Raw genomic sequence first — 123,569 nt, 5'->3', positions numbered from 1 at the left:
GAATAACATATCGATAAATTCGATAATTAACAATTTAACATTTTGTTACTTTTGTAAACGTAAACAATTAGGTACTGTTCCAAATTTTCGGTAGTAATACTCAAAATACGATAACTCAAAATAATTACGATCATTACTTATAATCGATACTTATAATTACGATAACTCAAAATATTATTATAAGTGAAAAAGGATCGTTCCACTTCCAATGAGGTAACTGGGCAATATTTGAATTTGGGTTCTATGTTAGCACTTATTGTTTCTGACAAAAGTTCACCCGTCCCATTAACAAAACTATCAATTTGACACAAAGGTTCAAAACCTGGGTTACTGTTCAAAATGTTTTCAAATTTTTCTTTAAGTTTACACGAGAGTACCTCTGGCAATACGGAGTTCATTTGGCGGATTTTATTCATTAATTGAATAGATTCAGTCAACGCCAAACCTTGAGTTTCAAGTTTTTTAATACTCGCAGGTATGTGGGAAAAATGAGTGCTAACCACAGCTATGTTTTTTTTAATACTAGAATCGTTAATGCTTCCTTGGACTGACAAACTGCTATAGCCTCTGCACTATCAAAGTAGTTTACTACACATTTGATGGCCTCGAAATGTTCAACAGCTTCAATCCACGTTCATCTTCGAGCTATCACTGGTTCGGGAGTTAAAGGCACATTTGGCAGTTTTTCTTTATAGGCCTTATTACATGCAGGTGCCTTAAGAAACCCTTTCTTTGTTGTTGAAATCAGTTTATTTACGTTCCCAAACGTGGATCGTACTTCTTCAGCTAATCGATGTATTCCGTGAGCAATGCACGTCACATAAATCAAATTGAGATAAAATACTTGGAGGGCTTTGGCTGCCTTGATCATACAGGGAGCAGCATCTGAGAGAAATATAAAAACTCTTTCATCTGTAGAAGATTCAGGAAATATTTTTTTAATACGCTCATTCACAAATCTGGCGATCGTAGAATGATTTGTCTTTTTAAGGTCTTTGTAGGCCACCAGATAGGAAGAAGAAGGCTCTACTTTTAATGCACCGACAATTAAATTCGCAATGTAACGGCCACAACTGTCGGTAGTTTTGTCAGCTGAAATTCAAATAATGTTGTACTTGAGCTCATTGCGTATTTCTTCCAGAACATGTAGGTAAATTGTTGATATGTAATCTTTATGCAATGTTGATTCATCTGATATATTTTGATTCAAGCAATATTTTTGCAGAAAATCTTTGAAGGTAGGAAATCTTTGAAGGAAGTCTGTGAAGAGGAATATTACTTGTAAGCAATGCTTCACATATATCCATGCTAAAGTAGTTTTTCTGTTTACCTTTGGAAGTGAAATCATTGCTACTTGCCGCTGCAATAAGTTGTTCTCGTGGGCCTTTCTTTTGTAATCCTGCGATATGAAAATTTGTCTGGACATGCTGGTCTATTTGAAACTTTTTTGTTGGAAATATTTTTATCGCAAAATCGACAATATAAAACATTTCCGTCGTATGTAAATGTTGTGGGAGGAGTGCTGCAGTAGGCGTGCGCGACACAATACGGTATCGTCCATCTTTGTCTCGCGTGAGTCTGTGTTTTATTTGACTTCATAATATTATCCTACCAAAACAATAGCAGCGCGCCTGCTAAGTGCACTGTAAGAGCCGTGCGGCTAATAGGTTTGGCCGGGTACAACGTAAGATTTCATTTATTAACAAGGTATCCTACCGAAAAATATTGTGAATGAATCGAAAATATGCATAATCACTAGATTTTAAGGAAAATATGCAATAATCGGTAAGAATGGGCATAATATGCAAATGCATACAGTTCGGTCTCTAATTACTCGTATTATTATCCCTAATACAGCGTTTCTCAAAGTTCAGTATTTACGACCCAATTTTTAATCATAATTTTCATCGCGTTCCCCTCTCATACAATAACAATGTATACAATAATAATGTATTTCAAGTATTTTGACGCTAAAGCTACACCAAGACCTAAAAAACCTTATAAACCTAAAAAATTACCAAGATTAAGTACATTTATTTACAACACCGATCCGCTGCATTGACAAAACCAGAATCGATGTTTCTAATATTGCTCTCTGTCTTACGTTCACCATATCGGGACATTCTTGCGGCTTGGCGAGAAGTTTCGATTTGTCTCGAACATTCTGGAACGTCTGCGCAAACGTGTTTAAATGCTACACCTCGTTCAATTCCAGCCAGTCTCGGTCCAATCGACCCTTCTATCGCTATCGAATCTGTCGTGATGTTGTAATTTGCATGTTAATTGCAATTCACGGTATTAAATACTCACGGTAGTAGATTTATACAGAAACATGGATAAATTATTAAGTGGGCGTAAGCGAGCATTTGATGATAGTGAAGCATCAACAAGTGCAAAGAGGAGTGTGGTTCCGAAAATAAAATCAAGAAAATATTCTCAAGAATACTTAAATTTTTGTTTACCAGTACTGAAGTAAATAAAGAAGAAAGGCATCTGCGTGTCATTTACTCAAAAATTTTGACAGCGGACTTTGTGAAACCCAATAAACTTAAACGACACTTGAAAACGCTACATAGTGAGTACGTTAACAAACCCCGAGAATTCTTTGAATTAAAATTAAAATCACATGAAAAACAAACATCGTATTTAAAATAACTTTGTCTGTGAATAAAAAAGCTTTACTTGCCTCTTACAAAGTTTCATATAAAATAGCCAGATGTAAAAAGCTTCACACCATTAGTGAAGAGCTTATTTTTCCAGCTGCTTCTTGAGTTTCTACAAACTCAATAGTTTGTAGAAACTATGTTTGGAGATAACTTTGCCAAACGATTGCAGTACGTACCTCTGTCAAATGATACTGTTGCCCGTCGAATTGGTGATATAGCTGAAGATGTACAGCATCACCTTTTCGGGAAGTTACGTGACAGACTGTTTTCAATTCAGCTTGATGAGGCAACAAATAGCAATAAACATTATCACTTCATTGCCTATGTCCGATTTTGTGATGGTATGTCAGCAGTATAACTACTTTTCTGCAAACCAGTAGAACTCAAAGTAACAACACTTGCATTATTTGCTATCTTAAGTAATTTTGTAAACGAGGCAAACATAGAGTGAAAAATCTGCGTCGGAATATGCACCAATGGTGCTGGTCCAACGCCTGGAAGGTTCCAAAGTATACAAGCACTTGTGAAACAAAAATCTCCACATGGTGCCTGGACACATTGCATGATCTACAGAGAAGCTCGGGCTTTTACAGAAATGAGTTCTGGTCTAAATATTGTGCTAACGACCGTTGTAACCGTAGTAAACTATTTAAAAATGAGACCCCTAAAATTAAGAATCTTTTCTGCACTTTGTAAAGACATGGGTGCAGTACATTCGGCTTACTATTTTATTGCAAGGCAAGATGGTTATTACGTGGGAAATTTTTGCAACGTTTTTGTGAATTAAGAGATGAAATCGCCATTTTTCTAGAAGAGGAAAACCGACCGGAAGCCGAGAAGTTTCTGGTTTATTTGTGATGGAATTGAGCTACTCGTACTTGGTCGACATATTTGAGAAATTTAATACCTCGAATCTTCAACTCCAAGGAGCACATACACATATGTTGGATACGAGTGATAAAGTTAATGCTTTTTGTAGAAAATTGGAATTGTGGAGCAGAAATTTAAAGCAAAAAACATAGAAATGTCTGCAAATATGGATGAATGTGTTAAAACTTACAAGACTGAAGAACAACACGTGAAAGTTGTTTTTGTAACCGTTAAAAATCATTTACCTATGCTGGCAAAGAATTTTAAAAAGTATTTTCTTGCTGACGACAACTTGGTAGCAAGTTACGAGTGGGTTAGGGATCTATTTCAAAATACTCCCGAAGGGCTCTCGACTGCCGAAGAAGAAATTTTCATAAACTTTACGGCAAGTGGCGAAATCAATAGACAATTTAGCAATAAACCACTCTTTGAATTTTGGACAGGGGTGGATGATGAGTTTTCTGCACTGAAAACAAGAGCATTTCGTATACTGTTACCATTTCAACATTGTACCTTTGCGAAACCGGATTTTCTGCGAGTGCTGCTTTGAAGACAAAATATAGATCTCAGCTAAATATAGATAAAGAACTTAGAGTGACTGTTTGTATTATTAAACCTTCCTTCGAAAAATTATGCTCTGCAAGACAGGCTCAAGGGAGTCACTAATAATTATTAAACTTGTTTTTAATTTAATATTGATAAGTTAATTATTAAATACATTGTGCAGTACCAATACAATCCTATTTATAAGTGTATTATAGCAGTGTAAATCTGTATTTTATTATTTATTATGTCATTCTTTTCGATATGATCACGCGCCCCATAGGTTGAGAAACACTGCCTTAATGTGTACGTTGAGTCTCGGCCTTTCATCCGGAGGTCCCGGGTTCGAATCCCGGTCAGGCATGACATTTTTCGCACACTACAAAAATTTTCATTCATCTCATCCTATGAAACAATATCTAACGAAGGTTAACAAAAAAATTAGTACGTTGCAATCTGTTCAACTAATAAACAATAATAAATTTGTCAAACATAGTTACCGCTGTTGTATTAATAAATTATTAAATTGATGTAATTTTGTCATAATTATTAGGTCTATTATTGTGAGAAAATTATTACTTAATTTGATACTAATTTACAATACTAAAATTAACCATAAATTAAAAAAACTTGATATTTCATCGAATTGAACGTAAAGTGGAGAACATGAAAGCAGACACAAAATTACAACAATTTTCAGCCATAATTCGGCTATTTGTGAACCGATTTAAAAAAATAAAATGTCATTTTGTTGAAAATAAAAGGCTCTACATTTTAGCAAAAACATAAATTTTGATAGAACTAATATTTATGGAAATATAACGGATTTAAAAATAAACATGGCCACCATTTTGCAATTTGCAAAGATATTTAAGTCCTGATTTTTTGCTAATTTTAAAACTTTATTAGCAAGATGCTTATAAAATATTAATGTGATTCGTCTATCTGAACTTGAGATATAAATTATTATATAAAAATAACAAAATGGCGAACAGTGGGAGAGCGAAGGAGAAATTGCCATTTTTTTCTAAGGATATTTTTTGTTTAGTTTTGCAAGTAGAATCCGAAAAAGTATAGCCAGCCCACCATTTCAGAAACACTCTGTATATAAATATTGTCATATTATTATGTAGAGAAGTTACAAAACATGCAACGAAATTGATTCGTAATTTGAGCATTACACTCGGACTAACATCTTCCGTTATAAGTTTTATAACGGAAATTTTTTTTGTGTTACTTACATCGAGGTTTTCCTGAAAGTTTCACTTGATTATTTTTAAAGAAAAAAGATATTATAAAACGATATTTTCACGCCAAGGTGTTTTAAAAATATGCTTTAAAGTAGTTTAAATTATAAAAATATTTTTTAACAGTACCTTTTAAATTAATACAATAAACTTCCGCCTGGTCAGTAGATGCAATGTACTGTAAACAATATAAGGTATGTTTCACGACAGAAAGTACATTAATTTACTGCAACTGTTACTTTGACAAGCTATTATAAGCAGAAGTCTGCTAGATTTCGGTAGGCGTACCATGTGGTTAGGTAATAAGAATACGTGTAAGGAAAACGCTGGAAAACCGCTTCCAAGAAGCGGCTAACATGTGATGGAAAGGTCACGGAAGATACTTGTTATCCTGAGAATGACTTTAACAACTTCAGAAGAAATTAGTTTCACATGTCAAAACACTTACATCGTTTTTGGTTATCGCCCTTACATTAGCACCTATCAAATTATATATCAAATATAAAAAGAAATATTAGACCAGCTATAAAAAATAAACAAAATAGATTCCGAAAAAATGAAAAAATCAAAAAATAACACTAAACCTAAGAAAAAGACATAATAAAAGGAAAAAGAGGCGTAATTAAAACAATGAAGGAATAACAAAAAGATTATTATTTATTTCTAAAATACGAAATAATCAAGTTAATAATACCGACGCAAAAGACAATCAAAAACACACCTAAAATAAATAAAAATATTAACCAACCTAAAGAATAGGAATCAGTCGGGATGTAAGGACCAGTTGTGGGATAAGGAGTCATAGTAGATTTAGTCGAAAGTGTAGAAAAGGTCTGCGTTGAATTAGTGGTTATAACTGAAGGAATATGAGTAGTTGTTGAAGAAGAGGAGCTAAGGGATACAGTTAGCGCGGTCTCCGTTGTTTCTGGCTCGTATGAAGATGAAGTACTTTCGTATGTCACAGTTTCCGCGGTTTCTGTTGTTTCTGGCTCATACGAAGATGACGTACTTTCATATGTTACAGTTTCCGTGGTCTCCGAAGTTTCTGGCTCATATGAATATGAAGTACTTTCGTATGTCACAGTTTCTGCGGTCTCTGATGTTTCTGGTTGATATGATGACGAAGTACTTTCATATGTCACAGTTTCTGCAGTCTCTGATGTTTCCGGTTCATATGTTATAGTTTCTCCTGTCTCCGTTGTTTCTGGTTCATATGATGACGAAGTACTTTCGTATGTCACAGTTTCCGCGGTTTCTGTTGTTTCTGGCTCATATGAAGACGAAGTACTTTCATATGTCACAGTTTCTGCGGTCTCCGAAGTTTCTGGCTCATATGTTATAGTTTCTGCCGTCTCCGTTGTTTCTGGCTCATATGAAGATGTACTTTCATATGTTACAGTTTCGGCGGTCTCCGAAGTTTCTGGCTCATATGAAGATGAAGTACTTTCGTATGTCACAGTTTCTGCGGTCTCTGATGTTTCTGGTTCATATGATGACGAAGTACTTTCATATGTAACAGTTTCTGCGGTCTCTGATGTTTCTGGTTCATATGTTATAGTTTCTGCCGTCTCCGTTGTTTCTGGCTCATATGAAGATGTACTTTCATATGTTACAGTTTCGGCGGTCTCTGATGTTTCTGGTTCATATGATGACGAAGTACTTTCATATGTCACAGTTTCTGCAGTCTCTGATGTTTCTGGTTCATATGTTATAGTTTCTGCTGTCTCCGTTGTTTCTGGTTCATATGATGACGAAGTACTTTCGTATGTCACAGTTTCTGCGGTCTCTGATGTTTCTGGTTCATATGATGACGAAGTACTTTCATATGTCACAGTTTCTGCAGTCTCTGATGTTTCCGGTTCATATGTTATAGTTTCTCCTGTCTCCGTTGTTTCTGGTTCATATGATGACGAAGTACTTTCGTATGTCACAGTTTCCGCGGTTTCTGTTGTTTCTGGCTCATATGAAGACGAAGTACTTTCATATGTCACAGTTTCTGCGGTCTCTGATGTTTCTGGTTCATATGAAGATGAAGTACTTTCATATGTCACAGTTTCTGCAGTCTCTGATGTTTCTGGTTCATAAGAAGACGAAGTACTTTCATATGTCACAGTTTCTGCGGTCTCTGATGTTTCTGGTTCATATGTTACAGTTTCTGCTGTCTCCGTTGTTTCTGGCTCATATGAAGACGACGTACTTTCATATGTCACAGTTTCTGCGGTCTCTGATGTTTCTGGTTCATATGTTACAGTTTCTGCGGTCTCTGTTGTTTCTGGCTCATATGAAGATGAAGTACTTTCATATGTCACAGTTTCTGCAGTCTCTGATGTTTCTGGTTCATATGTTACAGTTTCTGCGGTCTCTGTTGTTTCGGGCTCATATGAAGATGAAGTACTTTCATATGTCACAGTTTCTGCGGTCTCTGATGTTTCTGGTTCATATGATGAAGTAGTTTCATATGTCACAGTTTCTGCGGTCTCTGATGTTTCTGGTTCATATGATGAAGTAGTTTCATATGTCACAGTTTCTGCGGTCTCTGATGTTTCTGGTTCATATGTTACAGTTTCTGCGGTATCTGTTGTTTCTGGCTCATATGAAGATGAAGTACTTTCATATGTCACAGTTTCTGCGGTCTCTGATGTTTCTGGTTCATATGTTACAGTTTCTGCGGTCTCCGTTGTTTCTGGTTCATATGAAGATGAAGAACTTTCGTATGTCATAGTTTCTGCGGTCTCTGATGTTTCTGGTTCATATGTTCCAGTTTCTGCTGTCTCCGTTGTTTCTGGCTCATATGAAGATGAAGTACTTTCATATGTCACAGTTTCTGCGGTCTCTGATGTTTCTGGTTCATATGATGAAGTAGTTTCATATGTCACAGTTTCTGCGGTCTCTGATGTTTCTGGTTCATATGTTACAGTTTCTGCGGTATCTGTTGTTTCTGGTTCATATGAAGATGAAGAACTTTCGTATGTCATAGTTTCTGCGGTCTCTGATGTTTCTGGTTCATATGTTACAGTTTCTGCTGTCTCCGTTGTTTCTGGCTCATATGAAGACGACGTACTTTCATATGTCACAGTTTCTGCGGTCTCTGATGTTTCTGGTTCATATGTTACAGTTTCTGCGGTCTCTGTTGTTTCTGGCTCATATGAAGATGAAGTACTTTCATATGTCACAGTTTCTGCAGTCTCTGATGTTTCTGGTTCATATGTTACAGTTTCTGCGGTCTCTGTTGTTTCGGGCTCATATGAAGATGAAGTACTTTCATATGTCACAGTTTCTGCGGTCTCTGATGTTTCTGGTTCATATGATGAAGTAGTTTCATATGTCACAGTTTCTGCGGTCTCTGATGTTTCTGGTTCATATGTTACAGTTTCTGCGGTATCTGTTGTTTCTGGTTCATATGAAGATGAAGAACTTTCGTATGTCATAGTTTCTGCGGTCTCTGATGTTTCTGGTTCATATGAAGATGAAGAACTTTCGTATGTCACAGTTTCTGCGGTCTCTGTTGTTTCTGGCTCATATGAGGATGAAGTACTCTCATATGTCACAGTTTCTGCGGTCTCTGATGTTTCTGGTTCATATGTCACAGTTTCTGCGGTTTCTGTTGTTTCTGGATCATATGAAGATGAAGTACTTTCGTATGTTACAGTTTCTGCTGTCTCCATTGTTTCTGTTTCAGATGATGATATCTCTGTTGTTTCTGATTCATATGTTGTAGAAGGTGTTTCTGTAGTGGTACTTATACTCGTATTATGTACAATCCAGTGGTAGTACTTTGTTGTGTTTGTAACATAGCCATCAACTGCTGTTTGTGGCACTAAACCAACAAGTATGTCATCGCATACTACAGGACTTCCCATGTCATTCTGTAAAATATGAGAGATAAAATATTACACATTTCTTTCTTTCTTGTATTTAATATATATTTTATTTTAATATATAGTTTTTAATATATATTTTATTTTTATTTTCTATTACATTGTTCTGTAATAAAACTGCAGCTTGCAGTTTGCTTGTTTTAAGGAGTAATTTATTTCTCCTAGTAAGGATAATTTATTACAACATTATTTTTATAAAAATTATTATTAATCGCTTCATACAATTCTGAGATATAAGACCAAAAGTAGTGCATCAAGATATGTATATTATATTATATACAAGTTCATTGATTGATTATGATTAATAATATTGTAATGTTTAATTTTTTCTATTGTTTTTGCTAAAGTTTTTTTTAAATTTATGATATTTTGTGATTAAAAATTTTATGAAACAAAGCTATAAAAACTTGTATGAATTTAATTTTCTGCCTTGTTTCACAGATAAAAATCATAAAAATCATATAAACCTGTTTCTGTAAAATAATCTATTTATTTTTTTATCATTTTGTGTAAAAAGGATTAATTCATTGCAAAAGATAATATTTCAAACAAAGACATAAATATTACCTACAATAATATAAAACTTTAACAATTATTAATCCTCTGTTAACAGCTATTAAATTTACTAATACCCAATTATAATTTTTTAGATATTTTAATTTTTTTTTATTAAGTGATGTTAATTTGTAAGAAACTTTGGTAGAACTGAGCTGCTGAAAAGATGCTAATAATAAATGCATAAAATACTTTAAGAGTTTCTAACAGTTTTCTACAGAAAGAGATTGCACAAAATTTTGATTGAAAAAATTGAAAATTATAAATTTCCTATTTGCTAAAATACAAATTCATCATTTGAAGAACCGAGGAAAGAAAAATCATCTTTATATAATTTTATATAAAACAGTAATTGAGTAAAACATAAATTATATTACTGTTATAAGCACATTTTTTAATATAATAAATTTAATATCTTCAGTCATTTATTTTTAAATATATCTACTATAAACCACTTAATGCAGGGATAAATAAGAAAATACCTTAAATTATATACTACCTCTAAATCTGTTAATTTAATCTCACTGAACTATACTATGTATTCATATCACTTGAATCTCATCAAGTGATTCCAGCTATTTGGTGTTTTTTCCTACCAGCTGAGTATTTAAGTGACTGTAGAGTATTTTCAAAATACTATACCTACCGACTGTGCTCTATATCTATCTAATAAGTGCATGATGTTTTTTGGAAAAGTGCAATATGTGATGACATCATTACTGTTTATATAATTGTTATGACAGATTGGTTTAACAGTTAAAAGTAATGTAGGAGCAAGAGAATGATATTCTTCCTTAGATACTTTTATCTGCAACATGCTATATTATTGCTTTCTTTGGGCTGGAATTTGTTTTAACCAATCATTTAAATTGAGTTAAACAAATAATCCTTATAATAACATAAGAAGGGGCATGGGTATATCACCTTTACAGAAATATCTAGCAATCTCTCTTTTTTTAATTTCTCTATTTTGCTATTCTTGATGCTGAACATCACACACATTAAAAAAAATTACATTTGTGTTTTTATAAATAAATCAACTGCTCTTGTTTGTATTACCAGAATTACAGATATTTGGGAGGATTACTGACATAGTTTGTTAGAAGAATGTTGATTTTAATAGGCATTTTTTCCTAACTTCAATTAATTATGTATTCTGCACTATATCATTGTTTTTTGGGTTATAATAACCTCTTTCTGGTTGCTTGGTTATAAAATAGTACACTATAACTTCAACTATATGGACTTATTCGTTGAAACTTTTTACTTTGTCTGATGTAAGAAGTCTGTAAATTAATTTACATATGAAATATTATTACATAAAATAATGTATCATCTTTCACAAACATAAAAAAATAGACACTTTCAAACAAAAATGAAATAATCATTACACTTTTTGGCATTCAGTATCATTTAGCCCTTTTAAATGTTATACTTTTTAAAAATATTTTTGAAGAAAACTGTATGTATACAGTGGTGGGTGTGTTAACAAATTAAAGGATTTGATGTTAAACAGTAATAATTTTTGCAATTTCCTTATCCTATGCAGGATGACAATGAGCAGCTAATCTTACTAGTGAAAAGGGAACTCTTGACTTCGAAATCAGTTGATTTGCAATGACGAGTTCACCACTAGACCAACTGATTGGGTTAACCAAACATAATCTACATTCACTTTGCTCGCTAATCTCATCTATTTAACATAAAATATACAAATTAAATATGAAATTCTAAAACATTGGAGGCGATTAATCAAATTCACTGGTAATTATGCATAATCACCAGATTAATCAAATTTACCATAACATATATATATAAGAAAAAACCTTTTCAGAGTTCATTGATCTTTTTACTCATTTTTATTGTCTAATATTAAATACTTCACTACTGAGATCTCACCAACTGAAAATATACATTACTGCACCATATGAAAAACGAGTGTGATTTCAGGTTTATACACAAGATTAGATATCCAGATCCAGAGAACACTTTAGAAGAATACATAGAATGTAATAACCATGCGAAACACATTACTTAAAAGCTCACTATATACTGATGATAAACAATTTCATAGAAATTTTATTGTGAAAATGGTGATTTTTTGTCCCTAAATGGAAAAAAACCAGCAAAGAAATAAAAACAAATAATTGAACAAATGTGTAAGGAATTTGATAATAAATCTTTATTATACCTCTCACTATAAAAAAAATTCCTACTTGTTACGTTATGAAATTCAATTATAAAAAAAAATTTGCAAATGTATTTGTAATTACATAAATTTAATTAATAACTAGTGAATTTTTGTCAAATTATAAAGCAAATCAGACTGATCTTGCCAATCACATAGTGTAGATAAACAATAAAGATTTCTTCAACATTTCTCTCTATTATTGATGAATTACCATGATTCCACATTACAGAGCAATTGCTTAGACAAATTATCAAGATACCACTAAATCTATAAAGTTAACAAAAGTCACAGAATTGAAAATATAAGATACATAGGAAATATTTTTTGAGATTTTGGAGAGGTGTCTGAATCCATACTACAAATATTTTTTTCTCTACTAGCTCAGGAAGTGTGGTAAAGTCACTGGAAATTTAGGTTATAATGAAAAGACTACGCTTCTCATAATTATGTTTAGCATTTGAATAAAATATTTACATATTGATAAAAGTTGAGTGTATTTTATAATAAATAAAAGGTTTTTTTTGGACATTTAAGATTTCCTGTTTTTTGGGGTTACATCATTGGAGTTTGGTAGATTTTTATAGTTGGTTGTGCTTCAGACACAGAGATGCTACTTATTTCTTTGTCATGGAGGTTGGTAGAAGTAGAATAAATGAACGATCCAGGAAGAGGGTGAGTGTTATAAAATAATGATTAGTGATGTTTTATTACAGATCTAAAAAAATTCTGTTCTTTACTAAAAATGAATTAAATTAAGCAAATGTAGTTTGATGAAATTGAAATGTATAATTCTGACAATCTTGAACTGTAGTATTTAGTATATTTTAGTACTTTCTTTCTTTTTCCTCTTTAGCCTCCGGTAACTACCGTTTAGATAATTCTTCGGAGGATGAATGAGGATGATATGTGTGAGTGTAAATGAAGTGTAGTCTTGTACATTCTCAGTTCGACCATTCCTGAGATGTGTGGTTAATTGAAACCCAACCACCAAAGAACACCGGTATCCACGATCTATTTTAGTACTTATGAGTAGTCATAATCCAACAAACGCTCATTATTTTTTATTATTGTATATCTTGTAATCATTTGACTGATAAAAGGTAAAACATAATGTTACTAAAGACATAAATATACATAAAAGAACAAGTATTTTATCTAATTCGAATTGATCACCTGGATCTACGTTGGAATTAATGATGTTAAAAAACCTTATTTATAAATAGCTGAGTTTATTTATTTAAAAAATTTTTGTACATGAAAATAATTTCAATTCTTTACTTGCAAAAAATAGAAGCTTAGCCTTTGTTTCATTTAAATCTTAAAAAAATGAAATATTTTATATTAGGAAAACATTAAAAATATTAAATACAACAGAAGTTTTGGGTACAGGCAGCCAGCCACCTTAATTGCCTCTGGATCCAAGAATTCATCTGGACTGAGATTCTGAATGTTTTCATGATTATCAAAAAGTTGAGTGAGATAGTTCAGTTTTAAATAGTTAGTGAATTATGATTTATGTTTAAACCTATGTCCCATTTATCTCATTTCAAAAAATTGTCATAGATAGGAATTATTTAGATTTACTGATCGATTTCCTGACACATAACTAGAATTTTAATATTGAAGTTATGGTTTTTCTTTTGATTTGGATATCTAACCTTGTCACAAGAAACACATTGTGCTTTCCCTGTGTAGCAGTATATATTTTCAGCAATTATCAATTCATTAGTTACAAACTACAGTACTACTTAAAACCTGAAAACAAAAAAATATCACTATCATTGACAACAAACTGGACTTGTTCGTGTACAGTTCAGATTTTTAATTTTTAGTTAAATTTTAAAAGATTCATGGTTATTCTGCAAATAAAGCAAACTTGCAGTAATTATTATCTATTAATAATATTGTAAGATTAAAATATGAAAAACAACTAATTTAATAAAATAAAACCACTGATAAAAAAAAATTGATACATCTTGTAGTCTTTGAAACATTTAGAACACAAATCCATTTTATTAATCGGTTAAGTTTTTGTAATCTAAAAAATTTAATAATTTTGTAATCAATTACTTTTTAGTCCAGTAATATGAATATCAACATTTTTGCATTAAAGTGCAGAATTTTCAAAGTAAAATAAAGAAAACAAAAAAAAATTATCTATGAAAAAACTTCTGCAATAATGCTCATAGAAAAGCAGAAAACTAATTTTTTATTACATGTATTCCAAGTGTTGCTTGGAGCATTCAATGTGAGTAGAGTCATATGCATGACACTAGATAGTTATGGAAATACCTTTTGATGACCAAATCTGAATTCATAGTGCTGTTTATTTTGTTAAAAATTGGCACTATAGAAGTTAGCATATTCAGAAGACAGTAGGTTGTATTCTTCTTAATGTAATCTCACTACTCTGGTAACTAATAACCTGTTCTTATTAAATTATTGTAAATAATTTTTATAAAAAGTCTACATTTTAATTATTTTTTAAGGTTTTCTGTAAATGCTAAAATTATTGTTTGACTCTTGGTTTAAAAATACAATAAAGATTTAATACTATATATTTTTCAAATAAATAAAATATTCCATCTATTATAAAATTTAAAATAAGAAAGTACACTGTTTTATTTAATGTATTACCATTATAATACTAGAATTAATATATAAATTAATTTTATTTACTTATTCTCTGTTCTGTGATTACATTGCAGGATTAAATTTACTTAATGTAGATATATTTCATAAACACTGGTTTGTACATGGGCATCAGTGCAGAAAAGAAATGTTTAATAATTAAATTTTACAATTAAAAATAAAAAAAAGGATTGTAAAAATTTAATTATTATTTGTAATTATTTGTTGATCATTTAATTTCAAAAACGTAAAATAATATAACATTATATTATACTATATTAACTTGTTTTTGTGTTCATGTGTAAAAACTTCATACTATGGTTAAAATTTTCGTATAGATGTTCTGTTTATAGAATAGATTTTTATAAAATTTAAGTTTGTTAGTATAGTGCTTGTATGTACTTCTTGTTGCTATTATGGAAGAATATGCATCCAGTCGGATGCACATTCTTGCTTAATAAGAACAAGATTCTTTAGATTAATCTGTGTACTCCTGGGTTATTGTGTTAGTGCATGTTTTATTAGTTTATGAGCTCATGTACTTTGTTTATAATTCTGAAAGGAAGTCATAACCTTTTTTTCCTGATTTGCATGGATTTTACAAGCTATAGGTATACCTGCAACATGAACTGCCTAAGGAGTCAAATCTAGATAACTGCATCAGCTATGTGGAGACTTCCAGAATATCTTATGAATGAATCGGTTGATCAGTGTAGTAATTGGTTTTCTCAAAGGATAGAAGTGAAGTCTTTTATGTGTATGTGCAGCATTAATTCTGTGTAAATAACTTATTGATAAATTTTATTTGTCTTGTTTTTGTCCATAATGGTTAACAATATGAAAATTGTTTAAAACTATGAACTTTTGAAATGACAAATCATATCCAATTTTATACAAACAAAAACTTTTATAATGCTTTTATTAAAATTATAATTAATAATGCTGTTCTGAACGGCGTCAATCGTTGAAGGTATTAAAAATTGTAGGTAAGTTATTAAAAGTATCTATTTATAAAATTTGTTCAGTCTGACGTTTTAAAAGTTTACAGTTGAAACACAGAAACGGAATGGCTGTGCCGATATTCATGAAATAAGTATCAAATGATTTCTATCAACTGCACAGATGAATAAAAATTTGAAAATACTAATATGGTTTACTACAAATGTAATTTTTCTACACCAGAAAAGTGAAATGGTTTTAAATTTATTGATTGGAATATATGGCATTAAAGTGCTTGAAAAGAAGATTTAAAAATTGTGTATGTATTAGAGATGAATTTCATAGAATCACTATGAATGAAAAATAATTATAAATTTATAGAAAATATTATTTAGTAGAAATAACAATAAAAATATTATTTAGTAGAAATAACAATAAAAATATTATTTAGTAGAAATAACAATAAAAATATTATTAAAATAAATAAATTAACACGATCGAATAGTTTAAAACAAAATAAAATCGCTGAAAATCTATTCAAATGTAATTTGAAATTGGCTCTGAAAAAACCAAAAAAATATTCCACTTGGATTAAGATTCAAAATGCATAATTAATATGATTTTAATAAACAAAATGATATCTGATTTATATTAAATTGCCCTGGTGGTACTTTTTTTAAAGATTATCATCATTATCAAGATAATACTAACCATTCTTTTATCATATTTAATTTTAAAATATGACTTCACCTAATTGTGGGTCTCTTTCTTTTTATTTGACTATTATGAGATGGAAAAAAACATTCATTTTTATAGTAAATTCAGATACCTTAAATGGTAGTTTCCTTTTAATGAAAACATTACGTTGTGTATATTTAGCCTAGCGAAGAAGGCAATGGGAAAACACTTTCCTTCATCACTCTTGACTTTTCTTTAGAAGCAATGACTTGTATTTTATGTCAGGTCACTTAACATCCATTTTGTTTATGGCTATTATATATATATATTTAATGTAATTTTATTATCTATACAGTAGTGAAGCTTAGTAGCAATGTTTCTCTAGAGTATTAGTCTAATAGTCTTATTTAGCATAATGTAATACTATAATTTATTTTAGTTATTTAGTTAACTAACTATGTACTCACTACATAATAATGTAGTACATAACTACATTATTAAATATTATTTACTAACGTTTAATATTTATACAATGGATTGTTATATGAATATTAAAGGAAAATTACTAAAGATGGTCACTAAGCTATGATGAGTCTTTTATCATTATTTAAAAAATACTCTCAGTGTTGTTGCATGAATTTGTCATTTTCACTGACAATTCTGTGTGTACTTGTTACTTACAAAAACATTTATTAAAGCAAAGTAATTTGAATAGAAATAATTATTGATGATACTAAAACAAAAAATCTTTTTTCATAAAATGTAAACTAGAATTTTAATTCTGCAGTATGGATTTTTTTTAACTTTTGAATCTGGATTTTTAAATAATAATTATTATGGATTAATCAAACTTAAAACAGGCAAAAGAGATGCAATTATAACTTTTAATGAAGATCCAAAAAGGGAATGCAGGTTTTTATATGATATGTTGTAAATTTTTCTTGTAAGGAATACAGGTACTGATGTAAACTGTGAACGAATAAATGTAGCAGCAGAAAACACAGTTTTATCTTCTACAAAGGACTCCACTGTAAAGAAAAGGTAAATAAAAAGAAAGTTAGAAGAAGAGTAATAAGATGGAGCCAGGTATAAACCTCAGCCTTTTAAACTCAGTGCTGGTACAATTTTAACTTTAATTCTGTTTTTCTGAATATTATTTTTTTCTGTTTAGTTATAAACTTTCTCAGCTTATAAAGCTTTCTCAGCTTTCATTAAATATATAGAACTGAAGTTTGTTTTTAGTGGTAATAGTCTGAAATCAAAATGTATTTTTTAACCACTGTATTAGAATTATTTATAAAAAAGAAACAAATTTAAAAAATGATTTCTCTTTGAAAAATGTCTAAAAAATTTAAACAAAATTATTAATTTTTGGGAGATTGTTGTACGCGTATAAATTAAACCCTTATTCTAGTTCAGTAAGCACTGAAATCTTTAAGAAAATAATTCACAAAATACATTAAGTTAGTCCTTTAGAAAATTTACCTAAAAATGAGAAAAATTATCAAATGAAAGGTGGTAAAAAATCTTAGAAAACCTCTCAATTAAATTGTCAGTCTTTGATCTGTAACATGAGGGTAAACAAAAATCTACTTAAAATTTAATTTTAAGTTAATGAAATCTGAAGGTGCTAAAAAATTTGTATAAATATTTAAAATGACAATGAATTAAAAAAAGATAATTGTTGGTTTTTATTATTATTGTAGTTTTTTTTAGTTTATTTACTCTTATGATGCAGAAAGTTTTGGGTGGTTGATATTTTTAAATGGGCTCGTGACAACAATTATCTTCACTGCTCAAATGGGATGCAGATTCAAACAAAGTTTTGATGAATGCTTAAAAGCCATCCATAGTATTGTACAGTCAATATTTACTGACATTTTTATAAACAGAAAATATAAATCCACCAATATTGAAAACAATCCTCATATTCTACACATACATGCAATGCAATCTGCACTTTAATACATTCAGGCGTCAAGAAATATATTGAGCCATGAAAACATGATACAATATGCTCTAAATTAATAGACAGTTTAAAATGTAACATTTTTTGACAATATTTAATCCACTAGTCTTCCTAATCCAAACGATTTGCCAGTTTAACTTCAGCAGATATCAGATGAGAACAGCAACATTGGTTGTTGACCACAAAAGTGATTGAACATGTTATGACAATTTTTTAAAACAGGGAATATTACATTTGATTTTATTTGTCAATCTAAAAGTTTATTTTCAAACAATTATGATTTAACAGATACAAAATTTAATATTTCATTCATTTATAATATTTTTAACCGGTAAAATTTAATTATAAAGGTGATGAATTTTACAGGGAATTTACAAAAATCTATTATGAGTACTAAAACTTACTTTATCAGAAACTGGACCTGCATGAAATAATGTGTTATCTCCTGCACAGTAAAGTTCTTTCATTAATTGTTCAGAATAATGATCACACGGTGTAGCACGTTGGTAGTAATAATAAATTTCCACATTGTGATATAAAAGATTTTGACTCCAGTGGCTAGTTTCATTGCCTTTATCCTGAAATAAATTTATGTTTAATGTAGATTTTTGCAAAATAAGTGTAATACAAAAATATAAACCTATAAACTACTAAAAATTAATCCGGTTTAAATCATTAAAATAATACATTTTGAATAATACAACAATTAACTTCTTTGTTCAAATCTTACTAAGTTTAAAAGATATAATTACAAATATAATTACTCATTAAAGTAGACAATTAACTCCTTAGGTTGAAAATGCACTTCCCATTTCTTGAAGTAAATCATAACATTGTATTCCAAAAATTGTTCCACAGGAAACTGAAAAATTTAGTATGAAATCTAGAGGCACTGACTACATTGGCAAAAGAATGGATGACTGGATTGCCATGTTCCTCATATGAATGGAATAGAACAGAAAAAATTTGATGAGGACTGAGGATATGACAAGGTATAAGAATGGAAAATACATAAAAGCAAGTTGTGGTCACTTGGTTTGTAAAAATTATGGATAGAAAAAAATTACAGATTGTAAAAGGAACAGAAGGAAGAAAATGAGGAGGAAAACAAAAATAAATATTGACAGATAATATAAGTAAACAAGAGGACAAGATGTAAAGAAAACATATTTAAAAGTGTTTATTGAGAAAATAAAGGAAGCTGAAGTTTATGAAATACTTCCTATCTAAAAAATAATGGTAAATGGCAAAATAAAGCTAAAAAAATTCTGAAATAAAACTTAAATAAAAATAAACTAGCAATCAGAAGTACCAAAACTTTTTTCAAATCCCACTCCCAAATTTTTATAAACTAGTATTATTTTGTTCCATTCCAGGAAGGTGTAACAATACTAAAACGGTTATTAATTCATTTAACTCAACTTCCTAGTACCAACTCACCTAATTGAAATGGTACTAATATACAATTTTTCAAGGAGATAAGGATGTTTGGCTTTGCTTGACAGTAATTTTGGACGTATGCTTATTGGTGTAGCCACTGAACAGTCTCTGAGCCACTAAAACAATGACTTTGACAATGACTCTGAGTTGCCCTATGGACAATTCTCCCTAACAGTAAATGAATCATCATCATCTTTATACAATAAGTCATTGTTAATGTCAATGATTCATCACAGAGGTGATGCCATCAAGGTCCTGACATTCTTAGCAAGCAGGTTTAGATCTAAATCCTAAAAATAATAGTACGGAAGACAGATCTGAAGGCCTATCTGAAGACAGAAAGGCCAATCAGATTGTCGAAAATACCACTCTTTTTTTCCAAAAGTAACTTCCGTTGAGTAAGATGTGCGAAAAACAGGAAAAATTCCGTAGAATCGAATGAACTACTAGTAATAGTACAACTATTGAGTACAACATGTGCTAATTTCAGACCTTAATATTGACAAATGAGGTCGTAGAAATTTTTGAAAAAACTATCTTGGCTCCAGTAGGTCGTAGAGCAAAATTGTTTTTTAAAAATTCGTAGAAAAAAGGCAGCTATCGAATGACAATAATGCCATTTTGATGGAATTCCAACTTTAAGAAATAATGAAGTTTTTTGAGCTGAAAAAAAGTCGATGTTTTGGTCAATTTTTCACATATTTGCAATTGTTTTGCAATACGTGTACTATTTGCACAGGTTAGTACAACACTTAAATGAAATTTTAAGCCCCGGATGGGCCACGTGAGTGCATAACAGTATGAGTTATTAGAATTTTAAGAAAACGTATTTTTTTCAAAAAACTCGATTTTTGCAAAACTATTGAATTTTTTGCAAAAGTAAAAAACGGTACTTATTCTAGCCGCTAAAGACTACATAGAAGATTCGTCACAAAATCTTTTTTCATTTTAAATATATTAATAATTGAAGAAAACGTTATTTTTAGCGGTTTATTTTGCAATAACTATTTTATTTGTTGATCAGTTGACATCGGGCAGGGCTTAACATTTTTTTTTTCATAAAGTTCTACAACTTTTATTTAAAACGGTATTTTGTAAATCGTCTAGTTTTTCTTTAAAACGAAAAAACTGTTTTTCGGCAACATTGAACGCCATTTTGAAAATGATGCGAGAAAATGAGAGGGCGGTAAAGTAGTTCATTCAAATCTACGGAAATTTTTACATGTCTTACCTAATTGAAGTTAATTTTGGCACGTAAAAATCTAATTTAATTGGTCTAGTAAGCAAAAAGAGTTTTTGATGAGAAACGACAGAGTGACAGGAAGTTTTTTTGTAAAGGAAATCTTAGACAAGTAGAAAGAAAAATTTTAAACTGATGTTCAACATTACAAAATTGTAATATGAATTTATTATAGGTACTAACTGTTCAGAGACAAACGAGAAGGAAAATACGTGTGATTAAGTAGTTACACACGAAGTAACCAGATTTAAAACCAGTGAGTTGCTAACACATATTTATACTGATAATATTGCACTATTACATGACAATCATCAGATATACGAGGTGTGTGAGAAAAGTAATGAGATTGGTAACACTGCGAGCGATCTGGCAATGCTGTGTCTGCCGGTCTGTGCTAGACCGGTTTGTTCATCCCTTCCACATGCTCAGTACGAGTTTCAACTCCGTTCAGGCAACACATTATTTTTGACAGCGCCATCAGTGAAGTTGTGTGTTGCGAAAATGGAGCATCGGAATTTAGAGCAACGTTGTGCAATCAAGTTTTGTGTTAAACTTGAGGAATCCGCGAATGTGACCTTTGAAAAGTTGAAACAAGCCTGTGGGGAACATTGCTTATCAAGAGCACAAGTTTTCCACTAGTACAAATCATTTTTGGAAGGCCGAGAACACGTTGAAGATCAACCTCGCTCAGGGTGAGCTTCAGCTTCAAAATCTGACGAAAACGTTGAAGGTGTGAGGGTTCCTGTGAGTTCAGACCGTCGTTAACAATAAGGATGATGAATGGACAGTTAAATTTAAACACTTTCACCATACATTAGATTTTGACAGACGATTTGGACATGCAAAATTGGTGCCGAAAAACCTCACAACGGAACAGGACAATCGAAGAAACGTGTGCGTTGATCTTCTTGAGAGGATTGAAATGACCAAGAATTCTTCAATCGTGTGATCACAGGGGATGAATCCTGGATATTTGAGTACGATCCTGAAACAAAGTGGCAAAGCGAAGAGTAGCACACTCCGACGTCATCTGCTCGACTGAAAAAATGTCGAATGAGCAAATCAAAGATCAAAACAGAGCTGATTTGCTTTTTTGACAGTAGGGGTATCATGCATAAAGAATTTGTTTCTCCTGGACGAACTGTCAACCAAGTGTTTTACAAAGGTGTCCTTGAAACGCTCAGGAAAAGAGTGATTCGCGTAGGACCAGACATTGCAGACAAGTGGATGCTTCATCATGACAATGCCCCATGTCACACGGTCATTTCCATCAGGGAATTTTTGACCTCAAAACGCATTACTACGATTCCTCAACCCCCCCTCCCACCTTATTCACCTGATTTGAGTCCTTGTGACTTTTTCCTTTTCCCAAAATTGAAACATGTCTTAAAAGGACGTCATTTTGGAACTCTGGAGAACATTCAAAAGACTGTGACCGACCAGTTAAAAGCCCTACCAGTTGAAGCCTTCCAGCGCTGCTACCAGGAGTGGGAACAACGACTCTGCCGGTCTATAGCTGCCCAAGGGAACTATTTTGAAGGGAATAATATTGTTGTTTGAAAAAAAACTTTGGTAAGTAAAGAGTCAGTCTCATTACTTTTCTCACACACCTCGTATATATGAAAGAGTATCAAAAGAATGCAGCCATGTAACTGATTCATGCATGGCACAATACCACAAGAACGAAATAAAAGTCAGGCCTTCATTTCAATATTTTAACAAAGATTACACTACACATTATGATATTTTCTAATATTTTTTTAATATTATTTTTAATAATATTAATATTTAATAATTAATATCATAATAATAATATATTTTTTTTGTTAATAATTTTTTTTTTCATTTACAAAAAATAATAAAACTTTTATTTACTGTAATTTTAACTAATATATTTTTTTTTATTATTTCAATTTTCCAATCTAAACTGATTTTTAATGCCAATTTCTCTTTCTTCTTAGCTGATATTTTTAAATTATTTTTTTCAAGTAAACTGAAAAGAATACATACTTATGAAACTGTTCATACATACAAACTGATTACATACTTATGCTTTATTGTCTGGGATCTGGCAGACTTTTAGGTTAAACATTTATCACTGAATAATTATTCATTAAAAACTGCACTGAATAATGTGACATCAAAACTGTACATCAATAGTACTCATTAACTGGTACAATTTGATATTTTTATGTTTAAAAAGCAGAACGAAAAAGCCTATTCCAATGACTTGGAATAACCAAAGAGGTTAATTAAATGTTCATTACTTACACATACCGCACTGGACAGAGTTTTGTAGTTCACACAGCTGTACTAATAAACTTCCTGCTCATGGGAGTTCATTTTTATGGAATACTAATATGTTATCCATGCTTCAATACGCATTTTTAATTTTTAAAGCATTTGTTCTTCAAACCAAAAACAGCTTTCATTTCTAATATTTGAATTGCATTCACAATGTATATTACATAGATTTTTTATTATTTTACAAAAAAATATTATTTAAAATAAATAAAAACTCTACTTACCCACCAACTAATCAAGTAACAAATATCAAAACCAGTTTCTGGCCAACCATATTGTACGTGAACTGGTTTTATATAGTTTGAATATGTGAATTCATCCTTTAACTAACAAAAATAAAAAAGAATTAAAAATTACAAGCTATATTATTGTAATAAGTAACATTATTTATTAATAATTCTGCAATAAAATTAAAAAGAATCTACATATAAAAAAGCAGCAGTGAAAATATTAGACAAAATAAAAAATTAAAACTGGTGTTTTCATTATGCAGGTAGGTATGTTATATGAAGTTTATTCATTTTTAATCGAAGTAATTAGCAACAACAATACCATGCCTGATGAAGGTATGCATTGAAGTAATGCATTCATTTTTCATTTCCTTTCTTTTGCAAGATAATTTTTTGTTTGTTTGATGAAAGATCTTCCTCATACAGCTTGAGAATAAGTTCATCTGATCGAAACAGCTAATATGAAATTTCTTTCATATCATAGTATTGTGGTTTAGTCTTTGGCTAAGCAGTTACAACTGTGATCGTTATATAGGCTCAGGCAACAGAAACAAAGCAAATTGTTTGTATCTATTTCTTTTTTTGCTTTGATGAATTAATTCACCACATAAGATCGAAGCTTGTGTATGGCAATATGAAATGGAAATTTTAAACAGTATGAAAAATGCCATGCCTGAATGGGCTTTGAACCCATGATCTTCAGATGAAAAGCAAAGATGTTATCACTCCCACACTACATAGGCATTATTATACAATACTGACTTTGTTCTAAAGCTGCTGTCACATAAATGTGTGAAAAAATATATCCTAAATTCACTACTAGTATGAAGTCAAGTTATTCAACAATGTTATGTGTTACACTATGTTTGTTATATGTAGTAGAAAATGGCATAAGAACTTTTAGTAGCAATTGAGAACAACTACTAATTAACATTTGATAAAATCTAAGCAACAAATTTAAATTTAATATCTCATCTATTCTAGATTTGGAGTGATATGGAGTTCTCCATTGGGTTGAATCCAATGGAGAATACCAACTGTATTTTTTGAGGAAGCATCTTTTGCCATTCCTTTTCTTTTCTTTTTTTTAATCAAATTGAGATCAATATCTTGAGTAAAATATTCTAAATATTTTTAGTCCCCTGATCAGATCTCTTTGATTAAGAGCGTGGCATGTTTAAATGTAAGTTAGATAAAGAAGTTATTAATGAGACAAAATGGAAAGATGAAAAAATCTCTGGCCAGCAAATTAAAGCATAATTACCTGTAATATATGTTTCTTCATTAAATTATTTTTAATTCAATTCAGCTTTAATTTTTTATCATACTGTATGTGGGCTCAAATTGTGTTAAGTATTTACATGGTAATAATCTGAAAACATTTGACAGTCTTTGCACTGACATTGCAGTAGAGAAAAGTTTTAATCATGATCCCACAGGTCAGTATTACTTTTTCTGTACATTTAATTAATCCTTAGTATAGATTTAACTTATTTATGTCTTTTCAGGTGGGTGATAAAGCAGTACTTTTAGTTATGTATTCAGAGAAACATGTATTTCTCTAAATAGATATATAGTACTTTTGGCCATGTGCAAAGTTTTCAGTAGATTTGGATTCATCATTGTCCTATGGAACTAGATAAAACTGATGAAAAGCTATTTATAGATGATTTTAATAATGCTGACTTCATAATTGAAAATAGTGGTAGCTCTTTAGTAAAGGTGAAGGGCAAAAATGTGTTTTTTGAATTATAAATATCTCCTCTGGGTTGGGAATTTGATCATTTTCCAGAAATCATTACACATCTAGCCTTCATTTACTATCTCAAGGTCATCTTCTTCTCATCATGATAAAAGGTTAATATTTAAAAAATAATATTACACAGAATGCTCAACCAGAATCTTCTAGAAGAAAAATACCAATGGGTAATGCAATTTGTAGGCTTCCTAGGGCTTTAGTGGAGGTAAGAAAACTTAGTAATCGAACTAATTCTATTTCTCTTTGGAAACTTTATGGATAATAAAATAATGTACATCCAACTGATAAATCAAAAGCTGACTTCTAAAAAGCTAAAAATATTTGTAAATTTAGAAACTAAAGAAATGTAAATTTTGAAAACATATGTTTCTAATCAAGCTTCATTATTTTTTTTCTGTTTTTACATAATAACCAAATTTTTTTTTTTCAGTGAAACATCATATTTTATCCTTTGCCCTGAGATTTAATGACTACAAAGTTTGTGATGAGATAAAAATTTAACCATTTAGTCCATTAGATTATCATCAGTGACTATTGCAACAACAACTGAAAACATTTTGAAGTCGGTCATCAAAATATCTCATTTTTAAAATTGGACCAATCTGTTATATCAAGTTTCCAGTTTTAAATCATTTTTATCGCTGACCATTTATTATTATATAATAAAATTACAGAGGATGGATAAAGTAAAATAAAAAAACATTAACATCAAAAGTAGACTGGCACAAGAAAGAAGAATTTTCATACCGAAAAGAAGTTTGCTAGCATTAAATATGGATCCAATAAACAGAAAGAAATTCTTAAAAGTGATTGTGTGGAATATGGGCCTTAAGGTTGCAAATTTTAAATAAAATGAAAAGCAGAAAGGAAGAAGGCTTTCAAATGAGATGTTTTAAGAGGATATTGAAGATTATGAAAATTAACAAATTTCAAAATGATATCTTAAGACAAATGGGAGAGGAAAGAAATATGGTAGAATTTTGTAAAACAAATGAGCTATTGTAGATTGTTAGATGATATATTAACATACACAATTTAATTAATCTGGTACTAGTAAAACTGTAAAGGGTAAAACCTATAAAAGACTAAATTTAAAATTACTTAAAAAAATTAACGAAGATTACAGAATGCATTAATTTGCCCTATTTAGCACACGACAAAAACAATCTGACCAAAAATAACTGATGATTAAAAAGAATAATTAAGTTTAGTTTGGATTTCTCTGAATAATTATTTGTCAATTTTTTTTTATTTACTCAGAAACTGATAGTCTTAAAATGTGTGTGCACTGTCTGGTGTGATTAATGACTTCTGTTTGAAAGTGAATTTTTCGGTGAATTTCCTTTGGGTTTTTTTCATTGTCTATCTCACTGTAACACATAAAACTAACAATACTTACATGCAACCTTGGTTCATCCCAACTATTTTTTGGTGCATGTATGTTTAAAAATTATAATATATTGTAACAAGACTCGTATAACCGACCTGAGTAACGGATTCCAACCAATTAAGAAGAAAGTAGTAGAAAATATAATAATGGGAGGAATCCAGAAAGGGGCTAAAAGAAACCCTTTCAATAAAGTTAACAGGTCTGTTTAACAACTGTCTTAACTGAGACAATTGTTATAATAGATCTTATGGAAACATCTAAACAGACGTTGTTTCATGAAAAGATTTACTGGACCAGTGTAGGAATGCATGGGAATGAAAGGGATCAGTTGATCGTTCTCATGTTCAACTGGGGGTCTAGTCTTGCAGGTAAAGAAGATAGAAGTATAAATATTCCGGGGAAGACCAGTTGAAATCAGTCAAAGCAAGACATTATGGTATGAATTCTGCGAGATGTCGGTCCATGAGGAGATTCTATGAGAGAGTGCTATGACAGAGTTCTAAGTGAGAGTATTCTGTGAGGAGGTCAGTGTGTACATGTTTAAAAGATTAAGGTGACACCACAAGTAATTCCAGTGTGGACAGTACATAAAAACAAGAGATGGTTTGGTGAGTTAGTGTTAGACTATAAGTGAAAGAGATAATGTACTAAATTTCATTCAGAAATTGTTAGGGTAGTTTTATATTTGAACAACAAAGGTATTTGCAGTAAAAGAACTGTATACTTTTCTTATCTACTGTACTATTGTTGTTAATACAAGACTAGTGGTTAAACGTTTTAACACTAGTGGTCAGGCTAATTCTTTTGTCATGGGACTGAATTCTGCTTTTCATTATTTATCTACCTGTGAATAAATCCTGATGATTACTTTAAATTCTGTTTTGTATGTAATCACTGTCTGTTATTATTATTATTGTGGTTGTGATTACTACAATTATCATTTATTTATGATTGACATTTAATATTATTGTTTACTGTTGCCATTATTGTTATTATTCTAATTATTATTGTGAGTTATTTATAATTGTTTCTTATCATTATTGTTATTACTATTGTCATTATTATTGTTGATTTGTCGTGTTTTACTTATCTTCTTTAAATATTAAATTGTAATTATATAAACTTTTTCAACTGTCAATCTCTCAATATCCTGATTGGGCTGCGAACAAAAGACTATATTTTTGAACTCAATGTCAAACTATCAATTTAAATTATAAGTGTAATATTTATTTTTCTAAGTTTCCTCATCTTTATTTATCTCTTTGAAATAAAATTAATAAAACATGGAGCCTTTAACAAAGATGCTAATTATTAATTAATTATCTACGATAATTATAAGCTTGTAAAAGTTTCACTTCAGCAAATGATTATAAATAACAATAAAATTGTAATCTGTATTTCAATTGGACTTTCTTCTTCTTTCAAGTGTATTAAAAGAAGGACTGAAAAAAGGGCAAGTTGTGCAACCAGAACCTTTTAAAACAGTCTATAATAAAATAGAAACCTTATGAACCTTAAATTATAAATAAAGATATTAAAAAAGGAGAAAATAAAAGAAACTTACATACTTTAATTAGTCCTAAGTCTTTATCAGGAGGTTTAGCATGATCATCATACTGATAAAAATGTGATATCGCAAAAAAATTTCCACTTTCACTTGTAGTTGGATATTTTACACTTCCAGCATATATCTTGTACAATTCCATTCTAGAACAACATAAGATTATCAGTTGTCATTTACAAATTTAGGAATTGAGCTAGTGCTACAGTTTTGTAATTCTTGAGTATGTGCTACGTATATTATTAGCTGGTGTTAAAATACTGACAGATACCCAAAGTATACTGTTGTGAGAAGATACATTCCTGTTTTTCTTATATGTTTTGCCACTTTTGATAAAATTATCAACCTAATTAAAAATGATCTTTCCGTCAGTTTATTTAAAATAAAATTAAAAGATTCTCCTAATATTTTTAAAAGATCAGAATTATCTGATAAATGGATAACTACTGTATTTTTATAATTCCAAATAGATTTTTTTTTAAATAAGCAATTCCTTTCTATTATTTATGAACTTTTATATTTTTTTACCATTTTAACTGGTACTTTTAATATAAACTGACTGAAAGCAACTTTATGGTTAGTGAAATGTAGATGAGAGGAAAATAGTAAGGAAAAGATAAGAAATCATTGGAATGGTGTAAAAAGAGGGCTATGAAAATTAAGTGGGTTGATAAAATTAAAAATGATAAAGTCATCAGTCAAACCTGTGACAGTTATATTTTGAAAATGACAAATATTTTCTTTTATATAAAAAAATAATTATTATTTAAATCATATAACACATGTAAGCAAGTAATTAAAAGTAGCATAAGTGTACTTGTCTTGAGAAAGAGCTTTTCAAGTTTGATTATGTATTTATAATCAGTACTTGAATTTTTAATAGATAAACAATAAAATAACAGTTTTTAAAAAAATTAAACAATGTGATTGTTTCTCTAATTTATGGTTTATTTTTGAATAATTGTTTCCAATACTTTTGGGACAAATCATTAGTTTAAATAATCCAATATTTTATTATATAATATAGGGAAAATAATCTAAACATTCATAAAAATAAGAAATAAAAATTTCAGTACATGTTCAAAATTTGTTTACATTATATTATAAAAGTGAATTCACTATAAAATATGAAGTAAATTAATATTTTATTCAGATCGGTAAAAAATTTATATTACATGGATTGTGTAGAAATGGATAGGAATTACTCATTGAATAAAAAGAAAGAACTGCCCAAGATTAGCATGGAATGATCAAGAAAAACTGTGGCTATCTGATCAGAATAACATCACAAATACAAAACAGTAGTTAAAATCCATTAATACATAAAAATAATTAATAAGTGAACAAATAATAAAGTATGTGTAGGGAAATAATGAATAATAAAATCAGTACAAAATAAAATAAAAATCTAGAAGGTATTAATTGAAGTTAATTGTGTATGCTAAAATAAGGTAAAAAAATGCAGGTTTTTTTTTGTTAATTGTTGTTTAATAAAGTAATGTTAGTTTTTAAAAAAAAGAAAACAAATTTAGTTTTAAATAAACTAGTGGGAAGCTCTTTAAATGATCTGAATTTATTTATTACAAAATGGCAAGCATAATTCCTTTCCCTTCCTTGTTCTCACTTTTAAAGGAAATTTAAGATATAAATAGTACTTTATTTATGAAAATGTATGCTAAAATATGCATATATATATATATATATATATATATATATATATATATATATAAGTTAATGCAAATAATTTTCAACCAAACTATCACTTCCCAAAAATTACATTTTTAAATTTCAAATTATGCTAAACCAACTTTTGATAAAAGATATTTTCAAGTAATATTTTCTAAAAAAAAGTTATTTTATTTTTATAAATAGCTTATTAATTTTAATGGCTATCTGAAAAATATAACTATGACAATTAAACAAAACAGCCATCAGTTTAAAAGCCTATTTATTTGTTATTAATATGTAACATAAGTTTCTGGCAATGAATGTGTGTTAAACAATAACTTTTTTAAATTGACAAAAAATGTTATTTTTTATTTTTAAAAAAACAACAAATTTTTTTTCTGTTAATTATGTATTTACAATATAAGAAATACAATTAAATTATAATTTCGACACTAAAATTAATTTCTAAGTAAATCAGTGATTTATTTTCCTTTCTAATTGATATCGTTTTAGAAAAAGATATATTTTCAACATATTTTAAAATAAAACTAATATCATATTCAGTTCAGGGAATCCATCCAAAGTAGAAAACTAATCAGCCAAAGCAACGGCATTGGATCCAAACCAATAGATCACTTAGTATATTTAGTAATATTTTAAAAGTAACTGTATAATTAAATAAAAATATAAGTAAATACTTTTCTAAGTAAACATAATATTTGGAATCAAATGAATATAAACTTCAAGAAAATAAAAGGATAGAAGACCCTCTTATTGATCTAATAAATATTTATAATATTTTTCATATGAGAAACAAAGTTTTAGGGGTTTTTTAGACTTAACTTTGGCTTTTGATACATTCTGCATACCAACTTTCTTAAAAAAAAACTCTAGAAAGTAGCTTTCTCTTGAACTTTTTAGAAGTTATTTAGTAGTCTCTGTAATCCCAAGCAAATAAATAATATTCTTCTAGATCCCAAAGAACAAATTTTTTTCTCTTGTACGTTAATAAATTCAGATAATTGTATAATAATCTCCTTTGCAACACAATACAACGTTTACTTTTACAGCAAGAACATGGAAAGAGCTTTATACTATTGCTAATTTCAGAGTATACAAAATCAATAACTGTTTAATCTGAACACTCTTGAATATCACCATAATAAAATCAAAACGCGCATCCTTCTCTAGAGTTGACAGTTGGAGTAACGGTGGACTCTGGAGAAGGCCAACTTCTCTATAGTTGAGACTCAAACTGCAAGTTCAGTGTAATGCTTTAAACCCTAATTATGCTTGTTTGGTAAGGACAAAAAGTTGAAAGAATAAAATCATTTTAGTAGATCAACTCATTAGATAGAAAACTCATGTTAGTATTTTAAATAAAAAATTAAACATATTGCCGTAAAAGTTCTATAAAGTTAGTAATATTTTAATCATAAACAAATTAAAATTAGTTTATTTTGTCTTAGTTCAATAAAATATTCAGCAGACCTTACTTGTTTGGTATTGAACATATAATATCAATCTCTATGAGTAAAGGTTTTATATATATACATGAGGGCTATTCAGAAAGTAAGGAACGTTTTGGAATTTTAAAAACCAAGTACAAGAAAAACTTTTTATAGTACATGTGAAAGAGGGACTAAAATACTACTTTTCAACATAATCACCATACAAATCCTAGCGGTGAACAAGCTTTGAAATTCCTGTGTCATAGAATTCTGCTGCCTGTGATCTCAACCACTCAGTGACGCACCCATCTTGCACAAAATTTGTGGTAGCCTAGCTTCTGTGAAACAATTTCAAACAATAAAGTCCGTGAAACTTGTGGGAAACATAGAGAAAGCTCAGTTATTGTGAAACGGCGGTTTTCACGAATCTTTTCGTCAACTTTGGAGACCAGATCGTCAGTCACAATGCTCGGACGTCTACTCTTCTCTTTATCGTGAACGTTTGTTCGTACATTTTTAAACTGAATACACCACTTCCTGACAGAACTTTCACTCATTACGTTGTTCCCGTACACTTTACACAGTTCCCGATGAATTTCTATTGGTTTTAAGTTTTTTGCCAACAAAAAACGAATCACGGACCGCACCTCACAACTGGCGGAATTTCAAATTTGTATATAAAAAAAAACGGGCAGTTTTGGGTATATAAAAAAAACGGGCAGGAGATGTTCCCGTTGTCACGGCTGGACGCTGACTGAAGTGCCGAGCACGAGCATACCAATATATACGCGATTGGCGTGCGCCTGGCGGCGTCTCAGGTGGAAACGTTCCTTACTTTCTGAATAGCCCTCGTATATAAACAAATAGAATAGTAGGTAATAAGAAGTATGTATATAATTTTTTCAGTCTGAAATATAATAAAGAAAAGTTTTCTGATCACATCAGCAGCAAACTCAGCAACAACTGTAATATATACAGCTCTCTTATATTAGTAATAAACTCAATAATGTAATTTTTGGACATGCATAAGAAGTACCATCATAGTCAATCAAGTCCCTGAGTCAGTTAGCCCTGGAACCAACAATGCACTGGCTCTTTAGGTTCTGGTATGCTCTGTATGGAGAGTCTTGTAAGGACAAAAATACACCCACAGTACTAACACTAGAGAAGATGGATAAGGAAAATGGCTGTGTGGTGAAAAAGACTGATCATAATGACATAATGGTAGATCAAGGTAGTTTACCATTTGTTCAGAACATTTCAATTTATCAATAAGATATTATTAAACTTCTTTGTTGCTACAGGACTCTGACTGAAATCCAGTCAAAAATATTAAATAATTAAACACTACTTAAATTAGTACAAATTCTTATCTTATAAGTGTACTTCATTACTAATGGCATTGCTTCAGGAATGATTGGTCTCAGAGTGGACATGCCAACTGTCAAGCTATAATTAGCCCAGTTGTAATGAAGAATGAGGTGTGGCAGATAAGCTGTATATTTTGCTTGGTGAATAATTTGAAAATCTGCAGACATATTCTCTACAGGAGTGGAGATGTTAACATCTCCTTGAGCACTAGTACAAGTTTTTAGTACAAACCATTTTACATGTATTTCTTCTGATGTGTAATATCTGAGCGTGTTTACTTACTAAAGGGTTATGGAAAAAACATAAGTTTTTTTATAATCGTAAAGCACTTTGGGCTTTTGAAACTGTGAAAGATGAAACTTGCTCTAGCACACTGTCTAAATTAAAACCAGATGAAAATTTGTTACAAATGTACTTTCTTGTGACTCATTTTGTTGACTGACATTAAATATTGTAAGAAGGATTGAGTTTGAACCATTTTATTTTTCATAAGATCATAACCCAGGATTGGGGCTTTTAGGAAGTGTATGCAATTTAGTTCCAAAAAAGAGAAAAATCACAGAGGTGTGTGTCTGGCCTCCTAGTATGCATTTAGAGCGACAGGAATTTTCTTAAAAATTTGATAGATTCAAGAAAACATAATTCAACATGTATTTTCAAATATAATCCCAAAGCTAAATGTTACAGTTATGAGCACACCTTATTAAATCCTAAGTAAGAAAGAATGATCAAATCAAAATGATTAATTTAGTGTTCATCTGCTTTTTGATGGTCAAGTGATTATTCATGAGAAATTTGTGTCTTAAGTACTAACTGTCAAAAAAAGTTCATTCATGAAGTTCTTGAAAAGCCAAAAAAAGGTGATTCTTTCAATATGGCCAAACATTACAGATTATTAGGTGTTGAACCAAGGTGATGCCACTTGACACATGGCAAAGGGGCACGTAACAAAGGAGATAAAGATCCAACAATTCTCTTTAGTCTTTTGATCTGAGTCTTTATGACTTTTTCTTTTCTCTAACTGAAAACTCACCTGAAATTTCAAAATTTTAATGTTGTTCTAATTCTGAAAATAATCTCACTTGAGGATTTTCATCATTGCTACAAAGATTGGGAACAACATCTCTGGTAGTGTGTAGTCTTATAATGAAACTATGCTGAAGAAGGAAATGCTGATTTGTTTATTACTTATAAATAGACTTTTATAAAAACAATCTATTACTTTTTTGCTACATTACATTTTATCTTAAAAAATAACAAATTACAAATACGCAAAAAAAATTTAACAATAATATACTTACTTTGGAACAGGAATTTCACGTATACAGCTAGCTGAGGTCAAAACAGTATTTTTGTCTATAATGATTCCACTGCATAATGCTGACTGATTTTCAGTATTAAATATTAATGCCTTATTAACAAAAAAAAAATTAATAATTACAATAGGCATTGTTAAATAAATAAATATATATATATAAAAAATTCCACTTATTGTTTTTTTATATTTTTTATGATCACTACTGAGAACTTTTGCAGAAGTCTGTTTCTTCAGAATGTAATTTCTTATGACAGATAAAAAAAATTTAATTTTAGTTTTTTTGCTATCTCTAACTTGAAATAAAATGAACTATTCTGGTGCTGTTGTAATGTACTGGTAGATAATGAAACTATTGTTTTGGTGACATTTAAGCATATTTTTAAATGTAAATTATGAATTTTAAAAATGTTTATTTAAACATAGTATTTCCTTGAATCTCGTAATGTTAGTAGTTAACTTATACTAATTATATCTTCATTGCTGTTTTCATCATGTATATTTTTTCAAGGATGAAGGATTTAAATTTGAAAAAAATGTTTGTGCATGTGTGTGTGTGTGTGTGTGTGTGTGTGTGTGTGTGTGTGTGTGTGTGTGTGTGTGTGTGTGTGCATATGTATGTATGTGTGTGTAAATTATGTATACACACAAATAAATTTTTTCAAATGTCAATCTCTCATGCTTGAAAATTACATAGAAAAAAAAATTGTTTTATTGAAAAGAAAATATTTCTTTTTTCCAGTAATTCATTTTTTTGTTCATGTATTACAATATAACTGAATCCTGGGGATTTTCATCATACCTTTCTCCATACTGAAAGTTCATTATTTTGATGTAAATAGCTCACTTTTGCCACTTAATGCAGTATTTAGAGGAAAAAGAGTCTGTGGTGAACCATGTACATATTGCCAGACCACATTCAGTACTCATTCAATGTAGAAAATTATTGAATGAGTTAGAAACTCACAAACATTAACAAGAAGAAGTTGCAGGGAATTAGGAGTTGTCACAAAGATCTATTAGAAGAATCTAAACAAAATATTTACAGTTGTTTCCATATAAAATATAATTGGTACAAGGACTGAAACCCATAGACTACCATCAATGGCTAAATTATGCGATTTGTATCATGGAATTAACCAGAAAAGATAATGACTTAATTCAACTTATTCTGTCTGAGAATCATTTTCATTTAAATGGCTTTGTCAATAAGCAAAACTAATGTCTGTGGGGCGCAAAGAATCCACAGATAAATCGTCAGCGCCAGTTAAACCCAACCAAATACAGTGTCTAGAGTGGAGAAACTTTGCATGAAATTACTGGACCCTATTTCTTCAAAACTGATGCCGGCAATGCTTTCACAGTCACTGGTTGAGATATTGGAATATGTCTGACAATTTTTTTATGTCCTGCAATAGAAATAATACTCAAATGTGGTTCCAAGAAGATGAAACCACATTTGGTTTATGGGAATACTGCCCATATAACCAGAGCTGCAATGAATTTCCTGGGGCAACTATTCGGTGAGTGAGTTCCAACATTATTGGCCATGTTCGCCCAACTTTTCAGCTCCCAATTACTTCTTATGGGGATATCTGAAAGAGAAGGTGTAAACACACCTCAGGTAAACTCAGCTCAGGTAAACTGAACAACACAAGGAAAATATCTATACTCAAAATTTGAATATTGAAGTCTTCAACTTTAACTAATGTTATAGGAAATACCTGAAACAGCCGAATTTTCAAGGCAATTAATGGAGTTTATCTAAAAATATTATCTTCTGTACCTAGTCAAGATAATCTCCAAAAATTAAGTTTTCATTGTACATAAATATCATTAAAATTGTTTCATTGTCAAAAAAAGTTATTTATATTTCAAATCCTGTTCTAAATTTTGGCCCACTCTGTATATATATATATATATATATATATATTAACTTAACAAAATCAATTCTTTTTTTGTTATTGTATCTGTCCATATTCACCTCTGTACTAATTATGTCCAAGACAAAAGTATAACACAATTATCCACCATCAGTACAGAATTCAACAATGCTTCTTACTTTATGCTTATTGTTTTTTTCATTTAATAGCGCTTTCAAGAGTTCCCCTCATTGTCAGTTAATAAAAACATTCTTTTAAAAAGTTTTTAAAAAATTACACATCAAACTCAAAATATAAAATTGCCAAAATAATACAAAAATATGTAATCAAAAATAGAAAATTCCGTGTGGCCAGCCACATATACAGTACTGTATCAAATGAATTAAATGAACTGTATTAAATGAAAAAAAAAACAATAAGCATAAGGTAAGAGGCATTGTTGAATTCTGTACTGTTGGTGGATAATTGACATACTTTTGTCTTGGATATATAAATAATTTATTTATTTACATAGTAACAACAGACTTATGCCCTCTTATAGTTACTAGATGATAAATATATTTTGTAACGTATGAAAAATGCCATACCTGACCGAACCTTTTCTTTTTCCTGTTTAGCTTCCGGCAACTACCGTTCAGATAATTCTTCAGGGGATGAATGAGGATGATATATATGAGTGTAAATGAAGTGTAGTCTTGTACATTCTCAGTTCGACCATTCCTGAGATGTGTGGTTAATTGAAACACAACCGCCAAAGAACACCAGTATCCACGATCTAGAATTCAAATCCGTGTAAAAATACTGGCTTTACTAGGACTTGAACGCTGGAACTCTCGACTTCCAAATCAGCTGATTTGAGAAGACGCATTCACCACTAGACCAACTCGGTGGGTACCTGACCGAACCTGGGCCCACTAGATGAAAGGTCTAAACACTACTACTCCTGCCATGGAGATTGGTGTATATACATATAAGTTAAGTATTATATTTTATGTGTTTATGTGTCTGTGTGTATAAAATTAATAGAAAAAAATTATAAACAGCATCATAAGTATAATAAGTTGGAAAATTAAAAGAATTTAATGCAATTACTCTAAAATAGTTTAGAAAAATCATACTAATTTAACTTTCAGTATTCTTAAAATCATTAGAATTCCAGTTACTTGAGAAGAAAATATTTTAAAATGAAATTACATCACTTACTCATACTCTGGTTATGTATGAGTACGTGAAAATTATGTTGTAGTTAAGAGGGTTGTATTCACAATTTTAAGAAATAAATTGAAGCAGTTAAATCTGCAGACTAAACAATTTTTGCATCTGATTCCTTAAAAGAGTAACAAAAGCAGCTATTTTCAACATGTTTTACATTTCACTGAATAGCATAATGAAATGCGATAATACTTTAAAATTATTAAAAATTACAAACAACTTGCTTTCAAATGGTATATAATTGCAAAGATTTTCTTCTACTAATATTAGCAGTTTTTTCTCATGATCAAAGTTATCTTCTCCTTCAGCAGAGTTCTGGTAGCAGTTTTATTAATGACATTTGTCTTAAAAATAATTAAAAACCCTTGAAAAAAAAGTGATGTAATTTCTATGAGATTGCCTTGGCTCTGCTAGTGACACACTCAATCACATAATTTCTTATTCTTTATTTGCAACAAAATACAAAAAAAAATATATAAAAATTCTATTTGAGACAATTAACGTAGAGAATGGGATAAAATCTGATGAGCAACAGAAAAGGTAAAAAATAATTAAAATTGAAGTGGAATACATTTTAATTCTCAAAAATGACAATTAGAAATAAATAAAAAAAAGATTAATTTTTTTAACAAAGTTCTGATCCTCTGTTCTAAATATCATTATAGCGATCAGAATAACAGCAGGAAAAAATATGTATGACAAAACAGAAATAAAATTGGATAATTGTAATTACTAAGTAATTAAAAAAATACAATTTTTTTTTGAGGGGGACGACAGTTGAGTAATATGAAGTTTAAAATAATATAAAGTTTGATAAAAAATGTATTAAATGAATAAACATGACATAAACTGAATTTATGAGATTACTTGATTTTGTAAAAAAGGTGCTGTTTATTTACTCTGAAAGCTCCTTTATCAAGTATAAAAGTTCCAGTAATTTGAAAGTAAGTCATTTAGTAATTTTAAAATATTATCATATTGTGTTATTTGCTGTATAAACAATATTTGCCTTAAAAAGGTTAAAAAACTCATAATCAACGTTCAACCAAAACTATTATAGGTAGAGACTTGAAATTTTCAGGGTACCTTCGTATCTTTAAATAGGCGCGCAATAAGAAAGGATTTTGCGAAATTTTGATTTTAAGGGGTTCAAATCGATATAAAACTAAATACGCTATACTAAATATTTTACGATTCCATTGCAATATTTTTCCGATATGTGTGTCCCCTATAGACTAAAAAACTACTGGACCGATTTACGTGCGGGGAAGAAGGGAGAAAAGGAAAAATCGGAAAAGGGAAATAGGGAAAATTCGAAAAAGGTAAAAGGGAAGAAGGGGGAAATGGAAAAAGAAAAAAGGGAAAACCGGAAAAGAGGAAGAGGGAAATGAAAATGGAAGAAGATGGCGGGGATTAAATAAATTTAATTAAAATTAAATAAAATAATATTAAATTAAATTTAAAATAAATAAATACTTAAATTAAAATGGAATTAAAAAATTAGCATATGTAAAGCAAATAATTGAAGATGTCAGATGCAAAAAAATTGGTTTAGATTAAAAGCGTAGGTAAAGCATGGAAATTAAGTAATTCAGTACATCTGTCAAATAAGTAATATTAATACATCGTGCGCGCGCGCGCAGAGCGACAGAATGTGTGAGTGCTCCAGAAGAATACCGTTAAATTTTACAGCTTTATTTCCCTGTTTAAAATAATGAAAAAAGTTCATAATAAACTGTGTCCGGAAAAGGCTTTCTTTTTAAATTAGGAATAACAAAGAATTTTACCATGAATTCTGCTTAGCGGCAAAATGAACCTATACTGAAATTCATCGAAAACCAGCCGGAATCGAAAACCGAGGAAGAAGGGGGAAAGGGAAAAATTGGAGAAGGAAAAAATCTAAAAAGGTAAAAGGGAAGAAAGTAAAAAGTGAAGAAGGGGAAAATGGAAAAAGGGGGAAACGGGGAAAAGGAAATGGAAAGGGAAAAAAGAAAAGAGAGTAAGGGAAATGGGGGAAGGGAAGTAAGGGAAAGAGAAACGGGAGAAAACGGGAAGGGAGAGCGAAGCGTGCCATGACGCTCTGATCGTGATTGGAAGAGCAAGTAACCATAAAGCACGGGTGATGCTGCGATGGGGATGCTAGATTTGGGATTGTAATAAATTTTTTGTTTATCTTTATTGGACTTTTACATTGAAATTTTATATTTTAATTCATTCATAAAACGGATTTGTTTAAGAAATATTGTTCAATTTTCTTATGTTCCTTTTTTTGTTTACCTTTATTTAACTTTTGGACAACAATTCATTGTTTATCGTAAAAAATAAGTTTGCTATTAAAAAAGCATTGCAAGTGAAGCTATATCTATATTGTGGGCAAAGTCGCGACGAGGTACGCTAGTTTCCATATAAAAGATTAGCAGCTATAAAGCATTGAGTTGATTAAATGTAATTAAAAAAATTGATTAAAATTTTGTGTTATAAAAAATATTTTTCACTGTACTTTAACATTATCTCGTATAACATTCATAAGTGGATTTTTTTTTCACTTTGTCATTCCAAAAGGCTTTTTATAAGAGTACTACAAATTAAATACGATCACATACATTACTGTAGAAATTAAAATGTTAAAAAGTGTTTATTAAATACCATGATTATTTTTAGTTGTAGAATAATATATTATTAAGAATTTTTCTTATCCAGAGAATAAGAAAAGATAAATTGCTACTGAGGTGATTTTCTTAGATGTGATTCTTGTTTAGAATGTATGTCTAATGAAGATATAAGAGAAGTATGGGAGTACAAGAGAAGATGAGACAGAAAGGAAGGAACTAGTGTATAATATGTATACAACTCGTATACAGAATAGACGAAAACTAATGACCTAATAGATTGTGTGTATGGTCTCTTTATAGAAGATGGAAAAATAGGAAGACTGCCCGGTAGCTAGAAAATGGGAATCGCTGAGAAATGGCAAAGCAAAGATCTGTCAGTTGATGGGTAGTCTTTTGTGATATTTAGACAGGAAAAAATGCCAATGATAAAGTAAAATGCTGGGGGTGGGAAAATGATATTAAATTGATTTACCCACAACACTAACTAAAAATTAAGAAATAAAAATTATATTTAAAAAAAGTATAAAAAGGAAATTTTTAAAAGAAAATTTTTTATTAAATTTAAATTTTATATATATGAGTGTAAAACATAAAAAAACTGAACATTAAAAAATCAAGCACAGGGGTTTTTTTTAATGTAAAGGATTACTGTGTTTGCTGGACTAACAATTCACATGCAAAATTTGCATGAAATGTATTACATTCTGCTAAACTCATTTAAGATTTCTTAATTTTAAAAAATGTTAAAATGATTTTTAAAAATGACTAAAACTTTTAAACATTTCAAGATTTTTCAAACCATTATAAAAATTTTATTGAAGCTATGCGTATTCAATGAATTAAAATGTCTCCACTTAAATAATAAGTATGAAAAAATTTATCAGAATAAATGTAAGGGATAGATTAATTTAATTTTTTATTGAAATCAATTTTCCACAATAAATGACTCAATAGATAACAGAAATGTAATGAATTTAAAACAAGTTACAATGAAGTTTGAAATAATACAGATGACGATATTTTCACCTAACATTGCCAAAGAAAAAATAAATATACATTTTATAAAAAATTTTTTGGTGTAAGTCATATTTGATTTATACTGATTTAATGAAAAATGTAATAAATAATTTTTCCCAATCAGGCTGAAGACAAAGTGTATTTGAAAAAATAAATGGACTATAGAAGTCAATTTCTGAAAATTGTTTGAGGTATCTCTTTATATATTTCAAGTGGTAGCAGCAATTGAATATGAAAAATAGACCTAACACACACACACACACACACACACACACACACACACACACACACACACACACACACACTCACACACACGCACAAAGGTAAATCACAAAGTTCTACTGGGGGGCTTAAAAACCTATTTTATTCGTGACAATAATGGAAAAAGTTCATATAAATAAATGTACTAAAATGCTTTGCTTGCGAGTTACAGCTAGTGAAAGATTTTGCTCTTATTTCAGATATCCTCGTAAAATGGGGTCGTACTAAAACTTTTAGCAGGTTAACTAAGGAGCAGAATTAGTAATTTTTTATGGTTTTTGACCAGAAAGATTGAATAAATTAAATTCAAGAACCGAATTTGCAGTAGTTTTTGAGAAACAAAAACTACTGCAAAGTAGTCCCGGACAACCTCGGAGACGTAAGTGACGAACACGGTGAACGTTTCTACAAAGACATTTCGGTGATGGAAAGCCGCTATAAAGGAAAGTGGAATGTTAACATGCTAGCCGATTACTTCGATTAATTCGGGATGTGTCTGCTAAGGCTATTTATAAAAGAAAGCATCATCGAAATCATTCTAACATAGGTATGGCCATGCAAAATTATAAATTTTACAAATTTTCCTTCAATTTTTTTTGAAGCCTATTTAATTTAAAACTAAGGGTGGTAGAAAAATTTGTATTTACAGATCTGTAATGTACGCAAAGAAGAGGAGTTCAAGAAATGGTGTCACACTTAAAGAAACATTAAAAATTTTTGTTGTTTATCAGTGTAATTATTATTAGTAAATCAATATATTTAAATAAAAAATGTATTAAAAAAAATAAAACGTTGGAAAAAAAGAGAATAAAATGAAGTCGAATTCGAACTGTTTTTGAAATTTTTATATGGTATTTTACAGTTATTTAATAATGTAGTTCTGAAGTTTGAAGCTAATTTTATCACAGCAACAGAAGGGAATTTTAGACATATTCTGAATTAATTCATCAACTTCAGGAAAGAAAAACCCACAAATTTATACCATATTCTGTCAAAGAATTGCTATGCACTCCAAAAAAAAATAATTATGTTCAGGAACAAAAATTCTTTTCAAGCATACACAATTTTTATTATTCTAGTATCCAATACTTAAGAGTTTTGGAGAACCAGTTTTGATAGTTAGTAAGTTTCAGTGGATAAATTTACAAACTGAAATTGCCTGGTCTGATTTAGAAGAGTACTCAAGTTGTTAATGAAATTATAAAAGATTCCACAAATAATGATGACCTATTTGATGAATGTACATTGTTGAACCAGGTAATTCAAAACCAAAGGGTGGGTTGTAATTCAAGTTCTGAAAAAGTACCAGATACTATTGAAGAGAAGTGGAAAGCAATTTTTAAGGTGTTTCAAAAGACTGATATTTCATGTTACAATATTTCTAAAATGGTTGTGTTTGCAATGTCTTCACATGGGACATCTACTCCAGTTAAGTGAGTTTTTTCAATTACAGGGAACATTTGGTCTGCAGAAAGAGGTAGACTTTCAGAGTCTACTGTTAAACATCTGCTAAATGTTAAAATTAATTCAGAACTTTCTTGTTGTGAATTTTATGATGTAATTAAAACAAACCATTTTTGAAAAAAGTCATGTCTAGTGAAAAATACAACTGAATTAATATGTTTGTTTCAGCAAACTGTTAAGACTTTTAAGTAATTTCAAAGATATGTCCTTGGTTGGACCCAAAAAAATATGGTAAACCTATTTATTCAACTCAGTGATGAAGACAGTTTGAGACCATTTCACTTCTCACTTTCCCTATTAACACTCAAGATGATGCTTGTGGTTTTTGAGAATGGTTTGTCTTTTATGATATTGGCTATAAATTATTTGATAGGTCACAGATAACACTCAAATTGAAGTACATTGTAAAGTAAAAGTTACTTACTATTAAATAGAAGTCTTAATTTAATAAATAATTAAGTCAGTAGAAAAAATGTATGATTGAAGAATACTTAAAAGAAATTAAATAATCTAAGATTTCCGTCTTACAAAGAAAAAGATCAAGATAAAGCATGAAATGTTTAATTACCTGATAAGGAAACTGGGTCGCATTAGCTACCTGTCCTTCTCGAATACCAAATGGTCCATAAAATGATTTGTTTATTGGCGATGCTAAATAACCTGCAATAATTATAAAAAGAGGATTAATGCAGTTAGAAACAGTTTTATTACATTAATATCATTTTTTATTACAGCATAATCATGTTCATAACAAAAATATCAGCTGCAAGTAGTTTTAAGTATGATAATAATTACATATTGAATTATACGTCATAGATAATAAAATTCTAATACAACTTCAAAAAAATATTATCATCCTGATAATATTGTAACTTATTAAGTATATATAAAGTAATTTATTCTGAAATGAAAAAAAGATTGATCTTGCTGTGAAATTTAATCCATTGCAATCTGTTGCTTTACCGATCTATCAACTACACATTCCCTTGGCTGATTTAGTATAATTACCTTACTTATGAGAGTTGATATTGACTTACAATAATAAACTAATTTCTTGCACAGTTACAACAAAGCTCATTGAACCCAATTTCTCTAGCTACCATCCAAAATGTATATAGGTTTTTGCTCAGAAAAATATAGTACAATATTTTTAGATTATTAGTGACTTAGTTCCATCAGTGACCTTGATCAGTGACACTGATGGAACTGCAAATTTAATACATCAATGAACGTATATTCACTTCCCAAAGGAAGCAACAAGACCAAGCCTCTAAAACTAAAAGAAAAGTAGATCCTACCAACTAAATAAGAATGAGAATTACCAAAAAGCAACTGAAAAAATAACAATCACAGATAAACTTGAAGACCTAGTCAACAACCATAACCAAATCGCAGAAGAATTGGCCTCAATAAAACCCTGTAAAAAGCATCAATGATAGAACAGCGAATGTAATGAAACAGTGGAAAAGAGATATCAAGCATGGCTATTACACCAATCCAACAAAATCAGAAACATACTTCCAAAATCTAGTAAAACAAAGAAAAGAAACCACCAAAACCCTAAGGAAAATAAAAAGATAACACCATAAAGACACACTGAAATCAATAAAAGAAGAATTCAACAAAACCCAGTCAAGGCACTACCAAAAAACCTTCAAAAATATGATCCTCCAACCTTACTAATGAAAACCATAATCTGGCTCATAATAATTTACAATGCAGAAATCCTAGCTAATTATTTCAACAAACTCCTAAATTGAAAAAAAATCAACAGAACTCCTAAACTTTGACACCAGCACCCCAATAACAACACCACTGGAAAACATCAACCCTCCCACAATAAAAGAAGTTTACCAAGCAGTGTGTGAGATGAAGCATTACAAAGCGGCAGTAGAAGATCAGACCTTTGTAGAGATTTGGAAAGATGCAGGAAGACCAGCAGAAATTGCCCTTCATCAACAGCTTGTCAACATCTGGATCAAAGAAAAACTACCAGAACATTGGATGACAGCCCTCCCTCACTACTACACAAAACAGACCCCAACATCTACATGGGAATTTCACTCCTGATCACAAGATACAAAACTCTTTTAATAATCATCCTCAAGAAAATTGGTTTACAACTCGAGAAAGAACTAGGAGAATACCAGGGAGGTTTCAGACCCTGGAGGAGCTGTCCAAAACAGATCATGAGTCTCAAGCTAGTAATGGATTATAACAGAAAAAGAAGCAGAGGCATGCTGATAACACTTGTAGACTTCAAAAACTCAATAATTGCATCCACAGAGAATCCCTACTAAAAAATCTAAGACACCTCAAACTACATCCCAAATTAATAAACATGATAAATCTGATCCCCACAAACACTAGGTCAAAAGTGAAATTCAGTGGTAAACTCTTGGAACCATTTGAGATCAAAACAGGACTTCGCCAAGGTGATAGACTCTCACCGCTACTATTCAACTGCGCTCCAGAAATGATAATTTCTATTGCTATAGAAATTGCAATAGAGAGAATGACTCAAAAAATGCCCCCCCCCCAAAAAAATAAAAATAGGCCAAAAAATCACAACAAACTGCCTTGGTTTTGCTGACGAATTGGCACTGCTAGCAAACGATATTGATGAAGCTAAAACACAAATATTAGAATTTCAAAATATTGAAAATAAAATTGGTTTCAAAATATTTTTCGAAAAGACAGAAATTATGCCCAAAACCAACACAATTAAAAAAAGTAACATAAGCAGTAAGTAATAAAGTCAAAATAAAATAGTAACCCAATTTAAATACCTTAGAGAAATAATAACAAACAACCTAAACGAAAAATCCTCAATCCAAATAGGAACAAACAATCTAGATAAAGCACAAAATTTAGCCTGGCACACCTACAGTGAAAAGTGTTTATCTATAAAAACAAAAATAAGACATTAAAACACAGTTTTAAATCGCAAGCCACATATGCAGCTAAAACACTCTTCCACCTGATTGAGCAGTCAAAGACTAACAGATTCCAGAAAACTGAAAGAACCTTCATCAACAAAAAGTACCAGAAAGACGAGCAGTGGTGGGAAAGAATCACTGATACCGTGCATAAGAGCAGACTAGGATTCTTTGGACACATCATGATGTGTCCATCTTGCATCTTTATGAGGATGCAAGATTTGTAACTTCTGAAACAGCTGGTACAGTAAAAACTCAACTTGAAAAACACCAAGACAAAATTCATATGGATCAGAGAAATAAAAGAGGAGTTGAAGGAAATTAGCCTTAAACCAGAAGACACTATAGACAAAATAAATTACATGAAAAAATCAGGGATAAAAACACTTGCTTCACACTTACAAGAAAGAAACTCACAACATGAACATTTTTAACACTAGAAAGGGGACGGATATATATGTATATGTGTATTTATAAAATTAAATATGGAAAAGAAAACTGTATCGTTTTTCAAAGGTATGGGCAATAAAAGTTTTAAAAATATATTAAGAGCATTTAAGAACATTACAAACATAAATCTAATTTTTTGGATCATACTAAAAAATATAAACACACTTTTTCAAGATACAGCAATATTAGAAATTAATAATAACAAATATAAATATCATTTTCTTGAAAAATGACGTAATGAAAAGCATTGATGAAAATATAATAAATGAAAAACTAAAATTTTAAAATGATAACTAGATCAGATAAATTATAAATTTAATTTAATGATTAATTTGAAATTTAAATAAACTACAGAATCATTCTTATCGTCACAACAACTGAAATTCTAGGAACAAATAATCAGTTTCATTAAGTGAACGGAAGGAGGTCCTCAGATGATTCCTTGACATGCTTTAAAGTTGATGTTTTTTTTTTTAATAAACATATACTTAACTTATGAATCACTGCCTATTCACTATAAAAGCACTCATAAGTGTATATGACAAAATTAAAAAGTAGTTAGGCAGTCTTTATTAAAATAATCATTTTTAATACTCATTTACTAAACGAGTTTTATAATGGAAATGGAATGATATTTCTTTCTTTTGTGGAGCCTTATATAAATTGTTTTTAATCATTTATATTGTAATAAAAATCTAATATTATAAAATGATAAAATAATTAAGTACAAAGAAAAAAAATTAAATATCCAACTCATAAAATGATAAAAATATATATTGCAATTAAATGATTTAAACATTATAAAAATTTGTCAAGAAAGTAAAAACACTATACTGCTTATTATCAGATGCAGCAATCCAGGACTGTTTTAAACAACTTAATGCTGTTTTTTTTTATCAATGTACTACCTGGATATTTATTAAACAGAATTGAGATGGACGCAAATGTTAACAAAAGTGCATTTTTCAAACATATAAAAGTAAATTACACTTATATGTACTGCTTAATCTTATTCATAATTTTATTACCAAAATAATTTGCAGCAGGAGATATAAAATAATATGTTTGAAAGAAATAATAATAATAGTGATTAATTGTTTTTACATAAATAAAGACTTTATTATAGAATAATAAACAGATAATCTTCAGCTGAATAACCTAACCTAATAAAAAGGTGATAACATGAAACTTTTAGTAACTATACAAAATAATTTGTTTATCTTTCCATAATCCTACATATTACTAATATTTATGCATAAAAAATAAATTTCTTTATTTATAAATATAAATTTTCAATGACAAATAATGCCTTATTGAAGAAGAAATATAGATTTCAGTTAGGTGGTTGTTAAAAATTAATTTTTTATTATTCTGAAGTAAATTATCAATAAAATTTTAATAATAGAATTATTCATTGAATTTTTGTCAACAAATCTGTTAAGTTATTTTATAAATTATTTCACACAACCAAGCTTTTTATGAACAAAAAAATTAAATTGAAAATTCTATTAACATTTTTCAGGGGAAAAAGATGATAATTAATTTTGTTTACTTCACTACCAGAAAAAAATTCTGTATTATATTTAAATGTACTGTATTTCTTCAATATTTCTGGATGGAAACTAGAAATATAAACATATAGAAATTTAAATAAACATAGGGTATCCCCAAACCCTATGTGTTAACAAGTTAGTTAGAGTTTTACCCAATTCTTCTCATAACAAGGGGTATGAAAATAGAAATTTATTTGTTGTAAATTTCATATCATACTATTATTAAACAGAGGATATTTCTTTCAATACAATTGAAACATATAATTTCTCACTACTGTTTTACAACAAATGTTTAATAATAATTTTAACATAAAGAATTAGGGTATTTTTACTGCCCTCAAATAATCTATTTCTAATACATAGTGTTCAAAAAGTGATGTAACCTTAATGAAGAATGTTTCCTTCTTCTCTTGTAGGTTTAATTGAGGAAAATTGAGGAAAAATGGTTTACACAATGCAGCAAAGAATATCCATTGTCTCCCAATTCATTAGATGTGATAGTTATGCCCAGACCCAGAATGTCTTCACAGAAATGAATGGTGTGGATGCACCAAACAAGTCCTCCATCAAATGGCTGTGCAACAAGGTCCAAGAGACAGGAAACGTGGAAAATGTAGCCAAAAGTGATCAACCGAAAGTGATCACCAGGAAAGTTGTCCAGCTTGCATCGACGTGCAAGCTGCATATTCTGTTAGTCCCAAGAAGTCTGTATGATGCCTACCTAGTCAGTCTGGTCTCTCTGTTGGTAGAGCCCACACGGCATCGCACAAGTGTTTAAAGATGCAGAATTTGTTTAAAGAAGCATCCATGCAGAATTCGTGTTGTTCATGAGTTATTACCTGCGGACATTGGAAAACTTGTAGCTTTCTGTCGGTGGTTCATGTCATCTGTAATGCCAGATGGGGAAGTACTTGATGATTGGTTTCTTTCTGACAAGGCTTGGTTCCTTGATGGATATGTGAATCTACAGATTTCATGCATTTGGTGTACGGAAAATCCACATCAGCCACACGAGTCTTCTCTGGATGGACAAAAAGTGGGTGTTTGGTGTACAATGTCACATAGGCATATCTTCATGACATTCCTTCATGGCACAGTAAACAGTAAGCGCTACATACAGATGGTGCAACAATCTGTAAAACTATACTTGCAGACCGGCTAGAGTACACGTGGTTTCAGCAAGATAATGCTATGGCCAATACAGCCAACAACACTATAAGTTTCTTGGATCAGCGTTTTCATGGACGAGTGATTTCAGAGGGGTTGTGGCCCTCTCAGTCTCCTGATTTATCCCCTTGTGACTTTTCTAGTGATGATAACTTAAGGGTGCTGCTTACAAAATTCATCCTTACACTGTTCCCAAATTGTAGAGCGAAATTAAACAATGTGTCGCTGCAATACCTCAACATATGTTACAACATGCATTTAAGAGCATGCAATGGCGTATTTAATTATGAGAATTGCATAATGGAGGCGACTTTCAACATCTACTGTAACTTACTCATTTTCCCATAAGGTTGCATCACTTTTTGAATACCCGTTAAAATAAGTATACTTTTCTCTTTCTAATCAACTTTAACTGAAATTAACCAATACAGTAATTAATCTTTAACAAATATCAAGAGTGTACAATGAAACTCCATCAATGTTAATATCAGTAATCTATGTGACCAATATATTAAACATGATTTTGACCATTGACATTTTATTTCTACTTTAAACCCATCAACTGGTAGGACACTCACCCTGAGATGTTCCAGCCATCAGGCTTGCTACAAGCCTTCTATTTATTTTTGATGAGTTGTATTGCTGTACTTGGATGTCGACCTACAAATTTCCTTCTTTTTCTATTAGTTCTATTACAAAATAACATCTCTTCTTAATTTTCTTCTATTAATAAATCCAATTGTCACAATGCCACTCTACATATATTCTTCATAGTGATATATCTAGTATTTCCTTTTAAACAGGAAAAAGAAAGAAAGATAGTATTTTCTTCATTCATGTTTTCTTTCAGCTTTGTTCTTTGAAACGCTTCCTTTACGAAAATCTAATCTTAATTAACTCTTTTATTTTTATAATTATACAAAATGTCTGATAGGATGAGGGAGCTAGTGACGGCGATTGTGCAACAGATGTGGTTCAAGCCCAAATAAAACAAAAAAAAAGGTCAAAGGGGTACACTTAATGGTTCCATCACGCGAATTAAAAAGTTTATGGAATCGTTTAGAAAGGATAATCAAGATATTGAACTGTTACAAGTCAAATTCGATCATTAAAGGCATTAAAAATCAACACGAACTATGCAGAATTTATATTAAATCCGATTATTAGCACAACCGCATAGATCAATCAACTATACGATCTTGGGAATCAACTTTGACAGCTGATTCTTTTCCATCTATCGATGAATTTATTGTTTTTATTTTAAAACTGAGACAAATGTTAGAAAGCTCTGCCTCAGTATCTCAAAGAAATCCACGGCAGAAATATTTGGAGTCTTCATCTTCGAAGCTTTCTAATCAATCCAAGCGGGATAAAAATAATTCTTATCAGATGCATGTTTATACTATCACAACTAATTTGCAATGCCCGTACTGCAAAAAATCTTACCTATTGTATAAATGTGTAAATTTTCTTAAGTTACCTACTGGCGGTAAAACATCATTTGTCAAAAAGTACAAGATATGCTTTAATTGCCTTAATAGCAATCACATGTGAAAGATTGTAATAATTCTCATTGTTGTAAATATTGTAAGCAAAACCACTATTCAATTTTACATGATAAGCGAAAATTTGAAATTGACTCTAATCGTAACTCTACTGAAAATAATTCAAACGGCAAAAATGGAATTGACAACAGATATTTGATTGAAATTTGTTGAAAATGATGATTGATGAAAATTGACTGTTGAAAAAAACGCTCTTAATTATAATACAAATGCAAGTAGCAGTTATTATAGTTTAAAAATTCAAGGTGTAATTTAGGTTTTACTTGCTACGGCCGTCGTTAGGGTAAAAGATTTGGACAATCGACTGCAATCCTGCCGTGTGTAACTTGATGCCGGCTCTCGGGTCAATTTTATTACCGAAAACGTGGTGCAGCGTTTATGACTAAAACTAAAGCGAGAATATTTACCGATCTCCGGAATAAATAACGCTTCTGCAACGACAAAATATAGTGTAAATATTGAATTGTACTCCAACTATGGGCATTATTCTACTTCTATTAAATGTTTTGTTCTATTGTATATTCCCACTGCACGTGTGAATAAAACACATGGACATTTCCGAAGTTTATGACGCTTGCGGACAGTAATTCGAATACACCCAGTAATGTAGACGTTAGTTGGATCTGAATTATACTTACGTTTAATTAAAAAGGGACAAATTAAGAAAGGTGAAAATTTTCCAGTTATTCAAGAAAGTAAATTAGGTTGGATAATTGCTGGAAGGTTACCGTCCGTAAATACAGAAGAAATACCTCCTTTTCAAATTTTGGAAATTAGAAGAGATTGTCATTAAAACTCACACCAAAGAAGAAAACGTATGTGAACAGCACTTTTTAGAAAACTTGAAAAGATGAAGATGAAAGATATATTGTGCGATTACCAAGAATTCCGAACCGTATTCCTCTAGGCAACTCTCTTAACAATGCCCAACAGTTTCCTGGCGTTAGAGAGAAAACTAAACAAAGCCAGTACTCTACGAACTGATTACAACAATTTTATGAATGAATACCTTCAACTTGGTCATATGCGGATGATTCCGCCATCATTATCGAAGGATTATTTCATATGTAGCAGCGATATCGAGAATCCATATTATCTACCACACCATGGGGTGTTTTAAAAAAAAATAGCACTACAAGAAAAACTCGCGTAGTCTTTGGCGCGTCTGCCAAGGCGGAAAATGGAATGTCACACAATGATACCTTAATGAGAGACCCTGATGTCCAACAACACTTAATATCAATCGTTTTGCCGTTTTAGAACGCATTTTTATGCAATGACTGCGGATGTCGCGAAGATGTACCGACAAGTTCGTGTTGACCAGAAAGACTATGACTTGCAACAGATTTTGTGGCGAAATTCAAGCGATAAGGAAATCGAACACTATCAATTGACCACTGTCACGTACGGATCTGCATCTGCTTCATTTCTTGTAACAAGATGTATAATTCAATTAGCTAATGAAAATACAAAAAAATTCCAAAGGCTTCGAAAATAGTCTCCAGAGATTTTTACGTGGATAACCTACAAACTGGTTGTGATAATTTAAATGAAGAAACACAATTACAAGGTGAAATAGTCTCGATCCTTAAACAAGATGGATCTGATTTACACAAATGATGTTCAAATGAGCTCGCGCTTCTAAATTCTGTGGTTGAATTGGACAATGCCAATCACACATTTAATTTCTCTAATAACGGTATTAATACGTTAGGTTTAATCTGGGATTATCAGAAGGATATGTCGCGTTTTCAAATAAACTACAAAAATTACAATGACCCATTTACTAAAAGAACAGTTTTAGCGATCATATCGTCCGTATTCGATCAATTAGGCCTATTAGATCCAATTGTTATGCTATACAAGATATTTATGCAAAAATTATGACTTTAGAAACTGGAGTGGGATGATATACTTTCAGGAAATCTTCTTCGTGTTGGGTCTGATCTCTATTGAAAGTTCCCATTTTTAAAGCAAATTCGGTTCCAAGATTAATCAAAGGGATAGGAAAAATAATTGATTTACAATTACATGGATTTGCCGATGCCTCAAAGGACGCCTACGTTGCTTGTATAAACCTACGTTCTGTTGATGATCAGGGAAATCTCACAGTCAATCTCCTTTGCTCAAAATCAAGAGTGTCATCAATAAAACAGATCTCCATATCAAGATTAGAATTATGTGGCGCACTTTTATTATCAAAACTATTCAAAAACGTTGCTCTTGCGCTTTGTTTAAATATAAATAGTAATTATTTTTGGACAGATTCTACAACTGTACTTTCTTGGATAGCAGCCTCACCAACAAAATGGAAAACTTTTGTAACTAACAGAGTGTCAGAGATTTAAGAACTTACTGAAAACTCCTCCTCTATGAATCATGAGACCTTGCCGTTGGTGAGGGGGCTTGAGTGCTCAGGGATACAGAGTAGCTGGACCGAAGGTGCAACCATATCGGAGAGGTATCTGTTGAGAGCCAGACTAAGGAATGATTCCTGAAAGAGGGCAGCAGCTCTTTCAGTAGTTGTTAGGGGCGTGAGTCAGGACGACTTAAACGGCCGTATCAACATCACTCAGTCCTCTGAGTACTGCGCAGCTGAAAGCAATGGAAAACTACAGCTGCTTTTTTTCCAAGAAAATGTGGCTCTCTGCATTTTCACATAGCAATAATGGAGGCGCCTTCCTTGGTAAAATATTCCGGAGGTAAAATGGTCCCCCGTTCGGATCTCCGGGTGGGGACTACTAAGGAAGGGGTCACCAGAAAATTAAAAAATAACATTCTACGAGTCGGAGCGTGGAATGTTAGAAGCTTGAAAAAGGTTGGTAGGCTAGAAAATTTAAAAAGGGAAATGGTAGGACAAATGTGGATATGGTAGGAATTAGTGAGGTTCATTACATCACATATATATAATATTGAATCACATTATATCATCGTAGATGGGTTAAATTATGGCGGGAAGTATGTTGAGATATAACTCCGCATGATTCACTCGGCTCCATCTATACTATACAGAGTCATTCACGGGAACCGGATGTTTTTGAAGTGGGTTGTACTCGGGCGTTCGTGGTGGGAGGGGCACGTGGCTGGTGTCTGACGTTTCCTTTGTTCATAGCATTTACATTTTAGTCGTTGAGATGGAGCCGTGGACGCTAGACCAACGCCTGTACGCGTATGACAGTTTTGTGCGAAATGACGAATCCGTAACTGCTTGCTGTTCAGCGAGATTTCCGCCGTCAGTTTAATATCCATCGTAATGCAAGTGTCCCTTCTCGTAACACAATATTGCGATGGGTAAACAACCTTCGAACAAGTGGTTCAATATTGAAGAAAAAACCACACCGGGTCCCCGACGAACTGCTAGCACTCCGGAGAACATCGAACGAGTAAGGGAAGCCATTGTCAGAAGCCCACGCCGCTCTATTCAGAGGCATTCAGCATTGCTTTCTAATGAGCACAAGTACGGTAAGACGAATTCTGCATACAGACCTGCATTTCCATCCTTACACGACAGCCGTCGCGCAGCAGTTAAACGAGCAAGATTTCACGCAGCGATTACAATTTTGAAGAAAATGACATTTGTTACTGTTAATGAGTGACGAAGCCCATTTTCATCTGAATGGCTTCGTCAACAAACAGAATTGCCGGTATTGGGCAGAAAGAAACCCACATCAGCTTCACGAGAGACCACTTCATAGCCCAAAGGTGACTGCTGGTGTGCAGTAGGAAAGGTCGGTGTTATTGGACCATATTTTTTTGAAGAAAATGACGCTGCCGTAACTGTAACAGCTGATCGTTACGTTGCGATGTTGAATACGTTTTTCATCCCTGAGTTACGAAACCGGGGAATCGATTTTCGAAATGTGTTATTCCAGCAGGATGGAGCTACAGCGCACACAGCGAGGGCAACGATGGCTGTTCTCCGTAACTTGTTTCCGGGACGGATCGTTTCCAGATTCGGCGACATTCCTTGGTTTCCTCGGTCCCCCGACTTGAGTAGTTGTGATTTTTTTCTGTGGGGGTTTCTGAAATCGCGTGTGTACGGCAATAAACCGCGTACATTGGAGGACCTACAGATCGACATTCGTCATCACGTCACCCAGATTGATGTAGACATGCTGCAAAGAATTGAGGCCAGTTACCGTGAAAGGCTACAACAATGTATTGCCCAAAATGGACATCACTTGCCGGACATAATTTTTCGTTCATGAGTAAGTAACAAATGCTTTGATTTAACAAGTGTTTCATTACCAATAAAACTTTTTTAAATAAATATTCAATTTTTTATGATTATTTTAAAAACATCCGGTTCCCGTGAATGACCCTGTATAAGCGGGCTCAGCACTAGATCTGGCTGTCCAGTCCAGACCAGTCTTGTTCAGGATTGTCTCGTCTAGTCTAGTCTAGTCTAGTCTTGATCTATAATTTTAAAACTTATATTATTCAGTCAAAATTTATACATCATATAGTAGACATGTACATACATTAAATTAAATATATATTTTAACAATGTAATACAAATTAAATTAAATTATGAACATGTTAATATACAATTATTAATTCGAATCGGTATTTATTTTATTTACAGTCCACTTAACATAAAAAACAATTGTGGGTTGTTTCTGATGCACGGCTTACATACACAACTTAATTAAAAATATTTATCATTTTATTTACATATAACATTTTTTCATTTATTTAATTTAATGATTCTAACTAAAGCGCGCGCACATACCGTATATAATTCGCACTAGTGTGGCGGTACCAGCGGCGGTGGTCGACACAAACTAAACTGATGATGTAATTTCACAACTTACAAAGAATAAATTTCGCTTGTATGGTCGGCAAACTGGTGTAGCCACGAGACTTAACGCTCGAGGTACCGAGTCAACCGGGCGATCGTGTTCAAGACCCAGCTAGACGAGTTACTTTCTCACACTTTAATTATTATTAATTTATTTAATTCTACCTGTCACATGCGATGTCACAATATAAATGACTAGAACAGCATTTTTTAGTGCGAGGGTGATTTTGCAAAAATTTTTTTCTGGTAATATTATTATTTTTTAATTGTTAACAAATCTGTCAAAGAAAAATTTGACCTTAATTTGGCGAAATCTCAAGATAATGAGAGTGACCTTGCTCTACAGCATCACTCCCTTGAATTTTTAAGCTAAAAATTTAATAGCATCAATGCCTTATATATAGAAGTAATTTGATCAAGTTTGGTCAAAATCGATCCAGTAGTTCTGGGGCTATAAGGTGATTTAGAGGCCAAACTGAACACACACACACACACACACACACACACACACACACACACACACACACACACACACACACACACACACACACACACACACACACACACACACACACACACACACACACACACACACACACACACACACACACACACACACACACACACACACACACACACACACACACACACACACACACACACACACACACACACACACACACACACACACACACACACACACACACACACACACACACACACTAACCTCCAGAAAATTTCCATCCAGTTTTTTGGGTTTCTAAGATATCAAAACATCAAGATCTGGTGAAAACCATATGTCCAAATTGGATCGATTAGAATACTAATTATTACAACAATTATAAAAGAAGGGAAAGTCCCTTCTAGAGCTATAGCTCTGCTACAGTGTTATCTAGACGGTAAAGTAAAATCATTACATTAATATTGTGTTCTAATCATTAAGCATTTGATTTCTGATTGTTTTTATTTTTATGTTTAAGGAACCAATTTAATGATACCATGATAATTCCCAAATAATGTAACAAAACATTATGTTATACATAAACTAAAATATGAGTAAAATAAAGAAATAAATATAATTACTTATATTTAATATTTATTTCAGAGAAGGTTATACGCCTCAGAAAACTGCTACCAGTTAAACGGAGTGAAATTTTTTCTACAAAAGAAATATTACTTATTAACATCAAGTGTTATTTTACTGCTGAAAATATTGAAGAATTTCTAAGATTAAAAAGATAAATACCAACACAGAAGTCATAGATCTACAAAGAAAATGAAACGCTTCAATATTTTAGGGATTAACATTGCAAGTTATACCAAATAATCTTTCCAAAACAAAGAACAAGGACTGTTAGTAACCAATGGTTATAACAACTGATGTCACAAAATAAACAAAAAAAAAGTTTGTTTTTAAAAAGAAACGTGTCACGTAACAGCAATTTAAAATGTAAATAATAATTAACATTTATAATAGTTAAATGATAATTTTACTGTTAATATAAAGTAATTAAAAAAAATTTGAATATTACTGAATTAGATGAGATGAAGACAAGAAAAGTGAATGAATATTCAGTTTTGCTTTTAATGGAAATTAGTCTTTTTTTACATTATTTTAATGTAAATTTGGTGTTCACTTTATTAATGGCATAAACAGTTTATCGTAATAACATCCGTACATTAATTTTATTGTTGATCAAGTTAATTTTAACTAGTAAAAGAATACTAAAAAAAAAAAAGAATATAAAACAGTCACAAATAAAAGAATGTGTAATACATATAATGTGTTACTACTACCAATCTCTCCTCACTTAACTAGTGAATATTGTTCTGACTAAAATATTACATGAGACCAAATAAATTCTACATCTAATTATCAATAAATTTTCTTGTATGTATCTATCATTAAAAGATTATACAGCTTTACAGAATTTTTTTAATTGTAGGTTTTTATCCAATCTGTTTTATCTACACAAAGGTGAGGGAAGAAAAAAAAATTAAAATATATTTTTCTGATGCGGTTATAATTCTTTAATTAATCCTCTACATTTTCATTCTTCACAAAATAAACAAAAAAAAGTTTGTTTTTAAAAAGAAACATGTCACGTAACAGCAATTTAAAATGTAAATAATAATTAACAGGCTTATTAATAATATTCAATTGTTTATCCCATTATGATCAAGCATCTTTACTTTTGTCTACTATATAATATTCTTTCATCTATTTTATATTTCTTTCACCAACAATTCTTAATACCCTATACATAACCCTTGTCCCACTTCCTTTAATGAATTCGTACTGTTTTTCTGTAATCCTTTGATTTAGTATTTTGTGAAACATCTTTAACTACATCTGGGTTAGAGAATCCTACCATCAGAAATCATATCTTTTCTTCTTCTTTTTTTAAATAAAAAATACTTTATTCTTTCAGTAGGTGAATTATTAATATACTACGATAAAGACTAACAGTAATGTGGGAGTGTTTTCTTTTAGTCTTGAATTTTGTTATTTTACTTACCTGGCTATAACAATAATAGCCATAGCAGGAAAGTATTACAGATTGATCAAAAAAAGTCTGAAAATATTAACCTTTTTTCAACTTTTTTGCCTTAAAGAGATGTTTAAAATCTTTTTTTAATAAAAAAAAAGATAAATTTAAGTAAATTGTAAATAATCTATGAAAATAATTTTTTATTCCTAGTCCAAAAAATTATTTTTTGTCAGACAAATATTTGTGTATACATGTTAGCCTGTATTTGTTCTTATAACTCTGGACCCTATGGACTGATTTTCTTCAAACTTGGTAAGTAGAGAGGTACTTCCTTCAGGAAGAAAGAGTGTATTAAATTTATGGAAAAGAGACAGGGGTGTTTTGGCCAAAGTAAAATTTCAAATCTTTACTGAGGCTCTTTGCAAAAAACTATTCTTTCAAAAGTTGAAGTTTTTTTATAAAAATCACAAATTACCAAACATTCTTATTTAATAGTTATCCCCTTTTTGGAAAAATGACTTTACAGATTTTTTTATTTACTTATATATTGCTTCAGAAAATGAGTTAATGGGAATTCTTTCCATTTATATTTTTTATATTGACATGTCTTCAAATCACTATAAACATATTCTACCCATCCCACTTCAATGGTCTGTGATAACAAAAATATTTTTTTCATTAAAAAATTTTAATCCATCTTGCAAGTTACCCATTGCGTTTTAAAATGTAAAAATCTTAATTTTTTGAAAAAAAATTAGCCAAAAATTTTTACTCCCTTCCTAGAAAATGACAATTTTGTTTATTTAGAATTGTGGCTGTATGTTTGTATTTTTCAAACAATTTTAAAAAGTTCTTTTTTAGATTTATTATTACCAAATAGGGATTATTTTCTTAAATATTAATTTTAACCAAATGCTTCCATTTTATATTCATTTTGTATTTAATAAAATGAATAATATTAAAATTTATTATGATATATATATTATTTTTAATATCAAAGAAATAACTGAAACTGGCAAACTGAAAATTGTAATTGAAAATTGGACTATTTTTTTCTTTTTTTTTTGTTTAACCTTCGGGTCTGCAGTTAAGCAATTTTTTTCCGCAGAGAATGCTTTGTAGCATGTGTGCAAAATGCCATGCCTGACCAGGATTGGAACCCAGGACCTCCGGGTGAAAGGCTGAGACACTACCTCTCACGCCATGGAGGCATGGCGTGAAAAATGCCGGCCTCCCGGCATTGAAAACTGGACTATATTCACTCTCTGTACTTTTAGTTAATGTATATATTTGGAAAAGAACAAGAAAAAAAATGTCCACCCTACAATTTTCATTAAGTTCTTTACAGTACAGAAAAGTCAACTTTTTAAAATATTTATTTATTTATTTAACTGTATCATAAAATTAGAAATGAATATTTTTATATAAAAATTTGAAAAAAGAATTCATAATGTTGGTTATTGTTTTCCAACTAAAAGGAATTATTTTACCATAAAGATACAAACAGAGCTTAAAATGATCAAATTACAAAAATGAACTGCATCACTTTTCTGGCTATGCTGATCACTGCCATCTTTTTTTAACATCCTACTTCGAGTATAAATGAAATATCAATAATAAATTTAATAAAAATTATTAAAGGCTGTTCATAGGTTATATTAAGATTACATAAAAGTAGGCTCTTTTTTGTTTCAAAACACTTGAAAAAATAAGATCATCAAAAAATATTTTCATTTATTTATATATATAAGTTTGTATTTAGTTAATTTATATTGCCAGTAACCTACATTTTCTTGAGTTCACTTTTATATCATGTGTACAAATACAAAATTGTTATAATGATTTTAAAAGTAATAATATTAATTATAGTAAAAAGAAATGACGTATTTCTATAAATATCCAATTATCACAACTTATCTTCAATTGAAATAAACTTTTTAATGCTGATAATACAATTATTTTTAAAAAAATATGTCAATCAAAATAAAACCACACCCAAATACAGTATCATGTTATAGTCTGCAATAATATAATGCAACACACACACACACACACACACACACACACACACACATTGGCTGATGTATATAATTCTTATACCAATGTTTTCATTTAACTTTGAAAATGGTTTTAGGTGCAAATTTAAAAACTCTGTTATTAGATGAGCAGCAAAGCTTAAACTTATAATATCATTTTTCATATAAGATTATATTTATACTAAACTAGTTCACTTCTATAGACAGCTATAATACATAGTTCCTGCAAACAATATATTTAAAAAAGTCAGAATCTTATTTTTGTGTTTCATCAAATAAAACTGGGTTAACATTTTTTTAAGATATCAGTAAAATTAATACAAAATGTTATTAATTTTGATTCTTTTTAAAAAAGATTTTAATTTAAAAATGTCTCAATTTTTAAACCATGGAATAAAACATGAACTATTTCTTTAATTTATATACATGTATTTTAGCAAAAATTCAAGTGAAAAATATAACTAAAATGTATAATTTTATATAACTGTTTATTTTGGAATTTTAAAAGGAATTTCCTTCCACTATCTTGTGGGGGACAGTATTTTGCGATTTATACACACTGGTTGAATTACAATAAATGATTACAAGCCAAGAACAATTAAAACAGAATTTTAAGCAATTTTTTTATATTTTGAACCAAGAGTTCTCTTCCAGATAATAAATAAGATCTGTTATCTAGAAGAACACTGGCTTGTGAACATGTTATAAATTTCATAAATAAATTCACTTTGCTCTAAAATTAAATAATTTATAAATAACTTGAATGCACAATCATTAGCGAAACAACTGGATCATTTCCTTCTAACACAACCTTCTATATATTTTTATATGGTCAGTGAGTTGTCATTAACAAGCTAAAAAAGGTGTATTAATTGACTACAAAAGATGAATCTTTTTGAATTTTATTCAATGGAAATTAATTATGAGAGAGGTTAAACATAAATAGGAATTTTTATGCTGCATTCATAACAAGTGCAAAGTTGACATGACTCATTAGACAAACATTTACATGTGTAAATTTATCATCAGTAGTTGAGACTGTGTGTCATTATTAGTCATGTTTTAATCAACATGTGTAATTACACAAAAACACTTTTGTGTATAACACTTTATATGATACACAAAAGTGTTATGCAACAATTTATTATTCAGTTTCAAATTGATGAAGGAATAATTCTACCTCAGTTTTGTACAAGACTTAAAAATTGCTTTTAAAGTGAGACGGTCTCTCTCTCTCTCTTTCTCTCTCAATTCAGAGAATAATAGTGCAGAAGAGGGTTAGGAGAGAGTTTGAAATAAACCATACACTCATCGGTCAAGAATCATAGACAATAAAGATGAACATACGAAACTGAACTGCTTATTTAAGAAAGTTGGTGAATTATTATGAGGAAATCATTGGAAAACTTGAAATAAGTGTTGGAAGTGTAGAAACAATAATAAGCGATCATCTTCAATTTAGCAAAGTGAGTGGCTCATTATTGATTTTTTGCAGCTTGGATACAAAAAAAAAAGACTGTTTGCTATTACACAACTTCTGTGGAGATATAAAAAAAAAAAACAGAAAGAAATTTTACTCTGTAATAACCTACGCTGAAATACAGATACAATATATCACCCCAGAATGAAAATAAGTAAGTATGCTGTAACAATCAAACTAACCTCCGCAGGAAGGAAACCCACATTTTTTACTAGGATAATAATGGCAACCTTCTTCTAGAATTAATAGGTAATTCCTACCTTGAATTTCTCATAGGTCAAAATATTATTAGTCTTTTTAAATTGTAACATTAGAATTTAAAAAGATAAAATGAAGTCTGCAGTCAATTCATTAGGAGAAGAATATTTTCAGTAGAAGGGTTGCTCACTCTTTTTATTTGTTTTATCCAAGACATGAATTTCAATATGAATATTGTTCTTACATTGCTGTATTAACTGTATTAACACCATGAGAGTTCAAATAAGCTGTATTATCCTATCCTCCATTTTTCCTGGATCAATGACATTAGACTATCATCTTTTAGGCTCACTTAAGAAATGTTTAGAAAATAAGAAATTCAGTTTGAATATGGAGGTCAATGGTGGTGTCAAGGGTAATTCAAGATGCAATCAACAAACTTTTTCTCTTCATGAAGAGAAAGACTTTCTTTTCATGAAGCTTCCAAAGTATTAGCACTGACAAGAGACTATATTGAGAAATAATGTATGAGTCAACTTATTGTACTCAATAAATTAATTATTATTATCTTTTATGACCGCATAGGATCACTTTAATCAATCCATTATCCAAGTCTCTTTGACGAGACAGTTCAGGCATTGCGGTCCTCCCAGTATTTTTTCATACGTTCTGATCTTTGTGCCCTTTCTAGTGTTGAAAATGTTCTTGTGAGTTTTTTCTTGTGTATGTGTGTGTGTGTGTGTGTGAGTATTTTATTCTTGATTTTCTTGTTTAATTTTATCTTATCTGTCTTCTGGTGTAAGGCCCATTTCCTTCAGACCTTCTTTTATTTCTCTGATCCATCTGTATCTGGTCTTGGTGTTTTTTGAGTCAACATCATATTGTACTAGCTGTTTCAGAAGTCTTGAATCTTGCATCTTCATGATATGTCCAAAGAATCCAAGGCTTCTCTTGCACATGGTATCAGTGATGGGTTCTAACTCTTTGTACACGACTTTGCCGGGCACAATCAACCACTGCCCATCTTTCTGGTACTTTTTTCTAGGGTCCATTTTTCTTTTAGTTATAGTTCAATAAATTAATTATATACAGCTCTGAAATTTCTGTTAATATACTTTCTTTTTTATCAACATAATTTTCAACTTCATTCTAAGTATATGTCTGCCTAACTAAAACAAAAACTTAAAATAATGTTAGCTGGTACCAGGAGAAAAATCATTAAAAATCTAAATGGATACATTTTGAAGTTATTAAAAATGTATTTATAGAATTTTGTGCAGTTTATTATAAAAATATATATTTATTATTTATATATTTAAATAATTGATGAAAATGTTGAGCGTAACTGAACTGCTTTTGAATGTAGCCCTAGGAAATCCTCAAGCGGAGGAAGCAGAGAACTTAGAATTTTGCAACCAGTGGTATGGCGTGTCTTAAAATATGTCTGCATCTGAGGCCATGTAAGTTTCAGTTACTTCAGATGCTGCATCCACATGATCATGAAAAAAGATACAATTGACGCAATGCCAAGACAGTGGATTGTAAGAGGTAATCTACATGATCTCGTTCATCTTAAGTGGCCTCTAAGGTCATTAGATCTTACCCTTGTGATTTTTATCTGTGGGGTACTTAAAAGATAGCATGTATGTACCATCTATGCCTGCTACTATTCAAGATCTGCAAAATTTAAATGTTACAGCAGAGAATTCAATAACCAGGAACCAGTTAATTCATGGGTGGCAAAAAATGGACTACCGATTCCAACATCTGTTGCATAACAAATGGTACTCATTTTGAATGCAAAAATAAAACTTTGAACTTTTGGCATTATGAGCAAGTAAATTTTTCCATAGGTAGGATATTGACTTACCATGCACCCTCAAATATAGAGGATCAGGGAGTTTTCTGTCAGGGTTACCAACCTAAGAAATAACTTAATACAATTTATGAGAAAGGTAGGAATATTGAACTTTATTTCGGTAGGTGTAAAAGAGAAGACATGTTCACTTGACATTTTATCATACAATTTTGATGCCTACACTTTTAATAATAAAGACACACTACTTTTGAATAAAAGAGACAAATCAAAAATGCTGGCTGCTGAGGTGAGATTTGTAAGGAAAGTTCTAAGGCTACACAAAAAGAGAGTTAATAATAAATGTCACTATCAGATCACGATTAGGATTATAACTATTAAGTTATACCACAAAAAAAATATAAAAGAAATTGAACTGGAAAATGTTAAGAAGAAACTATCTTTACTAATCTAGAATTACATCCATCTGGAAGAGAACAGACCCTGATAGGAAGAGAATAAGATGACCCCGGAACAGTACATTGTGACTAATTCATGATGGGAAAAGAAGAAGAAGAAGAAGAAGATGAAAAAGCCAGATCTGATTTGGATTTGAATCCACAAGTTTCTAGACAAAAAAACATAGTCATATATTAAATATTAAGTAACACATTCTATTTATATTTTTATAAAAACACAAAAACCACTATTGCTTTAATGGTCTATCTTTTTGTGTGATTTCAAGTTCTGAAACTTCACTGAAAAAATCTGATGTGGACAACACATGATTTCATTGTATAACACATTTTTTAATGAAAAGTAATGAAATTACTTATATTTAATGAAATTTTATTTCATTAATAACTTCTAATATTTTTTCATATTTTTTTTTAAATTAAATTATTATTCATTGTAAATTTTTTTTACAATGAGTGGTTAATAATTTATATAAACAAAAATGTAAATATTCGTTTGTTCAAAATCTTAAATCCCCGAAAGTTCTTTACCGATGGTTTTGAAATTTTGACACAACGTTGCATTCCAATACGCGCTTGTTTTTATATACATACTATTTATACACCTAAGATGTCATACCTGTGACAGGTAAAAACATGCTTTTTTTGAAAAATAGCTCTATCTGTTGGATCTAAAAGCAACACACGCTATAATAAATATTTTACGATTCCATTTCAATGTTTCCGATATGTGTGTCCGCTATAGACTAAAAAACTACTGGACCTATTTACGCGTGGAGAAGAAGTGGAAAGGGGAAGAAGGGGAATCGAAAAAGGGAAAAATCTATATAAAAAAAGGTAAAGGGAAGAAGGGGGAAAAGAAAAAATGGGAAAGAACGGGAAAGGGAATGGAAAGGGAAAGGAAGAAAATAGAAGGGAAATGGGAAAAGGGTAAGGAATATGGTAAAAAGTAAGATGGGGAAAAGGGAGAAAAGGAAAAGGGGGAAAGGGAGAAAGGGAAAGGTTAAATTTTGTGAAGTTCCGTAATGATCATTTTGTTAATGTTTTATCAAACTTTCAATTGTGTTCATTTAATCTATATATATATATATATATTATATATACTGAAATCTAGCAATAGCGAAGCATTGCCGGATCTACTAGTTATTAATAAATAAATATATTTAAATTGGTGCTATAGGAGAATGTTAAAAATCAGATGGGTGGATAAAGTGACAAATGAAGAGGTATTGCGGCAAATAGATGAAGAAAGTAGCATTTGGAAAAATATAGTTAAAAGAAGAGACAGACTTATAGGCCACATACTAAGGCATCCTGGAATAGTCGCTTTAATATTGGAAGGACAGGTAGAAGGGAAAAATTGTGTAGGCAGGCCACGTTTGGAGTATGTAAAACAAATTGTTGGCGATGTAGGATGTAGAGGGTATACTGAAATGAAACGACTAGCACTAGATAGGGAATCTTGGAGAGCTGCATCAAACCAGTCAAATGACTGAAGACAAAAAAAAATATTTAAATTAAAAAAAAGGAGATGAAGTCTGATTCGAACCGACGTGCCTTCCCCTAAGATCCAAATATTTCATTAATTAATATTTTATTTGGATATAACTCTGGAACCAATGAAAACAAGTACCACTTATGAATATCGTTAAAAAGCTCTCAATGAGGAATTATTACTGCAATTAAGAAAAAGTCTAAAATCCCATCTTTTTTGAATTTTGGGTTTTTTGAACACTTTTGTTTCAAATGGGGAGCTGCACAACTAGATGTTACAACAGTTCTAAATCCAAAATTTCTACATACTACGGCTAATCTTTTTTAATTATGTGAGATACAAACGTACCTACAGACGTCACGCTGAAACTAGTGAAAATCGATTCAGTAATGGTCAAAATGGATATTTCCGTTGAAATTTGAAAACCGTAATTCTTGTTTACTTCGTACAAGGAAGTAAACATCATATCTTAATCTAATAGTTACAGCCTAACGACAATCAAGAAGATATAATTTAACAATGAATTAGATTTTTAATCTCTGTTGTAAAACTTTTAACTACAAAACATTTTCTAGTCAAGTGATTGACTAGAAAAATAAAAACATTATTGTGATTTCACGGCATTAATCTCTGCATTTTATATGTCGTGATTCATTTTATCATGTACATAATGTGAAAAATTCTACGTGAAGTAATCAATGTTATCTTGTTGGTAAACGCCAATAAGAGTTCGTAAACTTTTTATAAAACTTTCTGTAACATATACAGTTAATAAATATGAAACCGATTATGTATATGTAAAAACATACTTCAGTTCAATTATTACAAAAATAATAACACAATTCAATGATAAGATATCCGAATAAAACTGTATATTTTATTCAGCTACCCATAATTCATCGTATAAAAATGATTGATTAAGTGTTTTCTAAGTGTAAGAAAACTTACGCATTATGTGATAAAAAAAAACCTTTGGTAAAGTACAAACAATGTAATAAATGTTACAAAATTATTGACAATATTTTTAGAAGCATATACAGAACAAACGGTTTACTCTTTTTTCTAGTTTTTTCTATTTCTACACATTTAATGTTCAAATATTATAATTAGTGTATATTAATTACTAAAATAGGTAATAAATTAATTACACAGACTATTAATAGTCCTAGAAGGACTATTAAGCCCCATAAAGTTATTTTGTTTCATGTCAGCCATTTAAGGAACTTGGCCGGTCTAATAAGGAATTGTGTGCGGTCGGATAACCTTGTGAATTCGTGGAACAAAATCAAACCGTACTGTTTTTCTTTGAAGGGTCTTAATAAAACGATAAGCGTATTATCATTATTAAATTTTTATTATGTTTATGAATATTCCCGACTAAAATATAATATTATCTCTACAAATCCCTAAAAAATTCAAAACGAGTTTTAAAGGTACAAAAATGGGCTGTCAGATCTTGTTTGGTGCTCAAAAGTGTGATATTAATATAGATGATACTGAGTGGCACATTAAGTATAGACTGATATTTAGAAAATTACAATAAAAAATTAACTTATACTTAAGAATATTAAAACTTTGTTAAAAAGAATAATCATTTATTCTTAAAAAATAATATCATCCATCCCTACCAAATCAGACAACGGAACTATTTTCGTTAACTAAGCACAATACATAGACTTATGAGAAAGGGACTTTTTCTTCCGTTGTCATTTTTACTAAATTACCATTTGAAAAACTGAAAAAATTACATTTGAAAAATCTTTCCGCCAATTTATTTAAAATACAACTAAAAGATTTCTATTTTTCAAAAGCAATATTATTCTGTCAATGAAGTTTTAAATAATACAAATTAAAAAAACTGATTGTAGTAATTTTTATATTTATTGTATTTACCTTAACATTTCTCATCTGTTTTTAATTAAATAATTTATATAGATTTTATTCATATTATTTCTCTTCAATGAAACACATTGTACGTTGGCTTGTTTGCTGTATGTGCTCACATTTTTACTTCCTTGTTCGAAGTAAAGGAAGTATTGTGATCCCGAAAAGTTTGGTTTTCAAATTTCAACGGAAATATCCATTATGACCATCCCTAAATCCATTTTGACTAGCTTCGACGTGAGGTCTGTACGTACGTACATCTCGCATAACTCAAAAACGATTGGCCGTAGTATGTAGAAATTTTGGATTTAGGACTTGTGCATCTCCCCTTTTGATTGCAATCGACTGGACCAAAAGTATTCAAAAAAGCCCAAAATCCAAACAAAATTGGATTTTTGTCTTTTTCTTGATTGCAGTAATAAGCCCTCATTAAGAGCTTTTCAACGATATATCATAAGTGGTGCTTATTTTCACTGGTTCCACAGTTATAGCCAAATCAAACTTTAATTAATAAAATATTTGGATCTTATAAGGGCACATCACTTCGAATCAGACTTCATCTCCCTTTTTTTTAATTTATGTTTTTAACTTTTTTTTTAAATTTATACATTGATTTATTAATAATATTATTAACCCGTGATTGTAAAAAAATCTTTATAATAAATAATTATTCAATAATAACAATTAAAAAAAAGTTATGAAAAAAATTCAGAAGTTATTAGTGAAATAAAAATTTATGTACTTTTAAAAATGTGTATATATAATTTAATAGGCACTATTATATATGTGTATATATAATAGATTTAGTGAAGCATTTAATTATTTATAATAATTGAAAATTATAATTTAGTATTGTATTTTTTTGGATTTTCTAATTTTATTTCTATTTAATTTTATTTAATTATTCTGGAATTTCTGTTCAATTTTATCTACATTAAAGTTAACTACAGAGTGACTGAAAAATAGACCCTCACAAGAACAACATATACTCTGTGGCATACATGCCTGATCTTTAATAAATTTGCAAAATATTTTAATCTTTTAGTTCATTACTCCTCTGATATTGTCGAACAATATTCTCCCTAAGTCAGAGTTGATCATCATTCTGTTTATTTGTTTTTTGTTGCCAATCATGTAACCGCTCTTTGGTTTGACATAATTCTTCTGTGACATAATTTGTGTTCACATTTTCTAGTTTTCAAATTTTCTCTCACTTTATATTCATCATCCTTTTTATTATTTCCTTGGTCTTAACGTTTTCTTCCTGTTTATATTTATAATCTTCTCTTAATCTTTTTATTCTTGCTTTGGCTTTAACATTTTCTTCCTCTTTATATTTTTCATTCTCTCTTAAATTTTTTATTCTTCCCTTGTTAACATTTTCTTCCTCTTCATATTCATCTTCTTGTCCTTTTTATAAGATAACCAGTATACAGTGTACATTTGTAACCAGTATACAGGAGTTCACTAAACATAATAGTTTAATTATTATTAACGTTTATTTATACGACACACCAGAAATCTGAAACTTTTGTTAATCAGCAACTCACAAAGATACGAATAATACTGATCTAGCAATATGAGTAATAAAGGGACTTTTACTGTGTCCTAATATTTCATGTAAGATTGTTGAATTAATAACTGTTTAAATATTGTATGCAATTTAATAGGTGTACAAGGAAGTCATGTAATGTCCACATCAGATTTGAAATTCTTTCAGCCTCTGCAAAGCACAGAATTAGAAAAACACTCTTACTTTTAATTTTTTTTTATTTCATCAAAACCTTTTTGGGCCTAAGCCCATTTAAATTTATTTTTATTTTAAACAAACAATTTTTACAAAATGTAAAAAGCTAATAGAGTTATTGTGTAAATTGCAAACAGTTCAAGAATTTATAAAAGGTATCACTGAGGATGGGCTATTTAAAAATCTTAAACAAACAACATGGTTTAAGTAAATAAATAGTTTTATTGTATGAAAGGAAGAGAAATTTTCATAAAATTCTGAATTTGATGGAGGGAGAGAAATAAGGATAAATAGTTTTTGAAACTAACAGCATGAAGGAAGCAGATATATTTGGTCAGAGAGAGCAACAGCACATTTTTGTTATGAATTTTTACTATCTATTTGGCAAGTTAAAAGACCTAGTTATAAAAAATTATTGTTACCGAAGCTAATTGAAAATCAGTAAAAATTGTTCCAAAATAGGTATGAACTTAAAGAATTTTAAAAAAACTGATAAAGTGGTTAATGGTAGTGTTGAAAAGCTGTTGTGATACTGAGTGGTGCTACAGACTCAGATTCAAATTTAACGATAACCTTTAAATTTAAATAACAGTGTTACCATTGTGTAGTTAATTAAAGACATTGATTCAGGATTAGTCAACCTTATATGTGACATCAGCAAGAGCTAGCACAGCCTATATCACGTAGAAGATTCTAAATAGAAATTCTAATTGAAGCATTTCCCTTGATTTTTACTCGAACTTGTTTTTTTTTCTAAGATATAGAAATAAAAATAAGGCATATTATTACTATATTTGTTACGAAGTTCCTAATAAACTTAAAAGAGTCATTTTATTAAAATTTTGGATTAATTCCCAGAGTAAAAAAAAAAATAGCCACAATTAATTTAAAAAAAGTTCAAATGCTAAGTTATTTAAAATAAATGGACCTAATAAATCATTTCAGTTAATAAATGTAAACAAGGTTTAAAAAAATTGAATAAAATGTACAATACTGTGTAAATACTCAATAATTTATAGTTCTCTGTAAGTAGATGATAAGATTTTAGGAAAAGGCGGCCCAGTTTTAACTGATAGGAGCATTAGCCACAAGTTTGGATTTTTATGCAATCTCTGGATGGGAAACATAATCTTCAAATGGTTTTACATGCACATTGATCCTCCTCCAATGAACCGTATTAAGAATCAGTTAACCTGTTTGCTACCAAAAGGGACAGCACATACGGCTTTAGGAGTAGATTTAGAAGAGCAGCTACGATCATTACCACAGAAAAGAGAGATGAAGGATAACGAAAGGAAGAGAGTATAGGAAGGATGTGTTCAAATCAAAGATGGACCACTTCTAATCAGAGGAAGGGTATTTATGACCTTTCACATTATCAAACTTTACAGTCACTTTGATTTGACAGTGTCTTTCAGTCACTGAACGATAAAACTGCATGGACCAGTTTTGTAAAACCAGTTCTGAAGCAGCCACATTGTCAGTAGTTCAATTTTCTGGTTCTAACAGTTTTTACTTAAAAAGCGTACTTAAAAAATTATTTATACAAAATCTAATAAAAAATTCAATACCTTCAGACTGATCTTTAAACAAATTTCAAATTCAGAATTTAGTAAAAATCCTTTGTCTCTAGAAAAAAATATTGGTTATCATTTGCATTCTGCAAAATACTGCAACTGTTTTTTATAAGAAATCTTTTATTAAAATGACGGCCTAAATGTACTGTTTGAATGAAAGATACAGATAGAATAGAGTAAAATAAAACTGTTTATTATAAAACCTAAAACATATTTTCCTTGTACTTGAGAAGTATGTGTAATATATATGCATATGTAATTTACTAAAAAAACTAAATACAGATTGAACAAACTTAGTATTATGAAATAAGTAGAAAAATTGTAATGAAACATATACAATAATGGTGAATATGTTAGCATCACTGAAAGCACAACACACACACACACACACACACACACACACACACACACCCTGATTTAAATGGAAAAGTTTTCAATTCAGTTATATAGTACACTCTAATCTAATAATAATTCAGCATATTTAAATAGTTCATGGTTTGAAAACAATCAATGCAGTTGTAAGATTTTTTTTAAATTTATAAAGTACTGTATTTAATCTGTAAATATAAAATTAAAGTTTAATTTCTGTGTTACAGAAATTCCTGTACTGTCAGTACAGTACAGGAACAGTGTGTTGCTGCAATGGAGTGTCTACAAATGGATTGAAAAATTCAGAAATGGTCGCACAAGTGTTATGCACGATGGAGCCGGACGACTGTTTACCGCTACAAATCAGGAAAACATTGAGCATGCATGTGACATGGTTTTCTTAGACAGACGAGTAACTATTGATGAAGTGGCACATCATCTGCAAATTAATCACGGTTCTGCCTACGAAATCATCCACAATAGACTTGGGTTTCATAAAGTCTGTGAAAGATGGGTCCCAAAACAACTCACACAGTTGCATAAACAAATGCGCTTGGACATCTACCAAAAACATTTGGATCGCTATGGTAATGAACAGGACATCTTCTTAGACAGACTCGTCACTGGTGACGAAACATGGATCCATCATTACAAGCCAGAGAGTAAATGGCAGAGTATGGAATGGAAACATCCAAATTCGCCCGGCAAAAAATAGTTCAAGACCCAACCATCCGCAGGAAAAGTGATCCTTACGGTTTTTTGGGACTCTTAAGGCCCATTACTGGAACATTATGAGGAAAGGGGCACGACAATAAACAGTGCGTGTTACAGTGAGATGCTTACTGCCAAGCTGAAGTCTGCAATTCGAAGCAAACGCTGAGGACTGTTGTTGAAAGGTGTTGTGTTGTTGCACGAACACCTTTCAACAAATGAAATACAATTGCAAAGTCTGCAAATACAATTTTCCTATCTGCTCTAAGCAATAATAAATACCACTAGCACCATGAGGCCAGAGCTCATCAGCTGACAAAGTGAAGTTTGAATTTTATCTTTACACCACTGTAGACTAATAGCCGTTGGTGATATCAAACATTCTCATCAGATTTTGCACATGTACCTGCAGTTTAAATGTGAGGTATTATGTCTGATGTGAGATGTGAGGATGTCCGGCAGATAAGTCTGAACAGCAATATACAAACCAGTTACTGCCAAACTAATCAGCCGGAATAATTCAATTTAACCTTATTATTGAACCAGTGTTAAATTATATCATATAATTCATTTTACTAATTAATTGTGTATCTGCAAAAAACTTACTAATACTAATTAATACTAATATTAATTACTAACTTACTAATTAATTGCCCAAAAAATGAAAATGGAAAGAGTTCTCCATTTGCTAAAAAAAGAATGCTAACTATTTAACAAAGTTGCAAAAATAAGCAGATCAAATACATACATAAATACCTAAAAAGCAATATTAAGTTATCAGTACAAAAAAACTATTCAAATTTTTTTTTATACAATTGCCTTTATATTGGTTTTAAAAAATAAACTTTCATAATTTTTTCAATCATTTATATTTAAAAAAACTGTGCTTCCTTTGATAAAATTAAAATATGCTCATTTTTATAACAAAAAAAATAATATACTTGAACCAAACTGGACCTACTTTTGCTTTAGGCAATGTACAAGTAATACTTGCCCTATGAGAAAAGATTTTATGTTTCTGATGCTGTTTTTAAAAACCAAACAATCTCAGACCAATTTTATTTCTAAAATTAAATTATAAGAAATTAAATATATTAATAACAATATTAATTTAGCATGTTAAAATATCATTTAACATGTTTTTAAAATAGTAATAAAAGTTTCTAATCAGATTAACACTGAATCTTCTAGAAATTATAGAGTAGTTTAATGTGTACTTAATATACAATAAATTTTATTCTGAAGTACCTTAGGAATTAGTCCCAGCTCCCTTCCATAATATGTGCTAAATATAAGTAAGTTACACAACTTTTCAAATAAGGCTTTTAAAATTGTCATTATATTGTGTAATGGATTAATTTCATGATCGCATATTAGCATAATTATTTCCTATTACTATTATTTTTAAATGTATATTTATATGAACTATGAACAAACATTTTCCTTTTTTATTCATTGTGATTTTTTTTTAATATTATATGATGCTGCTTTAACCATGATTTTCTTCTCATTTTTCATAATCCTTCCAAGCAAATGTTGGAACAATACCTTTTCCATAGCTATCCATTCCAAATGTAATATATCATTTTTTGTGTTTTTCTTTAGTTAACTAGTGAACAAAAAAAAATTGTGAAATTTTTTCTGACAAATATTAAAGTTTAATTAAAATACGACCAATTTTCAGGGAAAAAAAATTTTCTGAAAATTTTACCCAATATGACATTTAAAAAATTATCATATAATTTTCACTGTAATCTTACTATATTAATAAAATATTGATAATCCTTTTGATAATAAATTTAAAATTTCAAAAGAATTAATACGGTGATTTTTATTTATGTTATAAAATAACATTTCAAGATAGAAATTTACAAACTAATATTTTATAAAATATATTTTTACTGAATTTGAAACAAAATAAAAACTACTAACCCATAAAAAATTTGAAAATTTAATTTTTTTTAATAATAAAAATCCATCAACTAAAGCTGAACATACAAGATGGTAAAGATAGTACCATTTTCTGGGAGAGACTTAAAACATTTAAAATAACCGACAAACTGATTGAGAGGATAAGAAAAGTACCAGAAAATATAGAAGAATTGCAGAAATAATAAGAAGAAAATATACCAGAAGAATTAAATAAAGTAAGGTTGGAAACTTTCAAAAGGACATAGATAGAATTTAAAACAAAGAGGGAAAGGGTACTCCTAAATTCATCCACTGCGCCCTTACAGTAGGCTATTCAAAAAAAAAAACAAAATCCATCACTAACATAAATACATATTATGCAAAAAGTAAATCAACTAATTTTACTTTTAAAAAAGCTAATTAAAAAAAAAAAAAAACAAAAAAAAAATAACATCGAAAATCCAATGTTTGATTCCCAGCTAGGGTATGAAAAAATTTATGATTTAACCACAATGTTCTGTCTAGTCAACTTATGTTATTTATATGATTTAAAATAGTAAATTAAAAATAAAACACATTAAAATTAACAAAAAAAAAACTTTAAACATAAAAATAATGATAAAATAATTTTTTCAGAGCTAGTTTAAAACTGAAATTTTATTTTAATACTAAAAAAAATCAGTGCAAAAGAATAATTAAAATTATGTAAAACTTTTTTCTAATTGTATGTTATAAAATTTAAATTTAATTATGATGAAATTAAAATAATAATGAATTATTTATGATAGTTTAATTGTAGTAATTAATATAGAAAAAAAGACATATAATAAAAAATACCATTTAAATTGTTGATAAAATATGAACTATTTGATAATTAATTAAAAGAATAAACCATAAATTTTAATTTAATAAAAGAAAACCGTACCAGTAAATAGAATAGCCAGTTGTATCAATATAAGATATAGAAGGAACATGTTTTCACAATAAGATCACCATCATGACTGCAGTAAATAATTGAACACTTCAAACAATACTTAAAAGTTTACATGCTAATGGTATTCTCTCTCTCTATATGTTGTCACATAATCTTATCAGTAAGTTGCACATACTTCACCACTCCAATTATTTCAGTAATCATTGAAATCATCAGTCATTAAATCTTCAATACAGTATAATAACTTTAAAAATCTATAATCTTTTTTCTTTATTTTTTACTAGTTTTAATAATTATGGAAACTCAGAAAGTTTATCCTAATCTATCATTAGTCAATAATAATATTTCAAAATTAAAAACTGTATGAAAATATATTAATTAATTTTAATGATAAAAATCATACTTATATAAAACACTCGCTCATCATAAAAATCAGGAATATTAATAATCATAAAATAACAAAGATATTAATAATTACTTTTGTAAAATGCTACTAATACTTCAATGTACATTATTTTTATAATTAATAGGTTCATACATCCAGCTTCACTCAAGTTCCTAAAAGAGGGAAGTATCTATATCAAATTTTTATAATGAAATTTATTGTATCTTTAAGCTAAACTTATGTTCTGAGCAAGATGATATACTGTCAGAACCAATCTGTTATGATGGTCCTTTCCTCTCATCACCATCCCCTTATCACCATCCTATCTTATTGTTAAATTTCTTATCAATATCCTATCTTCATTGTTAGTTCTATAGGTGACTCTACTTTATTTTTCATGCTGAGAATCCTGGAAATACTAGTTCATTCTTCTCTCTGGAAACTTTCAATTAATTACTTAGAAATTGCTTCTGAGAAAAATTAAATAAAAAACATATTTTATAAAATTAAATAAATAAAAATATGTTTTTTTGTAATCTATCCCTTAAGTGAGGTAGGCTGTAAATGAATTCAGTTAGCTGAAAGTTAAACCTATTTTGGACAGATGCTTTTTCATTTTTGTATAACATAAAAGTTTTTGTACAAATAAATAAAATTTGTATATACAAGGTTTTTTACAATATCTCTCTCAACATATCCATTGTTTTTGAATTAAGATCTGAAGCTTATAGATGCATATATAATGATAAAATATAAAAATTTAACATAATGTACGGATATATTCTGAATCTTTAAGAAAATGTTCATGAAAACAAATAAAACTTCATCATATTTCAATTAATGTCTTTTTCAGTATTTAAACTTTATTGAACAAATCATTCAAAATGTTTGAGGAACTTTATTTTAAGTTACTGTATAGATATTCTAAATATAAAACAACTAAATGATGTACATCATTATACAACTTCTGTATCAAAGGTACAAAATTTCATAATTAATGAATGAACTAGTATTGAAAAGATAATGCTTATATAAGAGAGTATTTTTTTAATTTTTATTTATTTGCATTTTTATGTACTTAATGTTTACTAAATGGCATTACTCAAGTTTTATTTTATCAAACTTTATTACAGTATGTAACAACAATATACATAATTGTATAAAATAAATTATTTAATTATTTAAAAATAGAAATTTTAGAAGGGGAGTGTTAATAATACGTCTGGATCTCTCATGGCTAAGTAACCATGGTATTATAAAGATTAAAACTTGGCCAAATGAACAAAATAGAAAACTGTAACTGAAAACAAGAAATCAATACATCATTTTATAATGTAAATAATATAAAAGATTATTAAGTCATAAATGATAATCTTTTTAAAAATCAAGAATTATTATAAAATAAGACAGATACAATGCAAAAGAAGAATAATATAGATATCTAAATCTACTTATTAACCAATAGAATGTAACTAGTAATTATTTATTTATTCACTAAAGTTACTACTCATTGACATACAATCACAGTTTACCTAATTTAGATGAGAAATGAATTTCATAGTCTGTGAAAATTCCAGGCCTAACCAGGATTTGAACCCAGAACCTGTAAGATGAAAAGCAAAGATAGTATCATTTCATCAAGTTGGCATGGTCATAGTTATGCCCATATAATCATTTGTTATAAATTACTGTAAATAGGTTTTTATATTAATGTAAATCAGGTGTTTATATTAATGTAAAAAAAATCACTGAAAAAACCTGAAGATGAAATATTTATTATGAAAGAATAAGAAGAAAATAATTGTATCATTTCAGATAATGGGATTTTGTAGATCAAATATTTCTGTTAGGATTTCACAAAAAATTTAATAGTATTTTAAATGTTTTTCAAGCTGTCTTTATAAATCTAGCCAGTATCAAATAAGATGGAAATTTTCATATTTTTTTAATGAAAAACAATTTAATTGTTTTACTGATGATGATGATAGTATATCTTTGTCACAGGTTGATGACATAAAACATTACAACATCATCAACTAATTTCTTCCACGGGTTCTGTTTTAGCAGATGTTTGCAGTTTGTATTGAGTCTTATTGCATGTGTTTCATGTCTTCTTGGATATTGTCAGACCACTGTTTCCTTTGTTGCCTTCTTGATCTCTTCCCAATGCCAATACTGATTTACATTTACCTAACAGTTCTGTTATTATCCGTTTCTGAAATATGACTGAACCAACAAAGACAGCTGTGGAAAGCCAATGCAATAGGTGGCACTTCATTGGTTTCTATCCACACATTCTTGTTTCTATAGCACTGCCTCTATTTTGTTTTCATCACTTCTGCGAGCACCAAGTAGCAAAACTGTCGACCTTTCTTTGTTCTTGTTTATTAATCATCCAGATTTCATATCCATACAATAGGGTTGATAGAATGACTGAGTTGAATGCTTTAATTTTTGTTTTCAGTAGCAGATGGTCATTCCATAATGTTTTCTTTAAGTTTACAAAAGATGCTGCTGCTAGCCCCATTCTTCAGTTTATTTCTTCGTCACAAGAAGCATCATTTGTTATCAAGCTTTCAAGATTGATAAAACGTTCTACTGTTTTTATTGCGGTACTTCAATTTTTATATTGCAATTTTTGTCAGGCAATTTTTTATTTGATTTTTTCATTACCATAGCCACAGTTTTTTTCACAAAGTTTAGTTTCTTCAAAGTTAAGTTCTCAAACCAAGAAGCTTAGCTTCTTTCATGATTGTCTCCAACATAAGCTGAAGTGATGCTTCATCTTTTGCAAAAATGACATTATTCGTATATTCCAGGATTTTCACTGCTGTTTGATCTAATTCTACACCTCTAATGTGTGCATTGTTTATTCACTTTATCAAAAAGTATAAAAAGCACTGGTTAGCAGCACTGTTAAAAAGCACTGGTGACAATGTGTATCCTTGTCTAACACCTTGTGTTATTTTAAATATTTTTTTATTTTCAGTCTGTATTCTCACTTTCCTGCTTGATTCATTGTAAAGATTTTTAATCAATTGTATGATCTTATCCTAGGTATCATATTGTTGTAAAAGTGACTATGCCTGCTTGAAATCAATGAATGCCATCACACATTGTTGATTATATTGGACAGTTTTTTTGATAACTTCTTGAAAATATTGTCAATTGTGGACCCACAATGTCTGAAGCCATTTTGTGTTTCATTCCAAGAATTTTGAAGAATGGTACAAATTCTTGTTAGTAGGGTGAGATGAATAATTCACTCACAGTAGGGAGAAGGGATGATGTACCTCTGTAGTTTTACTGTTTAGTGTCATAAATACATGTACATAAAATATATATCTGTCAAATGTATAACTTTTCTTTTGGATCATGATAAAAATAACATTAATTTGACAAAAAAAAAAATTATTATCCTACAGTACTGAATATCAGTTTATGTTTTTCATCAAAGTGCTTTTACTATTACTTCTACTGTGACAATTTTAATAAAGTATTATTTTTTATTGGAAAAATATTAAAAGTACAAATAAAAAACATACAAAAAGACATGATGATTTTTCAGCCAGGTTTAATATTAATACCTTTTAATGTAAACTTATTACCTAATAATTATTATATAAAACTAATATTTTTATACTAAAAAAGATCAAATAAATATTATGGTTAAAGAAGTATTTATATGCATTTTAAAGAGCTTAAAAAAAGCATTAAAAACAACAGAGTTATAAAGTAAATATTTAATTTACTTAACAAATTATTCTGCTATTAAGATATTTTTAAATAAAATAAGATCATTTTTAAGATAAACTAAAAATTTTTTTAAAAATATTTTTGTTAAATTAAAAAAAGTTTTTTGCAATTCTAAAATAAAAAAATACTTTCATATAAATTAATAATTTAGATTTAAATTTTAACCTAAGAGAAAAAAAGTTAATTGTAAAATACCCGGAAATAAACGACCTATACTTGAGACACATTTTTTCCTCTGGTTAGGGGAGTAATCCCATTTACGGACAAAGTGACAGGCTCGCTAACAGGTTCTGCAGATGTTACGGCGTATGTAGCCTGCACCCTACCGACTAAACCTCAACCTCACCACCCCCTCTCAAGTCCAGAAACCGCATTTAAGCATTAGTCAGCCCAATACTTGAGAAACTTCCAATAGATTTTTTGAACTGCCATTCAGAAAAAAAAATTTCATAGCTTTTTTTACTCCGTTAAAGCAAGCAAATATTTATTGGTAACAGAAGTGTCATTAAAAAGATTTAAATTTCAATAAAACATCTTTGGTATTCTAGCAATAATTGAAAAACAATTTTAAAAAAGTTATATAATGCTACACATTTGGTAAGGAGCTGAATTATCGTCAAATGAGGGGCTTTTTTTTAAGGAAATCAAGTTCTTTAAAATAATTTAATTTAATTAATTTCAACATGTTTTCTGAAATTTTCTGATTTTCTAATGACAAAAGATATCATTTTATTAACCCTTTAAATTTTAAATTCAAATTCATTTAAAAACATTTATTTGTAATTTGAAATATGTATGATTACACATAGGCTTAGAAAAAATGCAATTTTTAGTTTTTTATCAAAATGCGATAAATTCTTAAACAATACCAATATTAAACAATATTAGCCTAATTTTTTTTTTAAATGAATATTCAAACAATAGAAAGAAAAAAAATCTGTATCATATACAAAAACCAGTTTTACCATTCAAATAGTGAACTTCCAAAGTTCAATGTTTATTATAAAACTTTCTAATAGTGTTATCTAAATAATAACTTTCTACTGTTGCCTGTATAAATTATTTGTTCATTAACCATACAGAGATATGATAAACATAAAGTTAAGTTTATTTAAGAGTAAATAAATAGCTTTTTATTTACTGTTAGAAAATGTAGGTTTACTTATTGGCATATCATTAAAGCCTGAATTTGTCATTCATGATAGTGTTTTTAAATATAATGTGTAGTACACTCTTAATTGCACTATACATCTATGGTAGAAAAAAAAATACTATCTTGCCAAAGATACAACTGTCATTAAAACAATTTTAGGGTGGCATTTTAGCAAATAATATGGAAGGCTTACAAAGGTTTGGGAAACACACAAAATAACTAATCATACATAATTCTTGTTCTCACTTTGAATTTCTTTCTATTCAGAAATCATTTTTATTCTATACAATAAATAATGTATATTTAAATAATTATTTTTTATTACACTGTGGATTTTGTCTGATTTAAATATTACATTTAAAAAAAAGAAAGTGTGTTAATTAAATAAAAAATTATATTTTTGTATTATTGTACTACATATTTCATCCCTTGCATAATTAACTTTCAGTGCAGTGGTATAAAATACAACATAAATATAACTAGATTTTTAAGATTGGTGAAGGTGCCTGCTGTGTCATATTTCTAGCAGAATTGTAGATTACCTTAGTTGATGCACATAGCAGCAGGGGTAAGTGAATTTCCCCTTGCTTTATGAATTTCAGTGTTAATTGTTCTGTTAATCTGTTCTAGGTTTTACAGTTTCTTTATTAGTACATATTCTTTGTATGAGGCACATCAACAAGTTTCTTACAATCAGTTTTTTTATCCACTGAACAGAATTCCCAAGTTGATTCACAGGCAATGCCAAGGTTATCCTCTGGCAGTTAACAAGAATGTACTAGTTATGTTAGCCCTGACATCCCAAGAGGCATGGGACATGGAGACATGTGGAGGCACGGAAGATCTAGGTCAAACCTGCGGCTTCAAAACACTGATAAGGAGATTGGATGTGTAGTAAAAAAGGACAATCATCACTGTAGTTTATTCTCTTGCCCAAGTTCCTAATCAGGTATTTAATCTATCTTGATCATTTAATAGAAAGATCACTTCACTTATTAAAATGACTATTTTCTAAGAAAAAACGTACACTAAAGCTCAACCACAAGGTCTTTTAACCATTTAAGGAGCTTGAGAATCAAATCTGCTACGTCTTCAGGAGAGCTCATAAAATAATAATTAAGACATTAAATTTTCAATTAGAACGTGCTTCATTGTTTGTTTCATGATCCCCGCCCCCCATATATATCTGGTACTATCTCTTTTTACCTGAACAAATGAAAACACCTACGTATGTACACGTATGAAATCACCTATTCAATCAAGCCCAGACCAAACTCTATTAAGTTTTGATCAGAGATGACAAAATAAGTTGAAGCTTGGAGGTTTTATCATTAGGTCTAATCTCTTACCAAAAGATAAAATTTGCCAATAATTTCTCCATGCAGTTTGCACATCTTAGGTCATAATTAATAAAATACGAGTAAAATAAACTAAAGTGTGTAAAAATGTTTGTCACTACTGTTTAAGTATCCTTTTCTTTTGTTGTCAACCCTAGGATTGGTTTGTAGCTGATCTCCATACATCATGATTCTCTGCAGATCCCTTTAACTCCATGTAAGTTCCACAATCCTTATCATCCACAATCTGATATAAGTAGCTTAGTCTACCTCGTGTTTTTCCCTTCCACAGTATATTCTATTATTGTTTTAATTAACCCATCGTGCCTAAACAAATGGCCAATCCATTTATCTCTTCTTTGCTATAAAATATTTAAGAGAAAAGTCTTTGCCACTTCGACCTTCCTTAATAAATGTCTTCATTGGACACTATCCACCATCAGACTTTCATCAATCTGTGGTAGCACCACATTTCTAAAGCTTTGGCCCTCCTTTCCTCTTCAATCCCCTTTGTCCATGTTTCACTCTCGAACAAAAACACATTCCATACAAAGGTCTTTAGCAGTCTTTTTCTCAGGTCTTTATTCAGTTTATTAGAAGTAAAAGGTTCCTCCTTCTATTAAATCCATTCTTGGCCAGGCTTATGCGACTTACCACTTCCTTCTTTGATCTACCATCTGCCACAATTCTGCTGCCCAAATACTTGAAGGGGTCCACATTTTCTAACCACTCTCCGATTGCTTACTGTGCAATGATCAAAACTGTAAGGATTTTATTTTAAATTTTCAATTTAAATTTGCTAACTTAGTTGAAAAAACTGCCTACTGGAAACAAGTAATTGTAATATGATCTGACAATCTTCAGTAAGGATATATTTTTTCTTTAACAGAAAAAATAGGAAGATAGAGGTTATAATCTGTTCTTATCACCAATAAACTTAACATTAAAAAGAAAATAATTTCAAACATTTATATTACATCTGGTGGGACTTTCTGGTTAAATTTGTTATAACTGGCTAAGTGAAGTAATAGAAAATATAGTGATATAAAAAATAAAGTAACATGAAGCATAGTCCTAGAATATAGAAAAATAACAATAAAATTTGAGAAAATGAAACAAAAGTGTAGTAGTGTCAGAGGTACAGATGGAAGACCATTGTAATGGTGAAGAGGAGGGGCAGTAAGTGGTAGAATACACAAAGGACTAGTGGAAAGATTATAGGATAAAGTGTTAAATGCAATAACATTATCTGATAAGGTGAAAAGGAAAAAATTGACAAATTATTTCCCTGGGTAACTTCATTTCTTTATGTAACTTTGTTTTTGTTTCCAATTTTATATGTATATAAAGAGGTATCACGAAGGTTTCTAGGGACTTTATAACTTATTCTATTCATGGAAATAATGGAAAAAGTTCATTAAATATATATTCTAAAATGTTTCATTTGTGGGTTACAACTAGTGGAAGATTTCGCTCAGATTTCAGCTACACCGGTGAAATGAGGTGTACTGAAATTTTTAGGATGTTAATTAAGGGGCAGAATTAGTATTTATTATGGTTTTTTTTGACCTGAAATATTGAATAAAATAGGTCCCAGAACTGTATCTGTAGTAGTTTTTGAAAAATCTGGGGTAAAATCCAATAAATTGGAGTAAAAACCCTAATTTTTTTAGTTTAACGTACAATAAATTTGTTAAACGGGTAATAAACACATAAAACATTTAAACAAAACTTGTAGAGAATTTAATTCTGAACAAAATAGTGTAGAAGTTGAATAATACAAAGAAAAGTATGAAAATGTTGAATTTTATTTAGAAACGGTACAGTAACATATTTATCAAAAAAGAAGTTATTTATCTAAATTTAAAACAAATTTTATTGTTGGTGTGAAAAATTGGTAAAAACAAGATTTAATTTAAATAAAAATTAATTTGATAATTTTTTTATTACTGACAGAAATACAATAAACTATTTAAAAAATTATTATTTCAAAGTTGCAATAAAATAATAACAGCTGATCAACAGTGCGCAATACTGTATTAGTGTTCAAATCATTCTGCTTGGTACATTAAGTATTTCAGGTAATATAAACTGTGCTGTTGTTAGCGAAGGTTTTCCATGAGTTTTAGTTTGAACATGATCGGTTTGCATTTGAAATAATGCCGTACTTATTTACAACAGATGAATATGATGATTTGGTATTAACTTTGGGTGTGCTACTGCTGCTGCAGTGGAATATGAAATGCGTTTTCTGAATCGTAGGATTCCAGAACCCAAAAAAATTAGCATAAATTTTTGGGCTCTTCGGGAAACAGATTCATTACCTAGTATTGGTAACAGCTATGAACGATCTGTCCAACACGACAGTGTTATTGATGAAATTATTATCAATGCAGTTCAGCGTAGTTCAGGTGTCAGAACACGACATCTTTCTAAGCGGATCAGAGTTTCGCATTTGATGGTGTGGAGGATACTTAAACAAAACAAGTTTTATCTTCATCATTAACAACCAGTTAAACATCTACATTCAGGAGACGGTCCACTTCACTTTGAGTTCTGCAACTGGTGGAATACATATTGACAGTTCTACACATATTTTTTATTTACTGATGAGGCAAATTTCACTCAAGATGTCAACAACTTAAGCAGTGAGTTTATATGGGCAATAAATCCTCATGAAACTGTGGAAGGCAATTTTCAACACTAATTTAGCGTCAGTGTTTGGTCAACATTCTTCACAATCAGCTGTTTGGACCGTTCATATTATCTGGCCGCTTAAATGCTGAGGTCTACTTGCACGATTTTCAAGAAGATTACTGCAGCTGCTTGAAGATGTTCCTCTAGTGCTGATATGCAAAGTATACATCCAGCATGATGGCATGCTTCCCCACTTCTCTTGTGCCGTTCCCATTCATCTAAATCATAATTTCCTTAAGAAATGGATCGGTCGTGGAGGTCCATATTCCTGGCCAGCAAGATGACCTGATCTAACACCTTTAGAATTTTGTGTCTGGGGATGGATGAAAAATATTGTATACAAAACACAAAAACATTCTCTTGAGGAATTTATTGTCCGCATTATGGAAGCAGCTGAGCAACTTAAGGACAGTCCTGAAGAATTAAAAATAGTTACAGAAGCATGCCAAGATATGTGTTGCAAACAGCGGGCTAATTTTTTAACATTTATTATATAAACTGCTACATGTAATGTCATTTGGTTTAATGTACTGTTTCTAAATAAAATTCAAATTTTTCTAATTTTTCTTTGTTTATTCATTTTATCTTGTACCATTTTCTTCAAAATTAAATTCTCTACCAATTTTGTTAAAAATTTTGATGTATGTACCCATTTAACAAAGTTATTGTAAGTCAAACATAAAAAACAGGGTTTTATACCCTAATTTATTGGTTTTCACCCCAGATTTCTCAAAAACTACTGCAGGTATTGTTCTGGGACCAAATTTATTTGATATTTCTGGTCAAAAACCATATGAAATCTTTAATGTTGCTCCTTTATTAACATCCTAAAAATTTCAGTACGATCTCATTTAACTAGGGTAGCTGAAATCTGAGCGAAATCTTTTATGAAATAATCTAGAAAGTAATTAGAAGTAATCAGAAAATTTAGATGCTTTCTAAAGGCTTCATCACCTACACAAATTGTTAATCACAGAAAATAAATTCATACTTTGCATTAGAAATAACTTTCAATGCTGTAAATATTTTTGTATTTAAAATAGAAAGATCTACTACCTTACTACCATCTGGGTGTACAATCCTCATGTGTTTATCATCAAATGCACTAAAAATAATGAGAAAAGTGCTATCTTCTTCCAGATCCATTGACAATATCCATCCAATCCTTTTCACTTTTTAGGAACTGAAAAAATGAAAAAAAAAATTACTAGTAATATATTTTCATCAAATATACAAATGTATATTTCAGAAAAAAAAACTAAAAATTTGAACAAAATTTAATTACAGATACAGAAGAAGCTACAGATAGAAGAGGAATAGGTTAGTAATGAATAAAACTAGCATTTATTAGAAGTGTTGTTGTTCTCTGCCATTACATCATCTGCAAGGAAAGATAAAGATTGTATTATATCTGACTGTAACTCATCTTCCTCTATATCTTGATCTTTGATATAAAAAGGAGATAGTAAGGTGACTTTCAAAACATTTCACTTATTTGAGCAAAAATTATAAGATTTACCAATATAATTGTGTGCGCGCCGGTGTGTGAATTTCATCCACAAGGTTCCAGGTGAAACATAATACAAATTTCTATACATTATGTTCTCTAATGTTGTCATCTGGAAGGGCATTCAATCAAATCATTCCTGCATAATCCCAAAAGAGTAGGTGTAAAAGTAAAAAATATACAGTATGGAATAGTGCTTAAAATTAAAAAAATAAAATTGAGATATAGGGTAAGGAAAATTAATTATAATTAGTATACATAAAAGAATTAGTTAGCTACAATAAAAACAAAAAATTAAATAAGACAGTGCTGCAAGGAGTTAGTGAAGATATAACCTTTTCTTTTTAATAAAACAAAAAAATAATTAAACATTTTATATTATTCACCTTACTAGCAAATTTGATGTTTTCTCGAGATCTTTTGATATTAAAAACAGATATAAAATTTTTAATTCTTTTTTATTCTATTAAAAAAATGATCTTTTCTTTTTTTTTAAATCTTTTCTTTTTAACTTGTATTTAAATGAGAAGTAAAAGTACTAACAGAAAAATCTGAGAATTAAGAAACATAAAAATTATAGGGAACAAAAAATATAAATTTGATTTGATGATAATATTGTTATTTTGGTTGAAGTAGAAATGAGGCTTAGAAATAAGTATGGTAACGAAGATAAAAATTAGAATATATGAAACAGATACAGGAATTGAGGATGTAGGTTATTTGTAAAGAGGTTAGAAAGAAATTATAAAAGTGCATTAAATGACCATAATAACTGATGATAAAAGTACTTTCTCTTAGTTATAAAAAGTAAAATTGAGGAAATAAAAATTCCTTATTTTACCCCATTATTTTTATTTTTTGATCATTCATATTTCCTTTCCTTAACAGTAAGTAGTAACCTGGTGATTCTAGTACTGCTATCTTTTTGATATTGGGTGGAGTAATGATACATTTATGCATTATACCTGAAATCATTCTCTATTCTTTCACGAAATTTTTCTGGTATTGCACAGCAAAGAGTAAAAGAAAAATAGATGATTGTAAGATTTTGTCAGATAAGTAAAATAATGAAATTTGCACATGAGTGTTCTCTTAATTATTTAAGTATAAAAAACTTTTGTACAAATATACTACATATTTTTCAATCTTTAAAGAATCTGATAATCTCAATGTCTAAAATAAGATAAAGTTTTATTCTTCATTTAGTATAAAATTTAAATAGCATTTATTATTGTGTACTTATTAAATAAGTGTTATTTAATAAGCTATATTAATGTGTAGTTTTCTGAATGTTTTTTCATTTTTTTTGAGTTCTTTGAAAATGGAGAGCATATTTGTACAATTCAAATGAGATTGAAATAAAAAAAAAAAGACGTAAGTAATCTTTAACAAAACAATTCAGTCTTGTAATAAGGACCAGGTGTAAAAAAATCTTACAACTAATACTAAATAAAAAGAAATGAAGAAGATTTTATTTTTAATGAATAAAGAAATCGGTCAAAAACAGACAAAAAATGTAATTCTTAAGTGATTAATCATGTAAATGCATTGTATACATAATTTCATTTAAATATGATATTCAGTTTTTGTGTTATTAAAGGTATTACAAAAATTATTACATTTATTCATTATTGAACTAATTATAGATTTTGATGCTTTACAAAACTTTCTCGCTCTATCTCTACATGTATATATTTTTTGTTAATTTTTATCATAAGTATATTAGATATAAAATATCACTTGTGCCTTTCATTTCTACAAATATACTTCAATTGAAAACCACTATTGTGAAAAATTAAAGCTAAAAAGAACACCTTTTTTTAATAAGAAAGTTTAGAAATTATGTCAGAAAGAAAAAAAATCTGATAACACAGCTGTAGGGCTTCCCATCACGCGGCTAAGCCGTGTTCCGGGAAAGTCCTACAACTGTGGGTAGTTCTTGATGCACGGTTTACACGCACAAACACAATTTAATTAAAAAATATTTATCATTTTATTTAAATACAATATTTGTTCGTTTATTTAATTCAATGATTCTGACTAAAGTGCGCGTGCATATTTAATTTAATTCGCAAGGGTGTGACGGTACAAGCGGCGACAGTCGGCACTAATTAAATTAATATAATTTCACAGCTTACACAGAACAAATTTTGCCTGTACGGCCGGCAAACTGGTGTAACTGCGAGGCTTAACGCACCAGTTACCGAGTTAACCAGGCGATCAAGTTCGAGACCCGGCCAAACCAAGTTACTTTTTTACACTTTAAATATTATTCATTTATTTAATTCTACCGCTTACCTGTGACGGGTAAGCGGTAGAATTAAATGTTGTACTACAACATAGTACCACCTTACTATGTTGTACCACAACATAGCAGTAGTGGTACTTACGTATTTACGCCACCGCAGCTACAGCTTTACTTAAAAACAAAGTAGTCAATCGGATTTCGGTGGAAAATGGGCCGATATAGAGTTTAACATAGATTCAAACAGTCTCTTTATTAATTTTAATAAAAGGTTATTTATATTTATTTATTTTATAAATATATACTTAACCAAACTTAACTTACGCTCGCTTCGCTCGCTAACCTTGACTAATTAACAGGAGTGTTTTGATTATTTAAATAATAAATAATTGCAATACTTACTGAATTTATTAAATAACTACACAAAAAATTACGGTGTTAATTTTCCACCGAAATCCGATTGACTACTTTGTTTTTAAATAAAGCTGTAGCTCCGATGGCGTTAATACGTAAGTACCGCAGTAGTTTACAATATTTTTTGGGGTGGGCTGCGATTATGCAAAACTTGTTTTGCAAATATTGTTATTTTTTAATCGTTAGCAAATGTGCCTAAGAAAGATATGATCTTATCAGGCGAAATTTCGAGATAATGAAAGTGATCTTGCTCTACAGCCTCACCCCTTTGACCTTTTGAGTTGAAAATTTACTGGTATCAGGTATCAATGCCCTATATATAGAAGTAATGTAACTAAGTTTGGTCAAAATCGGTGCAATAGTTCTAGAGATATAAGGTGATTTAAGAAGCCAACACCGAACACACACACACACACACACGTACTTAGGAACATTAACATTCCGGTTTTTTTGGGTTCCTTAGGTGTCAAAACATCAAGATCTGGTGAAAACCACACATGCCCAAATTGGATCGATTACAATACTTTCCCTTCTAGAGCTATAGTGCTGACGTAAAAGTTATAGTCTGATAGTATCGAGATATTTTTTTTTTATAAAGAGAAAACCATTAGCAACAGAAATATATTTTTCTTTTTAAAAACTTCAAAAATAGAGTTAGGTTTACAATCTGACCAATTTTTTTTGTCTCGTTACTTTTTTAAATGTATGTTCTAACAATAATCTTCCTCAAATGGAACTATATCAATGATTTTATTATTTTTGTACAGGAAGTGAATTTAATAGCCACATTCTAATTTTTCCCAGTTACTTTAACGGAAAATTTCTTTAAATGAAAAATTGTATATTATTTATACAGGGTGTTTCTAAAATGGTGGGCTGACTATACTTTTCGGGATTCTACTTGTAAAACTAAACAAAAAATATCCAAGAGATACGCAGCTTCAAACTCGGGTTTGATCTTTCATTTTATCCTTATAGTAAATGCATCTGACGCCCATCGGTCAAATAAATTATTTTATGATTAAAATTTGGGCTACCGACGAAAAGAACGTGGAAAAATTGAGCATCGTTCTCCGACAAGTAAACCATACAATAATAAATTTATTAAAAAATATCTGATTATAGTATCACATAATTTATAACATTGAAATCGTAACGAAACTAAAACCGCGTATCCTATAACTATATTACTTGTTGCGGATATATCACGTCTTCGAAAACAGCATAAATTAAAAAAATACAGAAATTCGTTTTTTTAGATTTGAAAAAGAAATATTAAAACGATATAATAACAACGGTTGAAAATTTTAAAGGTTTTGGTTATAGAAGTCGCAGTTATAATTAACCAAAGTAAGGTCTTTGGAATCATAATCCTAAAAACAAAATCTTTTTTTGGATTTATCGAAGAACATTCAAATAAAACGTCCGAAAAATATTTAAAGCTAAATTTAAAAAAATTAAAATTGAACAGTTAAATTTTTATATAAATAAAAATATATTTCCGAGACGACTATTCTCAAACCCGACCGAACTTAATATTCCAACCGGATAGTAATATCGAACGTTACATTCAGGCATATAAGGATATCTTAAAAATTAATTTAAGAGCAGTTCTAAATAGTCTAACTATTTTGGAAAATAAAACATTATCAGATACAAATCTACGTTGGCGGGAACACACAAAAAAACGCTTATCTTCTTTAGCGATACGAAGTAATAATTAATTCTTCCCAGTTGTTCTTCTGTGTATTTTTTTATTACCTAAATTTTCTCCCTTTTTATCAGTGATATCTTGATATTATACGGGTTTAAAAATAAGGCTCAGCAGTAGAGAACGAAAGAAAAAGAATTGAGAGAAAAGAAAAGAAGGTTATTTCCCACACTTGGTTAATTTTGAGAAAAACGAATTTCAAGACAAGCGGTTGAAGAAAGTAACGAGTCATCAACCAGATGAAGAAGCATGGTGCATTGGTTTGTTTGCTGTATATCCTCACATTTTTACTTCCTTGTACGAACTGAAGGAAGTATTGTAATCGCGAATAATTTCAATTTTCCGATTTCAACGGAAATATCCATTTTGACCATTCCTGAATCCATTTTAACTAGTTCGGCTTGACGTCTGCACGCCGCATAACTCTAAAATGATTAGCCGTATTTTGGACTTTATCTTAACTGCAGTAATAAGCCCTCACTGAGAGCTATTCAACGATATATCATATTTGGTACTTCTTTTCATTGGTTCCAAAGTTATAGCCAAATGAAATTTTAATTAATGAAATATTTGGATCTTATAAGAGGAAGGCACATCGATTCGAATCAGACATCTCCTTTTTTTTAACTGTTTTTTTTTATTTAAATACATTGATTTATTAATAATTATTAACCTCTGATTGTACAAAAATCTTTACGATAAATAATAATTCAATAATAACAATAAAAAAAAATTATGAAAAAATATCAGAAGTTATTAATGTAATAAAATTCTATGTACTTTTAATTTTTTTAAAATGTGTTGCCGGCTTCCGTGGCGCGAGTAGTAACGTCTCGGCCTTTCGCCCGGAGGTCCAGGGTTCTAAAAATGTGTATAAGCAATTTAATAGGGGTACAAGGAAGTCATATGGTGTCCAAATCAGATTTTATTTAGAATGAATCGAGGTTTCCGAATCGTTCAGAATGAAGCGCTGAGATGCGAGTTATTTAAAAACTATTCATTTATCTGATAAAATTTTTGTTTGCTCACACTTCTATCTTGAATGAAGCGCTTCTTGCAAAATGCAACAAAGTAGCAAACTGTATTTGCTTACTTAATTTTTTTGGAAAATTTCTTTTTTTGTGTCGAAAAAAATAAAGCAAATTTACGGCAGTTGTTTTTATTTTTTCATTACTGCTGCATTTTTAAAAAAAATATTTTGAACCTTTTTGTTGTTAACGTTTTTGTTATTGTTAGTATGTTAAATTCATGAACATTATTTCGTTAGAACTGGCAAAAACAATTAACAAAATAACGTGTTATGAAACGTAACATTTTCGCGGCGGACCGTAAGCCCGCCTTTTTCTAGTAATTATTATACGAATAAAATATTTTTATGAAAATGTAATCATTTTAATGTATCATCTTAATTTACGCGTTTTGTGGTAATCTTTAAAGAAATCCCCTCTCACAAGTAGAGGGGAAATACAATATATTTATACTAAAAAACAAAATTATTTATCAGATTATTTAATTTTGTTGATTTCATTCAACTTGCTTGAAGAATAAATCTTTCGTAATTTAATTTAAGTGGTTAAATTAAATTTGAAAAATGTAATTTTTCCTATATTTAAAGCAATTAAAAAAACGAAGAAAATAATTTTGTTAGTAAAGAGAAAAAAAATCTCACATCAAAGAAAAAGAACCCTAAGAAAATGTACTCTTCTGTCAACCTGCGAGCGGAATGAAAGTTCTATGTTTTTCATCGTAAGGTTCTGGGTTCGAATTCCAGTTAGGATTAACATTAGCGTATGACAGCATACGCTACCGTATCATCAAAAAAAGATAGATCGACTGCAATTGACTTACATTGCACTGTTGCCAAAATTAGAAATAAATAAATTTATACATTACAGATATTAAAAGACTGTACCGATAACGTAAAGCATAAGTTGAGAGACAGTATTTTATATACACTGCAAATCACTTTTTACTAGAAAATTTACATAACCTGATAATTCTCAATGTATCAATGTAAAAATTTTTTTACCTACTTTCTGAAATTAGAACGAATTTTCACCATACAAAAATAAGTAACCGCTTGCAGTTTGAATGTGGATCGGCATTATTTAATAAATTAAAATTTTAATCACTTCATACCTCTGTATTTACGATGTGCTATTTTTGCTAAAAAGAAATCCATATTATGAAGTCTTTGCCATATTTTATAAATTATCGACTTATTTAAAATATCTTCGCCCCAATTAATTTAAAATAAAATCAAAGAGATTTTTTTATTAAATTAAAATTATTCTGTCGTTATTTTTTTAAAATAATAGTAATTGAAGAATCAATAAAGGCATGAATTTTCTGTTTAGTTTTGTATTCAAATAATCTTCATTGAAGTTTTCTAATTTTTTCGTACTTACATCTTCTCATATTTACTTTACTATTAGTTCGTATATTAATTATTAATTAAGACGAATGGGCTATTGGTTATAGTTAGGATTGGGTGGATAGCCTCAGCGGTGAGGGTCGGCATGCCGAGGTGTGTCGGTCCCGATGAGCCGCTGAGGACTCCAAGGGTATGAGATAGGGCTAAACAAAATAAGTGATTTAAGAAAAGACCCGGCACCACACCACGACATACTTGGTATGGTGTGGTGTCTAAACTTGGGCAATAATTAAAGTATGGCACTCTCAAAAGAGCTACACCAGTAGGCCGACCTGCCATGCCGGTATATAGCCGGTAGGCGGGAAGGCCTATTAGAGTTAAAAGACACTCCCCTGGGTGGCGCAATACCACCAAGTTGGACCGGCCCAGGGGAGTTGAGAGAGAGAGAAAAAAAAAAAGAAAGTGTGTCGCACAAAGAGGGCGCAGGATGCCCGTCGATCTCCACCACGGACAAAATTTGCCAAGCTCGAGAGATGGTTTTGGCGATTAGGCGAGTTACCATCGATAAGGTAGCGTTTTCTTTGAACATCAAATCATCCACGTCGAGCTCGGTTTCCGTAAAGTTTATGTGCGACGGGTACCAACACAGTTTACTGCAGAGCACAAGCTGAAACGTTGAGTAAGCGATTGACATCTATCGACGCTTATTCGATCGCTTCAACAAGTAAGGCGCATATTTTTGAACATAATAGGGTGGCTTCACTAGTATGAGCCAGAACTGAAAGGTCAGAGTATGGAGTGGAAACACCCAGGATATCAGACGAAGAAAAAATTCAAGACTGAGACATCGACAGGATGCTAACCGTTTTTTGGAATGCAGAAGTTTCTATACGGAAGACGTGATGGAAAAGGGGACTACGTTTCATATATTGAAATGTTGTAAAACCGCCGAGGTTTAATGTCGAAGAAAATATTATTGTTGTACGACAACGCCCGCCCGCATACGGACTCGCCACACCGTTCAAACGATCAAAAATTGAATTCTGAAGTACTGGAACATCCTCCTTACAGCCCAGACCTTGTTCCTTTCGACTTCCATCTGTTTGGACCGCTCAAGGATGGTTTGTGAGGTCGTCTATTTTTCAAAGATAGACGTGCAAGAAGCGGTTCAAAAACGGGTTCGCGACCAACCGAATACCTTCTTCTTAGAAGGAATACGCAAGCTTGTGGATCGCTGGACTAAAGTATATTGACAAAACAGGTGACTACGTAGAAAAATGTTGTACATGCTGAACCCCTACCTTTGTGTAAATAAATTGTAGAACGAGTGTAGATAATTTTTAACTCGCTCTTTTATAAAAAAAAAGCGTACTTGTAACGCTGTTCTATCAAGTTATTAGGTCGATCCGCGCAGATAAATGTTGGGTTAGTTTATCCGTGGAAATTTAATCTACCTATCCATTCAATATGATCAAAATTAAATTATGATCCTACTAATCCTGATCTATATTATATATAGATTACGTCAGGATATAAATATATTCTGTACTTCCTTATATATCCGGTGTGACGAATGTACTTAGTTTTTTTGTGGATTTAATTCATTCTGTTTTTATCGCTTAAAAGTTGAAGCAAAAATTTGTTCACTGCTAGTAATCATAAAAAGTTAATGATGACAGTGCTCATGCTCGCATACCAAATGTAAACAATATTAACAAATAACAAAAACTGGCAAAATGCATGGCTTAATGCCATGCTAATGCTAATGCATGACTTTCCCTGCTATTAATAATAAATATTAAGAGTTGGAGCTAGAAAATAAAAAACGCAACATTTTTTTTTAGAGGCGGGGAATAAATTTTAGGAAAAATGTTTCTAAAAATATTAATATATAGCAAAATAAATTTGCTTAAGTAAAGTTTTCTCTAAATCAACATCGCCTTCAATAAAATCCGAAAATTTTCAAAAAGCTTTTCTTTATTTTAGGTTCGGGTTCTATAATTTGAAAAAAATTGTACATATTTCTTGATAGCTTTATATACGAAGTATAAACTTCAAAAAAGAATTTTGAGAAATATTTAAACCGAAGGGATATAGAGCAAAGAAACAAACATGTGTTATAGAAAAAAAATACATATATATCAATTTTGAGGTTGGTTTTTTTAAAAATAGTTGTTTAGATTATTGTACGTAACAAATTTGCTTTAATAAACTTTTCTCTAAAATGTCTCTGAAGAAAATTAAAATTGATTTTTTTGCGATACTCCAACTCTAAACGAATTTTGAAAAATAACATGATCAATGCCCCATATATTGAAATATTTGAGCTAAATTTAAAAAAAAAATCGGTTTGGTCAATCAGGAAATATAAACCCAAAAGCAGTGCTACATACATACATCCGTATGTCTTTTGGACTAGATGAACTAGTTGGATCCTAAAACGTAAAGATTTGGAAAAAAACTGATACCCTATTTTTGTCATCATCTTACTTCCCCCTTTAATATATAGCTATATTCGCCGGGAAAGTAAAAGTATTCAATAACCATATTATACGGTTTTTATCATTACAAAGTTACTGTGACAGCAAAACCGACTATTGCAACACTTATCCTAACAAGCATGTATGCGCATACATGCTTGTTAGATCTTCCATCCCTATTATCCAACAACCGCCCGATTTCCAGAAAAACTCATATCCAATGTAACCTCTGGACCACAGATATAAATTCAAATACAACGTTTGATGTATCCAGACCACCGCATATATACATGCAATCGCGTACATCATGACACACTATAAATAATAAAATTACCTCAATAATAAAATTCTAACGTAAATTTTTTTGACGTCCTCATAACTGCTCTTAGATAATCTACCAGAGCCTTTCAGAATTCTTACAAGCTTTAGTCATTCGATAACTTCCAGCTCAAACAGTGTAGCTTTATTCGGCCGTGTGACTTAAAACTGAGCATACCTCCACAACTCCGTCCTCATAACTCTACAGGCTACACAAGAGAAAAAAGTCCTTCCTACCCGGCCAGTAATTATTGCAGTACAAACATTCTTTAGAGAATGTTTATTCTGCATTATTCCTCAGGATTAGGATTAGTCCTAAGATGAGACTAGTATAATTACGGTATTATAAGTAATATCTTAAATTTAGTATTACTCCTCGCCTAGTAATGAATTTAACCGGATATTGTATAATAATTCTTAAAGTTCAATGTACGAGGTCTGTTCAGAAAAAACCGAACATTTTTAATTAAGCGCCAACGGAGATATTTAGTGACGTCCGGTTGGTAACATAAACCGGACGTCATATGTTAGTAACCTTCTTTGTAATCATATGTCTTGGACTGTTGATATCTCGTTTAGTTTTCGTGTTATTGTTATTTGAGTGCGACGTATTTAAGTGTTAGTAACGATTTTTGTAATGTGCGATTTTCGGGAGCAACGATACGACATAAAATTTTGCGTGAAACTGGGGAAAACGTTCACAGAAACGGTTCAATTTTTGAAAACAAGCTTATGTTTGTTTTGCTCTGGGTTGTACGCAATGTTACGAATGGTTTTTTACCATTTAAAAGAAGTCGTTGAAGGTGACCCTCGACCAGGAAGGCCTTCGACTTAAACTGATGACAACCCCGTTTATAAAATCAACGATCTGGTGTGTGGAAATCGCCGATTGACTATCAGAGAACTTGCAGAAACGTTAACATCTCGATTGGATCATGCCGTGACATTTTGAATGAAAAACTGAACATGCATCGAGTTGCAGCAAAGTTTACTCCTCGTTTGATGCCCAACAACAGAAAGAAGATCGAGTGGGCATTTATTAGCAACTTCTTGAACAAACCGATGACGATGCAAAGGATCATACGGGAGACGAAAGTTTGGTTTTTGACTACGACACTGAGACAAAGGTTTAATCATCACAGTGGATTGGCAAAGGATTTCCACACCGCAAAAAAGCACGTCAGTTTCGATCCAATGTCAAAGTGATGCTCTCTTCTTTTTTTATTTTAATGGAATTGTGCGTTTTGAATTCTTTCCTCAAGGAGAAACAGAGAACCGTGCGTACTATCAAGATGTTTTACAACGTTTACGTGAAAAAATCCGCTTAAAGAAACCGGAGTTGTGGCGAGTCAACTCATGGTTCCTTCACCACGACAATACGCCTGCATACACCGCTTTTTCAATTCGTCAGTTTTGTGTCAAAAATCAAATGACTGTTCTCCCTCAGCCTCCCTACTCTTTTGGCTTTTGCGATTTTTGTTTATTTCCGAAATTAAAAATCAGTGGTGAAAGGACGCCGTTTTGAGACTATTGATGACAAATTCGTCACAGACCTTAAAGGATATTTCAAATGAAGCTATCCAGGGCTGCTTCGCGAAGCGAAAACACCGCTGGGAAAAGTGTGTGAATTGGTGAGAGGAGGGCGGTACTTTGAAGGGGACAAGAACCAAATAATCTGTAAAATTAAAATCCAAGATAAAAAGCATAATGTTTGGTTATTTTCTGAACAGACCTGGTATATATATATAATGGTAAAAACAAACCCAACGGTTCTAATTTTTTGGAAAATATCGATACAAACGAACATGGACATTCTGATAAAGATCAGAAGAAATTTCTAAACACCCATTGAAATTTAATATTAAAAACTTGTTCGTTGCATTCTTCCAAATCGAGCATTAGATATATAAACATAAAATTTAATCAAAGTATGATGCATTTTTCAAGATAATAAAATGGGAATAACATTAATTTTCATTTAACATGTCTGTTAGCGGCTATAAATGCACAGGTTGCAGAGGATATGACATAAGACACTCGAAAAGAGGACACACAAAGGGCGAAAAGCATTCCATATTATTAAAAATCAGAAGGGCACTGGTTTTTTGCGTTCTGCATACAGTAGCATATATGTACTACAGGGTCATTCACGGGAACCGGATGTTTTAGAAGTGGGTTGTACTCGGGCGTTCGTGGTGGGAGGGACACGTGGCTGGTGTCTGAGGTTTCCTTTCTTCATAGCATTTGCATTTTAGTCGTTGAGATGGAGCCGTGGACGCTAGACCAACGCCTGTACGAGTATGACAGTTTTGTGCGAAATGACGAATCCGTAACTGCTTGCTGTTCAGCGAGATTTCCGCCGTCAGTTTAATATCCATCGTAATGCAAGTGTCCCTTCTCGTAACACAATATTGCGATGGGTAAACAACCTTCGAACAAGTGGTTCAATATTGAAGAAAAAACCACACCGGGTCCCCGACGAACTGCTAGCACTCCGGAGAACATCGAACGAGTAAGGGAAGCCATTGTCAGAAGTCCACGCCGCTCTATTCAGAGGCATTCAGCATTGTTTTCTAATGAGCACAAGTACGGTAAGACGAATTCTGCATACAGACCTGCATTTCCATCCTTACAAGATAGCCGTCGTGCAGCAGTTAAACGAGCAAGATTTCACGCAGCGATTACAATTTTGAAGAAAATTAAATTTGTTATTGTTAATGAGTGACGAAGCCCATTTTCATCTGAATGGCTTCGTCAACAAACAGAATTGCCGGTATTAGGCAGAAAGAAACCCACATCAGCTTCACGAGAGACCACTTCATAGCCCAAAGGTGACTGTCTGGTGTGCAATGGGTAAGGTCGGTGTTATTGGACCATATTTTTTTGAAGAAAATGACGCTGCCGTAACTGTAACAGCTGATCGTTACGTTGCGATGTTGAATACGTTTTTCATCCCTGAGTTACGAAACCGAGGAATCGATTTTCAAAATGTGTTATTCCAGCAGGATGGAGCTACAGCGCACACAGCGAGGGCAACGATGGCTGTTTTCCGTAACTTGTTTCTGGGACGGATCGTTTCCAGATTCGGCGACATTCCTTGGTTTCCTCGGTCCCCCGACTTGAGTAGTTGTGATTTTTTTCTGTGGGGGTTTCTGAAATCGCGTGTGTACGGCAATAAACCGCGTACATTGGAGGACCTAAAGATCGCAATTCGTCATAACGTCACCCAGATTGATGTAGACATGCTGCAAAGAATTAAAGCCAGTTACCGTGAAAGGCTACAACAATGTATTGCCCAAAATGGACATCATTTGCCGGACATAATTTTTCGTTCATGAGTAAGTAACAAATGCTTTGATTTAACAAGTGTTTCAGTACCAATATAACTTTTTTAAAGTAAATATTCAATTTTTTATGATTATTTTAAAAACATCCGGTTCCCGTGAATGACTGTATTATACATTAACAAGCAAGTCCATTGAAATACAAATAATTCATCTTTAATAATGACATCTTCACTCTATTTACTTCAAGGTGAAACTATATAGGTGAACATACTTTTACAACATCGGTAAAATATTAATAAATTGAATTTATATAACGGAATTCATTATATAATAAATAATATAAATTAAAAAAGGTCAAATATTCCGGATATTAAAAAAAAAATGCTGCAAAATACATCAATTATAATAAATGACAATTCAATAATTCTGAAAATTTCCAATACTACGCAGATATAACCATTATTCTGGTTTTTTTTGTAATACGTAATATTCAACGATATCGATTAACGTGATAAAAATATGAATCATCACTTCAACCAAAGTAGATTACAGCCAATTGAAACATTGAACCGGATGTGCTGAGAAATACAAAATCTATCATTATTACACGCGGCATAATCATTGACGTTCATGTTTACTACAAACATATCTTGATAAAATTTGGATTGTACTGTTTTAATACAAGAAACCTTTTTGCATATTTTCATAAAATCTGCAAAAAATGTGTTTTATATATTTTTTAAATGTTTCGAATACATCAAAATTGATTTTCTCGAAAACAGATTTTGTGAGTTTGATAAAGTTTAGTACGTTAATTTTCGCAATGATAGATCAGATTTTACACGTCTTCAAATCCCTGAATTAAATTTTATATCTTTGAGGAAAAAAACCACTTGATTATCTACAATAATTTTTTGTGGGAATACATATCGATTTCCATCGAGTACATTCACACAGAGTGTAACAAAAAACGTGTACCTGGTGTTCATTTGCGGTTTCTACGTATCAAAATTAATAAAAAATGTACTATAAAAAAATGACTATTTCCTGTTCGTTTTTCCTCTGTCCGCTATTCTGTTTAAGGAAGCATTTTAATTTCGGATTGAGATTTTCCTTAAATAAAAAAAATACAAAAATTAGGATAAATAATTTTTTACTGAATGAACTGAAAATTATTTTGTATTTTATCATAACAGAATGTATCTATTATCACATACTTCCGTTAAAGATAAAGAATATAATTGTTTCCTTTAAAATTATTACAATTTTTTAAATCCTCATAGTTCCTACAATATTTTTTTACTACGTTTTCTTGACGTACAACTTAGGTTTTTATTCATGTTAGTTGCCGAGTTAGACTTTTTGATTTACTCTTGCCGGGGAGCAATTCCACCTTTTAAAACCGCTAATATCGATCCGCCCAAAGCTGCCGATCACATCACCCTGTAATTTTTAATATCCTTCCACTCATTCTTAAATTATGTTGGATTTACCCTTTTTGAAGATTCAAATGACCTCGGTCATTTGAATCTTCAAAATTGATGTTACCGTTTGTATTTTTAAAACCCTCTACCCGTTCCCGAAATATTTTACAAGACGTCATATGCGCGCCTAAAAGAATATAAATTTAATTATAATTAGTATTATTAATTACAGAATTATAAAAATAATTTTACATATAAAATTATGTACTCGTATTTTTTGCAGTTATTTATAATTATTTTTTTTTATACACAAAATTATTTATTTCACTTATTATTTACTATTTCTAATTATTTACTTTATTTATACAATTAATTATTTATAATTAAGTTTTTTTATTTATAAAAAAACTTTAATCTCTTTTTATTTCATTTAGCTATAAAGAACACGTGCAGTAACTGTTTTTTTTTTTTTTTTTTATAAATATATCGTTAATTAAAACCACCTAATTTTCAATTATTTATACATAATTATTTGATATTTTATTTATAAATCGTGTGATACCGAGGTACTATTTACATGTTCAAAATTTTTCACGCTACTCACCGTATGTGGTAATGGGTGAGGCAACTAAGTTTAATAATTAGTATTTTAATTTATTTAACTATTTTCTGATAAATAAATGGCCGCAATTTTGCACGGTAAATAATATTTCACAAGATAGTTTACATCAAGTTTAATTATCCATTATTTTACGTCAAAACTACGAAAAAATCCAAACTTATTCAAATTATTTTATTTAACAGTTCTGAAGATTAAATCCGGATGAAAATTGTTACAAATTTTCTTCAAAACTCGGTTGTTTGTCGACCAGTTTACAAAGTTATAATTTTGCTTACAATGAAAGGTTTAACATTTTAGTTCATAAAACTAAAAATTACGAGATAAACCCCGGTTTAAATTCTTGATAGGGACTTATTTTGAAATTTTAGAATGTGTTGTTCATTGTAACTTTATTTATTTATTAGACAACATTTGTGTAAGGATGTGTTCCAAATATTGTAACGATTCCTCAATCCGTTCTTCAAATATGAATATTTCTTTTTAAAAAATCGGCAGACAGAAAGAAAAAGAATTGGAATAGAAAATCACCATTTTCTGTAGAAGATTTTCCATTTTGAAATGTAAAATCAAAAAGGAATAGCCAGGAATTTTTTTACACTCTGCGAGCGTAAGCATATATACATAAAGAGAGAGAGAGAAAGTGGTTCGAAAGTTTATCTTTTTGCAAAATATTCTCAAGATAATAAGGTACACAAATTTTGTTACCTATGTTAATAGGGTTTGTACGAGGGTAAGCCAAAAAGTAAAGGAAAATTTTGATTTCCTTCCCAATCCCATATATGGCAGCAATGATTGTTCTACTATAAATCATAATCTCTATCAGCTGTTCATTGAAAGTATTGTTTCATCGTTAGCTACTTGTGATTGTGTTTAAAATGAGTGCGCCTTTGTCTGACTGCAACAAGAAAGAAATCCGAGCAGCGACACGTTTCCACTGTTCAGAAGAGGTGAAACCAGCAGAGATTATTTGTCAAATGCAGCAGCAATATGGAGAGAGTTGTTTGAGTGGAAGCAAGATCTACGAATAGATTGGTCGCTTTAAAAATAGGATTTCTCTCTGTGAAGAACAGCGGTAAGGTAGACCTTCCACTTCAAAGACTAACGGCAATATTAAAGCGATTAAACAAATTATTCTCGGTAATCGACGAATTACAGTTGATGACATTGCAAGTGAGTTGATTATAAGCCATGGCTCAGCATTTTCAAGTACCCATGATTCTTTAAACTTTCGAAAAGTCTGTGCTCGCTGGATTCCACCCGATTGACCAGCATCCACAAAGAGAATCGTTTGAAAATTTCCTAGGTTTTGAAACGCGACTAAAATGAAGGAAACTCATTTCTTAAGCGAATAATAACCGTAGATGAGACATGGGACCATCACTTTGAACCCGAGAGTAAGCGACAAAGTTTTGTGTGGAAATAGCCTTCATCTCCCGCAGCAAAAAAGTTCAAATCTCAGATATCTGCAGGAAAGATGATGATGAAGATATTCTGGGATATGGAAGGTTCACTTTTGGTTTACTTCACAACTAAAGGTTTACTTTAACAGTAAACAGTGACAACTACTACGTTTACTGGAGCAAAAGATATAGTAAACTTTCTAAAGGCAATTTTTCTTCAGGATAACGCTCGAGCTCGTACGGCCAAAAAAACAAAATTGAGATCTTGCCATCAAGACCTCAATTTTGAGTTGCTGGACCACCCGTACAGTCCGGACCTGACTGCAAGCGATTTTCATCTTTTTAGCCCATTAAAATAAGTGTTGCGAGGGAATCATCGTTCTGATGAAGAGACCATAGAAGCGGTGAAAACGTTTTTGCACGCCAGACTGAAGGAACTCAAAAGCTCGTTAAAAATGGACTGAATGCATAGAAGTAGGAGGAAATTATGTTAAAAAATAATGTATGTATCATCTATGTAAGTACAAATAAATATATTGAGTTTTTGAATTTCACTTTACTTATTGACTTGCCCTCGTATATTTAACACAACAGACACCAAACTTATATTACTGTTATTATTCGTGTGTGATCACAATCAACAACTTTCACTGTCGTTTCATGGAAGTATTTTAAATTACCAGCTTTCATAAATTAAATGATAATATACAACCCAGAATACAGGTATAAGTTCATATTAATATTAGCTGCAGGGCGTGCCTATGGCACACCTCAGCAGCTAGGCCCTCCGGGCGAGTTGCCCTGACGGGCGACATCTCGGAATTAGGTGTCCAAAATTGATTAACTCTTGTGTAAAAATGCTTTTTTTTAATGATGAAAATTGATCAAGGAAAAGCAAAAAAAATTAAAAAACTTTTTTTTTTTGAGATCGTCAATTTTATCCCCCCCCCCCCCTTGGATGCGGACACGCAACTAAGCATAAACACAGCTCCCGGGGTGCCATTGTCTCAAGCTACCTAGTCGAGAACCATAGTTCCCCCCAGGTAGCCGGGACGGTCTTTAAGTTCTGCGCCATGCCTCTAATGAGCGAATCTTAAAGGAATCCCCCCGCTGGGACTACGGTCTTAATTTACCACCAATTTCGAAGTTCTAAGAAAATCCCAGGGGAGTTCCCGCCCAATCATCGGCAGTGGGACACCTAAGCGGCCCACCCGTCCTGGACGGGGATGTCCCAACGCAGGTTTTCTCCAACGTACAGGCGACGGGTCTAATTTGTCGAAGCTGGCTATGCAGCCACGCCCCCCCCAAAGAGTGACTCCGAACATTACACAGGGAACACTTTACCTCTGTCGGGCAATCCGCTCGAAGATGTCCCGCAACCCCACAGTTGAAACAATGACCTCGTTTATTGGGACCGTTGCAGGACCCAGCCCGGTGTCCGATCTCCCAGCACCGATAACAACGTTTCTCCACGGAGAACTCGGCAAGACACCCATCCAACGCAAACGCGGTCGTCCTTCAGCAGTTTGTCAGCCAGCAGCAGAGGAACTGCCACCACTGCTACTTTTGTATCCCCAAACTAGGGCCATATGGAGAGGACATCAATCGTGACTGATTCCGCCGCCGTCTTCTGTATATCACGCACAAGTTCCTCCTCGGAGGTAAGAGCGTCGATATCCTTAACCAGCAGATGGACTTGCCGAACACCCCTACCGGCCGTAGCTGTAGTTTCCTCCACTTTTTCCATTATTTGCCTGCGTAACTGCTTAGCTGTGTCCCAGTATCCTGAATCCTGATATGGAGGTCGTCACCCTGACCCCTTCTTGCCGAGAGAATACTAGCCTCGCCCGGTGTCCTTTACTGAACGAAGGAGGTCCCCGCATATGTACAACCACTGTCGCAATTGCGGGACCTGCTGGCTTTCTCACTGCCACCGTTGCCACTTCTATATCCCCAAACGAGTGCCATAGGCCTTTCCTGCCATACTGGAACACCCATTGTATATCGTATCCTTGTCCAACGCACTCTTTTGGATCAAGGTCTACCTTTTCTACAAAGCTGTTAATTTTAGACGCTGCATATTTTGCACCCATGTCAGTCAACTCTAAAAAATCTAGAAATTCCTTACGAACCATCACCTTTTCTTGGTCAAAAAATGTAACCTCAATGCAAAGTTACTCTTTCCTCGATATGCACTGCTCTCGTCTGCCAGGATACTACAAGCAAATGCTTTCTTTACATCATTAGTGATGTGGTCTCTACTGAAGTCGCCACATAGGCCGATTATTTCATTTTGAATCCATAGTGACAAGTAACTGGCATTTTTTGAACCCTTTCCTATGTACTCTTTTAAATGTGGTCACTAGCGTCAATTTTGAGTTTGATCAAGTCTTCAAAAACACCTTCATGATTTTCTTTGCCCCTCAAAGAAAGATCATAAAACATCACAGTCTAAATTATTGATGCAGCAATTTTCTTGTTAGGTTCTATGTCTTGTTGGTGGACAGAAATCAGCTGTACATCAAGGTATATTAATAACAAAACATTTTGCTGTTGTGGTCGCCGATTTGTGCCACTGAGATAACATGCAAGATTTCACAAATTCGCCTTTACAGCGATTAAAGAGCCTCACTATGAAAGAACCCACAACACCATGCACATTACTTAATGGAAACAACACAAAGTAAATGCACAACACACCCTTTAATTTCTTCGAATATGCCAGACAATGAGCATAATCCGCCTAGCAGCTGTATTTGAATTTTCTTTTTAATTGCACAGCATCATTAGTAACGTCATAACTTGGAGTTGGTGATCAATAGGTTTTTAAAACTTCAATTTTTTGAGATGAGGTCATACTAAACAAACCTTCAAGTCAGTGACACACATCATCAAAATACGTTATATCCTGTACACCAGAACCAGATGGTAGCAAAGATCACTTGATTATTTACCAGCATTCTGGTTCGATTTCTCTTCTCCACCGCTGTAACTTTAGCTACAACTTTTATCTGGTTGCTTCCTCTTGTCTCCCTAAAAAAATATAAATAACACTTCCCAAAAAAATTAAAGCAAATAAGAATTGAAACATCTGAACGGACTCTCTACTAGAAACTTCAAGCTTAAAAATGTTTCTTTGTCGTCTCCATACAATATTTTTCGCAAAGTTACAACATTTTGAAAATCCGTAAAAAAAATTTTTTCTTCTTGAAAAATGTTCTTAACGTAAATATGAGTTGATGAGTTTCTAATTATCATTTTTTTCAATTTACAAAAGTATTGACTTCCTACCATGTCTTGTTGAAATTTTTTCAATCCTATACCATGTGAAATGCTGTATAATTCATTAATGATTTTAATCTCAAAAAAATTAAACATACTTTTACTGTAATGATTAGGAAACTAGTCTAAACCTTAAAGAAAAATTATTACATATAAAGGCTTGTGTGTTAAGTCAAGTTTTTAATGGTAAGAGATAATTCTTTTCTATCCGAGATAATATTTTTGGTTAATAACAGATAAAATATATTAAAAAAATTATTTTCAGTAAAGTGTAATATATATTATATTAATATTAAAAATATATTAATTACTCTGGAACATAGTAGCAATTGATAAGAACAACAATTTAAAAAAATTATCAACATTTTTATTCAAATATAAAGATTTTCCGTTTATAAAAACAAAATTTAAGTACCTAAAAATTTCAAATGTTTGAAGTGAAACAGAAGCAAAATATTTTCATAAGTGTTAATTTTCTTGACTAAAATATAAAAAAAGAGAACAAAATAACAAAATAGAAACTTGATTTTGTGAGTATTATGCAATCTCCTCTCTATTAACTGTAATATACTTACTACACTCACAGTTTTTTTTTATACTACAAATCATTAAATATAGTTATTCTAATCATATTTAAATAAAATATATCAGATACTCTTTATAAAATAAATTATATGAAGAAAAGAATAATTGTGAATTCTTATAATTACTAAAATGACAAAAAAATTTTAATTTTTAATGAATAAACAACCAAGAAAGTTATAATGTCTCAATAACACATGCGCACGCACGCATGCATGCACGCACAAAAAAACAAACCCGCTACTGTACAGATTAACAACACATATTTAGAACAAAAACAGATATTGAAGGAATAAAAAAAATTAATAAATGTAAAATAATCAAGAGCATAAAATAAACAACAAGGTGTTGTACAGGAATTCCCAATGAAATAAAAAGAGAAAAATAAGCAAAACTGATGTAAATCTATTTCTAGTTAATGTAATCAATTAAGGATAAAGTAACAATTACTAAGATGTGTGTTAGTAACCGGAGAAACATGATTTATTCTTTACAGATTTAATACAGAAATGACAGCAGACTCTTTTTTGAACAAATTATTATATCCAAATGTACACATATTATGCATTGAAATATATCACTGTTATGTCTTATGTAGTTCACCCAATTTATATACCATCTGATACTCAGTTCTTACGTACATTCTTTTGAAAGAATCTTGTAAGCCTCTTGTAGAAATATAATGGCTCTTTCTTCTGACAGTTGGACCACAAATTTTTATTTTGGAAGTACTATAAAAATTAAAGCAAAGTCGGTATAAACAATAAAGATGTACTATACTGTGGAGCAAGTACATACTTACATGGAATCCATTAATTACACAATATAATATATTATATTAGTTGATTTAATGACACCTCATTTCAATAAGTAATTGCTTACAGATGAATGTAATTAAAGGAATCTCTTTATAAGGCTGATTCATTAACACTCTGCTGGTCTCAACAATAAAGAGTGGTTGTGTCTCTAAAAGGCTTAAAGTTCAAATCTTGATCAGGTTTGCATTTTTCACATGCAAGACAAATTCATTTCTTATAAAAAAAAACCTATGGCGACTATACATAATTCATAAATAAATAATATTATTAGATGTATATTGGCAAATAATTGAATAAATTTATTTATCTACATTAATACAAATAAAACGAAAAAAAAACCAGCAAAAATAGCTAACTAGTAAATAAATAGTACATTAATAAACAATTCTTATTTACTCAATCTTTTAGCTCATCACTTAATTTCTGCTGAAAAAATATTTCTGAAAAATAGAACTCATAAATGACAATTTCTTTTAAGACTTACATCATCCTGAACATATTTACTGTAAATATAAATTATACTCAATATTTACATTTTTTGATTTACCTAGGTTACTTATATGAATCCCTCTCTCTTCCAACTCATAAGACATCATTATATTTTTTACAGAGGTTAATAATTATTAATATATCAAAATATTTCAATTTAAAAAAAAGGAGATGAAGTCTGATTCAAACCAATGTACCTTAAGATCCAAATATTTCATTAATTAAAATTTCATTTGGCCATAACTCTGGAACCAATGAAAATAAGTACCACCTACGATATATCATTTAAAAGCTCTCAATAAGTGCTTATTACTACAGTTAAGAAAAATTCAAATTTTTTGGATTTTCGGGATTTTAGACACTTTTGGTTCAGTCGATTGCAATCAAAAGGGGAGGTGCACAACTAGATGTTAAAACCGTCCTAAATCCAAAATTTCAACATACTACGGCTAATCGTTTTGAATTATGTGAGATAATATGTATGTACATACAGACGTCATGCCAAAACTAGTCAAAATGAATTCAGGGATGGTCAAAGATATTTCCGTTGAAATCTCAAAACTGAAAATTTTGTGGCCATAATACTCCTTTACTTCATACAAGGAAGTAAAAACACAACATTAAAATAAAAGAAAATAAATAATTAAGTATCAATTAAAGCCGTAACATAAACATAAAAATTTAAATAGCTATTGCCACATGACCAGCTCTTACAACATTGTTTATAAAAAAAACAAACATTATTAAGAAAAAATGTAATTAGAAGAAATTAAAACCAAACTCATAGAGGGTAATGCTCACACCAAATAAAACTATCCAAAACACTTGTACAAACATGTTCTTAAAACTCCATATAGTTAACTTGCCAGTTCAAACTTATGATGCAGTACCAGTAAATAAACAAGAATCTGAAGCATGACATTGTAATATAAAGAAAACAGTGGAGTATCATAAGGCAAAATATATCCTACATTAATCTGGTACCTTCTATAAGTGAATGACTTTCCATACTGAACTGTACTTTTAAAAATATAATAAAATTTAAAAGCTATCTGAAAGTAATTGAGTAACAGCAAATCATGATAATGGTTGCAAAAAATCTTCCTTTAAAACAAGAAAATTAAAAACAAAAATATTTTTCTACTTTCACTTCATGCCCATTAGTATTTGGAAAATATTTACAGTTTCAAAACGAATTACAACCAGCATCCCAGCTATAATATAGTTACCAATATCAAAAGTAACAGCAGACTGGTAACAGTGAGGAACATTTAGAGGTAGCTGTAACAGGGAATATAGAATTAATTTGACAGCACTGTTTCATAAATAAATATTTCAAAATATTGTAAGGCAATACAAGGCAACAAATTACAATTTATTATAATAAATATATAATAAAAAATAAAATATCTGCTTAAATAGATAAATAATGAATTTATTAAATAGATAGAGCATATTTCTCTTTGGTAGCAAGTATCCATATAAAACAGCAATAAATATATCTATTGCCAATTAAAATAATGCTTACAAGTAAAAAAACTATCAAACTGAACAAGTTATTAAAATAACAATCATATTTTTTCTACTTTTATTATTAATATCGCTGAAGTAGAGTAATAAAATAAATGTTTGTTGCCTACCAAGAAATATTGCCTATCATCCAAATATTGTGTATGAATAAAGTTTACTGTTATAATAAAAATATATTGTAAAAAATGAATTTGAAATAAAATAAATTGTCATACACAATTTTTCGTAAATGTTAAGTATACAGTCTTGCAAGAAAACAGGTGATTTCGAATTATTTATGGTAAAGCTGTAGTTTGAGTTCACAGGTCTGTTATAATGCTATTTTGTTCCATTGCTTCCATGTCCAGGGATTTGTTTTGCTGCCAGGCTTTTCTTTCAAATTAAATGCACAAACCCATTTTCCTCTTCGACATCGCAGCATTACAAAGTTATCTATAATTTAAAGAAGCCACAGCAAGCAAGTAATCACAACCCGAAAACAAAATTAAAAATGTTTATTAATAATATAAAAACACAATTATTAAAAATAATACTGTTTTTTTAAATGTTTCAAATTAATTAAAGTACACAGAAATTATAATAAACTAAATGCAAAGCACAGTAAACCATAACAACACGAGTAGCAACAGGCAATGCTGATAAGCGAGCGCACCGCACATCCTGTTCTAGGAGAGCTAGAACTCAATTCTACTGTAGGATGAATGTTTAAATGGTGACTATATATAAAATGTTATTACTAAATAACAATTTTCAAAAATTAGCTTCTGTTATAACCAAATGTTGTTTGGTTTTTTGATTACCTTTATAAATTTGTATATAAACATCAGTCATTCTTAAGCTTAGAATTAATTTTAACTCAAATAAAAGCACAAATAAAGTACTTGTTTTAACATATATATATGTTAAAAAAAAATATATATATATATATATATATAAATGTACAAAATCAACCAAATTATTTATATTTAATGAACATTCATAAATATGAATGTACATATTGATTAAAAAGTTTTAATTAAAAAATGAAACACTGATGAAAAATGATAAATCTATAACTACAATACTAAATAATTGATATAATTATTATAAATGCAATATCAAAAATAATTATAATACTGACATTTTTAGATAAAAAATTATGACTTGAGTATGTTTTTTATTTTCTCCAACTGATAAAATTGTCTGCCACAAAAGAGGAAAAGAAAAAAGTGACCTTGTCAATAATTATAAACACTTATAAACACATTATTTCATATTTATTAATTTCTTGTCAGTGTGAAAATGTCATTTTGATCAAGACTATACATTAAAGAACGGAGAAATGGAAGGAAAAGTTAAAACCTAAAAATGGGGTTAAGAAGGAGAGGGGGTGAGAGAGAGAGAAATATACACAGAGAGAGTTATGAATGGTAAACATAGTTAACAAAATACAGAGAAATTAATAACTTATTTACTCATTTTAAAATTGGTTATCAATGGGATCAAAGAATTACATTTTTTTAACTCAACATTACATAAAAACAAAAGATAATAACTGTAATATATTTGTTAAAACAAATAATAGTACAGAGTAGTCATAATTACCTGATCAACAGTCATCTAATGTTCTATTTCATCTTTTTAGTTGGTCACTAAATGTTGACTGTCTGCATGATTGAAAAAAAAAACAATAAAAAATCAACTTCAAATTAATCTGCTCTATAAACTAAAAAAAAAAAAAAAAAAAAAATACTTTCACAATTCTTAATTAAATTTCTTATTAATTAAAATTCTTAATTAAATTGGCGCAGACTTCTATATGTATAGAAGTCTAGAAGTCTGTGCCAACTTACAAAAAAAACCACAAACAAATTACTAATCCTTAATTTGCACTGACTTCAAAAAAGTAAATTTAAAGAATTTAAAAAATAATTTTTTTTAAATTTTAACGTAGATTTTTTTTATGTTGATTACAATGTTATCTTTTAAAATAACTTTATTCTACATTTTTATTTAAAATTTGAATGAGATCACAAAAACACTAATTTTATAAAAAAACTAGTGCCTGCAATAAATTCAAGAATAAGAAATCTATATCTTAGTAAGGATACAAAAAGAACGTAGAGAAGTGACATAAGCAGACTGATAATGAGCGAGAGCTAAGACACTCAAATGTAAGAAAGATGTTTTTTTATTTTTTCATTTTTTACCTTTCGTTAATTTCAATTCTCTTGAATTTTCCCATAAGAATAATTTGAATATCAGGGTACATATTGTTAACAGTATCATTATGCTATAATAATAATAATAATAATAATAATAATAATAATAATAATAATAATGAATAATAAAAACAACGATAACAAATCAACTATGCGTACACTGTAAGGAAAAACTTACAATGAAATGATGAGAAAAATTTATATTGATGTTAAGAATTCTTCTTGTTCACGTGTTTTCTTTATACCAAACAAATTACAATATGCCATTAACATATTTTAGCATGTATAAATTAAATTTCATTATGAATGAGGATGAAATCATAAATATGGAATATTTTTGCTCTATAAAAAAAATACACATATAAACATAGTAGTCTCAATATTATTCAGTGTGGGCAGTGGATCCCTTGGATTAATAAAAAAAAACTTGGATAAAAGAAAAAAATAATACAGGTAAAACCATTAACTTGTAATTAAGAAATATCTTGCCCACTTTTGATTTCTACACGATTTCCTTTCCAGTCATCCAAAACAGGATTACCCGAATTGGAGTACTCACATTTAATCAGAAATCGTGGAGTACTCAGCAAGAGTCTCATCTCAGGAACCAAATTCAAGTATATGGTGTTACACATGATATCGGATTGTACACTGCAGGACAAGTGGATGAGAGTAAATTCAGCATGGAGGAAATGGTGGCAGGTCACCGACATTCTTTATAACCACAGAATTCCAATGTATATGAAATTGTACAGAGCCAAGTGCTGTCCTACCTCAAAAAAAACATGAGCAAGTCTTGTTCACCATGGAAATGAGCTTGCTGCGGTGGTCACTTGGCCTAACACAATTTGATTACATCACAAACATGGATTTGTGAAAGGCAGCTGGTGTCACGCCAATACCTGAGAAAATGAGGGAAGCATGATTGTAATGATTTAGCCATGTTTTATACAGCAATACCATACAATGGCCAAAACTGCATTCCATTTAAATCCAGAAGGATGATGGTCATGCGGACGACCTAAAAAGCGTTGATAGCATAAATGAAGACATGTGCGCTGTCAATGTCCAGCCGGGGATGTGGCAAACTGAACGAAATAATGGGTACATTATGTATCAGCAAACCCTGCACCTAGGCAGAAACCATACTAAGATGGAATATATACTGCTATGAATTTATAATTATATGAATTTAACTATTTGCTGAATCCACTCATCATAATCAAATTTCATCTGCTCATTTATAATATTAATATCATTTTTTTTCAATAGGCTGTGTTTTTAATTTATTATTACTTATTTCTAATACTTTTTATGTCCTGTAAATTTGAAAATGTATGTTCGTTGTATTTTATGTAATCTGTATACTTTGATATCTGTTTATTATATTTAAATGCTTGTAAGCGTTCCTTAAAGATTTTTTTAAATTTTCTATTTGTCATACCTATATAGAATTTATTACAAGCCTTATTACCACAATTAATTCTATTTACACCTGGTTTATTATCTGATTCATTATTATTATTTTTTTAAATTCTTGTAATTGGTTTTAGGAATTATTTTGTAAACGTTTGTGAGATTTTTTTTATTGGAGGTAGAAAATTTTTATTATCATTAATTATAAGTGTAGAAAATGGTTTTTTATAGCTGTATTTGTATATTAATTTATTTGTTAAATTATTAATGATATTTTTATTGTATCCATTTTCAATTAATATATGTTTAATTAGAATTAATTCATTCTTGAATTTTAATTATCATCAATGTATTGTGAAGCTCCATTTGTCATAATATTTATGTGATAAGTTTTTGATGAAATGGATGGATGGAGATTATTTACAGTTATTATTGGTTTGCTGTACACTCCGAATTTTTATTTCCTTTATTCTTTTTAATATTTCCACAAAAATTTATAATATTATTTTCAGTTTTTACTGTAAACGTTATATTTTTATGGAAATCATAGTTTATTAAGAATTATTATGTGTTCAAATTTATTTGTTAATTAACAAATATTAACAGTGAACGGTGTTATTAAGTCTATAAACAGTGAACGATGGTAAATTATTTTTTCTACAAATTTTGTTATGAATTCATGTAAAATAAAATAAACACATCACTATTGCATCCGTTAACATTGTTATGTGCATAGAGATTAATGGTTATGGCTTTATTCTTTTTACTACCAAGAGAAATTATTTTCTAAATAGTAACACAAATTTTCTTGTTACTAATATCTTATTTCCTGTCAGAAATGTATGCTTTGTGAGTCACAGTACTAGAATATGAGTATTTGTAACATATAGTAGCATTTCTTTATTCTCTTCTGTGTTCACAGCAATATAAATATTACAATTTCAATACAAAGAAAAAAATTGTGTAATATGCTTTTGTTGTTATACATAAATATAACCAACTACTGACCTGTATTATATATATTTACTCTGACTTGGCTTTATTTTGAGTACTAGTTGTTTCTAATTATTGTAAACTTGGATTAACACAACTCTATTGTGTACATATGTACACCATTTTTAATAAAAAATAATCAATTATCATAATTACTAAAAATAAGTATTTATAAATATTATTCATAATTTGTGTGTGTATATTGAAAAATTTTTTAAATTTTAATTTTACTCTAATTGATAAAATAACAAAACAGTATTTAAAAACCAATCCCCCAACACATAAATAGAAGTTAATAATATTAAATAAGTAAACAGATAACAAGCAACAATAATTTCTTTATCCAAGATAGTAAAATATTTGCAATATAAAATCAAATACAAGAAAATAAAATCTGTCAGTAAATAATAAAATAAATATTAAAATAAAAACAAATTGAACATGGAAAAACAACAATTTTCAAAGATTTCAGATTGACAATGGCAACAAAATTAAACAACAAAAATTTCAAGAATAATAAAAGGATTAAATACTACATAAATAAATAAAAACAAAACTAACAAAACTAGCCTACAACAATAACTAAGTTATTAATTATTACATTTAAAGTATATTATTTATCATAAAACTTTTATTGATACACACCAAAATAATATTTAACTTTTTAAAGTTAATTAAATCAATATTAATACAAATTTTCAAAACCCATTCCAAACCCACCACTTCAAATCTGTTAATAGAAGCTTTATCTTTATAAGGAAACCCTAAAATACAGCTCCACTCAAGTAAAAAAAAAAAAAATCAAATCTTGGTAACAGTAAAATTCAGAGTCTTCAGTTTTGTAGTCAGTGATGTTATTGATAGAGTCACTGACAATATCACAAATATAATCACAATATAGTAACACCATAAAAAAATTGCTAATGAATCAGCATAATATAATAAATTTACTTAAACCTCATCTTAAATTTAAGATTTCTATTTTAATAAATTAATCTTGTGAATTCTTTCATATACTTTCCAAATACAAAAATGAAGTTTTATTTATATTGGTCAGGATACCACTTTTCATCTTGTTTGTATTTCAAACAAAAATCAAGTAAAACATTTATGTTGTTAAAAAGTACTACAGAAAGATTAAGCTGAATTAATTAAAAAACATTTACAGGAATTTTTTCAAATTGATTACTATTAAAGTACAAACATGAGGGCAAAACTGATAAAAATCAAGAAATAAAGAAGCTGAGAAAAATAAGAATTGTAGCAGAAAGTAGTCTCTCTTTTCATAATTCTGAAACCTGGAATAGGAACTGAATGTCTTCTTTTACCTCTCCATCAGACCTCCTCCATTACCCAGTCTTTTTTTCATATTTCTACTTATAAAAAATTCCTGTTAACTTTTTTAATTAACTTTTCATTGATATACCGCTTGATCTCTTCTTATTTGCCTTGATATTTTCATTTAGTTATCTTTCTTCCATCATTCTTTTTTTACAAACCTGAACCTTCTTATTTTTGCTCTCCCTCTTCTAACACACTTTCTATTTGGCAGTTCTTACTTCTATATTATACATAAAAACCTCTTTGTCTAGACTACTGAATGTTTTGTAAATTCATTTCTATAGCTTGCAGTTTATTTTCCATATCTCTTTGTAACCTATATTGCAGGTTCATATATCAAGAGAGACAAGAATACAGACTGTAGTACTAAAAAGTATTGATAGTCATGATACACAATTATTTTCAATAAGACTAGCCGATAACAGAATATATTGAATTTTACTTTTCTTACAGATGGCAATTTCATGAAAAACTGTTTAATATATATAAACAGATTGTTTTGTGATGTTTTTGTCAGCTTATAAGACAACAGAATGAAATGACTACAAATAAAATTTAACAAAATATTTACATATAAAATTTGTATACCCTATTACAAATTCTAAAGAGTATTTCAGTAATGTCCAGTTTATCTACAATATATCGGGGATCGAAGGTTCTGCAAACTTAAGGGACTGATTTAGGGTCAACAAAATAAACAAAAATTTTATTTGGGCAAATGTTCTATCTCGCTTCTTTTTCTCTCTATCTGGCAAATTTAAAAAAAAATATATATCATAAAAATGTTCAAGATATTTTAATGAAATTTGTACCCAATTACATTTTTTAGAAAATAAATTTCAAATTGATGGGCCATTTAAGTTTTGTAACCATTAATAATAATAGTCTGTAAATAATAGTTTTATTGAATTACTAGTAGACCCGGCAAAGCTTCCCTATAGCTAGATTTGAATATAAAAATAGATTAAATGAACACAATTGAAATTTCATAAAACATTAACATAATGACATTACGGAACTTCACAAAATTTAACCTTTTCCTTATACCCTTTATCTCTTTTCCTCCATTCCTTTTCACCCCTTTCCCCCTTTTCCCGTTTTCATCCCTTTCCCTTAATTTCTTTTCCCTTCCTCTTTCCCGTTTTCATTACCTATTTCCCGTTTCCCCTTTTCTATTTTTTCCATTTTCCCCATCTTCCCTTTTACCTTTTTCGATATTTCCTTTTCCGATTTTTCCCTTTCTCCTTTTTTCCCCGCGCGTAAATCAGTCCAGCAGTTTTTTTTGTCTATAGAGGACACACATATCGGAAACATTGAATCATAAAATCACACATTGAAACATCGAAATCGTAAAATGTTTAGTAAAGCGTGTGTTGCTTTTACGTGTCACAGGTGTGACATCTTAGGTGTATAAACAGTAGGTATATAAAAACACGCGCGTATTCGAATACGCGCGTCAAAATTGCGTCAAAATTTCAAAGCAATCGGTGAAGAACTTCCGGAGACATAAGATTTCGTTTTTATACCCCATTTTAACATTTTCTGCAATATTTAGTTTTTCGAATTCTTTCTTTCTATCTCTAATTAATTTTTCTTAAGTGCGATTAAAGAGAACCGGAGAAATTTGTCTCCTTGTTTGACGCCTGTTTTTATTCCAAACGGTTCAGAAAGATCTCCAAGAAATTTAACTTTGGATTTTGTATTTGTGTTTCTAATAATGAAAATTGTTTTTGGTCTATTTTAAAATCTTCTAGTATTTTAAATAAAGGCTCGCGATATATGGAATCGTAGGCCTTTTGAAAATCTATAAATATCGTAATTAATTTTTGGTTTCTAATTTACTGGTACTGGAAAATTTGATTTAAATTAAATATTTGTTCCACCCAACTTCTTCCGGGTCTAAATCCTCTTTTTAATATAAAATTCCTTTTTTAGTAAACGATCGATACATTTTTATTATTTGTAATTTTTATTTGCTAAATTATTTTTCAATACATAATTTTAATAAATTTTATTTAAAATTTTTATTTAGTTAAACATTTTCTGTCATACGTCGGTTATTTATCAACCGATTTAAAAAAAAAATAAGGTGTCATTTTGTTCATAATAAAAGGTAATACAACTCTAAGGATTTCTGAGATATAAAGGATTGAAAAACTGACATGCCCGCAATTTTGAAATTTGTAAAACTGTTTACGCTGTAATATTTTATTTATTAGACAAAGTTGGTACACCGTAAATGTGAGTATCAAATATATTGTGATTCCTCAATCCGATTTTGAGATAACTTTTCATTAATAAACGCAAAATGGCGGGCAGAAGGAAAATGAAGGAGAAAATCAACATTTTGATTGGACCTTTTTTTATTTTGGCACAGAATCTGAAAATGTACAGCTAGCCTACCATTTTAGTACATTCTGTTTATACATACTTTTTGGAATCGGTTAAAAAAGTAATTGTTTCTTTATCGATTATATTGCTAAGGTTGTGTTTTATTCATTTACAAACAACTAAATAAACAAAATATAATTATTTAATTAGACTTCATTAAAAACTACGAGTAATTACCAGTAAGAAACTCATACATGACTGTAGCATATATCTGACCTAGAATATTGTACGACAATAAACACCGATCATTAAGTCATATGTAAATAATTCTAATTATTATCGAGAAGAAGCAAAGTGATTTTATATATGTAGTATAATCAGAAGAAATTATTGATCCTTAGAATAATATTAAGGTTGAAGCAATTCCATCCATAATATCTAACCTTAGTAATAAGTAGTCTAGTGACTACTTCCTGAATATAAGAAATATAAGGAATATATTCATGAAAACCTTCATGAATATACGTATTGTATATTTGTGTGTTTTTGTTGTATATTATACAAGGTGTATTATATAAACTAAGTTCTGCCCCCCTAATTTTTTCTACAATTGTATGTATTTCGACCATAAATACTATTTTTTTTATCTATTCTAAAATTTTTGGCGCAATCTTTTTTCTACTATATAAGATTGGAAGTATCCTATATATAGTATATAGTAATCCTTGCATCTTTTTAGTCGGCACTATAGTCATATGATATATCATTTCCATGTAAAATTTAACAAAAAAATAGAACGAAAAAACCATGCACATCGATATGCCTATCCATTTTGAAGATATTAGCTACTTTAAGACTACTTCAGAGGATGCTTCTTTTGACAACTGACCTGAAAAAAAAAAATAATAAAATAAAAAATGCTCAAAACTGAATCGATAAATTCACACAAATTTATTGATTCATTTTACATTGATTTAATAGCAGATATTTTAAAAAAACAATATGGATATGTTTAACAATACTGTATTTTTACAATAAAAGTTGCAATTTGAATGAATACTTTTAATTGTTTCTCCTTTTTTCTTTTAGTCAAAAAATGATGCAATTATTATATTGCTGTTAAAAGTAATATTATAAACTGTAGTATTCGTTAAAAATAAGTTTTTTCTTTGGCACTTTTTTCAATTCTGCTTGCGCTTATTTTATAAAGGTTTTTTAATTATTCTTTATATTTAATCGTTTGACCGATCTTATGCACTTCTTCGTTCTCTTGTAAACTATACTAAAACCTATTATACTTTAATTCTTAATTATCTATTTCATACATTTCTATCTTACTTTTTGTTTTTACCTGTACGGTTCGTATTGTTTTGTTTTCCTCGGTTTTCTCTTTTATCATCTTACTTTTATTCTATTAATAGAGTTTAAAAAGAAAAAGAAAATTCATTCGGTTTAGAGAAAATAACACAAATTACCCCATTATATATGTGTACATTTTTCTTCCAATCAACATACTAATCGATGTAATTTGTGTTATTCAGACAGATCGTTTTATATCGATTTAATTAATATCGGTGAAACCTTTTTGAGTTATCGGTGAATAACAAAACATACCACCCGAAATAATGACATTCTCCTGACATAATCAAGTAAAAATACCGTAAGTTTAATAAAAAATATATTACTTTGTTCTTACGTACACATTTAAATACAAAAAGTAAACGTTACAATTATCTATAAAAACAGATAGGGTGCATTTTATACATAATTCTAGAAGAAGACCAATTACTGTTTGGAATATATATATATTTTTAAAGAAAATGTTACACAAATTCAAGCAAAAGAATTTATTCTAAATCTGCAATTTATTTTATGTAAGACAGCTATAAGCCAAAGAAAGAGAGAGAGTGGGAGCGGCGACAGCACGCGTGCTTGTATGTGTGCATCCTTTAAACTTACACATTTTTTTGTTTCTTTGAAATTTTATTGAAGGCAAAATTTATAAGATATGTTTAACAAAAAAAAAATAAACTTCATTTGATTTAATTTAATTCTTTTACTTAGGTTAAAATTATTTCTTTTCCATAAAAATAAAATAAATAAATAATCCTAAAAGTATTAATTTTATTTTTTAGTAATTTTTTAATTTGCTTTAATGATTTTTACTTTAGCTTGAATAATAAAGTTACACTATTAATATATAGCTATAGTACAGGGGGAAGGTATGATGATCATGTCAAAAACGGGGTATCGGGTTTTTTGAAAATCTTCATTTTTTAAGAGTCCAGCTGGATCATCTAGACCAAAAACTCGTATGTATGTGCCCACGTACTCTACCACTGCTTTTGACCTTATATCTCAGTACTGACCGAACCTATTTTATTCAAAATTGACTCGATATTCAAAGTAAAAAAAAATTCGTTAAGGAGATGGAAGATATCGCGAAAAACTAACTTCTACTTTCTTCAGAGGTGTTTCAAAGAAAACTTTATTGAAGCAACTTAGTTACCTACAATGAATATCAACTTAGTTACCTACAATGAATATATATTCAGAATTTTTTTTTAAAAATCAACCTTCTCTTAAAGTTTAAGTATGTTATTTATTCTTTTGCACTATCTCCTTTCGGTTTTTCAAAAAAATTTTGAAAGCGTGTACTTCACATATTTAGCGCTAACAAGAAATGTTTACAATTTTTGTAAAAATTATAGAGAATTTTATTTTTAGTTAAGCTTTTATCGAAGGAGATGTTAGATGAAGAGAAATATTCACTTTGTTAAGTTTTACTATGTACAAATACTTTTAGAAAAATCTTTCTTAAAATTTATTTCCAAACTTTAAAAAATGCATTTTTTATTTTTTTGACTAATTATTTAAACTTTTATTACTAATAGCCAGAAAATTTATGCAATACTTCGCCAACTCTTCTTTTAGGTAGATTTCATAAGAAAGCTGTCTAAAAGCTTATTGTAATGAGTACCGTTATTAGACTTCCGGAAAATTTCAACATATCTTCGCGTTTTACATCCCCCAGATGCCAAAACCACCGTCAGTTCGAAAGTTTATTATACTCGTATATATTACTTTCTTGAAGGCACGATAACTGTCGTAATTTTGCGCCAAACACTTTCAAATTTATACGTAAAATATAACGACCCAAAATCTCAGTAGAGTTCGTTAATGGGAAAAATCGTACCATGGTGGTGGAAATGGGGAGGCTTTTTCGAAAAAAAAACAAAATATCGCTATAGAATTCTTATTAAGTAAAACATCGAATTCGTTTAAAGTTCCTACTATTATTTGGATAAGGGCCTAAAACTTATCTAAGTAAAGTTTTTTAATATCAGCAACCATTAGCCCAGCGGATGGAAAAAATTGGGTTTCCAAGACAAAAAAGTCATACCTCCCTTAATAGGCACAATATCAAGTGGTCGTTAGTACTCTTAAAATTACCTAAAACGTTTGTCTGAAACAATTTTTGATATGAGCAACCCTTACGGCAAGGGATGACCAAAATGTTGCTGGAATTGTAAGAAGATGGGGCTTGTCGTATGCTAAACATGTGAACCTTTTTTCACATGCAACCATTGTCGTATTGAGAAAATTTGATTTTTTTCTTAACTTTAAGGTGGACATTTTTTTATCCCCTACTTAGCACTGTTGAAATATATCTCCGCCTTCCGGCGTGCCGAAAGGGATTTTTATAACTATAATTTACTTAATTTATTTCTTTTATTTCACTTTTTAAGTCATTATTCTACTTAATGTAAGAGTATGAATGATATTTTGACAAACGTAACTCATATAAGAAATTTGGATACCAAGTAAAAATTAATTCAGATAAATGACGTTTAGAGACTACTACTGAGTTTAAATCAAAGATATCTGGAATATAGGAATATATTTTCGATAATTTTGAAGTTAACTTTTGACAGAGGGTGTGTTTCGTGGTGATACTCTTCCACGTTCTCCATTCTTTAATAATTTCTGCCAGAATTAAATTTTTTTGATGTAAGTAAAGTACCAGTTTGAGAATATCAGATCACTAAAATCAGAGTATTCATGAAATAACATTTGAACGGCATCTGTAAGTGAATCTGCCCGAGATTTTCATTAGCTAAAAATAAAAGCCAATAGACTGAAGTCCCAAAAGGTGAAGCCAAACATTTCTTAAATTCCTTTTAAAATAAAAAAAATATATTTTTATAAATTGTAATATGCAGTACTCACTATCAACCTCTATAACAAAAATGTATGATTTTCAAACATTCCCAAACATTAGTTAATTTATATAGCAATATGGACTTTGAATATAGCAGCTCTTCAAAAGATGCAAATTCATTTCATTTGTGGAGGTTCCTAAAAAAAAAATTCTATAATGATCTCTGGATTTTTGCTTGAAGATTTTTCTCTGCTTAACTAAATTAAAAATTGATTATTATAAATCAATTGATAATAATTATAATAATAATAATAAAATAATACTAAAAATAATAAAATAATAATAATAATAAATTATTATTATTATTATTATCAACTTCACCTCCCCTTACAGAACATCCTTACCGCCCTAGACAGACAGAAAGTGGCAGGTACAAGGAATTAACAGAGGTAATTTACATATATCTCGATTCCCCCCCCCCCCCGAGGGGAGAAGATCCTGCCAACGTAGCGTGTCCGGTCGCTACACCACCCCCTCCGTTCATTGCCAGTAGTGGCTTCTAACGGAGGTCATCTTCTTGCCCTCTAACTGATCACATTCCACAGTGTTCAGTCCGGCCACGGGGAGATGCCACTGATGCAGATGCCCCAAGAGACATCTACATCAGTAACTTCGTCGCAGTAAAATCGCCTTCCGAAGAAGGCTCGGACACCTAACGCTACATCGTAGCCCTCTAGAACTAAGCTAAGAGCCTATACGCGGAAGTCCGAACCCCGCGTCTAGTTCTACTTATTAATGAGCCAATTTCGTGAATGTCTCGTGTTCGAGGCAATACAACTACAACAACTTCCCACTAAAAGTATTCTTTTAGTTCTAAAAGGAGGAACAGAGGTATCCAAGTTCTAAAAATTGTATCAATCAAAATTTTTTATATCAAACAAAATTAATATTATTCTTCCAAACTACCTCTTAAAAAACAAGCTAACAACTTGAACACAACTTACAACTTGAACTTCCTATTAATAAAATACAAAAAATATATGGTTTATCATAATAACAGGTAAGTTGAAGATAACTTAATTTTAATTTTTCTTTTCTTTAAATATGATTTCAGTTTCGTTTATTGGTATTGTATCTTTGTTCCATCTCCTCCATACCTAGATACTCTTACGTATTTAACTTATAAACTAACGAAATATAAAAAAAATATACAATACAAATATTATATTGCTACATACAACATACCGCACGTTAAATCTTAAAGAATTAATTTACTTTTTGCTTCATATAAAATAAAATATAACATGAACGATAGTTGTAAGTAGAATTATTCTTCAAAAATATATATTATAATTTTAGCGAATCAATAAATATAAAAGAGAAACCTAACTGATAATAATTTAGCGATAATAGGATTTGATACAGATCACCCGGTGTCCATGGCTCAATGCCACAACAACCCTTAAAATGGATTGAAAAGGAGAGCGCATGAGCGTATACCGACCTTCTTTTACGTAGATATTCGCATAACACTGTTATGTCAGACGAAAGGTATACGATAAAACACCATTCAAACATTTTTTCGACCTTACACTGAGCAATTTGCGCCGAAAAATACAGTCTTTATGAAGAAAAGATATTTTACTTTTTTTATTTATTGAAAACAACGGCCGGAAATTCTTTTATTTTAATCTGTATCTACAGAATGTATCAGTAAGTTCTCCCGTAACGTTCATAACCTATTCTACTCGTGAAAATAGTCGTAAGAGTTCATATAAAAATATGTCCTAAAATGCTTCTTTTGCGAATTAGTGCTATTGAAATACTTCGCTTGGATTTCGTCTACCTCGGTGAAATGAGGTTGTACTGATTTTAAAAGCTTAATTAAGGAGCATAATTAGTGATTTCTTATGGTTTTTGACCCGAAAAATCGAATATAACAGGTCCCCGAAAAGTATCTGCAGTAGTTTTTAAGAAATCTGAAGTGGAAACCAATAAATCTGACCAATAAACCAATTTATTGGTTAACATATAAACATTTTAGTGAATTTAATTCTGAATTTTATTTAGAAACAGTTCAATACTACATTTGTCAGAAAAGTACTTATTGAATGTAAACGAAAGCGAAATTCATTTTGGGGATGTGAAAACCATTTTATTCGTTTTTCAGGTAAAAAACCATAAGAAATCACTAATTCTGCTCCTTTAAACGTTAACCTCCTAATAATGTCAGTACGATCTCATTTCACAGGGGTGGATGAAATCCGAGCGAAATCTTTCACTATCTGTAACTTGCAAACATCAGCAAAGAAAAGAAAAACTTTTTTAATATATATATATATATATATATATATATATATATATATATTTATTTTATTTATCGTGTTAGCAAATCGTAAAAAACTCTGAAATAAAAATTAATTAAAAATAATATGTATACATACAGCTAATATCTAATATCTAATATATATATATATATATATATATATATACAGCTAATAATATATATAATATATACTAATATATACAGCTAATACATACAGCTAATATATACAGCTAATATATATATATATAATATATACAGCTAATATCTAATATATATATATATATATATATATATATTAGATTACAATTATACGAGGTCTGTAAATAAAAAATGAAACTAGTTTTATTTGGCAGCCAAAGTGACAACACTGTAAATTTACTAGTAAACATATAGTTTTATGAAGAGGTGATTTACATTAGGTATTAATAATTTTAGTTTATTGTTGCCACGTGAGACGTAAACAAACTTTTCGTGAAACGAGTTCTTGTTGTGCGTTACAAAAATGAATATAACATTGTGCAATCAAGTTTTAAACTCTTTGAGAATGCTACTGAAACATTTTCACAATTAAAAAGGGGGTATGGAGATATGACGCTCTGTCACGAGCCTAAGTTTTTCGGTGGTTTAGAGCATTTTCTGATAGCCGCGATTCAGTTGCGCACGATCCTCGCTCTGGAAGACCGTTAACGTCAAAAAGTGGCGACAATGTTGAGCGAATCAGAGACTTGATACGGTACGACCGGCAATTAATTGTCAGAATGATTGCAGAACAATCGAATTTGAACCGTACCACAGTCCATCAAACTTTGACAAAAGAATTGGACATGAAAAAAGTTTCTGCAAACTTGATCCCAAAAAACCTCACTATTGAACAGAAAAACAACAGGATAGAAGCGTGCCGCGATTTTCTAGGGCGAATTGAAACTGATCTCGATTTTCTAAAAAATTTTATTACTGGTGATGAATCTTGGATATATAAGGAGTGGCACTCATCAAACTCACCACGTCCCCAAAAAAAATGAGCAAATCAAAAATCAAAATCATGCTAATTTGTTTTTTCGAT

The 123,569-nt window shown here is 30.2% G+C and overlaps 1 protein-coding gene and 1 long non-coding RNA gene across 3 annotated transcripts; both read right to left on the bottom strand.

Annotated features, from left to right (window-relative positions):
- Positions 1–5,965: 5,965 nt before the first annotated feature.
- On the bottom strand, positions 5,966–74,063 carry LOC142329686 (uncharacterized). The gene is made up of 7 exons (XM_075374384.1): positions 73,917–74,063; positions 42,914–43,005; positions 33,883–33,992; positions 28,099–28,237; positions 23,376–23,477; positions 18,572–18,745; positions 5,966–9,192 (listed from the first exon to the last, which is right to left on the bottom strand). The coding sequence occupies exons 1-7, from the start codon at positions 73,963–73,965 to the stop codon at positions 5,980–5,982; spliced, it is 3,879 nt and encodes a 1,292-aa protein (XP_075230499.1). The 5' UTR covers positions 73,966–74,063; the 3' UTR covers positions 5,966–5,979.
- A 1,778-nt stretch (positions 74,064–75,841) lies between these two features.
- LOC142330304 (uncharacterized) lies at positions 75,842–108,959 on the bottom strand. 2 transcript variants are annotated; one of them, XR_012757759.1, is made up of 3 exons: positions 108,857–108,959; positions 84,310–84,436; positions 75,842–75,913 (listed from the first exon to the last, which is right to left on the bottom strand). It is a non-coding gene; the product is annotated as an uncharacterized LOC142330304 (long non-coding RNA). The 2 variants fall into 2 exon arrangements; XR_012757758.1 differs by lacking the exon at positions 108,857–108,959 and adding an exon at positions 107,952–108,349.
- Positions 108,960–123,569: the final 14,610 nt, after the last annotated feature.

Source organism: Lycorma delicatula, chromosome 9 (genome assembly GCF_047948215.1).
Source record: "Lycorma delicatula isolate Av1 chromosome 9, ASM4794821v1, whole genome shotgun sequence".
NCBI lineage: Eukaryota > Metazoa > Arthropoda > Insecta > Hemiptera > Fulgoridae > Lycorma > Lycorma delicatula.
Note: the sequence above shows the minus strand (reverse complement) of the source record. Positions and strands in the feature narration are given on the sequence as shown.

Coding starts and splice junctions, on each gene's coding strand:
- LOC142329686 (XM_075374384.1), bottom strand. CDS start 73,965: ATGTTCCTTCTATATCTTATATTGATACAACTGGCTATTCTATTTACT. Junction 28,238..33,882: donor CGTGAAATTCCTGTTCCAAA/GTAAGTATATTA, acceptor ATGTTGTTCTAG/AATGGAATTGTACAAGATAT. Junction 18,746..23,375: donor GTTACTTGATTAGTTGGTGG/GTAAGTAGAGTT, acceptor AATTTATTTCAG/GATAAAGGCAATGAAACTAG.